General features: G+C 36.5%; 1 protein-coding gene and 1 long non-coding RNA gene across 4 annotated transcripts; one reads left to right on the plus strand and one right to left on the minus strand.

Annotated features, from left to right (window-relative positions):
• Nucleotides 1-17,429: 17,429 nt before the first annotated feature.
• Nucleotides 17,430-104,763, minus strand: PCDH17 (protocadherin 17). 3 transcript variants are annotated; one of them, XM_069009519.1, is made up of 5 exons: nt 102,136-104,763; nt 78,172-78,230; nt 77,829-77,998; nt 29,975-30,049; nt 17,430-22,045 (listed from the first exon to the last, which is right to left on the minus strand). In XM_069009519.1, the coding sequence occupies exons 1-5, from the start codon at nt 104,761-104,763 to the stop codon at nt 21,363-21,365; spliced, it is 3,615 nt and encodes a 1,204-aa protein (XP_068865620.1). In that variant the 3' UTR covers nt 17,430-21,362. The 3 variants fall into 3 exon arrangements, with proteins under 3 accessions (XP_068865620.1, XP_068865612.1, XP_068865631.1); XM_069009511.1 differs by having other exon boundaries at nt 77,829-78,001; XM_069009530.1 differs by lacking the exons at nt 17,430-22,045; nt 29,975-30,049 and adding exons at nt 65,159-65,210; nt 68,208-68,261 and having other exon boundaries at nt 77,829-78,001.
• Nucleotides 104,764-108,111: 3,348 nt separating this feature from the next.
• LOC138118738 (uncharacterized) lies at nt 108,112-110,082 on the plus strand. The gene is made up of 3 exons (XR_011155273.1): nt 108,112-108,281; nt 108,965-109,103; nt 109,662-110,082. It is a non-coding gene; the product is annotated as an uncharacterized lncRNA (long non-coding RNA).
• Nucleotides 110,083-114,737: the final 4,655 nt, after the last annotated feature.

Genomic DNA, 114,737 nt, shown 5'->3' on the forward strand with positions numbered 1-114,737 from the left:
GATTATTTTGCAAGACTAGAAGGTATTTATTTTGGGAAATATCTGTCATTTACATTTCTGCGTGGAAAATTTCCAGAAGATAATCCATCTTCCCAAAATTATTTTAAAAGGCTGTATTCCTGCAGTCTACAATGCCATCTGCCAGAAGTAAAGATTCCTTTCTGAAATAAGGTTGAAAACATCCTATATGGCTCTAAGACTTGTGTCAGAAGTCTGAAAGGAAAGGCCAAAAGGCAGTCTGTTTCTGGTAAAGCCAATGCTGAAAGGTTGTTCTTCATTTGCAGCCAGGATAGGCTCTGAAAACTTTATACAAAATGAAAATGCACCTTGTGTTGTTGAGTAAAAAAGTTATTTTATTCACAGTCCATTTCTATCTGTAGTACAATGTTAAAGGAAATAAGTGTTTAGTTCATCCCATGTGGCAAGTTAGGGCCCATGTTGTTCCATATAAAGGATGTATTTGCATCAGAATCAAATATTACCCAGCAAAACCCTCTGACATGAAATTTTAGCCACATTCTAGATCTAGTACTAGTCTGGAAATAATTTAATATTCAGGAAAGAGACTAAAGAAAGGAAGAAGTGAACACTATTTCATAGCAGCTGCTTCCTTTTATGGCTAAAAAGCAAACCACAGGAGGATGGAAGAAGAGGAAGGGAAAAATTGATAAAACATCTGAAAGTTTGATAAAAAGCTGCTGAAGGTTTTTCACAGTTTTTGTCTACAGAAGAAAGAAATTTGATGTAGTGAGTAAGGCAGACAGCCGTTGTCAAATTCCTAAGCACTTGAACCCCTTCTTTGAGCACTATATGGGAATGTAATTTCATGATTAAAGAGGACCTTCTACATAATTAATACAAATAACAAATATCCTTTGCAGTCTGTCTTTTTTTTTTTAAAGAAATTTCTTATTCCCAGGGGAGAAAATGTTCTCATTCTGGAGTATCTTTTTCACTGTAATGTTAGCACATCTTTTGGACAGCTCATTAAAGTTTCAAAGTTTCAAGAAGCAGTCATGCAGATTAGCCTAAATATCTTATTTTGCCTTGCCACCATATTCCTGTTAAAATAGATCAGATCATTACATTCATCCATCGTCACGTGGCTGTGAGGTTCAAGGATTCCAAAAATAGTAAACACTTGTGGAATCTATAATAATTAAGAGCAACAATAAATTGTATTTTAAGTGCTCATCAAGGTGAGAACAAGGCACTTCATGACTCTTCATGCATCCTTGTTAGGAATATTGTCAGGCTGGAAGAATGCACAGGTTCATACAGAAGTTGCTATGAGTGCATTTCTGCTGGGGAAACCCAGTGATTATTTTAGAGACACCTCACCTAGATTTTTTTTAAACAAACAAACAAAAAAAGAAAGGTAAAAGTAGATTTCTTTGGATGGAGATTTGTGCTAAAACCTCTAATATGTAACACATTTTTATTCCAGTTTGGTAATTTAAAAGTTAGTGTGGATAGCTGCTTCATTTCCTTTAGGGTTCAGGCAGGATGAAGTGCTGCATTTAGCTGCAGCTTCCTACAAGAAAAATTCCCTCAGAAAGGCATAGCATCAATATCTTAACATTGAATATTGCAAATAAAGCAGCTGTTGCTTAGTTTGTCAACATACGCATATATGATAGAGCTGGTAGAAACAACATCATAGAACAACTGTCTGCTTTTGAAGTTTCACTTTTTTACAGTTCTGTCCTTATGCAATGCAATTCAAGGAGCCGAAAAAGTTTGCCTTTGGCTCTAACATGACATATTAGCAAGACTCAATTTTAGGAGTATCCTCTAGCTGGAAATGTCATCACTTGGTCTTGAAAAATTCAGTTATCATTCCATTTGTAAAACCTACTTGATCTCATCTTGCCATAATAAAGATATCAGCCTGATCACATGCTAAATTTATTGTATGTTGCTCCTTTCTGTTAGCTTTGCTGGTATTCCACTATGCCTGGAACCAGATGATTTTGGCCAGCAAAGTACCAAGGGATCAAAGGTGCATCTTACCTGTCTGTTTGTGTAGTAACCAAGATGGAATGGATGTGATCTCTCGTGCCAGGAGATAAAAACAGGAGACCTAGGACATTGCAGGGCCTCATTTTTGCTTTCCCACCCTCTCCCCTTCATCTACTTCCCAAATCCAGTGCCTCAGGCAGCACTGCCCACAGCAACTTGTCTTCCTCAAGGACCCTTTGGGCGCATGGGGGATCAGGTCAGTCTGACAGTGAGAGGGACAAAAGACTGCCACCACCCTTCCTCCTCCTTCCAGACCCTGGAGGCCATAAAGAGCCTCCAGTTCCTTCTTTATTGCCCATGGAACATTAAGAATGAAAACGTTATATCCTGTTTCTAAAAGCTCTTGTTATAGAAAGTTTTTGGGTTGTTTTTTTTGTCTTCTGATGGTTCTCTGTAACATACTGCTGTAGGTGGCTCCAGCTGAGTGGGCTAAGAAGCAGATAGTAATAATTATTGAAAGCCATTGTACAGGAAGCATCTAGAGAAAGCACATGCATTAGAATAAAATGATTTTTAAAAAATGTGTATAGAACTTTGCTACACTGAATGCAAATTGCATTTCTAAGATGCAGAGGTCCTTGTTGAGTGTGGTCATATATTATCAGGTGACTTAGATAAACCTTGAGAAAGCATAATAGACACAGAGATCCACTTTGAGATATTCTGAGTGGAAATTGCTTCCCCTTTTATTCTCTCAGCAAAGAAGACAAACGGCTTTAGAAAAATTTTTGAAAGGTTTTGTCCTATAAAGATAAAACTCCAAGGCCTCCCACATATCTTGTTTTTTCTCTTTGCAGCTGACATGGTTTGGTAAATTATTAAGTTGGCTGAATTTTGAAGCTATTGAAACAAAATATCAGGCAGAAATATTACCACAACATGTTTTTGGGAAAGGAAATCTGGTATTGTTTCTCCCTGGAACTTCCCATCATTCTTCCTATTGTCTTAAAAACTGATGGACATCATGCTGTGAGAAAAAACTGACAGAAAAAAAATGAGATGATCATACAGGATATCTGAGACAGTTCTGGATAGTCTTGTGTATTTAATTAAATCCACAGGTTTCTAGATGTTAACTGCATTCAGTGAGACCTATTAGCAGAAGCCAGAGTGTATGCTCAGAGTTCTGACTTAACAAAGTCACCTTTGATGTTCTGAAAAATACAACTAAGGAAAAAAATTAAATTCAGACATGCTAAGCATATACTTGGTCTAATGAATAAATCCTTGAAAGTGATGACTGAATGTAAAACAGAAATAGTTTGTTTAGTCATTTCAGGTTTAGAATAAATCTTTGTCTAATATTTGTCTGAGTTTGATTTTGGTGAGGAATTAAAAAGATCAGGAATTTTCTGCTATCAATTATTCTCCCTCTTTTCTAGTTGACAATGAGACTTAAAATTAGTTGTGCCCAGTTGTGGTGGTTTGATCTGGCTAAATGACAGGTGTTCAAGAAAGCTGCTCTACCACTCCTCTCCTCAAATGGACAGGGGAGAGAAAACATTGAAAGGCTCCTGGGTCGAAGTAACAACAGGGAGAGATCACTCACAATTACCATCAGGTCAAAGCAGACCTGACTCTGAGAAATTAACTGAATGTACTACCAATCAAAATCAGTGTAGTATAATGAGAAATAAAACAGGATTTAAAAGCACCTTCCCAGGCTTAGTTTTATTCCTGACTCTCTATCTCCTTCCCCTCAGTTCCCCTCAGAGGGTGCTCCTGAAATAGGCAATGGGGGTTGCAGTCAGTTCATCACGTGCTGTTTCTGCTGCTGCTTTGTCCTCAGGGAGAAGAGTCCTTCCCCCTGCTCAAGCGTGGGATTCTTCTCTTGGGAGACAGTCCTCCACAAACTTCTCTAATGGGAATTCTTCCCATGGGCTATAGCTCACCCCTCCATTAGATCCTCTACAATTTCTTTTTATCACTTTTAAAATGAGTAGTCCTAAAATGGATGTAGTATTTTATATGCAAGCTCACTGGTGCTGAGCAGAAGGGAAGAACAACTTCTCCTGATCTTGTGGCCAGAGTTTCTTATTAGTATATATAGTGTATAGCGGTTGCATACTTAGCATGTAGTTTGTCTTATTCAGAAAGAAAGAGCACTGTGGAATTGTCTCCAACCTCGTGTCCACCCTCAAGCTCTCTTCAGCAGGGCTTTAACTCACCTTGTCTCTTCCTGACCTCTGTTAATGTGTGCTATCATTTCTCCCTTGGTTCAGATAATTTTGCTTGTTCTTATGGAACCTCAAGAACTTTCTTTTGCTCTAGTGCTAAAGTTTGTTGCAATCTCTTTGGGTAGAGTTATGACATTTGTCATGGTCACAGTTATTCTTTCCAGTTTATTTCATCTGATAATGTGCATTTTATTAGCAAATGTTCTAAGTGCAGTCTGTGCTGTTATCAAGGTCACTGAAAATGTTGAACATTGCAGGTCCAGCCATGAAATTCTATGTTCCTGAATTTCTCTCTGATGTCTAGAAAGACATTTAATCACTGGTCATTGCTGTGACTGAGTTCAGTTAATATTCAACCCTCAAACCCACCCAACTATTTTCTCAGCACATACTTCGTCAGCTGTGGAGAATGACAAAAAACTCACTAAAGTCAAGGAAAATTTCGTATACCATTTTGTCTCATTGTATACCCAGTCATTAAATTTCACATTGATAAAAGATTTTTTTTATGCACACTTTATTCTTGAAAAATCCATATTGAGTATTCCTGATTACTCTTCTTGTCTTTCACTTACTTGGATGTGGATGTGAATTCCAAGAGTTTCTTGGGATGTGTTTCTTGATCTTTCCAGGGACTGAGACAAGCCAAAGTTTCTTTGATTCTATGATTAACTCCTGAGCTGTGTTTAGGCTCTCTTTAAAAAGTCACCTACCCTTCCTTGACATACTTCTCCTCCATGGCAGCTACCCAAAGAGTTCCCAAGCAACATCCTGAATTAGAAGAAATATGCAGTTGTAAAGTTCAGAATACAAAATTTGCTGCTTGCCTTCCCATTTCATGACCAGGTCCTTAACTTAATAATTTTGGAGATGCTGCAATTCAAGCCACATCTAAGACTGCCAGCAGGTCTTCCCTATATGTGAATAGAGCACTATCCCTGGTCATTCCAGCCAAAACTTGCATTAGGAGGTATGCTAGAAGTATAATTGCACCATTCCTGGAGAGCTTTAACTTTTCCCCAAGGATATGAAATCTTTCCCTGGCTAGTATAATTACATTGCATGTAATAAGAATGCATGGTTAATGAGAGACAAAATTTTACATGGTTATAAACTACTGTTATTCTCTGTTACCAGAGTTCCAAGAGATACATTTCACGGGCAAATACAAGGTAGTTTTTAACCTACCAACCAATTACATCTCACACAGGGCAGTGTGTGCATTACAGCTTTTTTGTGTGTTTGCTTTCTAGTATTCTGTAAATAATTTTCATGCACATAGTAACTGTACAAATATTAGTTATAATGAAACTACCTTCATGAACAGAAACAGTAATTTTCCTGAAGAGCTTCAACTTATTCCTGAAGATAAGAAATCTTTCTTTGGCTAATATAATAATTCAAATTGAAATCTGGTCCAAAAATACACAGAAGTAAATATAGTTTATCTACAAAAACTACCTTTGAGCCATTAATAATCAATGACATGTTGTTTTATTTCCAATCCAAAAAGAAGCAGCTCAAGGCAAGACAAGCTCTCCATTCTTCCCCAAACCAGGATGGCAGTAGGAATGTGGCTTTGGATAAGCCCACTTGGAGCAGCAGTTACAATTTCTTCTACTTCTGGCAGCTACATGATAGATGCTCAAGGCTGTGGAATACTACAGTTAACAGAACGTTTGGAAAGAGTCCATATAAACTTGCAACATAATTTTCAATTTTTCGTAGTATAAGAAGGGGGAGAATGAGGGCTTCCACTATAAGGTCTGAAAAGGCAGGGAACTTATCAGGTGAAATAGTTTTGACTAATATTGATTAGTTTAATGTTGACATAGAAGAAAAGGACACTATCACCTCGTAAATAATCTTACTTAGTAGAGCTCTCTGTTTTCCTTAGAGATGTCCCAAGAATTGGTTAGGGTGAGCTCCACTTAGATAATTTGATCTGGCACAATTATATCCTGTAGTAAAGTATTTTTTATGTACACTGAAAATTCAGACTGTAGCTAAGTTGTAAATCTCTCATGGTCATATATACTTTACAAAATCTCAATATTTGTCATCAAAGAATTTATAGTGCCTTAAAGTAAGCAATAAAAATATTATGTGTGAGAAAAATTTACAAAATAATTTCAATTAGTAGTTTAAGTGGATAAAAACAAATAGTTCTGTTATGCTGAAGTGCTGCTTATAATCCAGACTTTTTATTGTGTTACAATAAGTGCACTTTAAATATTTATCTAGATTTTAAAAATATTTCTTCAATCTGCAGATATAAGCAAAAAAACATTCATGGGGAAATAATGTCTAGATGCCATTTCAATATTTGTATTTTAATGGATGCTCCAAATGTGATTATGGATGCACAGATGAGAAAGAAAATCTTTTGATTAGCTAACTATGTAATAGTATAGAATTTGTCCTTTGTTAAAAGTGAATACATCTATTAAAAAGTTTGGCTCAGAATGTAGTTTAGATGAATCTGTGCAACTTGGTTTTAAATCTTTTACCTTCACATGCTTCTTCTTTTGTGCGTGTATGTTGCTAGGTTTTAAGTTTTAATTTTCACATTCCATTAAAAGATAGGCACCTGTTTCATGGTGCCAGTTTCCTTACTTAGAAAGCCAGAAGAGAGTATATTTCCTAATATTATTTAAAACAACTTAAAAACCTTGGCTCCTGTAGGGATTTTACTGTCACACTCATTCATGTTCTATTGTGAGTGTCAGGTGCTAGTTTCGGTATGCAGCTTGAGATAGAAATCCAGCATAATCAAATGGCTTTTATACAGATTTTTGTGTTCAACAAAATTATAAATGGTCTTGAATATTATAAACAGAGAGGTCAATTAATTATCTCAAATCAAAACTAGTAGTTACAGTGATATACTACCTATTTATCTAAAATTCTATTAAAACAATATTCTTCCTGCCAGAAAATTTGACTTTGAAAAATCCATAGTTTAAGCAACTATCTGAATCATATAACAAGACTCAATTACACCAGGTGGTATTGACTGATATATTTGGTAATGTAATATAGATGCCAACCCTGACAAAATTTGTTAGTTGGAAAATAGGGCAAAATGCCATTTTATTGCAAAGCTAATGAAAAATATTGCTTACAGAATGATGAGACCCATCAAGTAGATTTATAGTGTACGATGTTTGTAAGATCTCTAATATTTCAAAGAGATTGGAAGGCTTATGCAAGGGCAATATGACTATTGTCTACTCGGTATAATGAACCAAAGAAAAGGGAGCTCTGACATTCAGACTTGCATGGTAGAGAGCTAGAAACTTTCTGAATAGTAGAACTCTCAATGAGAGCAGGCTGTTTCTTGAGCTTATGCAGACTATGTCATGGCTGGACCACCACCTGGATGTTTTGCAAGCTCCACAATTCAGAGGGATACTGCTTGGGGGGATTAAAGACTATGAGTCGGATTCAGTGAACCCAAATCCCAGCAGAAGTTTGGCAGAGGAATGAGTCAGTTCCTGGGATGCCAGCATTAATGGCTGAGGTCCAGACACTAATCTCAGATGCACGGCACGTGTCGCCTCCTATCTCGATTAAGCCATGTCTGCGGCTTGCACACACAGCGCATAACAGCAGATTTTCTAAGGCATATGCTGCTTCCAGTGCCATACATTTTAGTTTAAAATCTGGTCCATAAGGTATGAGTATTTTGTTGGGGTATTTTTTTCCTTCAGTTGTTTGATGAAGAAATAAAAACAAAAGAAAAAGAAAGCAAAAATTTATTAACAGCACTCACCCTGTTTTACCTCTCTGGCTTCTTCATCTTCTACTTCCCTCCTTCAAAAGGATTCAGTCAGAACCACACCAAAGATGCAAAGAAATTAAAGTAATAATAGAAGCAGCACAGGAAGATTATTTCCCTTTATTTGTTCTTCAATATGTGTGAGATATGACAGGATTTGATAAACTCACAAGTATTTACTCTTTAAGCTAATTCTGCAGTGTTGTAAAACATGCAAACTGCAGGTTAGAGAGAAATAAGAGAGTCAGCATAGCAAAACTCGATTAGAAGTTTGATTTGATTATCTGTTCCTTATTTGCATCACACTGCTGTTTCACTCCAAGCTACCTGACTGGAATATTTTCACTGAAATCTGAGTGTGGAAACTGGAGCTATCAGCAGAATAACAGGCGGCAGGAAGCACAGTGTTTTATGCTGGAACATTCCAGCACACTAATTGCTGCTTTGAAAATCATACTCCAAACATTTTTTTGCTTCATTTCATCTCTTGGTTTCAGTGGAAAATGTCCAGAAACAATGGAGTTGAGCTTGAAGATGAGAAATGGGAGACTGAGTGGCTGAAAGGTACCATATGAGGGGATTGATGCAGTGCCTTAATGTACTGGCCTTGAACTGTACGAACTTCATGGTGAATTCAGCCAGATTAAGGAGAGTGAGAATCAATCAGTTTCAGATGGCTCTAAAAGTTGCAGTAAAAGGGAAGATGGTGGTCTGTTCATTGTTTAAGACCTACATGGAAGACCCTCTTGTGTAATAGTAATTAAAAAGACTCAACTACAGAGGTTAGTTTGAAAAACAAGGAAGAACACCACCTGACCCTTCTGTTCTTAGAAGAAAGCCCATTAGGTAAATGATTGATTTTGTGCTTAAATTTTTTCTTCCTTTTTTTTTTTCTTTTTTTCTCAGCAAGTATTGATCTCATTCTCTGTGTTACAGGAAACACCCCAAAGTACTATCAATTGCATACTTAGCCCAGATTGGGAGGGCTAAGTATGAGACTTATTTTAAAAAGTCCAGTCATATCAAATTTTACTTTGAGATAAGCTATTTTTAACCTTTCACATTCGAGCATGACAAGCAAGAGAAAACAAGCTACTTTTATTCATTTTTTTTTAAAAAAAAAGGTCTGTATAGGTTACATGTAAATTTTTAAAACCATGCCCCTGTTTTGCTCATGTATAACCACCAAAAAAGAAATATTGAAAGGAAAATGACACCACTCTGCTTCTGAGGTGATGTAAAAAAGAATGCTCTTTACTGTCACTGTCCCTGGTTTTGCATAAGCTTCTTTCATGCATACTGGAATCATATATAATGTAGATGAGATTGGTAGGGCCAGAAATCTTAATTTATTTATTGTATAAGCATAATGCCAGCCACCTCCTGTTTTCATTACACCAATCTAATGCCAGCCATTTCCTGTTTTCATTAGACCATTGTAATGCTAGATTCCTACTGTTCTCATTAGTGCAGGACTGTGTAATGGCAACCACCTCATGTTTTCATTATAACAAAACTGTATGGTGCCAGCTGCCACTTATTTTACTTTACAGAAGAACACTTGAATAGTCCATACTTTTTTTGAGAGAATATATACAGAGATGTCAAGGACCCTAGGAGTCTAAGGCCCCTTTCTGACAATTTTGTTACTGGAAGAATGGCAGAGTTTATACGGTGTGTACAGAGAAGAGGCTAAAGGCTGGGGTTAAACTGTTGTAGAACATGGTTAAATTCTAGGAACTGCCTTTCTGATCCATAACCTATCTGATTTTCCTGAAGAAGATAAAAAGGTGGTTGCAATAGTTCAAGGTCTGGATTAGAATCATAGGGAAATTCAAGTTAAATTCTTAGCTCCAGTACACATTGCCTGTGCAGACCACAACCTAAAAATTCTGTCATATTATTCCAGTTGTGACTGGTCTGGAGATAGCAAGATTTTCTCTGTCTGAAATATTGCTTTGTTTTGCTTTGGTTTTGTAATATCTTTCCGATATGAAACATTTCACTGCTTATCAGTAGTGCTTAAAAAGAAGCTGTGACTCCTTCTCTAGGGTCTTCAAATGCTATTGTAATGATATTAAATAAATTAAATATTAAATATTAAATAAACTGCCTCATGACACAAAAGTCTTCCATTGAGTCATCTTAAAAATATAGTTTGAAAGCTGAAAGGGTTATGTTACTAAGGTACAATTAACTTGTTTTTACACTGCGAAACTTTAAGGCTATTTTTATTTTTTGTAGTAGGTATCAGAATAAAAATTCCTCTACTTAAAAAAACCAAACATATATATAGGTATAAGATGCAGTAAAAATATTTTTCTGAAAAATTTTCAATTTTTTATAAAAAAGTTTTTATTTAGATGCTCGGGTTTCTGCTCATATTGAACATTATATAGATCTCAAAAAAACCCCTCCAAAACATCCCATTGTCATTGTTGTGTAAAGGCTGTGTTATTTCTCTGCCAATACCCTGTACTATCACTGAAAAAAAATACCTGGTTTACATAAGGGGACTGCAGCCTCAGTTCTTTAATGAATGAATGAGCTGCATATTAGTCATGAGGTAAACCTACCACATCTACTGGTACCAACACATCTGCTGCCTCTATTCTGAAGCCTTGGGAGCTTCAAGTGCTTGCTATCAGGACCAGAAAAAGCACTGCAGTGAAGGCCCTTACTCTGTACCTGACCAAAATTATCAGTTCTGCACAGTGACTTTGGTTTTAATTATTTGTGTGATGCCAGCTTGTCATGTTTTATGGGTTGTATGTTTTAATGATTTATAGCTTCACTGTAGCTCAGAAGAGGAGAACAAAAACTCTGTGGACATGTATTATGAAAACAAAATTTTACTCTTATTATAAAGGCTGGTTGTGGTGGGTTGACCTTAGCTGGACTCCAGGTGCCCACCAAACTGCCCTAACAGTCCCTCCTCAGGAGCTCAGGACAGGAAGAAAATAAGATGAAAAAAACCCTAATGGGAAAAGATAAGGGCAGTTTAATACAACAAAAACAAGACCATGTGCAGAAGCAATGGAAAACATTTTCTACTTCCCATCAGCAGGTAATGTCCAGTCCTTTTCTGGGAAGTAACTTCAGTACATGTAGCAGTTATTCCAGAAGACAAATGTCATAAATAATGAATCCCTCCCACCTCCTCCTTTCTCTTATTTTTTATGTTGGAGAAGAGATAATATAGATTACCCCTTTGGTCATCTGTCCTGGCTATGTCCTGTGCCAAGGTCTTTCCCATCCCCAGGGTACTGTTGGGGGTGGGAGTGAGGGTGGAATATTGGAGAGACAGCGCTGAGGCTGTGCCAGCCCTGCTCAGCAGCAGCCAAACACTGGTGTGTTACCAACACCTTTCCAACTACCAATGCAGAGCACAGAGTTGTGAGGGCTGCTGTGGGGAAAATGAACTCAGCCAGACCAAATGCCCTGGCACTTGCATGTATTTGTCTAGGAGATTAGAGCTCTTCAAAAGTGTTTTTGTTCTGTGTTTCCAGTCTTGATGGAAAAGTTGTGTTTTCAAGAAAAGAAGAGTTTTCTTTGTCATTCTCAGATTGCTGTATTATTAACATCACTGAATAGAGTAATTGACAGATGTGTATAAGTTTTGCTAAAATGATTTAAAAAAGGTGTGGAAATCATAACCTGTCAGTGTTCCCTGGGAAACAAAGACCTTTCCATCTGTTAGGGGACTCAGTAAAGGAATGTAACAAGTCACCTTTAAAATGACAGCTGTCACCCTTAGGATCTGAACCTCTAAGGAAGTGCAAAAACATAATGAAATCCATATAAAATGTCAATCAAAAATATCCTTAATTTGTTATTATTTTGATCACCTCACTTTGGGCAGGGTGTGATAATTTGTAATTTGTCTATGATCGGTAGTGTCTGGATTAGGTCCAAGTCAATAGGAAGACAGTTATGTTTAGCAACATTATAGTTTGATAAAGCACTATATCCCTGCATATGTCTTTGCACATTTTCTGTCACAGTCTTCACAATGAATAAAATTTTACAAGGATAGAGGTATGTGATAGCAGCACATTTGAAAATTATTTCTGAGTTGTGGAAATCCCATAAAATGGAAGCTGAGTGATGGAACTGAAGGATGTGAGGGGGGTTGGTACACTTTTAGTTCACTTGCTAAGATGGCACAGTACATGTACCCTTCCCCTTTTATATTTAAGTTGTTTTAGTAAATGTAAGTGATTTGTCATTTCTTTGCTTGTACCATTTTTTCCTGTTTCTGATACATTTTCTGAACTAAGGCAGGTGGAGTCATAACATTTTCTGTGAAATAAAATGCAAATTCTCTTATGCTAATGGATCACTAAGAACTGAATTAGATTAAGCAGTGGTGGTAAATCAGCAATTATACTGCTTTTTTTTTGTTAATAACAAGATTTCAGCAGAAAGAAAATTCAGTGCTAGTCACCACTAGAGGAGAAAACCTAGGGCTGCTGATGTGCTTTACTGAATTTAGTATACATTTTACCACCACTCAGATGCAGTCTTTAAAACCAAGGATGCTGAGCAAAGTGCTTTGAGTCAGCTGGTAACACAGTATATTAATTACATCTCATAATAACTTCCATTTTTACATAATTGTTGCATGGTTGTACATGTTATGCCAAATAAAATCCTCAGTCTTGACTGGTGATTGTGATTAATATTTATGCTGCTGTTTAAAATGAGCATGCTTTTAGCTTCACTGATGCTGAAGATTTTCTGGATTATTTATAAAATGCAAGAAAAATAATAACTAAAGAAATTCCCAAACTGAGCAAACAGGTGGTGCTTCAAATAGAGTTCTGATTTTTATCTGGCTTCAAGAAAGCATTCTGTGCTAACAAACACAGGCATTGAACCAGGATTGGTCTTTCTCCAGACCACCCTTCAAGGCTTGGAAGTGTCAACTAGCATTTGCTAGTATGCCTTATAAACACTCAGGATGAAGGAAATAAAGTGAATGAGGGGAGCTGGCATCCACTTACAAGAAGCTATGGGATTCAAGATTTGGCAGCTGCACCTGGTGGCTCCTTGCAGTTGCATGTTGTCATTGACCATATAAGCTTGAATTTTTTCCAGGCAGGAGGTGATGTGAACATTACCTTAGACTACAGGAATTACTGGTTATCAGCAGAGCTGTCCCAGGTTTACATTCTTGATCCCACAGTAAGCTTGGCAAATCTCCATGAAAGCTTTTTGAACAAGAGTGCTTGATTCAGACATCCTCCAATTGTTTGTACTTCTCCTACTGTTGCCGTAATATGATGGGCCCCTGACATTTCACCTCTGCTAAAGGGATAAGATGTAACAGGAACTGGAAGTCTGCCTAAAGCATAGTATTCCTTTTCCTTCTCCATCTTGATTTCTGCTGCCAGACATATTAACACTGTAGCTGCAATGGTTTTATGATTTGCCAGAGCACAGAAGGTTATTAATAAGTGCAGAAGTAGGAATCTTTTAAAAAATATTACTCCTTTGGAAATTAAATGACTGTGTTTGCTGCATTATACAGGCTTTATCTGGCTTTCTAAAACTTCCATTACTCCCTACTGTTTCAGTCCACTGGAACAGGTGCATTTAGAAAATAATGGTGGTGGATTTATACTCATCAACAGTGTTACTCAACTGCGTTGTGGAAGGAAAAGTGTCTACAAACAAGGCTATATTTACTATTTTTCCTGTTTGGTTGTTTTTTGGTTTTGTTTTTTTTTTTTTTTTTTTTTTTTTTTCGGGGGGGGAGGGGGTGGGCTAGTTCCAGAGACTACTTTTTAAAAACTGTTACTTTTTCATAAACTGGGTGTTCTTTTCCTTTCAAAGGATTGCTGTGCCTTACTTTGGCATGTCCAAAAAGATGTACTAGCGAAATCCACCTTCTGTCATATTGGTTACCTAAAGGAGTCACCTAAACAGACTCTGCTAAGGTAACACTGGAGTGCTGAGTGGCAGTGAGCTGGTATATACCAGGGAGCTTGGTTCACTTATGCTGGCTGATGGAGGTGCAAAAATTATTATGGAAGCATAATTACCAACCCCTGGAGTCTCTTCCAGAAGAAGACACCACAAAAGGAGCCTAGAGTCTGAACAGGACCCTTATTCTGGTACTCTCCACTAATACTACAGCCCTTAAACAGAGGCAAAGCCACAGTGCTGTTAAGAAGCTTATCTTGTGGTCAAAGATAAAGGCTTATTAACAGTTGCTAATCTCTGTTCTAAATCTCTTATCATACAATGGTCCTGTCATGTTGTTAAAATAGTTTCACATGTATTCTTCTCTGCTGTATTTACTATATCCACATGGTATTTTACAAATCCTTATTAAATGATATAAGAGTGCTTATATTAATTTTGTTCTCAATTTAAAATGAGGCACAAGGGAATACAGAATCATTCCTATAGCTAATGCATCTTCAAGCATAGAAACTCAAAGGGTATTCAGCATAAATACAATTTCTCATCTGGTCTAAGACAGTTGTCCATAAACATATACTCATAATGAAATATCATGACTTTAAACTGCATTATAGTTAGAGGATATTAAATGTATCCAGAATACACATATCAGATTATTTTTCATCATAATTTCAGTACAAAAACTCCAAAAGGAAATAATTTTTACTGAAGATGAGATGGCTGTATGCTTAGTTACCAAGAAAAAATTCTTATTTTGAGCTGACTAGTTTATTGCAATATTCCTAATAAGATCCCCCACTGAACTCACAATAGTGAATGGAGAATGTGTTCATAAAAATATAAGTATTTTAATTTGAAAATAAAAATATTGTTTTAATATAGTTCAGCAGCTTTAATCAAATTTTAAACCAAAGAATTTTAAGAAATGAATTGAGGTCTTATCTACAAATATTATGATGAATGTTTTTTATTATATGGTAAGAAGTGTGAAATATCTTTGAAGACAAATAAGAAATTAACTCTAAATTCTCTACATTAGGTAAATTTTCAGTGTAAAGAATTCTAAATTGACTTATAAAAAGAAAGGAGGGGCAACTAATAGCCACAATTGTAGAAATCATTACAGCATGCAGCATCATAATTGATGCCTGTTGTAAAAGTTTTAAAAAATATATCCATGGAACATTTTCCTATGGACAGTAACAACAGAAATAGATAAATGTCATTTCTTGATGGTCAGACAAGTATGGTGTTTTCATTTCAATGCTGATGCCAGCCTAGTGATCCATTTTTATCACTCTCAAATCAAACCATTGAAAAGACTGTGTGTGATTGCCCTTAAAAAGATGGAAAATGTACATATATTAAAAAATGTAATTGCAAATTTGTTAGAGTATTTCTTGCAGACATTTCTGTACTACGACAGCAATCAATTGATTTCCAGACACAACTTCAGTGTTGTTTTTAACTTGGAAAACATTGAGGATTACTGGCTGTTTCCCTTGTTCCCTGGTAGCAGTTCAGTAGGTGTACTATAATAAAATTTCCATAGAGTTAGTGTTCAAAGTATTAAAGTATATGTTTTCAGAAATTGAATTTTCATTATTCCATTCCTCAGTAGGTCAAAATATGAATCTGCTCTTCAATCATCTGCTGTTTCAAGCTAGTCCTATACTATTAACTCTTACCAAGATAAATATCAGAATTTTTACAGACATTTTGGAGTCTTGCCCAAATCAAAGGTATTATCTCTAGCCTAGAGGATCTAAATGGGAAAATCACATCAGAACACCATTTTCAAAAAGTAACAAAGTGCCCAACATTTGACTAGTATGTATTTAGGAAAAAAAAATCTTCTTAAAAATATTAATAATAATTTGTCTCCCAGGCAGAGAAAAATGTTTTCCCAAAATTTGAACTAAATATTTTTGTGAGCCAGGCATTATCAGGAACCATCAACAATAAATAAACCAAGATGCTGTGCTCTTTTCCCTGAATCGTAACATATGCATTATGGAATATACATCTCACAAAATTCTTAGATGGCTCATTAATTCCCTGATCCATTTCTTCATGCACTGCTGAAACTAAGGTGACCTTTCGCAAATCAAAATATGCATACAGCAGACAGTTGTCCTTTCTACTGGAGAAATTTCATTTTTAGGGAAACATTACTAACTGAAGAAATAAGCTTTCAGCTACATCCACGTCTTAGACTCAATAAAGGATAAGGATAGGGTATTTATGCCATGAGTGAACACCCTGAAGCAGTAATACGTGGTTGGCTTAAAGGAGATCTAAGAATCTCTGTTTGACAGACTGGCCACTTTCCAAATAAGAAATCAATGACTCTGTATTCTGGGTAAAGAAAAGCCAGGATGGTTTATGACTTGTTCTGTATATACTGTGGATCCAGCCAAGCTCTGAATCACCCACAGTTGAAGACAGTAAAAGTAACATCCCATGTCCAGTGAGGTCATCAGTAGTATAAGGTACATTCTGTCAGGACTCTGCAGACAGTGGCTTGCTGGATTTTGGAAATCAGCCTGTAGAAAGACAAATATACTAGCAGGAAAAAGGGGAGATAACGTTGTATTTCAGTGCCTAGGATGGGAAGCTAACTAGATGCAGGCTAGTTTTTTTTTCTGGCAAGGAGACTTGCAGAACAAATGCAGTGGGTAAAAAGTAATTGGGTCTGCAGAAATAGCACACACCTTCGTAATACCTGTAGTATTCTGAACAAACTGAAATTCTATTTAGTCAAAACCAATGTCTATATACTTAATTACTTTTTAAAAAAAGCCCAAACAAGCAAACAGAAGTCAAAAACCCTAAAAAATCTGGTGTACAGTCTTTACACTATTTGGTATGTCATTGCTACGATCACGCAGGAACAGACAGAGAGGGCCACACATTCTGAGGGATTGATCATAATGCTCAAAGACATCAAAACCCAAACAAACAAAAGAGGTTAATGAAAGTGTTAAATTATAACAACAAACTCAAAAAAACAGACATAGAACTTGGTGAGATTTTTCCCAGCAATTTGTCACATTGTTTGCAGCAACATGAATAAAATTACTCACACTCTTAAGAAAGACACATTAAAAAAAAGAAGACAAAAACCAATCCTTTGCCTTCTTCAGGTTGTCCTTCTCCATTTGTTTAGTCTCCTGCTGGGCTGACAGTCTTTGAGGACTTACAACCCTACCCCATTTATAATGTTTTTGGTGAACTCACACCAGTGTACTAAACCAAAATAGCCTTTATTCAGCTCCATGTTTCTGTGAGCAAATAACAGCCTGTAGGGATTCAGTGCATCAGCTGCTTAAAAGATAAACCTGCCCAGCTTGATGAAAACTCTTCGCCACTTTCCTGTCGAGAGAAAACGGTTACACATTTCTAATAAATGAAGCAGGAACTGTCATTTTTTTGGCAAACTGATAACTAGCTGTAACAGCCGCATTGCCACAAGTTGCTTTTCCAAAGTAATTACCATCAGGCTCCCTGTGGTATGCAGTGTTTAACACATTTCTTCTGTGTTAATGAATGCAAAAGCAGGCAACACCACTATTAGTAATCGCTTTTTATTCGTAGTCCTCATTTTCCAGATAGGTCACATTAAACACAGCCATTAAACAATAGCGGTTGAGAAAATCCATACAATGTATGCTGCTTTTGTTTGGTTTTTTTGTGTCATTCACCAGTCATTGGTGCAACTTTGAGCCATATGGGGAGACAGGGGCTGATAAATGAGAATGCCAACCTGTATCACAATTGGGCCAGAGAAGTCAAAACCTTAATCAGATTTCATTCAATTACACTTCAAGTCAACAAATCTTGATAGCCAAAACTCCCATTTAAATTAATGCAATAATAATTGCTGCCTCATGTCAAAAGAAAGCAATTAAACAATAATGAGTGGGTGTATGTTATGCTAGCCTTCAGACACCTCCTTGACCTCAGCAATTTCCCTTCCATTTGACAGCAAGCAACATAAAAGCTTGTTTGAATGGTGTATCTTGCTCCACTATGAACAAAGTTTGACTTCTAGGGGTAACTTGGATTGGGAAGCCTCTATTCTTAAGTGGAAAATCACAGTCCAGGAGACTCTGTTTCCTCATAAATATGCCAATTAAAAAAAAATAAAGGGTCTGATTTTGAGTCCTGATTTGATTGGCCAATTGTATAAGGAACTCCCAGTTGCTGGCTTTTGTTAATTAAAAAAAGATACAGAATGCCTTATTTGCTATTCACAGTGTACAGTACAAATTTATTAGTTGCTTAACTTGCCTCCCTCAACTCCAACTTTCCTTTTATAATCTTGTGGCAGATATTTCCTTTCAGTTTTATAAAGCATGTGTGTAAAAAATGAGAGAAATAACTCATAAACTTTATCTTTCATTGCTGCCTCTTTCTCCAATAGTGATAGTAGAGATACCATGGAGAAAAAACACTTTAAATTCTTTTGTGTGCAGTACGTCCTTCACACACAATCATGTTAATTTTGAATGAACCAGCACAACTCACATTGTATAAGCTCTGCTGGTTTATTGGTTCATTATGAATCCATTTGAAATTGTGAAATAAATTTTTTAACCTGGGATATTCTTATACTGGGAAGGAGTATGCCAGAGTTCTACAAAACAAGGCAGTTGAAAGACAAATTAAAGAAAAGCAAGATTTCCTAAACTCCTCTATAAAGCTGTGAGTCATGAATTCTGAATTACCTCACAGTGGTAAATAAATAATCACTACTAAATACAGATAATGTGTTAAACAGCTAAAGCTAGTAAATCACTAGTGACAGAGAGCCTTAAGGTAAATTCCTCTTACATTGGCACAGCCCTTTCTCAGAATGTTGTGGTTTTATGTCTTCAGAAACATACAATGAATTGTACAATTGGTTACTCAGTGTTAAAATCATTTATAAAATACACAAATCTCCATCACTTGACTGCATTTACATACTGGCTTAGAGTTTGCTGAATAATGGATCTCACTGGCAGAGCTAAAGACTTGGTGCACAGACACTGAAGTGATGGGCACCACGGAAATACGTAGAAAAGACTGATCAAACAATAAGAAATCCTCTCCACTATGGAATTTCAAGCTATCAAGCTATCAAGCAAAACCAATCTCGGGTCTCCTGGCCAAAAAAAAAAAAAAATTATATAACACAGACAACACCACATTTTAGATACATAAATTGTCCAAAACATGGAGAGTAGCTTGATAAGACATGTACAAGATCCTTCCTTTTGCATATAATTGTAGACTTTTTTTAACAGGAGCCAAAAGCAAACTGTCAGAATTGCTGTCTCCCAAAGACAATTCATTGTAGGACTGACTAGCTAAAATCACCATTTAAATGCAATCCCAAAACTAAAATAGGCTGTTGAGTCAACTTTTTTCTTGAACTGATAAAAAACTATGGCTTGTGGTATTTCAGATTGCCAACCCTTTTTATAAACGTTTTTAAATTACAGATTAAATTTAAGAAACCAAATACATATTTTTTAAACAATGTGCCATAGTGGTATTTCCAGCAGAGTATCTGAAATATATAAGGGACAAATCCTGAGCCAAACATTTTATTCTTCTGCGTTTTCTTGTACTGTGGAAGTTCACTTGTTCTTTTCTAAGTTCCACCTGAAAGTAATTTTGAATTTTTTAAATGCAATAAAAACACTCTTAGGAAACAATAATAAAAAGTAGAAACTATATCCCAAGTTATTCTAAGTTATTCTGCAAATATTACTCAGATCAAGTGAAAAACTGACTAAAACCACCCCCTAGAATAAGCAGTATTTATCTAGAACTGCAGTAAGCAATTGCACATGCTAAAGTATCAGATAAAATACTGCTCATGCCACATTGGCATTGGCATAGGTTTCAGCTCTATAAACTTAATACCAAAACTTTGAAAATGGTGGCATCTCTGAAGAAGTCAATCAAATATCCTACATTGAACAGGCTGGCTGCATGTGTTGGGAAAAAAACCCAAGGAAGTTCCAGATGTTGGTTCGAGTGTAATTTTTGTTATTAAACATGGGTTTGCAATAGAAGCTTCTACAAGGACTTGCACATAACCATGACTGATGGACGTATTTCTAGGCTGTTCAGTTAGCTCCATCAGCTCACTCAAACACATTTTGAACAGATTATGTACTGCAGTACTTCGTAGACCATACATTAAACAAGAGACTTTGCTCTGAGGCACTGCTTCCCATATTCCATGGGGAAAAGGAAGCAGGAAAAAACAAAACTCATAGAGTTCGACAGCTACTGAGGCAACACTTGCCATTTACAATATAAGCCCAAATATTTTTGCAACACAACTATATATTAATTTAATAAAATACACAATATAGCTCTTATACACTCAACAATTTGGCTCATATGCACTGAATCTGCAATAAATCAATAAAAATATGTCATTTGATGTAAACACACTGAATTTTCTTACATTTGCACATTTAAATGACCATGTGATTTTTGTGGATGTCTGACATTTTCACTTTCCTGAGCTATTTTAGTGTCCACAAATGAATAAAAAAGTGTTAATAATGTTAATTTCTTTTCTGTATTACCCTTAAAGTAACTCTTTTTTTCCCAAACTTTATTTTACTTCCTTTTCTTTTTCTTTGAAAACTTACCACTAACTATTTATAGCTTTGTTGGACACTAAAACGCTAAATAGATATTAAAATCCTTTTTTTTTTTTTTCCTTTTATCAAGTGAATTAGCTTATGTGTGTGCAGGACAAGATGGACTATATACTTTTACATTTAACCTTAATATGATATGTAGTGTTTCATTAATGATGAGGATATGTTTTCTTGAATAATGATCTGGAATGGTTCTTTTTGATTTATTATTATTTTTTTTCTTTTTTTTCATATTTGTGGCAGATAACTTTGTACATAAATGTTTACCACAAATGAATGTTAATGTTTGGCGTCGCTTGGACTACTACAAGAACTCCTTATAGGACTTTCAGTAGAAGCCTGTGGTGGCTGCTGGAAATTCACCACAGATCAGCATTATTCAACCCTGTTTGTCTTGGGGTTTATACGTAAACAGTAAAGTCAGCATCAGCTATTGAGGACAGTCTTAAAGTATCAGACGTATTTCCAGTCCATCTTTCTCACACCTTCCTATCAGATTGTCAAAATGGCACTGTCTTTCCTTCTTTCATTTTGTTCTTGGTGTACTTGACTCTGTCCTAATGAAAGTTTGGTCAAAATGAAACCAGTGTTATCTGTCAAAAAGAAAGAGCAGTGAAAAGAACATACTTGTGGGCACTTCAGATGTTCACTAAAAGCCTTAAAGCAGCATTGGTCTTCCTTCATTCCTGTAATTCTGTTACAACCAGGGAATTTATTTATTTATTTACTTTCAATCAGCAGAAGAGGAATGCAACTGCCAGCCTGTCTTTATTTTCCCCCTCACTTTCTGATGGCCACAGGGTCGCTTCCCCGACAGTCCTGCAAGAGCTTGTCTATTTCTCTCACAACTTCCTCAGCATCCACCGACTCCCTGCCTAGATCCCGGGCTGAACGGTCTAACTGCTCCAGAACAGAGTCCATCTCACTTGAGTCTCGGCTCACTCGGGAATGCACGTCTGCAAAGGCCCTAGCCATCTGCTCTGATGCAATGAAGGAAGCGTCCTTTGACTGTTTACTGGGCGATAGATACTGACTGTCAGTTGACAAGTACTGGCTGCTTGGTTCAGCCAAGGCTCCTGATTTCACTTCACAACCATCCAGTGGTCCTTTTGTTGAGGTGCAAGGCTCAATGCATGTCTTGGTTGGGCTGCTCGATGCTGAGGGAACCTCCTGAAGCAGAGGACTCAGGGCACGTTTGGCTTTTAAGTAAGGTTTAACATTGGCAATGAGAATAGTGTGCTCTCTCTTGTCTTTCCCAAATGTACAAAAAGTCTTTTTCCCAGTGGGATTCACAGTTTCATATGTCTCAGTCTCAACGTTAGCTTCAACTGTGGGTACAAAGAGATTTGTGCGATAATCTGCATTCTCAGCCTGACTGGCTGCAGGGAACTGTGGCATCCAACACCTGTCAGAATGACCAAGCACTCTGCATTCATCTGTGCAGTTAACACATTCTTCTTGTTCTGCAAAACAAAGGAGAAAGAGAAAAAACTCTAATTATAAGTGGATTTATTTAGACTAATGGATAGGCTATGATCATCACGTGATGGGCTTACTTGACATCTGGTTTCTTAATTATGGAGAAAAAGAAGAAGCTATAATTAAAATATTTCAGAAGGTTTGCATAAACCTGTTAGTTGAGACAATAGATTTATTTAAGTCTGTTCTCCACATATTAAAGCATTCACACAGCCCAATGGAAGTATAAAGGGGTCATTAGAGAATCATTCTCAGTGGAATTGAGCTTCATCTGTAAACTAATCTGCTGTAGAAATCTTTTAGGCTTTGTTCTGTAAAACTCATACTGGCAAAGAGTGAACAGTACTTAGGGAACTCAAAAGGAATTATAAGGATTAATTTTTCAAATCAAATAACTGAGCAGTGACTGCCTTTCTGGAAATACAAACACTTCATAAAAATCACCAAGCTGTTTTTTCTTTTTTTGTCACCTCCATTTCATTTGTAATTGTTATGTTCCGTGACAGACACAAAATAAAAAGGTTTTCTTAAAAAGCCTACTTTTCCTGCTGAGAACAGAGAACTAGAATCTTCCATCAGTATGTATTAAATACAAGCTTGTCAAAAAGTGCATATTGCAATTTTATTAGACATGAGTATGGAATCATGTAATCAGTTTTCCCCTTTATTGTTTTGGTGCAAGTAAGTGAAAATGGATTTGCTCAATACATACAGTTTGGAAGAATGACAAACCGTAACACACTCTATTTGAACTGATGATGTTTTCAGGTATGATTTCTATATCCTTATTTCTTTCAAAGAGTATAATTAAATGACATCCCTTTGTTGCACTTTCAGAACATAAGTTTTAATGCTTCCTATTATACAATTCAAAGAAAACATTCTGTTTTAAAAACTGTGGCTTGTGTGTCATTTACATTTAATTGTTACATTTGGGCCAATATTTACTGTCTTATAATTGTACTCACAACTCTAACCAATTACCAGGAATAAGAAAAATAATAAATAAAATAAATCCTTTTATCATGTCTAGGTTTCAGTTAACTATACATTGATCTTTAGATATTAATCATTTTTCTTTCACAAAATGGGCAGATGGGTTCAATACCCATTTTATTTGAGGGATTTAGTATTTAAAAAATGCCTAGAGTTCCATTTAGACAAAAACTGTTTGTATACCTTTAAAGATAAGGATGAAACACATATAGAAACATGGAAAACGAGTCTTCAGAAAAGCAGAACAAAAATGTTGACCCAAAGATGGGGAGAATTTAAACAATCATCGTCTTTCTAAATTACAAAACAAATTCCTACTAATCTTATATCACTACCTGATTAATGGGTGATTGTACTGCAGAAACATGAGAAAAGAAACACCAAAGGTGCTATGGGAATCCAAGAGTGTAAACGGTTTTTCACATTTCTATAAAGATATAAATAAATAGGACTTAAATTAAACTAAAATTGTATTATGTCACAGTGATATTAAACTGGGATAATTTGCTCAGAACTGATACTTGTTAATGATACAGTTGTGTGAAAAAGTGTCATTCTGTATATGTGAATCCTTCCTTGAAGACTTTAAAATCTAATTCTGGTGTAAGCCCTGAAAAAATACCAAAAGCAAGAGAGAATTAGGTACAGGGACAGCAAAACAAAGTGATTGTTGAGGAAAGGATGTAACAAAAATGCTTTAAACATAAAATTCATAGGGGTGAGTCAGTCTCAGCTGTGTACCTGGTAAAATCATGGAACAGATCTTCCTGGAAGATGTATCAAAACTTTTGGAAGATGGGGAGGTGATTAGACACAGACAACAAGGCTTCACTGAGGACAGATTGTGTCTGACTAATCTGGCGGCTTTCTATGATGGAGTGACTGCATCAGTGAACAAAGCAAAGTCTTTTGTGAGGCCTTTGCTATGGTTAAATATTGATATGGCCACAATATTCTTGGTGCTAAATTGGAGATTGATGGATTTGATGACGGACTGTCAGGTCAGTAAGGCACTGGCTGGATGGTCACGTGCAAAGAGTTGCAGTCAATGTCCAAGTGGAAACCAATAATGAGATGTGCTCCTTCAGGGTCCACATTGGGAACAACATTATTTACTACCTGCATTAATGAGATAGACAATGGAACTGAGTGCACCCTCGGATCACAACAAGCTGAGTGGTGCATCTGATTCACTGGAGGGAAGGGATGCCATCCAGAGGGACTGTGACAGGCTTGAGAGGTGGGGGCCAGTTGAACATCATGAAGTTCAACAAGTCCAAGTGCAAGGTCCTGCACCTGGGTTGGAGAATTCACCAGTACCAACACAGACTGGGGGACGGATGGATTGAGAGCAGACCTGTTGAGAAGGATTGGGGATATTGGTGGATGAAAAGCTGGGCATGAGCCAGCAGTGTATTCTTGCAGCCCAGACAGCCAGTTGTGTCTGGGGCTGCATAAACTGAAAGAAAGCAGATTTATATTGTACATGAGGTAGAAACGCTTTGATATGAGAGTTGTGAGACACTGGAAGAGATTTCCCAGATTAATCGTGGATGTCCCATCAGTGCAAGATTTCAAAGTCAGGTTGGACAGGACCTTGAGCAACCTGATATAGTGATGGACATTCCTGCCTATGGCAGATATTTCAAGGTCCTTTCTGACACAAACCATTCAATGATTCTATGACCTCCAAGGAAAACTAATCCACACACTGGTTTTAGTATACAATAAAAATTAAAATTACCATGACGAAAAGCAGGAGTAAAATAACCCCAACCTTGGGACTGTAACACAGTGGTAAAACTGAAAAGAATTTAAGGAAGAAATTTAAGTTTGAGTTTGATTTTATTTCACTTGAATGAGATGGCATCGGTATGCATAGCCGCAGAGACAACATATGTGTGGCAATTGCTTAATGAAATGGGAGCCATACAAATGAAGGACATAGCTATACACCTCATTCCACCCATTAGTTCACCTCCACTAAAGTTCTCTGTATCTAGTTTTCCAGAGCTTCTACAGCATCAAACAGCTGCTGCTTAAAACAGCCATGTGAAACTGCTGCTCTCTCTGTCTCTCTCTAAAAAAAAATCCCCAACCAACCAAACTCCTCCTTCTCCAAAGAAACACACCCAGAAACATAAAACTCCACAAAAACCAAATCAATATATTTTTAAAAACATCCTCACCTTCCTGATCCTTCAGAGTAAATTTGTGGCAAGCTCAGCCTCTAGCTTTAAAAGTGGACTTACAGAAATAGGAGAAATAGGTTTTTTCTTTAGGATTTTCCTTAACAATATCTGAAGTTATTTTTCTCTTACATGGAATTCATGACAGTGCTGAGTAAAACCCTTCTGGCACTTTTAAAGGTTTACCTAAACAACTAATCAACTTTGCAACTAAATTTTATGTTGTAAGCTTAACTATCCTTTGTATGGATATTTGTAAACAAGTTGGTTGCTTTGTAACAAAAGAGAAAAATAAAACCTTGCTGCATGTTAGCTACCATAAAAAGCTCAGAACTGCACTATCAATGGACCAGTAATTTTCTCTGTTCCTCTCTTTTCAATTACTCTATCAGAGCAAGATCCCTATTTGCTCCTTCCTTTCTCACATAAAAATAACCCAAACATTACAGTTTATTGCATTATATCACAAAAAGGCCATCTCTAGAAGGAAAACTGTTTCTGTCTTTCAGGTAGTAGTTCTCTGTCATATTCTTTTAAAATACATTAAATAAATATTCATATATATCTATATACAATTCTCTGCTACCTACATTGACAACACTATATATATATATTTATATATATGAAATATAGAACAGGGAAATTCTATTTTGACACTGACTCTTTTTCTAAAACTCGAATGAACTGTATTTCTTTAAAAAAAATGTTCCCTAAACTAAGACTGAAACGAACAAACTCAAGATGAAAGGTAAAGATCAGAGAAGTTCTCAGCCACTGGAAATAAATACTGTAAACTTATCAAGTAGGTATTCAGTACTGTGCAAAAAAACTATGCTTTGAGATTTTCAACACTCATTAGGTTAATTTATTGCAACCAAGTTATGTTGGAAGATTTCTATTTTTAGCTTTCACACGTGCACGCACATACACTGCTATGAGGAGGGGCCTTACACAGTGTTCAGATTATTCATTACTGCCAACAAAAATACAAATCCTGCTGGCAATCTCTAGGTAAAAGAGGTATATATATATATCATATAGCATATATATGTTATATATATATTGCACGCTGTATCTTTTTTCCCCTTCTCATTTCCTGTATTTGTTAAAGCAATTTTTATACTTGCATTTCTACTCACTGTATTGACTAACTTTCCATTTCTGCTCCCTGGACATCGTAGCAGCGACTGAATTAAATATGAAGGCAAAAAAGAACAAAAAAAAGTACTGAATGTCCTTGAATTGAAGCCCACCTGCATTGCATGAGCTTTGGTGCTCTAGCCCTGAAAATCTCTGTCTTTTCATTTCACTCTTTTATGTCACATCACAGGGAACGGATTTTGAGTATTGATTATCATACATTATAAGCTGCTTGTCTTGCCATTAGCCTGTAATTTTGACTGCTACAGCTAGCACACAGTGAAGAAAATCGAACAGGGACTTTTGTACTAGTAGCAGAAACTGCAAACACGAAGTGAACTATCACCACCAAGGGCCAAATTAGTACACACGAGAAAATAGAATCAATGTAAAGGCAAATATATAAATATATCTATGTAAAATAGGTCATATGCTGTGCTGTACAGCAAGATGTGCTGGTAGAGTGATATGCACCATCGGTCTTTATCTCTGTGCTTGTCTCCCCCCTGTTGAAAATAAACCCTTAACAGTGCACGTGTGTACAATAAACAGAAGCAGTCTAGAGGTTTTCCTAACTCTCTGGAGCTTTAAGGGTAAACAGTCAGAAGTGCTTTATGCACTTAGGGGAGAACATACACTAAAATAGAACTGCTAAATTATCAGCCGTAGAAAGAAAAGGAAACAAGATATCTGTAAACAACAGTCGCCTGGATAGGAAACATATTCTGGATGGAAATTTAAAGATGGTGTAGGGTGAAAGCTATATTGGCAACATATAAAATGCAATGCAAGGTATGTATTTTGGTGCAGCAGAAGACGTATCTTACACATTTTATTCTATTACCAGAGGAACTATATTTAACACTATCCTTCCATAGCAAGCTAAAAGAAAAAGAACCTTTTATTGTGGTATCTACAATTTCCTACACTTTCTTTATAAATATTGTGAACAGAATTAATTATGGGTACTGATTTCACCCTAAATATATTGCACTATGAAGTTAATTAATTAATGCTTTAGATAGCTGGCTCCTTTCAAAGGATAAAACAGATACATCTTATTTTGACTCACTAATTATATTAAATTTGCATAATGATAACAAAGGAGAAGCTCAAGAATTATTACTTTTTAAAGTAGTGACTCAGGGTGGACAAAACAAGTCAATAAATACAATATTTTCTGCAATTTAACTGGACCCTAATTATTTCAATTACACATACATGCAAGACAGAAAAACAAATGTAAGGTAAACATCAGCATGCAAATATTTCCAAGAAATAGTTTATGTACTATGCTTATAGGATGAAGAACACTATAGTCTGTATTGAAGTACTCCATACGATTTAATACTAAATGTCAAGATCCCCATACATGGGATGTCAGACTATAAATATATGTATATGCACACACATATATATATATGTATGCTTTTATACATATTTATGTAAATAAATGAATCTACGTATATTTAATGTCTGATTTCCCCTATACACAAGCCTGGATATATAACTAGGTGTAGACTTATACCTACACCTAGACCTATGTCATCCTATTTCTCACAAAGCCTGTAAATTATTTTATCAAATTTTATTTGGAATTAAACAAGGCAGACAGAGTTCAGATCAATATAATTTGTAGGATTTGAACTGATAAATAGTCATTCAAGTGCATTCTTTTCTAAGAACTTCTTACAAAATATTTAAAAATGTAGCTTTTTATTGCCATTTGTTCACTGATAAAGACTAAATAAGAATATGGCTAGATAAGTACATGAATAACACTAAATCTTTTAAAGTGTCAGTAGCTTTTGTTATTTTTCATTGTCCTAGGAAAGCCTGTCTTTCAGATATCCTTTTTTCTCTTTCAATGGGAGATGTCTAGTTTTTACTATTGAATAAACACCTTCTTCTAACTGACTGTTTTTAAAATTCCTTTCTATAAATATGGAAGTTAAAAATAAGCATTAATTTTCAGGGATGGTTCATAGCTTGATCCAGTTGACTGGAATGGCTATCAACTAACAGATCCAAATAAAAAATAAACCAGAGGACCCATTTTAAAATGTATGCCACCTTCTGTTTGAAAACATACCTTCACTTTTACAATGTGCATTACAGAGATTGCATTACAGAGAGTAGTAAAGAACATCTTTGATAACTGTTTTTTCACATGACAAAGATCTGCCTATGAATGCATACATAGAGTTCACACTGACTTGTCTAGGAGATCGATTCCTTTCACTCTTGATGTTGTGAATTTGTGTTCATGATTGAAAATATTTCCATTTAGCATTTACTCAGTAATGAAACAAGATGTAAAATTCTCTGCAGGTTATATTTCTCTGGTCTAACCACAAACACACTATTCTTTACTGTGAGGGTGGTGAGGCACTGGAACAGGTTGTCCCATCCCTGGAGGTATCCAAGGCCAGGGTGGATGGGGCTTTGAGCAACCTGGTTTAGTGGAAGGTGTCCCTGCCCATGACAGGGCAGCTGGAATGAGATGATCTTTAAAATCCCTTCCAAACCAAACCATTCTATGATTCTATGTAAAAAACCTCCACCAACACCAGTACTTGCTTTAGACTAATAAAATAATGTTATGCTTCATATTTTTAATACCTTAAATAGATATGAAAGATCTGTATTTTCTGTACATATGTGTAAGCAGATGGACAATAAATGCCACATAATATCTAACAGAGAATGCAATTAACTCTGCTTTTCAGAACTTCAGTAATTCCTAAAATATGACCAGAAAGCCTCACAGAATTTACATTAAATTGTGGGTTAGCTTTTTTTTGTTTGTTTGTTTTAATTTGAGGGAGGCAATTGCCTTTACTAAAGAACTGGAAAGACTATAAGTAGATATTTATTACAGGAGAAAAATAATGTGTGCTTTGGCATGTCCTAAACACTGGGTCTATATGACATGTCTATTGAGAACAATCAGTTAAAGCACTACTTCTGTGGTTGGATTTCTGTTTAATTACAATTGATTTTGACATAAATGAGCAGAGGTAAACAAATACTTCTATACTTCTCTTGCTGTTATTAAACAGAGCTGTCTCCTATCTGAGTATTTATATTGGCTTGTCTGTTTAAAGGCTCCTTTCAGTCAGGCAAAGCAATTATGTAGCTCAGATTAGCAAAATGACTGGCAGTAAAATGAGAGTGGACTGCCACATTTTTAAACCTCTTGGATCTCATGTTTTTCTCCTGGTATTATAAACACAAGTTTCTGAGGTCTATAATTCTTACCTAGTTTCCCACAGGTGATGTTGGGTTTTTGTTTGGTTGTTTTTGTTCGCTTGTTTTCTGGACACAGGATAAAGACAATATATGTTTTATATTGTTATGACATGAAATGCTTCAAAAGGCATAAAAACATGATGGCCTATGGATTTAGTTCTAGTTCACGTTTGTCCCAGACAATAAATATTGGAGGAATATTTCAGGATTACAGGGAGCACTACAGAAAATTTAAAATATTTCTTACAGAAGTATGCTTTAATTAAATGCTTACAATTTAATGACAATCACATATTTTTATTTAAAAAAAAAATAGAAAGAAAATATTTGCGTTACCTGAAAATTTTCCGTCTTCACAGCGGGCTGGTCCACAGATCCCAACAATGGGTCTTTGGCCTCTGCCTTGCTGTTCTGGAGGCAAATCAGACCTGTGAGTCACAGACAGGGATAGGCTCTGCTTCCAAAATTCACAACGTCAAAACTTCTGCAGCAGAAAAACAGCTTCTACTTATGGTCCAGACACAGCTCATGGCCCTTGAATTTTTTCATTATTTTTTCAATGGTAAAATCTCACATGTTTATAGTTGGCAATAAACTAAAAATGTTTAACTAGTAAAAAGCATGTCTCATTTCTTCCTAATAGAGGAGAAAGAGAAGGATGGACACCCAGTCTTGATTTTCAGTGTTTGCCTATAAGTTGACTGGGCCTGACTCAAATCTGCAGTGTAAAGACCATACAACAGTCATGAAACAGTCATTTTGGTCTCTTCCCCATCCCACACAAAAAAAGTCTTTCTAGCCCAGGGCTGCAGGGAGCAAATATACAAAGGCCAGCTGTGCTAGCCCTGCACTTAGCTGAGAAGCTACTGGGAAACCTGAGCAATATGACACATTGATAGTTTTAAACTGTAAATCTTTGTTGCAGAGCCCCAAAGCTGTTTCTTGAGAAAGAAGGAGAACTAAACTGCAGTAATTAACAGAGGAGAACAGCCTTGTGGATCTTTTAGAAAGCACGTTTTTAATATAGCCCATTTTCACTCCTGATCAAGGCAGTGCCAAAGATACTACAACGGGATTGCTTCACCACTAGCATCTACAAATACAAGGATTCCTAAATCTGAAACCTGACTGAATTTGTGTAATCATTTGCACAATTTGCATGATATTCACATTTTTTTTTGCTAACTTTATTGTGAGCTAGTCATAATTACAGTATCAATGATTTCCATATCTAATTTGCAGCATTTTCTAAATGCTGCATACTGTAGTGTGGCAGTGTTTAGTAATCTAGTCATTAACCAGGACCATTGTGAGCCATCCTATACAAATATTAACAGATCGTATAGTTAGAGACAAAAGGTAAGAAGTGATTATGACAAACAAAAGCAATGAATGGGAAGGAAAGACAACATTAATGAAAATATAATCACGCTGTTGACATTTCCTGAAAATACCAATATAAAAGCTCCATAATTTAAAGGAGCTATCCCCATCTGTCACACCATCAAGCCACCAACGATGAGCTATATGTTACACCACTGAACCTTCCTTACCCATTGCCAATTATCTCAATATACAAATCTTTAATTAGAAGGCACCAAGCCTTTCATTTTGCAAGCTTGCCTCAAATTTGGATACGACAACTTGTTTACAGATATTGCCTGAGGAGGGTGCCACTGAGGAGAGAGACATGACAGGCTTATGAAGAAATCTTTATGTTCTTTTGATGTTTACTTCCTGATTGTAGGTAGACTCTGTTGAATGGAAGTCTGTCAGCTTCTGTGTAGGAGCCCAGGAGGTTTTGCCCAAAACAGAATCAATGCAGTAACGCTCTTCAAATGCTGTTTTCCTTTGCAAAGTCTCATAAAAATAACTGAAAAAGCTACATGGATGCTGAACCATTCAAAATCTGGCCACTTTGGTGAAAGAGAGTATTTTCCTTCACATTCCTGCCAGTATGCCTGGATTTACAAAAATCCTTCAACAGCCATAATGAGACCAGAATTGTTTTATACTCTTAGATGGAAAAGCTTACTGGGTATCATCCTCTGACTTCAAAAGGTTGATGTCCCAAGTGGGTCATATACTTTAGACTTCATTGAAGGTACAATGCATCTGACTGAACAGGAGGAAGACCACTTTTCATGATGCTTCTCTCAGAAAAAACTTTAGGTTGTCTAGACATCTTAAGGAGCTCTCACTTAGACATAGAGAAATTATTTAAGAGTTTCATATAGAGTCTTCCCATGCTAAATAACATATTCATTATTGTATGATGGTCCCTTAGACTATTATTTAGGAGATTACTGGTGTGTTATTACCACTTTCGAAAGAGATTTGTGGAATGGGATTACCCTTGTGCCAATTTATGAAGAACCCACATTCTCTTAGCAATTTAAGCTTCATAATGCTATCCTACTTAACTTTCTGCCTGGATAGTGCTCCAATTAGATCAATCAGAAAGGATAATTAAGGATGCCTTTTTCAAATCTGACTCTCTAAATATAACTAGTTTGGTGAAGAGAATTATACATGTAAACAGATTCAACACCACATTTTCAGATATTCCATGAGCAGTGAATTAATTTCTGAAAGACACGTACTGAAGATGCCTTCAGAATATTCATATCTTCCTTTCCCCTGATCCTTCATCAAGAACTCTAAGTTACAGATCACTTTCTTATATTTCAAGGATTGAGGAGATTATTGATATTAACACCACTAATACAGAAAAATCTCTCCTACTACTTACTTTTACGTGCAGCAGTTCAGCTGCTCAACTGAGAGTTACCTTTTTACTTGACATCTTTTCATTTTTTATACCTTCAATTTCTGAAATGATGTCAGAATACTTTGATGAGACAAAAGATAGCTTTAAGAAAAATTGTCAATTTGGGAACTATTTCCAAAGATGTTGTCACTATGCATTCTTTGTTTTCACTAATATCTTCACTTTTTAAGCCTCCTAACTATTGGAAGCTATTTTTCTGGTGTCTAGCAACCTCCAATCTGAGCTATGGTCTTAGAAAAAGTGTATTTTAGTCTTGGAGATAGATTTAAAAGCTAATTACAAACATCACTGCCAAGTAAGATGCAGTCAGGGTAATTTCTGTTAGCTGTGCCCTCAATTTATTTATGTGAACAACTTGGAAATCAGCAGTGAAGCATTAGATAAGTTAAACACTGTTCTGGTAAAGCAAGTAAAAGATGCAGCTGTTAAAGTTAAAGCTGCAGAAGGATTCAGAATAATCCAGTTAATATCAATCTATTGACATCCTTTAAGAAGATCTTTACTCTGTAGAGATGATGAAGATGTTACACCCCTAGAAATGGGGAAGACATGCTATAAAATGCAGTAAAACCTATTCTAAATATGGATCATTGTAAACTTTCTCAGGATATTTAAAGCAATAGTTTCATTTACTGGATCTTATCACTATAATATTTACTTGATTTAGGGTTTCATGTATACTTTCCAACATGACTTGATTTTAATGGGTCCCACTCCTCCCAGGCTTGTTGTTGTATTGGAAAAACAAGGCAAGAGACCTGTGCAGTTATTATTAGCTTGAATTCTGAGTATCACAGATAAGGGAAAGCAGAGAAATCTGAGCCCCAATACCTACTGCATGGTTCTTCAAAAACAGCCTCTGGGTTTCCTAATAAAAATGTAGCTTTGCTTTGTTTTTCTTTAAGAAGAAGAATTGCTTTAATTCCCAAGGAGACAAAAATAAAGCACCATATCTGAAAGTAAGGCTCAGCCTGACCTTGAACAAATTCTGTAAGGAACAAAGGTAAGAAAAAATTGTCTTATGGGAAAAAGAATCAAACTTTTTGTTGTTTTGTGTCCACCTGTTACATAGGTGCCTGTGCTCAGGCACGGTATGTATACCTCTTCTCAGGTACCTAAGAAACAGTCTAGCAGAGCTCTAAACTTATTTGTAAGCTCTCAAGTGACTCTCTGCAGTTCCAGCTGAAGATGGATACAAGGCAGCTAATTTGCTACCACCATGGGAAAATGTTATAACATAAAAACATTCCCTCCCTTTGCTTCAAAACTGTCGAGTGCCTAGGGAGCCCGACTATTTGTAGAGCTGATACTATGCATATGCTTCCTCTGTAGCTGTTACATGCATACATCTGGCATCTGTCTCTGTGTTAAACAGACTTAATTGTCCCTAGTATTACTATGTAGAAACCCTCTAACCTAGATGGGTAATGTGAAAGAAATAAATGAAAGGATCGATACGATTTTTTTTTTGTGGCATTTTTTTTGCATTATTGGCAAGATATGCAATGAGCTCTGTACTACAGCTATAATAAAAATATTTTAGCTGTGCCTTCTGTGAAACTTTAGATAGAGATTATGTTCTTCTCTTAGCATGACATTGGTACTTTGTAGTCTTTTAATCAAATGGGGTTTTTTTAGCTGGAACCCTTTTTCCATTTATTCCTGTTTTATTTTTTTCCTTTCTTGATTGTTTATGACCTCTCTTTTATCCACATCAGACTTCAGAGCTTTTAATCGTTTGCTAGACATAGCTGGACTGATTCTGAGGATATGTAATTTCTTTTTTTTAGGGGTTATTAGGGGGACTCTACATGTTAGTACGTTATTCAGCTCACTTCCCAGCAAAGTCAAGACTCAGGCAAGGCAAAACACTTGATTTCAGATTTCAATATATTTTTAAAAGATCAAAGAGCATGGAAAATCTTGTTCTTTGGTTAGACAGACCATGCAGAACAGTAATACTCTGAAAGGTGGAGGTAGCTGCATAAAACTAATACCAAAGTGAAGGTGTTTTGAAGTTACTTTAACCTTTGTGTCAATGTTCATCTCAAAATCCCCCAGCAAAGTAAAAAAAAAAAATGCTTTTAATTGAGAAAACACACAGAAATGAGTTCTTCCTGTAAAATAAGAGGAAAAAAATTTGCTTCTTTGACATTATTCATGATAGCAAAGATGAAATATCCTCAAGGTGCTTCTTCTACTAAGATTCATTTCTTTGAGCAAGACTATAAAACATAGACTTTCCTAATGCAACTCTACCTGCCCAAGTCTATTTAGGACTCAGAGTAAAGCTATTCCTACAGCTGAGACCTGACTTCCTCCTACTGTGAGCATTAAATGCTAGGGAGTAGGAAGACAGGCCATAGGTTTTCACCCCTCCTGTTAATGTTTTATTATCATGCAACAGCAAAGCAAACGATAGAGAGCTTCCCTTTAACCTCCTGCTTAAGGGAGAGGTCTTGTCAGTCAAGGGACTGAATAAAAGCCCACAGAATGTAGATTCAGATGCTGAATATTATTTTCATCAGAGACATAACAGCAGCTATAAAACAGAATAATTTCATTCAACAAACAGAGAAAGTCACATAATCTAATTTTTGACAATTCAAATTATGCTAGAATTTTTATGGCATCTTTGGAGACAGTGGAGAGGAAAGGATTCAGAGAGCCATTCAGAATGCCATTGAAAGGCTCCAGACCTAAGACACTTCATAGGTAGGTCTACCTATCTTCATGTGCATGGAGCTGATGTCCTGAAGTTGTCTACGTCTGTTTTAGCAATACATATCAATTGGTCTGCCTTTTCCTATAAGCTGAGTTAAGCTTTTCAGCACTCAGAAAATTGTTTGCTTTAAACCCAAGAGCCCAATATTTCCTAAACTAATGTAGGTGGGATTGAGGTGTGTAACTCAGTAATGAGTCCCCTTTTCCATGATGTGCTCCTAATGCATTGTCCTCCCATTGGTAAGAAAATAGTCTCTGCAAACAAATAGCTAAATGATACCATGCACATATAATTTCTGGGATATCCACAGAATATTTTTCAGATCAAGTTTCATGGTATTTTTCCACTGAGCTATTTTCAGGAAAAAGCAAACAAATTTCCTTCTTCTCTTATACTGTGCTAGCATGCTTATAACAAGCTACTACTTTTTTTTACAGAATTAAGACTTGTGACAAAGTGCTGCACTTTGAATGCCTGAAGGAACACATTGGGATCTGGTGTTCTTCATTGAGGAAAATTGTAGCTGATCTAGACCCTTCTTGCAGCTGCAGCCTTGGCTCCAAGTTCATGTCAGAAGCATAGCAGGGAGTGACTTTGCTGATGTAGAGATTCTTCCACAATTACAAAAACAAGATATGGTGTGAAGTGACATTTTATTTTATTTCTATTCTATAAATTTAGCAAGAGAAATCCAGATCAGATGATCAACTCTACTTTGTCTCGAGAGCAAGTTGGCATATTACCAACTTGACTGGAACATCATTCTTTCCCCTGAAGGAATCTGGGGGCAGAGCCAACTCTTCTGTCCAGCCATACCTTGCTTTTTGGAGCCCAGGCTCTGCTGGCTCACAGATCTAGCCAAATCCTAAACACAGCACAGTACTGGACACCTTGAAAATTTATTGATATAGAGCAGCATATTGGGAATTCCCACCAGTCACTGATTCCATTCTCAGAAACAATTATTATCTCAAAATTCCTATTTTAAAGGCTGAGTAGGACTGAGCTCTTTCATTCATTAAATCTGTTGCTTTCAAAATCAGCCCAAGTACTCCTTCTTTAAATAAATTCTCAGTGAAATTTTGGCATGTGCTTTTTGATTCAACAATGTTAAATTGGTATTTCTCAGAGAGTCAGACAATGATGATAAACTGTCAACAACTTTGTTCATAAAATATCAGTCACAGTCCTCTGAAAATCTGATACACTTGTTTAGCAGTTAATTTTTCTTTAAAGTGGAAAACCAGTAGTGGTAATCCTGTGAATGGATCTGCATTATCAAATGATCTTGCGATATTTTACCACAGCTACGTGTAGAGACTGAAGCCTATTGGTCTACATGATATACAAATAAATTCCATTCCAGCTTGATGCTACAAACTGTCTTCAACGAGTTCATTTGCAGTTCATTGCACCTGCAATACAAGAGGTTTTTCAAGGCTTTTACTGGACAGAGTAGTAAGTCTAATATTCAAAAGACACATTGGGATAAAATATGCCAGAGTAGATATTTTCAGGTTTAGACCATGCTTTTTTTGGTAGCTAAACGCTATTAAAAAGAATATAATAGTAATTTTTTTAAAAAATGTAAAACTAGTATGGGAGAAAAAAGGGCAATTCCTTTATAAAGGAAACTCCATATAAAATGAAGGTCTTATGTAAGTCTGATTTTCAAGACAAAAAACAAAAGAGAAGAAATAATATATTAAATCTAAATGTTTATGTAAAACATCTTCCCTAAAGTTTCCTCTGACTAATTCATTAGAAATTAATTTGTTTGCAATCTTTCTCTGAAAAAATCATATCTAAAGTAATCTATTTATATTTAGTTTGCTGTGAAAATCTGTTTTACAAAACAATTAGCAAATGTTGTTCTGGAATATAATTGCCTATTAAATTTCAAACAGGAAATCAAAGAGGGTTAAAAATACAGGATAAAACATTTCACACAGAGAAGGATATGTGTATTTCAGTCACTTTTTATTTTCTGGCTTTGGAGAGGAAAATACAGCATTTTCTATAAGCTTTCAGTGTCCCAGTTAGCCTGCTCAAACTATGATGACAACATGCATCTTTGATGAGATGGATGAATACATCTAAAATTCAAGTCTTCCTTCTTGCAAAACTGTAATCCAGTACAGAAGGTCAATGACAATCTGCCTTTTAAGGCCAACTGTTTACGAGCAGTAAAGCAGCATTTTCTTGTTAGGATTTTTCTCTCTGCTTTGCTATCTGATTTCTGCAGGGACATGCATCTATTTACCACACTAAATCCTGTTGTTCATCTTTTGCATGTAGCATATTCTTTGTTCATTTACTAGAGGTAGACAAACAGAACTGGCTTTATTGTCAGGTCTCTCCAAAGACACAGTCTTTGCAAATCTAGCTAATCCCCTCCTACTTATTATTCAGCAATCAGTGTCTGCCAATAGGATTTGGGAATCCCAAAAGACAATGTTTAAAGGGAAGGGTTAAATTCATCTTGTGTAATGCCATTCTCTGTTCCTGGGATAATTCATCATATTTAAAGAATCTATTCCATGGAGGGACCTAAGGCTGCCAATTAAAATAAATTAGACTAGATGGACAGCCATCTGAGTGAATGAGAACACTGCCATGATCTGAAGCAACTTTATTAATGGGGAGAAGCTATGTTGGTAGAAACAGTTCTTTTAATCTGCTCCAAAGGCCCACATATTCCTTGCAGAATGTTGCATTTGGGAGGTCTAGAGTTAAGCTCCCTGAGAAGCAATGATATTAAGAGAAACCTGCTGGGGTACTTGATTTAACATTAAAGTGAATTTATCAGCTACTCCCAACTTTTTGAGAGACTAATTGAATTATCAAAGGCTGCAATGGGGAATGTAAAGCCTTCTGAGAGCAGATTTGTAATATAGATAAAATCCTTAACTCATGCCATCTGATTATCTTAAAATGTAGAAACAGCCTGGGTGCTAAAACACACCTGAATTTAACATTTCTTTTCCCTGTCTAAAGCCTCTCTCTATCCACCAAAGTTACAGGAAAAGTCAAGTGTTTGCACAAGAAAAAAGACAAAATTATTTTAAAACATCTATTCTGTGTCCCCTTTCAGTGTCTTCGGGTGTACTGGGTGCTACTAGGGTAAGTTCTGTCAAATTTGTTGCTCAACTCTTTACAGCATAAATTTTAATTTTGAACTTTTTAAAGGCTTTCAGAAAGCCTCAGAAACAACTTCCCTTGTTTTCAGTGAGATCACACGATTAAAATCAAAGATGAATGCATCATCTGCATGAACTTGAGCATAAAGTAGTGACGGAAAAGCTGCTTTTAGCCTAGACAATAGTTTCTTCGGTGAAAGTTCAACCTTGTCTAAAATTTTGGAAGTTACTTATCTGAAAATTTATTTTTATTTTCTAATTCTGTCACTTCCATATACATATTGATGTGGAATTGTGGAACAGATCCTGGTAAAAGAGACTGGTGGATTAGGAGTGTGTGAGTCTGAAAAAGTTATGGGACAAAGGCAATTTATTGTATCCCACTGACATTTTGCAAGAGATGACTTTCATATACATAAACAGTAATGGTCACAAGGATGTTGGATTTGTGTCATAAAGACAAAGCTGTTTCTACAATACATACATAGTCATATACTTGTTGACAAATGTATGACAAGTACTTAATTACCCTGGTAACGATTTTAAAAATACTTATAAAAGTAGAAAAAAAAGCCATGTTAAAATTGAAACTATGAGAGTAAAGCTTGCAAGACTTGCATGGCAGAACAAAAGACATAAGACTAATTTTGCCCTGTGAACCTCCTATGCTGCAATCAAGTGCAGTGACAAGAACCTGGAGGAGTTCACTGCATTAAGAGGTGAAAAGAGGTGATTGTTAGAAGTGTGAATATAATTCTATATCCATAATGCATTCATTTCAGAGTGCAAGGACATCTGTTAAAAGGCTTTCTCTTACCAAGAAGCTTTAGAGATATTTGAGAAAAAGCAGGTAAAGAATCACAAATAGGGGATAATTTAATACGATTCTATAAGGCATCAGAAAGGACATATACTGTAATCTTATTCCATGACAGAAGTATATCCTGTCCCATAAACACAACTGGTGATAATTGTGAGTAATTAGTAATTATACCGAGAACCAACAGCTTATCTCTTATGAACAAAGCAAAATATTTGTAGCTTTTTCAACACATGCTGTGTTGTTTACAGCATCCCTTTGTCCTATGGAGACCTCCTAGAGGAGTGCAGAATCTGTCATTCAGTAAAGTGGACTTGGGAGCAGATCAGAAGCTGAGGTGCTATTAGTTATCTCTAATTTATTCCTCTAAATAGAATTTTTCTGGTTTTATGAAGAGGGAAACAAAGAGACAACTGTCCCTGCATTCAATTTGTGTCTATTCTTTCAATATATGCAAATCAAATGTCTTTCCAGCCTTCCAAGAGCCTCAGAAGTAAATTTGATTGTCCCTGATTTTTCACAGTAATTTCACTGACAATTAAAGATTTCACAGAATATTCTGAGTTGGAAGGGACCCATAAGGATCTTTGAGTCCAACTCTTAAGTGAATGGTCTGTACAGGGATTGAACCGAAAACCTTTGCATTATTAGCACCATGCTCTGACCAGCTGAGCAAAGTTCAGTGGCCCACATCTTTTGATTTTCCATCTGTCACCAAAGGAAAATTAAACTTTTTCAAAATTTTGAATATTTTTGCAAGGTTAGGTGGAGCTTTGAGCAACCTGGCCTAGTGCAAGGTTTCTCTCTCCCTGGCAGGGGAGTTGAAAGTAGATGGATTTATGGTCCCTTCGAGCTCAAGCGATTCTATGATTCCCTGATTCTATGATCTTTGTCCTACTAATATTCCTATTCATGACAGTTTTGTCCTCCTTAGCTGCTGTAAGGGGCTGTTAGTCTCCCTGTGCTTGGTTCTGTTCACTAGACCAGTTTCTGTTGCACTGTCTACAAAGATAACATGGCTACAATAACACATAGAGCCATGAGCAGTGGAACAAATTAAAGCTTCTTTTCTGTATATTTTTGTATTGACTAACGCGTCTTGGAAGGCACAGTCTGTTTGTAGCTTTCTAAGTAACTGAGGCATTGTTAATGATTCTCTTCAGTCAAGAGTCTTCAGCATCTAATAATCTGTGACATCAGTTTTCCACTGATATTGAACACTTATATAGGCCATTACAGCTGTCTATATCCACAGACTTTGTGGAAACTTACTTTTGAGTCCTGTGTCCTTGGATAGATACTGGTTCAGAAGTTATGGGTAATCAGGGAAACGTGCAGATACAGAATGTAATTTCGTGGACTTATTACTAAAAAAACCCTGAAAATGTATCTAAAAAAATCAAGTTATTCTTTCCATAACTGTTGTTGAAAATTGATCTCCCTGCATAGGATTTCTTTTTTTCCTTGAATATCTGGAACGGACTCTAGGAGATCACTAATGCTACCATAAACTACTTATTGGACAAGTGTTTCAAATATGGCTTTCTAAGCAAATCGGTGTAAAAGATGTTTAAATGACTGCTCATGGAGAAGTAGATTATCCTAATTATCCTGAAGAAATTCACTAATTATCAGATTATGCTGAAACAATTCACTAAAATGTCCAGGTTGACTGTCACTGAACTAACTCAGGCACTTCCACTAGATGTGCAGAACTGCTCTGTGTTGTTCACGCATACACACATTTACACCTTGCCAAGGAATGTAAGAGGGACAAAGCACCAGATTCTGATCCTTGCATGCCTCCAAGGAAGATGTCCATGTGTGAGATAGGTGTCCAGCTTCCCACTCTAGCATATGGAGTCCTGATTAAGAGAATCAACATCATGTGCATTCTAATATAGATATTTACAATTGATCTGAATCCCTTTGCTAATTGGATCAAATTTGCACTCCAAATGTCTAAATATAGATTTAGGTTACCATCTTTTGGCAGAAATACTTGAAAATACTTGGTTCCCTACCCTAAACACAGTCTTCTGTAACAAGACACTGCAAAGAATTTTGTCAGTGATTATGAGCAGAGTTGCAGAAGTGGCATCCAATTGGTTTCTTTTTGCTTCTGTGTTAGGGAAAGTCCTATTTTGATTAATCACTCTTGCTACAAAAATGTGCTATTTTTTTCACAGCAATTTTCAAGAAAGCTGTCTTGAAATTTCTTGGAAGACATGCTCTAGCTTGTTGTCCCCAGCTGCTTTACATCACGTAACAGCACACTCACACATGATTAATGAAAACTGTATCATCCTACGCAAGTAAAGAACTAATTTAATTCACTTAAAAAGTCCTATCCCTTCCATAAGAAAAAAACATCTCCTACTGCTACCTTAAAACATCAAGCAGATTATCTTCTGTACTCACACTTGGAGCAAAGGCCAAGGAAGAAGGCTCAAGAGATTACAGGAAAAAAATTAACCACAAAAGGCCAACGTATTTCTGTCGGATCAAAACATAACTATTAGGGGGGAGAAAAAAACAAAACCTGAAGAAATAATTCTGCTAAGAACTGTTTCTGTATACCAGAATTGCAGTTCCATCCTCCAGCATGAACCGTATTATAGATCTCCAGCCAACAATAAATATCACTTATTTGGATACAGTTTTAATTTAACTAGCATCCCAGATCAGTTCAAAGAAGGAAGGCAAATTTATTAATATAAATTTTAAGGTCAATAATCTTTAAAAGTAGCATGCTTAAGCATGTCTTGTTCTACATGAGAAGAAAACAAAATCTTTTAAAATGGAGAATTTGTCAATAAATCATTATAAAGAATTCAAAGCACAAGCAAAAATTTACAAGTATGTACATATTATGTGTTGGCAAGCATGCAGTAAAGGGAATGTGTGGTATATACCTGCTTTATCTAAAGACAACATCCTCTTAAAACCAAAATAAAATCAAAAAAGAATCTGTGATCATAAAAATCTTATAGTCCACCTTGTGAAACATTTTAAACTAAACTTTCAGTTTATTTAAATGGTGTTGGTTAGGCTCAGCTGTGTTAGGTATGGCTTTGTTTGGTTTTTTTTGTTTTTTTTTTACCAACTGATATTAAACCAAACTAGAAAATAAAATGTTATTTGTCGAATATGCTCTACACAAAACTGCATTTCAGCACAATTTAACTTGAAGACTATTTTACCAGCATTGGTTCTATCACAAATATACAGCAAAGTTACACAGCTGTAATCACTTCCATAATCTCAAGTAAAGAATTAATTCTTCTTGGTCAGAAAAAAAAAATGTGGTGCATTTTAAAAGATGTCCAAAAGTGGACTCTGGCTAAGGCCAAGCTGAAGTTGTTCCACACATCCAGAGTTATAGTCAAAAGGATGTGAGGTGAAATGAACACGCTCTTATCCTATGCATGCCTAGAGGATCTCCTTTTAAGAATATATTTGTATATCTATTGTGATGAACAGGAGAAACAACTTCTGAAAGGTATGTTTGCTTTAAGGAAATATAAGATATTGCCAAATATGTAGAAGAAATATGTTATTTAAGAACTACTTTTATTTATATTTTATTCTTCAGTCTTTTGTTTCTCATCTTGCTTTTCTGCCCATGTTTCTCTTCTTCTGTTCTGTCTGCAAAATGTATAATGTTCTATCAATGCTATTTAAAGAGCTGGCATATGGTTTAATGAAGTCACCACAATTTTATTTTTTCATTGAAAAAACCATATCTAGAACTAAAAATAAACCATAGAATTAATCTCCAAATCTGAACAAAAACCTTATTATCACCTTTGGTTATTTTAGTTTGAATATTTTAAAGAATTCTGGGGTTTTCCCTCATGAAGTACAGATTTAATAAACTCATATTTTATACTGACTGCAGATAGATGACTCCAAGTGAGACTTGGAGTCAGTCACATTCACTCACATAAGCAAAAAACAGGAATATTTTTTCAAGCTTTGTGGTTTTGGTCAGGTATAGAATTTCTCCCAGCATGAACAGGCAGGTTTTAAATGAAAAACTTTCTCATTCTCAGCTGAAATTTGTGTCTTTCAGTAAAGTAGGCAATAATAAGACAAAATATTTCATGCTTTAGCAAAAACTGCCTTTTCAATAAATTTAGACTAGGTAGTAATGAGCTATATTGTGCAGGGTTTAATCTGTTCTTGAAAAAAGTGGGAAGTCATTCTTCTGCCCTGCTCTCAGGTATTAAGTCTGTACATCTTTTATGTTGACAGTTCAGCTTCAGGCTATAAAATAGAAGAACCTGTTCTACATCTACTATTTAAAACAAGAGCAGAAAAACTAAACCTCCATCAATCTGCTGTCTTTGTTTTATGGCTTATCTGTGGCAAAAAATGAATCATAAGAAAGATTTGTTCTGATTCTACAGACAGATCCATCAACCCACCAGTACCCATGAACCATGCATTCCTGCAGAGATTGGTGCTAATGGTGTAGTTGGGATTCTAAACGTACTCTAACATCGAACTACTGCTATTCACTTGCAATCTGAAATAAGAGTGTATTTAGAGAAGGTGCAGGCACACAGCACACCCAAAGTAATACGGGTTCACATGGTCTTTTTTACACATCTCTACTTTTTCCAAATAGCATGCTTTCTTTTAAACCTCTTTCAGGACAAAAACAAAGACAGTGATATCATTTTGAACAGGTTTTTTGTGTCCAAATCTTTTAAGTGCAAAATTAATACAAATATGCAGTTTCTTCACCAAATTGCTTGTAAGGTCATCAAGAAATAACTGTCTGTCAAGATCTGATATGTGACTTTTTAAGCTTCAGCTTTTCAAAAAACAAACCCTACACATCTTTATAATCTCACATGTAAATTTTGGATCACAAGAGAAGACAGCTAACAGATGAAGTATTTGCTCACCTGAAAGAAGCAGATCAACAGACTGAAGTCTACTTGTGATGGTATGTAGGGTGAGGATAGCAAAGGAAAGCAAAGTCGGGAATGCTTGAAAAATAAAATATTTTTAGTTAACAAGAAGAAAATTAAAACTTTGGAGAAAGGATTCATTTCAGATCTGAATCCCTCTTCCAAAATGATCTCTGATTTTATCTTAATCCTGTGAACAGCCACGTCTGAAAAAGTGTGGTAGCAGTTGCAATAAAGCACACAATTCTTTTAGTCAAGGGCCACTTCAGAGTGTATTCAGGAATAACTCTTGCTCAGGTAAATAATCAGGGTAAAACAGAGCGTGCAGTGTAGCAGTGATGAAAATGATTTAATGTAGTGCCTACATGTAGTTTCAGCCCCCTTTTTTAGATAGCTCTATCCAGAAATTTCTTAATGGATTCAGATCCAGTGCCAGAAAATATCAACTAAGTGGAGAAAAAAATTGAGACATTCTTAAGAAATTATAGTTCAGTTGGCTTTAAAACATGACACAAATGTGAGAAATATAGAAAACATACCAGTACAGTTTGGTGGCATTTATTCTGCAATGATTGTGAAAAATGTATCTTGTATGGATTATTTGGATATTTTCAGAAGATGAAAAAAGCACCTAATTACATAAGCTATCAACAACTTCCCATGAAAAGAGCTTATAGGGTTTCTGACCTGATATCATATTCATTTAATCTAATTTATGAAACTGCTTGAGGAAACATTCAGCTGCTTTCTTGAAAGACTGACTTGGGGATTATTGGAGCTGTATAATTGTTCAACTGATCAGACTTAAAAAGAAACATTTTGTTTTACATTAATCTTGCAGAAATGGGCAATGAATTTGAGAAATAGATTGCTGTCTAAAAGTCTTGCCAAAAAATGTCTAGCTGAGAGCAACCACAACTAATTTTTTTTCTAACAGTCTCATTTTCTTATTTTCAGTCTTTACTCAACATCTGTTTTCTCCCCTCCTCTGTAACATAATTATGCAGAAATCAAGCATAAAACAGGTTGAGCAGTTAATAACAGGCAGCTTAAACATTTTTTCCCATTGATGCACTGCAGATGTTTCTTTCTTTTTATTTTTTTCCTTTGGCTTCTCATCTAATTTGTATACATTTCTACTCTGATCTTGAATATGCTCTCATAACATATGGAAGCACCTGAAAGTAAGTCTGGAAAATGCACGTGTTTATAAGGCTTTTATTGGATATATAGCATATTTAGAGGGAAAGCAGAGTTTGTCCAGATAATGCTGGAGGAATTCGACTGAGAGAGGTAGTCTGCCAGAACAAGAAAGACTTCCAGACCTTTCAAATATATTCTATATAAAAGTTTGTAGTCTTTCAGTACACGTCTATGTAGATGTATTCTTTTTCCAAGATAAACTCACTTTGTTTTTTATTTGACATAAAATTATCTCAAAAGTAGTCATAGATCCATGATAAATACTCCTCATTTTACAAATACTTCATTTCAGTAATTAGAACTTGACATCTAGCCTGAAAGAGATGGCAAAATGTTATACTGCCAGATATTCAAAACGTCCACTAAAATATAAGAGTTCCTCCATGCAGAAACAGGTACAAGATGCCGTTTTCCCCTTGATTTCCCAAGGGTATTCTTATTACGATAAATAAAGGATTCTAATTCATCTGGAATAAAAAAAAATGTTTAAACAAGTTGAGGCTAACTGTGGAAAAAGAACTAAAATTCTAGGAAATCTTCAGTTCATGCAAAGAAAGAAAAAAAGATACAAATTACAAAAGACAATACTGTGAGGATATGACAAATACTATACAGAAATAGAATGGATTTCATTTTATGTGGTACATGTAAACAAAACACAGTGAGTATAATTGAACATACAACCTATTGTAATTAGAGGACTCTATCTTCAGGTTCACATAAATACTATAATTGGAATTATTCCTTGAATGTTGAATGAGTTTATATGAGATAAATCCTAGCAACAAGCCTGGTAAGGGTGAACATTTTCCTATTGGTTCAATAATGTTTGTGCTCCTGTTTGAAAAGTGGGGACTGGACAACTTGGGGTTTCAAATTCTTGGTCTGTCAGAAAACTATTGCATATTTTCCATAATTGCTGGATGCTTGTGCAAAAAATGTTGATTTTAACATTTTTCAGCCTATCCACTGCATGAATTTTTTAGATTTAGTTGCACTCACATATTTATTATATTATAGACAATGTGGAGGAGATACTACCCTTTATTACCGAGACACCACATAATCTGATGGCTGCTGCTGAAGGAAAAATATTATTTGCTTTTATTTTTCTTACAAGAGATGATGAATAGTTAAAAATTAGCACAGAAGATGCATGTAAATTCCTAGTTTATCTGTGAAACATTTATTCTTTAAGAGGGTCACAAACCTGCAGCTTCTAACCTGCTGTTTTAAAGTAAAAGAGAAATTCTGCCATTTGAGTAATGGCATATCTACTAAAGTAAGTTTGACAAAGATGAATAAAAGGATTTTTCTTAACTAAATATGAGTTTTAAAGAAATATGAAACATTACTATCTTTTTGAGGGGCAAAATTACATGTAGGAAATTTACAAATTATGAAATTATTTCATTTTCCTTTGTTTCTCGAAAAGATGGCTAGTTTATCTCCCAGGCAGAAAGTTAACAATCATTTTCAAACTAAAAAGAAACCCCAAAGAACAAAAGACCAAACCCAGAAAAAAAATACCCAACCAAAACCAAACTCCAATTTCAAATCTCCCTTTTTAAAAAGGTGAGAAAAAGCATTTTATATTCTTTAAACAGCTATCTAATGCTAGAAGCTGCTTTAATAATGTAAGATTACATGGATAGCTTTTGTAATGTGCTCAGTCAAGTTAGCCATAAATATGTGCATACAAACCAGAAAAATTCTTTTGTAATGCAAAGTATTTCTTTGTGAAAAAATATTATTCTCATGAAGGAGTTCTTCAGTATACTTGAAAGGCCTATCTTGATAGTTTCACATTTAAATTTTAGAAGTTGAAGAAAACTCTTGTTGTTCCACATCGTCCTCACCTGCCCCCAGCAGAGGAATCAAAGAACAAGAGGCAGACTGGAAGTAGGCAAGAAAAGTTAAAGAATGTGGGAAGAAACTGAAAGACATCCTGCATCTGGTATATCCTGAAATTACCCTGGAAATCTGCTTAGAACTACCATGGAGTGTGTTGAAATTTACAGTGCCCTCATGCATGCCTAGAAAATTTGGATTCTTGGAATTAATCCACCCAGACTGCAATTTAATGAAGTTTATTAGATTATTGGGGGGGGGGGGGGGGGGGGGGGGGGGCGGGAGGAGGTAGGGAGGAAAGAAAAGTGAGAAACAGAAAAACAGAAAAACATGTAGCAGCATCTTCAATACAAACACAAAGAGCTCTTTTATATGGGATTGACAAGACTGTGCTATGGTTTATGGCAGAGTTTTTCTGCACACCACCATCATACCTGAAGGGAGCCTAAAAGAAAGATGAAGAGAGACTATTTACAAAAGCATGTAATGACGAGACAAGGAGGAATGGCATCAAACTGAAAGAGAGTAGGTGTAGATTAGAAATTAGGAAGAAAATCTTCACTGTGAGGGTGGTGAGGCACTGGCACAGGTTACCCAGAGAGGCTGTGGATGCCCCATCCCTGCAAGTGCTCAAGGACATATTGGATGGGGCTCTGAGCAACCTAATTTAGTGGTAGACGTCCCTGCCTGTGGCAGGGGAGTTGGAACTAGATGATTTTTAAGATCCAACCTAAACCATTCTATGATTTTATGAGAAGTTTATTTTACGCAGGTTTAATTTGTCTGCTCTTTTATTTTCTTTCTCTTTCAATACATGAAATTCAAGATTTTTTCCTATTATTCACCAACAACAGAGATTTTGTAATTGCTGTTAAGTAATATTTCATGTACAACAGTAAAGATATAACTACTACATATACACAAGGTCACTGCAAAGTTCTACCAAGACATGGTAGTTCTTAGAAGAAAGTAATGTCTTCCTGTCTTTGAGAAGGGAATTTTTCCTGACTTTAAAATATGCTTTTTACAAAGTTGACAAGCCTCATCAGTTAGGATTTGCTTATATTTCATTTAAATTCTTTTAAATTTTCAATATTTGTGCTGTTCTATGTATTGTGATAATTCTCCTCCTCCTCATGAGACCTGCTTTGTTTTCTTACCTCCAGATTTCACCGCTTGAGAGTTTTCTGACACTGTTGTCAAAGTCCCCAGGAAAAACATTTTATCTGGTATCTGCTGCCTGAACCCCTAGTTTTGTAAATATAGTCCTGCACAACAGTGCTTTTACAATGTTAATGTTATAGAATATGTATTTATATACAGAACAAGCTCTTCTGGTATGATAATTTAAAATAATAGTGCCTATTTACAAATCTTTTAATAAAGAATAGAAAAAGAAGTTAAATGATACTTTGTTTATAATTGAATCCTGCAAACTATGTGTCTACCAAAAGTCTCAAACTTCCATGTAGCTATTCACAAAAAAAAAGAAATTCATACCTAAGAAAATGTTGATCCAAAGAATCTGAATTATGCCCTTTCCAGCTCAGGAAGACAAACAACGTTGACTGGAAGGTGGCTGGTTCCAATCTGAATTAGAACAGTCATTCAAATAAGTCATCTCTCTTTTCTTTGCAAAATGAGTATTCCAAAAAATGGTGAGGCTCACCAACTGTAATAAAACTGACATCCTCTATCCAGTCATCTAAATCCTGAGTAAGCTCAGGAAGATGTTAATTAATAAAAAAAAAATCTGCACAAGTTTAATATTCTTGAAAACTCAGTCTGGACTTGGGTCACGGCCTAGACTTGGCAGTACACTGGGTGTTGATCTAAAGAGAAAGATAAGACATTAATTATCCTTGTACTCCTCTGCTTCTGTGTTGTTAAATATTGTCAACCATGAGATCTGTCTAGCTTGTTTGATCGAGGGAGAATGTGCTGTACCTTTAGGTCAGAAATGAGCAATAATAGTACCTAAAGACCCACGTGTGTGGAGAACAGCATAATTATCAGTGTACCTTCAGGTCTTATATAAATATCGTTAGATCATATGTCATATATATTACCTGATATAATTCACAGGATATGGACTGAAAAGTGAACAGCTTGCATTAGCCGACAGCTTTTCCTCTCTTTATCTCAGGAAAATTATGCTACCTTCACCAGGGAGATACTTGGAAAACATCAGCTTATGAAGGAATATTTACTAGTTCAGCAGAGCAAATGGTCCTAAAAGACTCACAAAGGTATCGTGAAACTCTCACAACAATACTCTAGTCTCCTGGGCTGAAATTCTACCAGTATAAAGAATAAAATAATCTGTGTTCTGGGAGGGCTTCACTGCTTAGATATGTAAATTGAGAAGTTGGCCTTTTTATGCTCCCTACCTAGTCTGTGGAAAAAGAGAGGCTCTATCAGAGGGAATTTCAGTTGAAATTCTTAATATAGAGATTCAAACACTATTTAAGTAAGTTTTTGTTTTTTGGGGATTTTTTTTTTGCTTTTTTTTTCCTTTGGCCACCAAAAATTAGGAACAAGAATCTTTAACCTCATGAACTTCAAAAAAGCCAAATGTAATGCATCAGTACTGGGATTTGCATGGATTGAGAGCAGCCATTCTGAGAAGGACTTGGAGTTTCTGGTGGATGAAAAAGTGGACACGACCCAGCCATGTGCACTCACAGCCAGAGCTGAGGTTTTCTTACCAGAAACCAAATGGTATTCTGGGCTGCATCAAAAGCAGTGTGGCCAGCAGGGTGAGGGAGGGATTCTGTCCCTCTACCACACTCTCATGAGACCCCATCTGGAGCACTCCAGCTCTGGAATCCTCAGCACAAGAAAGACATGGACCTGTTAGAGAGGGTTTAGCGGTGAGCCAAAAATGTCTGGGCTGGAGCACCTCTCCTGTGAGGTCAGGCTGAGAGAGTTGGGTCTGTTCAGCCTGGAGAAGAGAAGGCTCCAGTGACACCTTACAGCAGCCTACGAGTATTTATATGGGGGTTTATAAGAGATGGAGAAAGACTTTCTACCAGGGCCTGTGGTGACAGAACAAGGGCCAATGGTTTTAAACTGAAAGAAGGTATGTTCAGATTAGATGCAAAGAATTCTTTCACAACGAGGGTGTTGAGTCCTGCTTTTGTTAGAGAGGTTAGACTAGATGATCTATAAATGTCCCTTCGTACCCACACCACTCTAAGATACATAAGTCATGTCTCTTAACTTTTATGTTCTTTATTAGCATGAAGTTGTCACAAACAACAGCCTGTACAACCTTGGCTACAAAACTGTCTCAGCCAAGGAGAAAGTGGCATGCCTTTGCTCCAGTCTTCATTTCTCTGTATGACATGCCACAGTTCAAACAGAACTACAAATTTTAACCGGAATTGGAATCCTTTGGGACATAGGCTACCAAAAATGCACTAATTTAGAGTTGGTGCACTCAGCTGTTTGCTCCTTCTAGAGAGAAAATGAGAGAACTTAAGTCAAGAGCTTAATACACCGCTGGGAGGTACTCAGAGACTGCTGTGATGAGTATCAACAGAATGAACAGAAATATCTAAAACATAATAAGAGCAGTGTAGGAAAAGGTTGACTTTCAGAGAACTACCTGCTCTTTCCATGATAAATTGGCTGTATATGTGCAAGGTGTGCATATATATATATTTATATTTATAATCCTTTTTTTCCTACTACACAGTGATTATAGCAATCTCCTCGTTTACGCTATGCCCATTTGACAGGCACGATTTCTTCAGAAATAGATACATGCCTTTCACTTCCAAATTAAAAATATGGCTGAAAGGCCTGGATGCTTTTAAGTTACTACATTTTGCAAGAACAAACAAGAATACTAATCATGAGCATGAAATAACTAACACGAACACAACTATCAACAAACTATTCTGCTGGATGGCAGCAAACTGGAATGAACACAGCATAAAGATGATTATATAAAAGATAAAGAGTGAGATGGATCACAGAGTGCAGTAACTATTACACTTTTTTCTTGTTGGGCTCTTGTTTTGAAGAGCAAATTTAAGAAGTGATCTGAAAAAAACTCCCAAAAAATTAAAAGATGGTTAGGCCAGGAAGGATTTGGGGCCATTAACCTTGAGAGAGCTGTCTTTACCCTAAGCAGTATTTGTGCTTTCATAATGTGAGCCACTGATGCTCATTTGGAGACTGAGATGAAAATACAACTGCATTTCACTCATGGACTAGTACTCATGTTTTGTTAAATGTATCCACTTAGTCACTGACATAGACTTGCTTTCCTGATGAACCTTAAGAGAGAGTGCAATTATTCAAATGGAAAAACTCTATGTATTTTTTTTGTTTTGTTTTTACTCATGTAGTCCAGCAATTTAGGCTGTGTCCAGGGTGATTGTGTGATCACCTTCGAGTGTATTGCCCTAATCTATACAGAGCTGCCAAGAAGTTGCAAACCTAGACTTCTAAAAAAAAGAAAATCACATCGCTGTAAACAAGGACAATACAGTATACAAAATACTTACTGGAAATAAAAAATAAGATTAGAAGCAATGTTCCTGGTCAGAGGGCAGTGCCATGGTTTAACCCCACAGGACAACTAAGCAAGTGAGCTTTGCTCAGTCACTCCCCACCGCAGCAGGATAAGGGAGAGAATTGGAAAAAAAAAAAGTGAGAAAACATGTGGGTTGAGATTAAAGCAGTTTAATGGGTAAGAAAAGGAAAATAAATTGATGCGTAAAATAACTTTTCACCTTTCAACGACCAGGGCCCAGACAGTTCCCAAGCAGCACCCCCTGGTCAGCTTCCCCCACCATTTATGTGCTGCTCATTCCACCATACGGCATGGACTATTCCCTTGGCCAGTTTGGGTCACCTGTCCTGGATGTGCCCCTTCCCAGCTTCTTGTATCTCTCCAGCCTTCTCCCTTGTGAGAAGCTGAAAAGTCCTTGATTGTGGGTAAGCACTACTTAACAAAAACTAAAAACATCAGTGTGTTATCAACATTACTCTCATACTAAAACCAAAACACAGCGTTGTACCAGCTACTAGGAAGATAATGAACCCTTTCCAAGCCAAAACCAGGATAGGGAGTCAAACTAATGGAATGAGGTTAGCCAGAAAAAATTAATAAGAAAGGGAAAACTGTGTAGGTAAAAGTGGTGAAAAGATTAAAAATACATACCTTGTGCAAAATGAGACAAAAGGTGATCAAAAGGAAAAATGCCAATTATAAGCTCAAAGATAGAAACAACATACCCTAATTAAAAGGTAATATGAGGAAAAGTCAAATAACAAGGTGAAAAACGGTATGTGATTACCAGGAATGATTTAAAATACTAAATAAAAATGATAGAAAAGGTGATATTGCAAGCAGAAGTTATGAAACACCAAAACACATGAAACAGAGAGAATGTTGAAATGCTAGGGGAGAAATGTAATGTGATGATTGGATCAAAGGATTGTGGTAAAAGTAACACAAGTGTTAATAAAATATGAATAATGATGAAGATAACGGCACTGATTTTTTTAAAAAATAAAAGTCAGGAACTAAGAACTTATTATGGAAACAAAATAAAAATCATAAGAAAGAACAATTTGATCCACTTGAAAATACCACTAATATCTGTGCAATCTGACTAAATGTATACTTCCTAATACATATTTTAGTGCCCATCAACAGCAGATAAAGTATTATGCAGAAATGCATGCATAATAATAACACAAGCCTAAACCATTCAGCTGTATCACAAATAATAATTATCTGGGACACTAAAAGATCATGGCAAAAGCTAATCTAATAAGTCTTCCATTATCCTTTAATACTTTAAAACTGTGCCGTGAGCTAAACAGTTGTCAAAATTGAGTTCTGTTTACACCGAGCTGAGTATCAGTGAAACAGAGATCACTGCTGAGCTCTAATTACAAAAACAAATTGTTCTCTCTGTAATCGAGCTGCAAAGGTTAGTCTGCTTCTCCTTCTCCCCCCCCAAACCCCCCAGCAGACTTTATGCTTATTGGAGGCACAAAGATGGATGAAAGATCATATGTTATTTGTTGAGCAGATAGGAGTTGTATGAGAGGGGACATAATACAACCCCACCAGATAACGCTGATTAGCAGCTGCCTTGCGGGGATGAGGTCACAGAGAGCCCGGTGACTACTTTAAACCGGATATTGTATTTCATTTTAACTCAGCTAATGGCATATTCCCTTTTCTTCAAAGTGCAGTGGCTACCAGAAAAGTGCTGCCTTTGGCTATCCTGCTTCTGAAGGGAGGTAAAGACTGCAGAAGTTATCCAGAGAGGCACAGGGAATCTGTCCTCTGCTCAAGATCACATGGACTTCCATCCTCCATATTGAGTATGTTAAGAACTGCAGTTGTACACTTCACTTTATGGAGATGGGAGCTAGCTAAGCATTTGTGGAAAGCTGACTGGTGTGCAAGTCTGCATCAGAGGACTGAGTTCAGATTTCGCATTGTGAAGTTCTGCCCATATGAATGTCCAACATGAATGGAAGTAGGACAGCTCACTAATTATCATGACTTCTAAGTTTTTATTCAGTCCTGCTGGGGAGAGTTAGGGTTCTATTTGTTTTTCTGCAATAAAGTCTTACATTCATAGGCAGCTTGAGGTACAGCTCCCCACTTCCCAGCCCTCTTGCCAATAATTTCCTCTATCACAATCACACGTTAGATACTGTATGGCACCAACACAGATTTTCAGGTCTGAATATAAAATGCTGATTGTGAACTAATAGCCATGGCTGCCTGTGCCACCACTTCTTTACAGATATGTAATTCACTTCTTGAAAGAAATGCTATTACAATGCAACTAAATGTAACACTGCTCCACAGCAGGTATTATTGTGGTGAGAATAGCCCATCACAGTCAGATGGTAAACATTTGTTTTACACAAGCCAGTCTCTGCTTGTTCACTGACAGAGAAAATACATTTTGCATCATCACTTACGTTGTTTTCCTTATCTGGCGTGATAGTTACAATCTATATTTCTCAGCTCTGTGCCCCAAGGACCGAAAGCATCAAAGTAGAAGGAAAGAAAATATACTAATAAAAATGCAGTACCAACCCATCTCATGAACAGAACCAGAGTCATCTTTGATTTCCAACATGCTCACAGCTCTTTCCAAGACAGCTGCTAAATTACTACTTTAAAACACTGAAAGCCAGCATGAGAAAAGCTCTTATTTTATGAATAACAGCTACCTAATTCACACAGCCTTGCTCAGGGAAGAATATGTTTCATTATGACTAGTACTCAGTTTTGCATCTAGAACTCAAATCAAAGAAAAGGTTACTGAGAAACTCTATTATGATGGCAAAGTGTACTATTCCTTTGAATGATGAATTACTAAAACAAAAACAAAAAACAAAAAAAAAGGCAATTAAATCTACTTAATTCTACATTCTACAAAACTCACCAAATCTAAAAATTTAAGGCTCATTTAAAGCAAGCAGAGTGGGTCATTAACAGCTTATTGAAGATGTCAGTCAACTGGATATGAGGTAAGAATTCAAACACATGTAAGTACTGGCAGTCCTCATGCCTGATTTTTTTTCTTTTTGTTCTACTAAGGAGAAAATTTCCATCTTGCACCCTATTGGAAAAAGAAATCCCACCTAATGTAGATTTGCATTTGTAATTCTTTCATAATCTATCTTCTCTAATACTAGAGATATTAAGAAACTTCATGCCTTAGGAGTGGAATGCCTACTTACTTTATCTAGGCTAATTAAAAATAATTTTGAAGTTTGCTATTATGAACTTGGGATTTTTAAGACGTATGACTAGGTGCATTGCAATGGCACGTGTATTTCAGTTGTAAAATATGACTTTTATATATTTAGGAAGCTTTAAAATTCTTTTGAATTTTTTTGTGTGTAGTACAATTCTGAATTTTCTGCTGGGAAATTAATTATTTCACAGTAGCCATTTACAATTTGCAAGAAAAATGCATTATTAGTTGATAGCACTCTAATAATTTTAAATGGAAGAATATAGTCATTACGCTAAAAAAAAGTAAAAACTGAAAAGAAATCTGCACTACTTTCTCAGCCCAGAATGATGAAATTTTTGGGTATTTACTAGCAAAATGAGACTTGTAATCTGGTTATGTCTGTAAGACAGACATAAATCACTACATAATGAATGAGTGTAATTTCTAACCTCTCATCTGTAAGTAAGTTTTATAACTAAAATATATCCTTTTAAACACAAAGTGATACAAATACATTCATATTAAGAGTTTTATGTCTTATCCTTTACACAATGATAGTTTCCATCTTGCTGTATATCTGGCTTGGTAACTTCAAAATCTAACTTACTGCTTAAACTTAAAGGCCTACACTTTTTGCATACACAGAATTAGCATTCATTCATTCTGGGTGCCAAACAAGGAGCTTACATGAAAAAGATAAAAAAGACAAAACCACAGATATTGTAAATAGTCGGAGATTATCTTGCAACATCTTGCCTATATGTAGAAGAAGTTCTTATTCAAAGGGTGTGATTATTTTAGAAGATATAGGAAGACCTTTATCTTTTTTTTCTGCCTATTGCAGCATCTCTGAAAAAATACATAAACATCTCTGTGTCAAGATGTGCCTAGTTTCAGAAAGCTGTTTAAACTTCAACAGGCTAAAGTGACTGCCCACTTCTTCATTTTCTCAAAAATAATATTTCTACTCACATGTGGGAAAAAAACCCATGGCATTTGCCATCTTTTTGTTTTGCTTTAAGCAGTTTTGCAGTGTGGATTCACCATTTTTTGGGCTAGGAAACATCTCCAGTGAAGACCTACCTTCTGACTGAAGCAAGGTTCTCCTTTCTTTAGCCTGTGGTTCCTCAGTATGTAAACCCAAGCTAGATCATTCCTGCCTGGCATCTACTCTGTGTTTCTGTCCTGTTTCAATTTTACAGTGCCTAAAAGTGCCTAAAAGAACATACAAAATAAATCAGTTCACCTTCCTGAACCAGCTTGCTGAAGGATCACAAGTCCTCTGTCCTTTAAAATTCTCATCTAGAGAATGGAGAATGTACTATATGGAACCAGGACAGTTTAACTGATTTAAACCAAATTAAATTGTGAAAGTAACTTTCTAATGTTGGAAAGACTATTGAGAGACCCCATCCTTGCTCATCAGGAGCTAATGTTTATGGACAGTCACTTGTATTGTTATTGCTCCTTTTAATGTTAAAAGTTTCCTTCTTGTTTTAAACATATTAATGCCTTCCTAGGAATGGTCCTTCCTGGGATCACAAGTTGCAACCTTGCCACATGCATTGCAAAGACTGTGTAAGTGGAGCTGCTATGGTCCACAAACTGATGGACCCCAGCCTTACATCTTCTGAGTTAATGTTGTCACAAAACTGTCACAAAATCTAAAGGGCAAAGACTAGCTGATTCAAGGTCAGCCAGCTTAAGAAGGATGTGATGCTGGAGGAACAAAGAACATTCTGAATATCTGTAGGTTAGGAATATTTTCTGTTTCCTTAAATTATATACCCTATGCTTTCTCAAGTAGTACAAAGTCTCAAGATCTCATCAGACATACAGAGAAAGGAACTGAAATTCCTTGTTTTTACCTCAATAAGCATTGTCCTTTTTTTTAGTGTCGGATTGGATTGCAATCATCAATGTGATAATTTTATTTTGCTCATACTGCTTTAACTTGCATTATGCAGAAATCAGTCAGGGACACAAGCATAATATGCACAGCAAAAAAAAAAAAAAATTCTAAGAGGACAAGCCACCTCAACCTGTCATGTAAGCAACTCATATTTTCCATTGGTTCTCCATTTATTTTCAACGCTGGTTCAAGAACCTGGCCATAATATTTAAGGCTTTGCTGAGCAGAATGCATCTGAGAATAATTCTCTGTTCACTGCACAATGAGACAGCTGTGTCCCTCTAGGCCACTCTCATGAGTGTGAAGCTCTCAGGATTAGAAATAAAATGTTCTCTGTTGATGGCTGTCATTTGATGGAAAAGACACATCACAAGAAATAAACAGGGGCTCCAGTCAGATTCTCTTACACTGAGGAAACAATCAAAGAATAAGAACTAAACTAAACCAAACCAGAAATTTAAATGCAGTAAATAAAACCAGCCACATCTGTTAGCTACTGTTGGAAAGTCAAGCTTCTCATTAACAGCTCCATGGCTACATCAAACTTGCACAGTGTGGATCTGCTGGGATATGCCATGCCTCCTGCTCCCCATCCACATACTTAATTCTTCTAATGGAAATCAGGGTGCAATGAGATAAAAATTATTCCAACAGAGTTTTGGGGTCCCATCCTGGACACTGTCCCAGTAAACAGTTGAGCACAAGCAAGTCTTGCATCGATATCTAAATGATTGAGGTAGTTGGCTCTCACAGGCTACAATAAGAGGTACCTGGAAACGTGACTAAAGGTTAGGTAAGATCTGAATCCTATGGACTTCAGCATACTGTACTTAACAAAATTAATGTCCTTAATACCTTTCTTTGTCTCTTCACAAGAAATATGACTTCAAATTTTTTTTAAATCCTAACACTTTTCACCAGGAAACAGTATGGATTTTGTTTCCCTTTATATAACACTGCTATCAATTTTTTTATTTGCCCAAACTCACCTTCCTTGTGCAGTATTCCTATGAAGTACTTGGAAGAGCTCCTTTGGAATCAAACCTATTTCTGCTGGATAGAACAAATGGCAGGATATGCTTGAAGAGTTACGTGGCTGGCAGTCACCGCTGAGAGTAAAGCATATAATGCTAACTCTCAGCATGCATCAGGGTGGAATTCAAGCACAGCTGAACAGAGTTGCAGGTATCCTTGTCTACCTTTGAGCTCTTCAACCTGACAGAGCAGTGTACCATAACTTTACATTCAGACCTGTTTTGTTCTTTTCAGTAAGGAAATCCTGAATACAGCATTGATGGAATCGCTTGTTTGAATCAGCAAGCAAGCTATTAACGGGACATGTCTGGGTCAAATATTCCACAAGTTTCAGCTGTTACTATAACCTCTTTTTAAAACTGGAGAGAAGTTTTCTTTTCCTAAGGTTCCAGATGAAGGAATTTTAAATAAATATATATTGTAATTGAATGAGAATAGGAGAAAAAAATGTTAAGCCCCTTAGATAAACTGAGAGACTCCTATTCTTGTCTGAGAACGAGTGACACTCTGTGGAGCCCAAAATATTGATTCCTTTCCTACAGGTTCTTTGGCTGATTCTGGCTTAATAGGTGTAAAACTGCCACAGCAGAAAACTGTCTATGTGGTGTAACAGCCCTACCTATAATTTCCATGCAGCTAGAATGATGCTGAGCACACCTTTGTCCTGATCCAGGTCTCATGTTGCAGACATGATTCAGAAGTCAGCATAGCCAGGATTCATGGCTGTGTGGTCCTTCTTCTTAGCATAATGCTCTTCTTGGATTTTACCTTGAACCTTTACAGAAATTCTGTGAAAAGGACCCTTGGTGATTACACAAGAAGGTGACTTTTCTGTGCTGCAGGGTAAAAGAGACTGTGGCCAGGCTATTGAGCTCGGTTTCAGGGTCAGAGAACCCCTGACATCAGAGTGCCATGGTTTATTTGTACAAAGTTACCTGATAGGATCTGAGCAATGGCTGAATGAAGATGCATTACCAACAGGTTTCTTTCATGTATTATGACCCTGTGTTTACCGTACTCAACCAAGAAGCTGCAGCAATCCCCACAAAACTATGGCAGCCTAGTCAGGAGCTACAGCAACCCAAACAGATCCCACTGCAGTCCATAAAAGAGCGTTGGACACGAGGTGGAAAAGAATCTTAAGGCATTGCTTTGATGAAAGACCTCATAATGAACACCAGAGCATGTAAGAGCACACCTACTTCTGTCTGAGACTACACTGAAGCACTCTGAAAAATTAACCCATATCAGTTAAACAGACAAAGATTTGCTCAATTGCATCAAACCACTAAGTAGATATTCTTATACTCTTCTTGTTGCACTTTTACTCTTTTCATTGCTTTTTTCCTAATTCTTATTCAGATCTAAAATGCCCTGATTCTCTTTACTCTTATTCACTTTGGCACTTTGGATTTACTTTGGATTTAAATTCAGAAAAAGTGACTGTACTTTAAGCCTAAATAAAGATAAAAATAGATAGCTCTAAAATGATTTGACTAATCTACCTGTAATGTTAATTTGGGCAAGTTTTCACAGCTGTGTCAGTGTAGAAAAAGAGGAAAACATTAAGATTTGTGCTAGATTGAGGGAAAATGGTAATAGTAATGGATGTTTGCATTCTTAAATTAAGTTCTGCAACAATAGGCTGTGAGAGGTCTCTAATAGGATGCAAAAGATCTCTAAAAGTATTTTTTCAGGGATGACGAAAGTCAAAATGACAAAAGGGTAATGAACAAGCCTAAAATAGGCATTTGGTAAATTGTGTAATAAAGGAACAATAGAAATATCATTGTTGCCTTTGATATGTGATACTACTAGTATACCAAGGAAAAATGGACATTGTCTGTACATGTACTTGAAAAGGTTATTCTTAGCTGCCAAAACTCCCAGGAAGAGTGAGAATAAAAAGTAGAAGGAGCTGAAAATAGGAAACTGGTGGCAGTCATCAGAGACAACCAATATAATGTGTGGGTGTTTTTTCCAGTAAAAAGGAAGCACACATTGAATTTTATTTTAACATTAGTTGCAGGTATAACTATCAAGTCTCCCTCTCATAAAAATTCATTATGAAGAGGCAGACTTGAGTCAACTGAATCACAAGCAAAAGATAAAATTCAAGATGAAAATGAGACAGCTAAGGATCTCTCTATAATTGATTTGCAATAAATGTGTCTTCTTTTTTTCTTTTCTGTCTTACTGTAATGGCCTAGGAAAGAACTGAAAATGACATTGTAGTTCTGCAGCATTTCCACATTTCTGCAGAGATTTTGTTTCTACTTTCTGAATTTTAGATGCTAAAGCTCATATACTTTTTCGGGTTGAAAATTGATAAGAGGAGAGTATATTTTAATTAGCAACCAAGGAAATGTTTGCAATGAATGGAACACATCCAAGAAGAGTAGGCATCATGCAAAGCGGCACAAGAAAAAGGCTGGTGACATTTGAATTGGCTATGATAATGATTCTTAGATTGAAGACAAGTGACAGATATAGAAAAGCATGTAATCTCAGATAACATGTCAGCTAGAGTGAAGTCACAAACTGCAAAGTGAAAAAGGAAAGAAAAATGGGGTAGAGTAAAAAGTTGATGGTATTCGGAGAGGGAATAGCAAAGAAAAACTTAAGTGAATAAAATCCTAATTGAACAGGGCACATACAAATACATAGCCAGACCAAAATCAAGTATTTACTTGATTCTACACTTTTTTTTTAAGTCTAAAATATAAGAACTCCAGCAGCTGATTCTAAGAGAGGAATGTGATGTAACAGATACCTCCCAAGGGTAATAGAAAGAAAATATCCAGTGGAACCCAGTTTTATTATAATTCCAAGATACAAATTATGTAGGAATGATGAAGTACACTGCACTTATAACGACTAGTCAAAGAGTTCACGAGAGGATAAACAGTGCTTGCTTGATTTACTTTTTAGCATTCAACAGGCCAGGTGGAAAAAGTAACTACAAGTTACATTGTAATGCTGGCAACTAAGCTCTCAAATTTAATGTCTATAGGAAAGAGAAAGAAAGAGAGAAGAAAGAGAAAGAGAAAGAGAAAGAGAAAGAGAAAGAGAAAGAGAAAGAGAAAGAGAAAGAGAAAGAGAAAGAGAAAGAGAAAGAGAGAAAGAGGAAAGAGGAAAGGAAAAAAAAAGGCTACAGTATCATTTGACTGAAAAAAATGGGAACTACCAGAACATGACAAAGCTTTTTGAAAGGAAATTGAAGAGGACATCTAAAAGACTAAATGCTCGCAGATGACAAGCAGACTGCCTAAAGATACTATATTAGGGGTTCAGAGAAACTGTATACCACTTATCAAAAACACTTTTAAGGGACAAAAAAATAGCCGGCATGGTGAAACAGCAGACTAAAGGAGGCCATTAGGAGTAAAAAGATACTTTTAAAAAAATGTCAAAATTGTGAACAAAGTAGGATGAGAAAATGCATGAAGTCCAACAAATAAAATGTTACAATATTGTAGGGAAGTATGAAAAAGATTTTGAAGACTATTTTTTCATGATACAGAAATTAATGAGAGTTTTTACCAAAAAATGAGGAAAAAAAAAAAATTAACATCTGCCAGGGGATCAGTGGATTAGTGAGGCTGACGCAGAATCCACACATGCAGAGTGCTGAAAAAAGATAAGGTCACAAGTACCCCCTCCTCAGAAAAAAAAAAAAGGTTTTGGAAAGAAGGAAGCCAGGGAGACTCCTACAATGCAGATATTTTGGGGATAGAAATGAGTCACTAAAACTACCTGGAATGAAAAGATTAATAGGGTAAAATGACTCCTAACAAATCAGCAGACCATATAGAATCCAAGTATGAAATTGGAGCATTGTAATGCTATCACTTAAATTAGCTTTGGTATCAAACAAAAGTGAGTAGTAAAATCTGAGACTGAAGAGCGGTAGATAGATGCCATGCAATGGAATGACTACGGCATGTGAGATTCAGTGTCAACAAATGCAGGTAACGTACATGATGGAAAACAGTAACAACTCTCAATACACAAGCAAGGGACTCTCAAACTGATCTCTGGACAGTTAAATGAAGATGTCAGTTCAAAGTTCAACAAGAGAGCAGTTAGAATAAGAAGGTATCTTGGAAAAGAATAGAGATTAAATCACAAAACATTACTCTTTTAATCCATAGCTGCTGTGTCTAGGCTTCTGTATTCAGTTCTGCACATGCCATGTTCAAAAGAATATAATAGAACTGAAAAGAAAAAAGAGCAGCAAAGATGATCAAAGTTATGAAAGGGCTTTCATAAGAGAAAAGATTAAATAGACTAAGATTTTTCAGCTTGAAGAAAACACAACAAAGGGAAAATATGAAAAGAGTTTTGAATCGCGATTGTCACTGAGAAGACTAATAGGAAACAATTATTTACTGTTTCTCCTAAAGCAAGAACTAGACACTGCCAGTGAAATTATCAGGTGGCAGTTTTCAATCAAAAGCAGTGTGTTTGTACACACAGCAAAGCTGTAGAGATTGTTGTGCAGGACATTATGGAAGCTAAGGATCTTTAACATCGTTACACAAAATCACAGAACAAAAATCCTCACAGGTTTGACGAAAAATATCTTTTTTTATTTTCTTGCACCCTTTTCTTTGGACTCTTAATTGCACAGGGCTGTAATTGTCCTGAAGTCTTTGTCCAAACGCTGGAGTAACAGGAAATTCCACAAGGTGACTCAGATGTTGCATTTGTGTGGATGATTGAATTACCTTCAGCAGCTGTAAGTGAAGGGCATACATATAGTAGAGTTGCCCTAGACTGCAGGATGAGTTGGAGTTTGTTACATCACGTGTAACTTCCACATCTCAACCCTTTCTAGACAGGGTTGTTTTCACATGCTTTTAAACCTCTACAGATTAATATCTTATGTACCAAAGAAAATGTTTAAATCAGTGTGGTAGTTGCTGAATCAGTGCTTGCACTGCACCTTCCCAGCAATTTTTATTACTCTTGCTTTCATATCCATTATTCTGAATGTCAGGGAGCTATTTTTAAGTACTTGCTTAGTTCAGTTTAATAAAAGATATTAAATTATCTGCACCAAAAAATTAAAAGTATTCCTTATTAAGAATTTAGTTTCATAAAATCAAATGCATATGTAGCTATCAGCATGACTGCTCCAGACAAGATACATTTTACAATCTACACTGGAATGGTGAGATAGAAAAAGAAATATGGGACCAGAATTATAAGAAGTCACAGAAAGTATACAGTTAAAAACTTCATATGTCCAGTATAAAATTTGCCTACCTTTGCAATAATTTTTTATATGTCCACTATTATTACTAAGTTACTGCTTTAAGCTCAAAGTCCTTCCTTTTCAAAATCTGTTCCATTTTTCCAGCAATAGAATAATCATAATATTGAATTCTTATACTTCTCAGAGTGAAATTTTCTGATGGTAGTAAATAAAAATCTTAGTTAACTTTCAAAAAGCTGAGGGATCTAAAGCCCAAATCAGAAAGAATATTAAGGGATTAAATTGGCCCATATTAGCTCTATTGATACAAGACAAGGTATAGAGATATTAAAAGCTGTGTAAGGATGTAAATTTAAGAAATTTTGTCACTATTTTCAGTAATAAACACTTTTGCTTTCCTGTTCTGAAAACTAGATAAACTTAGAATATTTTGTGAACTACAAATTTAGCTGTGAATAGCAAAGCATAAATTATTATAAGAGTACCTTAATCTAAATTACAGTTCTCATAATTTCTGAAATAGCAATCTATAGTCATTGAAAACTGTCTACTTCATATTTTCACAAAAAATCATTATGTCTTTTATTTTAAAATGGGTGGGGGTTTTTTGTTTGTTTTATAAGCTACTTCCCTATTTTTTCTTCCTTTGTAGAAGTAGTTAAATATTAAGTAAACCAACCAAACAAATATTTTGTTGTGGGTAAGAAAAAAGTAAACTAAACCATCAGAAAAAAGTACTCAAAGTTCTCCTTTAGAGAGAGAGAAAAATAATCCCGATAGGATGGTTACTCCACTACTTGTTTTTATGTTAACAAAGCCAAAAGAGCAAACACAAAAGCAGAAGACAGTCAAAGGTATTTGAGTGATGTACAATATAGAAGATTTACTTTCTGAGATAGTCCTGAGAGGCACTTACAGAGTTAAATACTTGTTATTAGGGTTAATCTGTACATGAGAAGGTGTGTAACATATTCCTGTCAACTGTGTTCAATTTGCCAAAAATGCAGTTCAATCTTTCTCTGTGTGAGCCTTGCAAGAAAGCAGACTATGTTCTCTATCAATAACACTGATGCTGAATAGCAACTTGTGAGACCAGATCTATATTGTGAAGCTTTTCTGGCAAAGATATGTCATCTAGAAGTGTGAAAAAATATGACAACCCCGTTTCTCACAGCTATTTGGCAGAAAACTCTGACATTCACATGGTTATAGGAATATATATTTAGTTTAGTTTATTTCTTTCAGGGACACAGTGCAGAAAGGTTAGAAGGAGACCTCTCTGTGCCAGCATGTGCAACATCTCCAGCAGCTGGCTCTGGTGATGGAGTTGAGAGGAGAGTGGCAGGTGTACTCATGGAGATAAGCCACACCATTCCATAATAACGGCACACCCTACAGTGGGTGTGATAGAATGGGATAGACTTGAAGTATCTTAAACAAATATTTACTTAGATTTAATAGGATTGCTACTGTATGTTTATGAAATGCCAGTTGATTCTTAAATGTATTTGCCAGGGATTAACAGCTATTTCAGAATCCATTGCTATTTAATGAACATACAAGAACAGCCTTAGATGTTATGAGGAGTTAGGTTTAGCAAGTTCATGAATTACTTCCATTCACCAAATGATAAAAATTTACTGAAGATTAACATTATGTAAGGTACAGATATTTTACACAGAGATTAATCCTTAAATTAATACTTTTATTCATCCCTTGATATTCAATTATCTTAAATTAAAACAGTTCCAGCAGTAGGATAAATATGTTAATTTATTTTGATTTTAAGAAGTTCATATGATCTAAGACCATGCCTTTCTTTTCTTGTGAGTCATTTCAGTAAAGCACTTCAACACATAGGGCTTTTGAGAAAGTTGATCTCAGGTTCTAATTTTAAACCTCCAACACACTATACTCCATTGCTTCCGGCACTAGAAATTTGGCCATAAGAATCAAAACCTAAGGTAAAGTTGATAAATATTAAAGCAAAGCATAAAAATTATGCACCTAACACAGTCACATAATTTTGTGAGGGAAAAAACAGTTCCCATCTGCAAATACATGGGAGAAGGAACGATGGCCATGCAAACAGAAATCATATTTCTACCATGGAAGAGAGATTCACCACCTCTACAGAATGATTGATGAAATGGAAAAGATTTGCTGAATAAATTTATGATGATGTCTCCAGAATAAACTTGGGCTGGAACAATTAACACCTATAACACAAATAAGAAACACAGAAATACAAGACTTGTAATAAACAATAGTCAGTTTGCAAAAAGCTCGGTCCCTCAAAACCTGAGTGTAAATTCTTCTTTCATAGGTTCAGGTGTGCAGAGTTATTTAATTCTATCTCAGTTAGTCATCTTTTACTGACAGTAAAAAGGATGTGATTCATCTTAGGTCAAAGGAATCATACGCTGGAAGTACCTCACTCTCCTCAGTAATTCTATAGAGCTCATCAACTAACTAATTACAAAGAATCAGGGTAACTAGCTCAGATGTAGGTGAGATAGTAGGTGAAATGATAGGGACAAGGTTCCTTAGAACTTGGGGCTGTTCTTTCCTTCAACAGGGTTAAAAATGTAGAGGTTTGGGAAGCTTTCTTTTCCTTTTTTTTTAACTAACAAACCCTTCAGGTCTTTCCAGCTTGTTGTAGTTATAGAGGACTAAATATCTAGAAGAAAACCCAAGTTTCAAATCTATTTTGGAAATGTAAAAATCCATCTAAATGAAGATGCCATTAACTTGAATATCCTGAATTTCATTAAAATTTTGAAGAGTATTTTAGCTGTCTTAAACTTATAATTTTAATTTCTTTCCTATTTTCCAGAGTATTATGTTCACACATCTAAAGTAAAAATATCATCTAATTTTTATGAAAACTTTTTTTAATACAAAGGTTTATGCAAAAGAATTATATTATCTGGCATTGGATTAAAAAGACAAAGTTATATTTTGTAGATTTATAACAAAACAAAAAAAAACTTGGCCTAACTGTGTTGACGTAAAATGGGCAAGGTGGTACAACTCTGCTGACCCTGATGAACTCCTGCAAAAAAGCAAGCACCTGTCTGATATGAAATATATTCCAGTTTAGAATTATTTAATTGCAGCTTGTCTCTAGGAAAATCAAAAATTTTTAGCACTTTTGGCAGAGAATTAAATTTAACAAAAGAACACTACTTCTAATAGTAGGGCAGTTTCTTGTTTCTTAGGAAATCTGAGTGTGTTTTGATTGCTTGTTTGTATTTTTCTCCTGTGTTACATGTTGTCTTCCCACACTTTTAACTTCTAAGTTAATATTTTTTCTTCTTCTTCTTCCTCTAACTCCCTCTCTGTCTTTTCATACTTCTGCATATCAGAAAAAGACATTTAATAAGTTTACAATAATCTGAGCTTCTACTGACATCTGAATCCTTGTCTTTAAAGAATTTAAAGAAATCTTTAGGTTCTAAGTAGCAATGAAGGCTACTTAGGCTTTAAACACGGGCTTATTTTGCCATACTGATGAAGGTTACACATCTCCTGAAATCACTGTAAAATAATGGTGAATTAGTGATTGGGGCAAGATTTCTCAATAGCAAAAGGAAGGTGAGTTCACACTTGTAGGTAATTGTCTAGCCTGTGTTTGAGAATCTCTGTTCTTGTGCCAAAATTTTAGCAACATAAATGTTTCTGCTATTCTCCATATATTAAGAAAAAAATGTGAATGCACAGAAAATAAAAAGTATAAAATTAAAAATAAAGGAACGACAGTATACATTAATAATAAAGAATGAATTAAGAGACCCTGAATGTAACAAAAATATGGATGCTTTTGTGTAAAGAAAAGGTATCCATAAGAAAAATTCACAATTTCATATGTCATAGGCTTAAACACCTTGTGGAGTTTTATTTTCACAGTCAATATAATGAAGAGAGAAAATTTTGAGAGAAGTTTTATTTTGGAAGTCCAAACCACTTAACTTACTTTTTTATTGCAAACATGAAAGCCAAATAAAAAATACCCTTTATTAAAAAAAAATAATTTTTGTATTCCAGTTCAGAAATGTGCCCTGGTTATTCTTGTGGTCTGGTACCCTTGAGAAGTGAAAAAGCAGCCACAGAACACTGGCAAGTTAAGCTGAGTTTAAAGCTTTCCTCGCAGGAGTAGCTTCAGAGTTCAGTGTAGCTTTTTTCCTCTGTCCTGCTCTCCTCCAAGCACTTCCCATCAAAAAGAAGTAATTTGTGTTTGAAATTTATGTAAAACTTTTCTTACAACAACAAAATATCATACGGATAAGGGCCAGAATCCTTACTTCAAGTCAAACTAGCAATATTGAAAGGAAATATCACTTGTTAAAACTAATCACAGACATGAAATGTAGGAATACTCCAAAAAGTGTAGGAATATTCCACAAAGTGTAGGAATATTCATATTCAGCAGCACACACGGATCCAATATACACTTCCCTGGGCCATGAAGATTACAGATATGCTGTAAAAGTCTCTCCACAGGGTCAGAACAGACACAGCTCCATTTCTGTTGCTATTTTCTTTTTATGTTTGATTTGGACCTTGAAACGTTGTTTGGGCTCTGTAGCTGCCTAGAGATCTTGTCAATGTGAAACCTAAACTGCACTTTTTATGTAAGAACCGCTTTCATTTGTTCAAATGAAAATCAGGTCAGATAGTGCTATACATTATTAAATAGATATTAAAAAACTTTATTTGTAAAGGACTGCTTTTCAATTATATACTCTATTTAAATCTGACAGCTTTTGCCTCAGAATTATTATTCTTTCCGAAACAAGTTTTATGATGAAAATTGTGTGTTTTGTGTAAACAGATTTGTGAATTGTTCTCATAGTTGCAATTTTAAAAGAAGCAAGTGTAAAGTGTTTTAAAGCATTAAAATTTCTATACTGTTAAGATATAGATTTATATAGACTATAAAATTAAGTTTTCAGAGATATCAGTTAATGATGTCTTAATTTATGAGTATGCATGTGGACATATATAAACACACACATACTACATATACAATATTACAATATTAGTAATATTGCATTAATAATAGTAAAAGATATAAGACTATGCATTTTTTGATGTGTAATTACATGAACATGCCTGCTAATTTATATGAAGAAATTTATGTACTAAAAAGCTGGAGGGCTAGAGTCCTAAATTTAAAAAAATACCTATACTTGTCTTAAATAAAGGGGTATTACCTGTGCCACAGTGTGACTTGGTTGTACTGGGCATATGCTCTTCTCCATTTCACGCTGCAGAGGGGAGCAGATGGAATTAAATATAGCTTGGCATGCAGCACAGGGGCAGCCATGGAGCACTATTTTTTAGTACCACGCAGGCATTACCAGCTCTATATACATTAGAGATGAAACACAGAAAAGGGCATGTCACCTTCAGGAAAGGGTAGCAGTCAGTGAACATCTGTTATACATGCAGTGTTCCCTGTAGAAAGAACTGAAACGTGATGAAATATGCATCAAAAGTTCCCTATGCACTGAGGTACATTAAGTCCCTTTCAAACCATATGAAGCCCACTTGGGGAACGGAGGTTATTTGAGTGCAGCAGCTGCAATAGGAGAAAGCAGCAGCAGGGAATGGAAACCAGCTGCTCTGCCGTTCTGGAGATCGGCTCGGGCAGTAGGTGCACAGAGGCTGATACATGGCATGGTGTATCACTGATGTACAGAGACCAGACAAAGTTTCACTAAGTTTCATTAATTAATTGTTCTGCAGCTCTGTCTCTGAGCCAAATCCATGTTAAATGCTACATATTATATTATAATGTCAGGTATTATTGTTGGGAAGCACTACGTAATCCACATGCCTTGCAATTCTCTAACATGGTGAGTTCTTCCAGATGAAGATGTTCAGAGACAAGAGGCTGCAGAACAGCTAAGAGCAAATATTCTCTTTCAGTATGTTTTACTCAGGATTACACAGTACAATGCATCCCCATATTTAATTTTGACATCATAAAAAGCAGGTCTAAAGTGGATCCTCTGGCCCTGGGTAGTTTAAAATAAATCTAGATTATCACTGACAAATGTGTATTTAACCTTTTTAAAAAATCTCCAGGAAAGGGTATTCTTTGACTTACAGGGATAGCCTGCTTCAGTGCCTACACATCTTTACTATAAAGTTCTCTCTCAAATATAACTTAAATACTTCTTCCAGAAAGTTAAACAAAAAGAAAAGAAAAAGCAATCACAATCCTGTTTATAACAGTTTTATATACACAAAGACCTTTATTATGCTTCACCCTAGTCCTTGTTTGCTTAAACGCACACAGATTCTAAACAAACACTTCTTTCAAACTTCAGCTACAGGTGATGTTTCACAAACCTCTATTTTCTGCTGTTATTATACCTCTTTTTTTGATTTTGAATTCTTCCAGATCTTTCTCTAAAATATGCCTACAAACTGTGTACTGTGGATGTATCCCTAATTAGAGCATGCTGCAACTCTGGCCTAAATTAAATTAAACCACGTTTCTCCCTCTGGAAACCACGGCATTGGAGAAAAGTAGTATATAAACAGAAAAAGGGCCATGAAAAGGACAGTCTCTATTAGTGTGCACAGACATTAGGAGATACTCTTTGTTCCAGAAGAACAAAATACAATTAGTAGTATTCCAGCTAAAGTGCTGCTGAATGGAATAATTAACTCCTGTCCCTTATTTAAGACACTTCTCTTTTGTCTTCCCCAGCTGGACATAGAACTATTGATAAATACAATTGTTGAGATTTCCATCTAATATGTATTGGCTTTAAGTCCATCTGCAGAACATAGCTTCTTTTTGGTAAAAAGAATGTGGCTGGAATATGCAATGGGATTTTTTTAAATCTTGTCTACCATTGCTGTATATCATATCTGTATTTTCTGCTGAGTCAATAAGAGGAGATACATAAATCATACAATGATGATTGAAAATGAGGCAGAGAGAAGATGTATTTATTTTAATGGTCTCCTCTATGCAACTGAATAAACACACATACCCTCATATATATGTTTTTTTAAAAGTCTAGTTCTGTGTAAGCTTAATTAAAATAAACCTGTAAGTACACCATTCAAGGACATTTTCAGACACAGAGTAAGAGACAGGAATAGACTCTCCAGTCCTGTTACAATGGTTTCCTTGATATCAAGTATCCATCCAATATATGAATATATGCCCTAAAATATTCATTAACAAAAGTAAGCACAAGTAGAGAACATCCATTTACCACCCAGAGAAATGCATAAAGCCTGAAACTATGAAAACTCTCTATTTTCTGATTTCCTTTTTTCAGAAGTTGTTGATCTTTCTATGCCCCCGCTTTTCTTTCAATTTATAAAAAGAATCTGAAAAGAAGAAATGTTAGCTGAAGATAATGATTTTGACATAGAAGGACCTCATCTTACTGAGAACTGCAAATCCTTCTCTTGCTCCTCTGGTGGGAATAAAGTGAAAAGATAACTTATGGATTCTAAGCCTTCCAAGAACAAACTGCAGTACAATAACTGTGCTCAGCCCCAGGAAAGGCAGTGTCAAAACAGAAAGTACTGAAAGGATGTAATGAGATTTGCACTAGTGACAGGGGAGGGATATTCTGCTTTTTTCCCTCTGAAGTAAAGCAGAAAGAGATGAGCACCAACAGCTACAGCACCCAAATATTAGAATCTCAGATACGAGACTTATGATAATAGACTTATGATCTTGAAGTGCATGGTATGAATTAATTTGCAAATAAGCTCATCAAAGAAACCTCTTCTGAAATTTATGAATACTTTTATTGGTGCAGTCACGAACTTTTCAGATGTTAGTAAGGACATGTCTAAGTTGGTTTGATAGTGAAGTGTCCAATGAAAACAAACCACAATCAAAAATACCTATAATTTTCAACCACTGAATTAATTTTTATTTATAAAATAAGTAGAAATAATGTGGAGGAGAAATAAAATTACCTGAAAAATGTGGCATAACACACCAAACGGTGCATAGATGAAGTTGGGCTGAATGGCTGTAATCCCTTTGAGTCACAGTGACATGTTTGCGTGTACCAATGCATAAAGTTCTTTCTGTATGTTTTGAAAGTCAGTTATAGAAATTTGCCCCCTAATCTTTGGTTAAATGCATTAAATAAGTTGGAATATGCTGTTCACAAAACTTCACAGCTTACTAGGTGTAAGATGGCAATAATCTGCCAGGTGCTGAAATGTGCACCTGATTAAAAACCCAGTTTGGCAAAACACAACACTGGTTGAAATGCAGGAAAATGGGCAATAACAAGCAGCAATAATAGGCTAAGTCAGTCTGAGGCAAACTGTATTCACTGTCACTTTAGCTGCCAAAATATTTTCACCACTTTTCTATTTTGTATCAACAGAGGCAGAAAAATCGTGAGGCATTAAGTGAATCTATCCCTTCTCCATTAGGATACCACTTCACTTCCTTTTCTGACTTTTCTGTTCTTTTAGGACAAACATCTGCTTCCTCAAACTTCCCCTTCCTTGCCCAGATAACCTTGCTTGAAAACCAAAGCTGCTCATATACTTGTGAGACGAGCACACCACGGTGAAGCTGTGCTTGGGAGCCCTCCCATCTGTAACGAGGAAGCACCAAACAAACTGGACTCTGAAGCAGTCACACAGCTTCAATCACAAACCTGAATTTGGTATAAAAATAGCTGAAATCTAAAAGATGAACTTAAATTGGCTGGTAGACTAGGAGATTTTCTAAAAATAGAACCTAAACCATGAGAGATATTCAACATAATATTCTGAGTGAACAAAAGTTGGCAGATATGAGTGTTTTTTCTTTACTTTGTCTAAATCCATCATATAATTTGCTTTATACATTATACAGCACAAGATATGTCATAGATTACTGCATATTAACATGAGAAAAGCTGACAATCATCTGTACGTCAAAGGCAACTGACCTGTATTTTTCTCTCTAGTTCATTAACTTAGGTTAGAAGGCAGAAAATAATTCTGATCTCTCAGAAAAGGGAACTACAGAATGTTTGCATAGTTTAGTTCAGCCCAGGTAATGAAATCTTGTGGAAGTGTTACCTAGATCATCTTTAAATTCTTGAAATCAAGATACTTAGAACATTTGAAACTTTTATTAGTTTCCTCTGACTAAAGGTGAAATAAGTTAAAAGTTTAATACCAACTGAAGTTTGAATATCACCATTCACAAGGACTTATAAGAAGTATGAGACCAATAATAATGCTGCTAATTCTCTTACATTTAGGAGTACTGTTTCACTGAACAAAGTACTCACAGCAGAAAAAAAATAAAGAAGTAATGTCAGTGGCTCTAATGTCATATTGAACTTTTTATACACACTGGAGTAGATATCAAAGAATGGTCTTATTCTTCATAAAACTCTGCAATTCTACTGACATTTTTAATCTTAAAGTCTCATTATTAGCATAAGGCCAAAATCAAATATCTCCAGCTTGTTGATAGAAAATTTGGTCAATCAGAAACAGGTACAGAATAAATAAGTTGCCTTTGACCTATGCTAGTCCTCATCCAGGATCATACATTGCTTGCATAAAGCACAGAACCAAAAAAAGAAGAGAAAAATATAGAAAAAATAACAAAGAGAAGCAGAAAACCTGAGACTCAAAAAGTTATTTTGTGTGGGCTTCACGTAACCATTTTCAGAATTTTACAGTTCTAGAAACAGATTCTACTACCAAGACATACTAAGAAAAGAAAAGAGACCCTCCATACAACTAAGTTGCTCTTATAGCTTTCCTGGAAAACAATTCATCAGATGAAATTGAAAAATGTGTACTGCGTGCAAGTAAACAGCAAGTTAGCATCTTACCTGACCATGTTAGAGGTAAGTGAGTTAGAAGGGATGAGAGTGCTGGACATAAAGACTCTTAGGTGGTGTCAGAACAAGAAGGGCAGTCTGACAGCTATTCTGAGCACTGAGAGAATGTGATAGATGTTCTGTCCAGGGGAAAAAAACCTATGGGAGGAAGCATTGTTGAACAAAAGATTTCACATGTTGTGTCAGTTTCTGGGGACTCCCAGCCTCCATCAGTTTCTCAGAAGAGGCCATCACCAGTTTTGCAAACTTTGAAAAGAAATATTTCTCCACAATCTTCATTTTCTATTATCTCATTAAGCTGGTGTATTCATAAAGAACTCATCATCCCCAATGGCATAGAAAGCATTGGTGATGATGTCAGACAGCAGAAATGTGCTTGATGAACTTTCTGGACCTATCAGTCTAGACTGATTCTAACTCAGTTAAACAGAATGGATTTTAATTATCCAACAGACTCGAGCAAGATTATGCCAGGAAAATTAATGGATAGTCCAGAAAAATCTTGGTAAGAATTTTTTGTAGTTTCTGCTCTGCTACAGATGGATAATGTAGAATATTTGATTTTTAGGATCAGTCTTGTTTAGAAATAGAGACTACAAATGAACAAGTTACTACACACTTCTTATGTGAACTTGTTCAGTGGGCAAACACAAGGGATAACAAACAAGTATTCACAGAGATTCTCTAGCACTGATATAATTTTTACTCCTAAAACTTGCATGCAGAACTGCCTCAGTTGTGATGCAAATGTATTTTTGTTGTGATGAAGAAAGTTTGTCAAGTTACACTTATTATCACTTTTTTTTCATGCAGATACATTAAATTCCTTTTATACTAGTAACTGTATCCTAGGCTAAAACGGTGCTGTTTGTACAGAGAAGCCTGATGGGCAATCTTGGTCCTAAAGGAGAAGATGACAACTACGCTGAAGAGTTTCCTTTTACCCTTCCTTCAAGCAGCCGCCTCTGCTTTTTTCTTTATTCTCAGGATCCATGCTATTGTTAATGAGGCAACAGCATATGCAGAAATGGCTCTTCTATGGGATGCAGGTGTGAATGGCAAGAAACTGTGTTGAAAGAAAGATGCAACGCACAGTGATAAAGCAAAAACTCAACAAAGCTACTGAATTTGGAAATATTTGATCCCTTGAAGTTGTTTTTGACAAAGACATGAAAGTGTAGATTTACAGTAGAACAAGAAAACACAGACAGCAATAAAAACAGAAAAGAAAAAGAAAGTAAAAATTCCTGGGAAAATCTAACAAAGACAATAATTTATGAGTAACTATAGAAAAGTCCGTAACTCTGTATTTTTTACAGATTATAAGGTAAGCATATGCAGGACTCACTCAGAAAAGCATAAAATTAACATTTCACTGTCTTACTGATCCCTTGTATATATTATTGTTTATGGTTTATGGGTTATGATATAATTTTCAGCTTTGGATATCTTTTAAAGAACTACAGATTATTGGTCTGATTCTTAAACCATACCAAACAAAACAATTACTCTGTTATTTAAATGCAAAAAGTGAATATTACATGCTACTACTTCGAGCGAAATAAACAGGCATTTTGAGATATGTGTTTAAAACTATTAATTCTTGTAAGACTTCTAAGCAGGGTGATCTCAAACTGTCCAAACTAGTGATAGGGTTTAAAGTATCAGCAACAGAAGTGGAAAAAAAGAAAGGTAAATAAAACAAATTTATCCCAAACAATTCTGTTAAAAGAGTAGCAGGCATATGGAACAAGCTGTTTAGTAAGACAGCTGATTAAGATAGCATAAGTAAGCTTAAGAAACAGCTAGATATTCTTATGCAGAAAGTGGCTCAGATATCACAGCAAGAGACTATAAGGCTGAGATAACTAAAGTGGGACGTGCCTATTTTAGCACAAGACTTACTATCATATAACTTTTAAAGTTTGGGGGTTTTTTTCTGCTTTCCTTCCATTAAGGCCATTCCATAATCATTTCATTAATTATGAAATTAATTATATCTAATTTGCATTGTCTTTCTTATTTGTGAAAATGTTTAAAATCACTACTAGACAAAACTTGCTATCTGAATATATTTTCCTTGAAATCAACTATTTCAATAGTAAACTGACAGGCTCTATCATTCACTGCTTTCATCAATTTAATGAAAATCATAAAGTAAGATTGATTGCTTCCTATTCCATGCTGAAATCAGAAGACATCTTGTCTACAAAATTTTTTTCATAAAATTTCCTACTTCTCTCTTACTGAGAGAAGCACAATTGCTGTAGCACTACCAATCTACATTTTATCTCAGTATGGCCGTTTAATTTTCAACTATCTAGGCTGGAGTTGCTCAAAGCTGTCAGCAAAATACTGGTACAGCTAGCATTCTTATTACTGCCATGTGTAGAATTGGACACGTGACAATAATGCTTGGAATTACGTGAAGAATATGTCAAACTTAAACCTAACTCATTTTAAAATTAAGACTCTCACATCAAGATCCTGACTTTACAGCTAATCCAATAATTTTTCATTAATGTCAGAAGATTTAATAATTGTATTGTTTTAATAGCAGAAGAGAAAGTCTTTTAAATATCTTCAAACAACAATAATCAAGCATAGAACTTGGCTACAAAATAGTGAATTCCCATCCCTGCATACAACCCAGAATGATGACAGAACCACAACTTCTGATATTGCTTCAGGCATTGCTGGAGACAATTGTTTCTAGCAAGCTTTCCATCTCCTTTTCTGAGAAAACAATTTTTCTCTAAAGAAAAATTCAATTCTTTTTCTATCCTAATCACATATATTTCTTACCTTCCTTCAACTTGGCTTATGACTAGAGAAAGCAATTTTATTTCTCTTGTTTCAAAATAGAAAAATTACATTGGGCTAAGACCCCTAATCATACTAAGCTCGATGACAAGTAATCCTTGATTTTATTGGGAACACCACATAGCACCACATTTGTTAGTGCAATGACCTGAAATACCATAAGGTGCTCGATGCAGGTTCCGTTTTCATAATGTGACAATGATTTTATTACAGCACACTTGAGACGGAAGAGTTCATTCAAGTAAACAAATTTATATCATTACCATTTGTAATTATATTTGGGAGGAACAAAACAAATTTTTTTAAAAAAGGAAAAAGTAGTTTATCTCTCTATCCCCATTATTTTTTTTTCCTCAGTAAAGAAATTCACATAAACACCTACTGCTGTAGTTCGGTGGCTGACAATACCTAGCACCCACAATTCAATATGTGTTTACTAAGACCATAAGGAATTCATAGGAGCAGTTGGAATAAATTTCCTTGATGAATTGGGCACCTCATCCAGGTGTACTGACAAATGTAAATCTGCATGTAACAGTTTGAATTATATTGAAAATAAACCATGGGAAGAGTTGGCTTAATATGCTTACTAGACTGCATATATTTTGACCAGAATTGGGTTTGATGCTGCTGGACAAACTGCAGTATTACGAACACTGGCCATACAGTCCTTTTCTAAAAAAAAACCCACATTTTTAATCTGAGTACTAGATAGTTTCCCAGTGAAACTTTAAAAATTTTAAAGCTCTTTCATGGCTATACTCGTTAGATGGAAATTCAGAATTTTTGTCTTTTTATCACACAAAACTGAGAGAATAAGACACACGCTGAAATAGCTTCTTTAAAAAAAATCCTGCACTGCATCTTTATACAGATCAATGTCCAATTATAAGCAGAGAGTTGCTGTGGCAAAAGGTCAGGAAAAAATAATCTTTCTGGCATTTATTACTTGGAAAATAAGGTCACATATGAGGTCAACCTCCAAATGTATACAGAATAAATTATACTGCAGCATTCTAAATATTCTACACTGCAAAAATTATACTGCAATCTCAACATAATCAGAAAAATGAAGTTGAACATGCATTTCCTGATGATTGTACTACAGATCAGACTAAGCTAAGAGGCAAAAAATCCAGGTCCAATTAATCAACAACTACTAAAAAGCTTATACTATATTTCTGCTTAATTAGAAATATAACTTCTTATTAAGGCTGACTGATTTAATAATTTCTTAACTATCTTTAACAGTGAATCACCTTCCCCACAACAAAGTAAAATAATGGGAAACATACAAAATATTTAAAAATAATTAAATAGTGCACTTCTTTATTGCTTGCGGGGTAGAAGCAAAGCAAAAAGTCAGAGAATGCTAGAGTGCTTTACCTGCCTGATGCTTTAAAAAAAAAGAAATGTATCTTTTGAAATAGACCTCCTAATTAGATAAAACACATCTGGAAAAAAAAATGAATTGGACACAGTTTGAGGAAATAAATATGCTTGTTTGGCAGAATGAATGTTGGCAGAGAACATTGTCATTGTCCTGATAGAAGTAATTTTAGTTGTTTCACAGACACTCTTAATCTTTGGTATCTTCATGGGATGTGAATGAAAGTATACTGAAATTCAGATTGTATTAGCATTTGACACTTCTCACACTACTCTTAATTGTGAAATCAACACTACAAATAGGAAAATGCATCCATGAAATGAAAACATCTTCTGATTAATTTTTACTCTTGTCTTCTATCCAAAGCATTTTCTTTTCCTCTTGTCCAAACTACATGAGGAATGTAAATGACTGGCATTCTTTTATCTGTTGCAGTCATGTCTAGTTTGAATTTCCAAATCACACTTTGACAGAAGGACTGTATATAATAAATCACATGCAATGCCAGTGGAGATAGAATATATTCTAATCATTTTTAAAAGTACTAATTTTTTTTTTTTTTTTTATCTTCTTTGGACACTTGTGGTTTCATTTCATGTTCATTCTCAAAGATACTGTGTTCTTTGCTCTGGGCTAGTGACAAGATTTACTGTTTTCTGTGATAATATTATAAGTGGGCTATTCCTCCCTGATAACCCACAACTGCAATACTAATAGGTTGATAAAGATGGTTTAAAGTTTACGCTTTTGTAGGCATTGTAGGCTTCACTCACCTTGTTCAAGTGGCTGGCTTTTAGTTGAAGTAGTTTTCATCTTGAGTGCCTCCCTAACAGACATGTCACAGCAGGAGCCTTTGTTAGTGTCTTGGTCACTGTCAGCCTGATCACTGTCCCCATGCCCGCTGTCCCTCAAGCTGGCTCTTTCTGGATCCTTGAACGTGGAGCTACTGAAATATATATTAAAAAAAAAAAAAAAAAAAGAAAGAAAGAAAGAAAAGAGAGAGAGAGAGAGAGAGAGTTGTATTTACTTGTTCTAAGTTGAATTGTACTCTCTGGCAAAGCAATTTTGACAAGAATGTAAATGGGGAAGCCAAGAAAGTTATTTAATAGGCCTTACCTTTGAACAAACTGCTGCCTGCTGCCCATGTAATTGGGCTCTGCGGGAAAATTGTCTGTCTGTGAAAGAGAAGGAAAAAAATACGTATAGTTGTACACTGGACAAATCTCCTGCAGAGCAACAAGATTTCCTAGAGGAGAAATGATTAATAATTCAAAAATTCCCTTAATCTTCAGATTTGTACATTTTAATTAAATTGGAAAATGCTGGCATGTAATTATGTGCTCAGAACAATTAAATGATTCCGGTCCACAAATTACCTGCTAAAGTAAACAATGAGGCTACAATAAGTGGCATTCTCTGTTAGTAACCTGACAGATGACACTGTTTATGCTTTTTCATTAGATAGATATTAAGACTGATGGTTATTGAAAATGAGAGAAAAAAATGCTTTTGCATATTAAAAAAGTGAATTATTCAATAATACTAATTTTTAATCATAATTACATCATCTACTGGGATTCTGAAGCTCTTGCTGCTGTAATGCAGCTCTGTATACTGCTATATTACGCTTGAATTGAAAAAATAAACAAAAAATCAAGAAAATTTATGGCTGATTAGCTGTGGGGTTTCTCAGATGCTACTGGAAAAATGCAAGTATGAAAATATTTGGATTTTCTCTCTTTAATTTTCATCAGTATTAATAGCTATGTCAGAATAATGAGAACCACACATGCAAACAAGAACATTAAATGATCACTGTCGACAAGTAGTTTTTAAAAAAAGATACTTTCATTAAGCCTGTCGTGTATATTTTTAGCAGCATGAGCCAAGTAACTGTAGAAGCAGAAGTATTAAAAGGATCCAGACCAACATGGAGTCCTGCCAAAGGGAACTGAATTCCCCTTGTATCATTAGCTGAAGTTCTTTGGGAGAAAGAGAGACTGCATCATTCAGAAAACTCCGCATACTGTACATTCACGCACGTCACTTCTTCTTGCAGCTGACCTAGCGACAGAGCTTCTACTGTTTTCTGCATCACTTCACATCACACCACTATGCTTCGCAGCAGCTCCGGCTTTCGCAGCAGCATCCAGCGGATCGGGATCCGTAACACAGGCAGCACTCAATTAATGAAGCTGAGGGCCCAAGGTTTAGTGTCACATAGCAAGTGTTTACACAAGTCTGACTGATCTCTTAGATATTTAGGAATCCCTGCCACTCCCTGCACATTTTTTTATCTTTGTTTTGGTTTTATCAGTAGGAAAAATTAGAAATTAGGAATTAGAAATACTTGCTACTACTTTCATGGTTGGAATATTTGAGCTTGGAAAAGAGTCAAAGAGTTTTATCCAAAATTTAAGTCACTGCTGTTTGCAGCAGAAATTCGGTAGACACCTGTTACTCCCAAGGGACTTGTGAAATAAATGTGCTTGTATACCATGGACGTCTTTTGTGTTTTAGAGAAGGGATGGAAAATATAGAACCATCTTCCGTTCAGCATGTATGTCAATGTACACTCTACTTTCTTCCAGTTTCTAAATCCTTCCATTTAAAAAATAAGATTTTAACCCACATTATGTTCACATCCATCCTAGCTTTAGTATATGCAATTAGAGTAAAAGTTCATCTTCACATTTAGTATTTGTCAAGTCAGAAAAACAAACACTGAAAACAAAACAAAAAAAAAAACAAAAAAAAAACAAAAAAAAAAAAAAAAAAAAAAAAAAAAAAACAAAAAAAAAAAGAAGGAGGTGTAAATATTAAGTATTTCAGCATTTTTATCTGTATCTCTCCAATGCAGCACATCATATTTCGGAAGCAGCTCTAATTCTGCTGTTTCTTTTCTTCTCACAAGTTTTAAGCTCCTATCTCTCTTTTGTGCAGCAACCCTACCTATATACACTCATATACAATCATTCTGACACTGACAGAGTCCAGTACTTATCAACCTGAACAAACATTTAAAACTGCAGAACTCATGTCTGTTTTCTATGTCTAATATCTCAAATAGAGATATCCAGGAAAACTGACCTTATGCTTTTACTTACGTAAGACATCTGTCTCCTCCTAAACACAGCTGCTACCAGAATCAACATTCCCATTTTTTGTGATACTGGAAGTCAAAATGCCTGCTATAAACTGCCTTATTCTCTGCCATTAAAAAAGTCAGACTTTTGCTCTGGAAATAGTTATAGCTCCTCCTTTTTGATGGTGCTAAGAACTTAACTATAAACTGGACTACTGTAGGAACCAGTCATACTTTTTGTCTCAGCATTTTCATAGCAAAAAAGCATTTCACACATCCTGGATGAGCCAATAGACAGATTTTAAAATAGAAGCTATGACCACATCTTAGCTGCTGAGAAATTCTGTATTTATGGTAATCATTAATGACCTTTAACTAGATAGTAATTTGACCAATTACCTTCATACTGTATTTTGCCACAATACAATGAATTGGGTGCCATGGTGCAGCAAGTTCATTATTACAAAAGAACAAATTTAAGTACTTGATGATCATATACAGACACAGAGCTTGGAGTTGAATACTGTTCTTTCTGCTCTAAAAGCATTAGTCCTTCTATGAATTATGAAGGTATGATGCTTATGTGGAGATGTAACAGCACTCTGAGATACAGGCAGCAAAGGGAGAACTGTTTCATGTATGAAAATATTTATTAAAAATTGTGATAATTAAAAAGAATTTCATTTTAAGGCTTGGCAGCTTGGAGGAATCTTAGAAATGTAAACATCTGCTTCATGATGGATGAGAGAGACGAATGTCTAACATGTCTAACTCCCTTAAAACCTTTTCTTTTTTTTGTAATCTCAATTGAAGTGAGAGGTCATATACTTAAAATTTTTACACTTTAATGTTTATGGAAGTGATATTACACATTCCAGCTCATGCATTAATCATACTTCTTTACATTGCATAGCTGTAACTCTAAGACACTAATGCTATTTTAAAAATCTCAAAAACCTCTTGTTCTTCTCTGGATATACAGCCCTTTCTAGGACATCAAAATCACCAAGCCTCTGAACCTTCAGTTTTAAGGTAGGTTGCAGCTCACCTGCAGAAAGCCACTCTAAGCTAATCAGCTAAGATCCCTCAATGTGCTTTAGAGAAATACAAAATATCCCATTTGGTCATCTAGTGTTAGGTACATAATACTCCTGGGGAGTATTATAGCCATAGGGTAATCTAGACAACCAGCAAGATGTGCAGTGCAATAGCTAAAGCTAAGTAAGATGCATCATGTCAGAAGTGAATGGCATGGAATTGCAGTCTCTTCATAAATAAAAAAAAATATCCAAATGACAGCATCATTAAACTCCTGAAGAATAAAATAAAACAAACTCCACCCTCACTCTCACCCTCCTCCCAAAAAAAAATCTCCAAGAACAATCCATCTCTAAAAGTTACCAGAGTTAAACAGTAAAGAAACATTTTCTATCTCTGTGATTCAAGGCTGAGGGCTGGAGTACCAATTAGGTCAGCAGCTACCACAGCACAGGTTCTCCAATAGCAGGACCAGAGAACCAGTTAGATACCAGAGAACTATAGTCTGTGATGTCAACCTAACTGTCCAAAGCTGCCTTAGAGGAGTGGTCCTGGTTTTACAGCTCATTTTCACAGCTTAGTGGAACTAGCTCATTTCCAAGGAGAGTATGCTGTTAAACCATTCAACAGATATTGTTTTCTGACAGCTGCTACAACAGACCTTTTCAAATACTTCCTTCTATCTGTTCTAATATGTGGCTCTAGATTAAATGTGAAATTTTAGGAACACTGTCATTAGTGTAATGTTGCAGAAAAATGTCAGGATTTCTGTACACACATTTGATACAGTTTTCTCAGAAGATTAAGCTCATTTTAAAAAGCCATTTAAAAAGAGGTCAGAATGCATAGGAACCTTTCAAAAGCTGCCATCATTTAAAAAGAAAGGGTTACTACCATTCAGAAAATATCATACAGTTTGATTTTGTTACCTTTTACTTCAGTGAGTTGAGGAGAAGGAAAATAAAAGAAGAGACAAATTAAACCTGTGCAAAATACAGTTTTCATAGAATCATAGAACAGTTTGGGTTGGAAGAGACTTTAAATATCATCTAGTTCCACACACCCTTCCCCCATCATGGGCAGGGATACCTTCCACTAGCTCAGGCTGCTCGAGGACCCACCCAGCTTGGCGCTGACTGCCTCCAGGTATGGGACACCAACTTCTTGGGGCAACATGAGTTGGTTGGATTTACTGGTATGGAATTTCAAATGCAATGATATAATTGCTAAAGTCTAATAATGGGACTTTGAAAATCATTAACTGGCCAGTGTTTGCACGAAAAACACGTAGAATATCTTTCCAAGTGCCATCAGCTGTCTACAAAACCACTCATTCTATTAACCTCTCAGGGCTTGTATATTATGACCACACGAGGACCTAGATAAACTAAAATTGTCACTAAGTATAGCTCTCACATGGTATATTTCGAATACTGAATTTTATAGACTCAGAAATAAAACCATTCAAAAGTTTGAAAGTCAACTGTTAAGTTTCTACTAATTAATTCTGGAATGGCTATGGTATCCAAAAGTTTAATTTAGAGAAAGGAAAATGAAAAATTATAGCCAAGAACAGAGCATGAGAAACAAATTCTTCACAGGATCCATTAACCTTAAATAAACTCATAAGAAAAAAAAAAAAGAAGTAAAAACCTAATCACTGGAAACAGTTTGAACTAGCCTGGGCCAAGCATTATACAATGAATTATGGAGAATATTTTTAGCAATGGGCTATATTAATCTCATCCCTTTTTTATTTTTTCATAAATTCATGTTCATAAGGTATATGTGTTTACTTCTGTTGAAATATTATGCTATTTTTATAAATAGAAAGAAGTTCTACTGTGGGTCTGCACACACTATTTTTTTTTAATTTGAGATTAAAATTACAGCACTATATTAATCAATCAGATTTCAAAAATTCTACTATTGCCCAGTAAGAGAACAGCAGACGACTTAAAAAGGCTTTTGCTTTCAAGAATTCCTGCAAGAAGCAGACTGTCTCTTAAAAATTAGAGGTTCCTAGCTATTTTTTTCTTTCTTTTTATTTTTTAATAATTTTTTTAATCACAATTTTGAAGATTTCTAGCCATATTTCGTGTATTCCATACTGTTTGAATAAAATTAGAGAATTTTTTTTAAAGAGTGTGAAATTCAACAGGTCTGTCTAACAAAAAAGATTTTTTAATCAATGGCTACAAAGAAAAAGAGTAAGTGAGAAAAAGAAGATGGGGAGAGAGAAAGAAATTCAATATTTAAGTATTCGTGATAAATTATGTCCAGAAATAATTGTCATATAAGGGAAAGATGTACGCTAAAATTTGAAAAAAAAGGACTTAGGCATTAATCAGATTTAAGAATATTAGACAGCCAGAATATTCATAATTTTTTTCTCAGAATTAAAACAAGAAGTATCACATTTTCTGAAATGATTTAATGCAACTCCATTTTATGTAGGTATTCATACCTGGAACAATAATAAAGCAAAATGTCTTTGCTGACTCTAAATTCTTTTTAATTAAACATTAAACACAAAAATGAAATGAAACATCTCTCACCTTTATCAGACTGCCACTTAATATCTAACTCAAGCATTTTCTGTGCCTTTTCTTGAAAAGCTGAATTCCAAGTATTCACCCTTCCCCCATGAAACAAAGATTTTATATAATGGCAATCTCTTCTGGAGGCAAAAGAATTGTATTCTGCCAAATCGAGTTTTGAAAGAGCAGACAATTGTCTTCATTTTGTTAGGAACAGTGTGGGTTCAACATAGTACAATTTTTCACAAAGACTTCTCAGTACAAGACTGCCAGTGAGTGTGTATACTTAGCCTGAAATAGGAGTTTTTGGTTCCACAAGATTTACTTCATTAAGAAAATTCATTATCCCAATAGCAAAAACAAACAACAACAAAAACAAAAACTGGCCATAAACCTCTCATAAGTTATTCTATCTTTTTCAAGAAAAAAATTAAATAGGCTATTTTAAAAAATATTATCCTACTATGTGCTCTCCACTCTCATCCCTTTGAAAATGTTTTTGAGGTATAATTTTTATGACGTGTACATATTTGGGAAGTTTCACACTTACTGCAAATGTGTATTTTGGTGTTAAAAGTCCTACAGCGTGTTTATGTGAATTTCTGACATATGTATCATTCTTCAAAAGCACATTGAAAACACAGGCCAGTAAAAACAGTCAAATGCACAAGGCAATACCATTCACAAAGCTGCTTTACTCTTTATTAAAGAGTGTTGGTGGTGGCTGGTGTTTTCTCTTTCTCTTGGAATGAGAAAAGCAAAACTGTGACAGGAACAAGTCCTGAGCTCTTCAGTCAATTGCACAGTGACTTCTGAAAAGGGACTCTCTGAAGACAGACACTACCATCCTTTCCTGTAAGCAAAGGAATGAAGATCTCCCTGTTTAAATGCCTAATCCGTGCACTGTTTTCTCTTACCAAGTACCTTATTTGTTACCAAAATAAATTACTGATTTATTGGTTAAGCTGTCATACTAAGGTATTGTAGATTATTTCAGTTGTTTGTACTACTGGCTTAATGAAACCAACTACATCTTAAATTTTTACAAGAGTTTGTTCTGCAATGCACAAGACACAAAAGATGACAGAAGCCTGGACTGTGGGAATTTAACACAGTGCAAGGATTAGAAATCACAAGGCCCAGAACAGGGTTCTTCTCATCTCACTGATGATTGCACCAAGTCAGAAGACTGAAAAAGCTAAAAAGGTCACTACAGAATGACATATTTTTAAGTGATCCTGGTAAAAAAAGGAGACCTGAGTGACATTCAAAAGACGAGGTGAGACCAGACCCTGATCAGAATTTTTGATATGAAATAAAAGATTTAAGCATTTCAGGAATAAGTTTGTCTCTTTGTCGGCACGGATGTCAGCTCAACAGAAGCCTTCAGCTCCTCTGCCATTGCAGGATGTGTGTTTAACGTCAGACTTCTCTCTCTAAGAAAGATATGACAAAGAAAAACTATGGAAGCTGAACCCAAAACTTTCTCCTACTGAAAAAGGAATCAAGATTTTCCAGACCAAACTCCATATTGCTGGATTTTTTATAAAAGTTTCAGATTTCTGAGCCTTATTTTATTTTTCACTGGAGAAACACGAAATGTAATGAAATTAGCATGATCTCAGAAGAAAATGTGGAAAGTTGTCAGATGAGATTAGGAAAAAGGAATTATAATATGAGCTCTTAAGTCAAACTACTTTTTGGAGGAGATGCAAGATAAGAATGTAGGAAGAGGTGCCAAACATCACAACACATAAAGAGCTCAAGCTGAAAGTACAATAGCACTATCACAGCGTCAATAAATAAGCATAATGAAATTCATGACACATTATTGCATTGCTCTGCACTGCCGCTATTCATTTAAAAATGATGAACACATTTAAAATAATTCACAACTTGTCAAATGCCTGTGAGCAGTGCAGTTAGACTGGTGCCATAAGAGGCATTCATAAAGGCCTTACAAGAGACTTCATACAACTTATACCAAAAGTAAAAATGGAAGTATGGGAAGACAGAACAATAACTACACCTGAATCTGCTAACACAGTTGCATCCAATATATTTACACTGCTCACCAATGATATGTACTTACTGAAGCTACTCTGTCAATAAAAACCACATTAAGAACCTTTTGAAAGAGCTTCCCTGTCAATTAGGCTGTAGATACATTCTATCGCTCCAGTTTTCCTGTCAATTTAATATACTGGATCATATTAACAGTACTGGCTTGTCAATAAGGCAAATCCGAATCCTATTAATAGAGTTACAGTGCCAATATAATCGGCTTCCCATTTATCGAGCTTCCCAGTATTTGGGAAAGCTGTGAAATGGGATTATAAGGTTAGGTTACATACATCTGTCTCTATATTACATAAATATTTCAGGAATTCTATCCTGTTGTGTAAAGAAGTACATGTAATCACTTTTTTCCATTACAAAAGGTTCAGATGACACAATAGTATAATAGTTTGCCATTGCTGAGAAAACATTAAATTATCCTCATTTATCACATTGTTTCCTGCTTTCACTAAGTAAAACTGCTATTTTATAAGACAGTCTACTTGTGTGCCACACATATAGAACTGCTAAGAGACGTATGCACTTCACCCCACCCGCACAAGATAGTACCTGCTTCAGAAAATAAAAGGAAAGAGACAAAACACATTTTGGAAACAAAATACAAAGCACTCCACAGTTTCAATCTGTATTTAGCCCTTGTGCCGTGCTAGATAATCTTTGTGGAAATGAAACATGTAAGTATAATTCTAGTGTAACAGAAACCCCCAGAAATAATTAATAAGAGATATTAGTCCATGCATTAAAAAATAGTAGAAGTTCAGCAAATCTTCTATTTAATAGAATCCTTAATGAAGTTGAACATTAGTTGCTTTTAACTACATTCAGTATGAAATAACTACTTTCACTGGATTAGCAGAACATACAACAGACCGTTAAACCTGATTATATTAAAAAAAAAATAAAAAGAAAAAAGTAATTGCATTAAAATATACTGGGTATTCTCTTATCAAATTAACTCTCTAGGTCTGACTTGAAAATATGGATTTAAAAAACATGGTTCAAAAATGACAGTTAAAGGTCAATGAATCAAGCTGCCCATTATATTTTCTGGTAGCAGATGGGTGCAATGAAACCTAATGATTGAATTTGAAACGCTTTAATGCTCCTTTTATCTTTGGCTCCCACCATGTTGAGTCAACCTTAGTATTCCTAACAGATACTATGTTTACTGCATAACAGACTCAATTACAATTAGCTAACTAGAATGAAATCTGCACTTACTGCAATATCCAGTTTATTCTAAGAATATCATACCATGAACTCAAAATAACAATACATATAGGAGTGTATCTTTGATAGCATTTTTAGGTTGGGTTTTTTTTTTTTGATTTTTCATGTTAAATATGAAGTCTGGAAATTAGAGGAAGATTTAAATCAAAATTAAAGGAAAAAATTTTTAAATGGTGCCTTGAAATTTAAGGATATGATCAAAGTATTTGTTTAGAATTTAAAAGTGTTTAGAACCCTTTTTTTCTGCATGAAAACAACCATATCTTTTCTGACCTCCCTTCTTTCTTTCCTTCCTTCCCTCTTTTATTTTTTTTTTCTTTCTTTCTTTCTTACACATTCTACAGTGCAATTTTGATCTCCTGGCACTTTTTTTTTGAGACACATCTGAAAGCTGTTACTCAGCAGGAATTCCCAGTGAAGCCAGTAAGTGTAGTGAAATTTGTCCAATTCTTACCACTGCTTATTTCCTGTTTCTAAGAGCAACATAACCCGAGTGTTTTCTGAAAAGATAAAAGCTTATAAACATTGCAGTACTGGGTGGTGGAGAAGTAGAACAAATTATGGCCTTTTAACACTGTTAAACTGTTTTGTACTTATCATATTTAGTAAGGAGAAAGCAGAGACACTGGATATTTAAAATCTGTTAACTTTGTGTTAACATCTATCCAGTATGTTTACCTTTTTCTGTCCAACCCATACTCCCACTGAAGGCAACAATAAAACTCCCACAAGCCATGACCTGAGGTCCAGTGAAATCAATGGATGTTTTCAAACTGGTTTCAATAGCCCTTGGATCAGTCTGCTTACTTCAATTACAGGCGAAGTGAGTCTTTACATAGTGTGCTACATTCCCACAGATACATATGTTGTATGCTGAAGAAAGTTGCATTTAAACAGATTTGTAATGGCAGTGATGGGGAAAGGTGATTAGCTAGGCAGCAAACACTGTATGTGGCACAAAATTCCAGTTCTGTGTTTCTTCCCTACAGAGTGAAAGAAATTAGCAACAAAGATGGAGCAGGATTTGGTTCTGAAACCACACTGCCTGCACAGAAAACACACACAAAGAGGAACACTGAAGCTTTCTTCCTAGGTGACGATCAGAAAAAAGGGGTAAATCTAGATCACCTCCTTTCCTTTAAAGCTGCCACCTTATCCCTTTTCTCTTTCTAAAAACCTGCACAAGAAAAGGAATTATGCCCTTAAATTCCCTAGGAATTCAGAAGAAAATCACAGATAATAAAACTTACTTTATAACTTTCTGTCTAATTTCATATTTAGGTCATGCAAATCTTTATATCAACTTTTTGTTAAAAATACCCAACAAGGTATTCTCTAAACATTTTGTGACAAGATACAAAGCCCTACTTTCACACAAATACCTTTGCATAATTATTTCCTCTAAGCACTAGGAAAAGACACACCACTAAATATGCTGCCAAAATAATGGCTGAATTTATGACAGAATAGTAGATCATCAAGCTTTACAGACTCACATGGCCATGCAAGGAGATGTTCCACAGCAAAATGGTGATGAGTTGATTTATTATTTGTGACATAAGATAAATAATTTAGGCTTGCACAAACTTAGGAAGAGGTTCTGGCCCTAAATATATTTTAAAGTCATAACAGTCATGTGTCTATGATGAGGTACCTCATAAAATGGAAAGTTTGATAGAATACACCATTACACCACGAGTATAGTAGCAATGGTCAAGTAGACTTGGACAGAAAATATAAGGCTTTTCTGATATAGGGCTGTGTGTATGAATCCACAACTCTGTCACTTTAGTGTTAACCTACTGCAATGTCTTCTGATAGGACTCTATATTAAACTGATTCAGAACAAACAAAACAAAAAATAGTTACCATTCTTTATAGGATCACCTCATCTAGGACACAACACCAACTTATCTGAGGATTGCCACTGGTAACCTCTAACTTCATAGGTTTTTAAAGACTGACTTTGACCTGTAAATTCTTAAGACTGGAAGAAAATGTTCTGGATTGCCTTCTCATTATGGCTTGCCATATCAAGACTCTGAAATCAGATTTTTCTGTAAAAGTAAGAAGATTCATATAAGATATGGTCTCTGCAAAGATTACAGGGTTAGATAAAGTCATCTTTCTGTTCCGAACTAGTGTTGGTTTGTTAATATCTAGGACACTGTTGCAAGTTTCACCAGGGATAGAGTGACTGAACATGAATGCTAATATTTGACTGAGAGGTTGGTTAGAACACAGGGATTAAATTATGGACTTTCTCTCTATCTAATTAGCAGGATGCTCACCCAGTATGTGAGCACTTTTTTTCAAAGTGGAATGCATTGAACATCAACTGAAGGATGCATATATATTTTAATTTTAAAATTTTATTTATGACCTCTCAAAGAAAATAGTTAATGAAACCTTCTCTAAATAATGTCCACATCACAAAAATCCCCAAGTTGACATTCAAAGGCATGTGTATGTGGAAGCTTCTTTCAAAGTGGGAAAAGAATTGAAAACACTCTTGGTGCAGTTCAAGAAATTTCAAACAAAAGCTCATGCAAAAAGTAAAAAAAATAAGATTGTTCATGCTACTCTTCCTGAATAGTCAAACCAGATCATGTGTAACACAGACTGATGCTGCTCCCTGCAGGTGGATCATGAGCCCACATGAAGCCACACCAACGTCCAACTTCACTGGAATTAAACATGGAGTTAGGTGCTTAGCTGCAAAGAGTGATCTCCAGGAGCGCAGCCTTTGAGTGCAATTCTTTTAGGCATATGCCCTCAAAACTTGTTTTCAGGTAGAAAAAACTCACTAGAAGATGAATTATTTCCATGGGAATTTGTTCATTTACACAATTTCAGGCCATCTTAGTTTACTGGTGTTTCATGGCATTGTGCTATTGGGAATAAAACAAAAGCTATAAAATACTAAGGAACCACCATATTTTTCAGTTCACATGCAGCTTTACTAATGTCTTGATAAATTCCTAAAAATAATTAAACTTTAGTTTGTTTGGTATTGTTATTTAAATCTTTTGAGGCGCGAGGCAAACTAAACTATGCTAAGATCAACAGCAAAATCACTCACTTTACATGAAAATAGAATTAGTATCGTGCTCCTAGAATGCTGTGTGTCGCACTTCAGCACAGGGACTTTACAAGGTAGTGGTATAGCACCGTATTCCTAAAGGTTTATAGCATTGTTTCTTTAACCTTAACCACAGGATAATAAACAGCAACAATATAATGATAGTCCAAGCTACCAGTAACCTTAAGAATGTGCAAGGAATAGACTGGCAGGAATTAATCTGCCATTTTCATATATCTGCCCAAGGGAAGTATTGTAATTGCAAAAATTTACTCTGAGACTGCTGAGACTCATAGTAATTATGTTTCTTTTTTAACAGAAATAGCCACAGGTAGTAACAAATTGGGTTTTGAGATGGGGAACTGGGCATGCATTCTAACCCAAATTACTATGTAACTGTCTTTAATATAAAACACTATAGAAAATCCAAAACTTAAATCAGAACAAAAACTTTCCCTTAAAAAAGTCTTCTCCTCCCATGGCTATTCAACATGTGTGCCTATTTCTTCATTCACAGATATCAGCAAGACCAGTATGACTGCAAGTAATTATCTAAATATCTTTGTCATTGTTAACCACAATTCCTGAAGCTTGCATTTGTTTACTAGAAAAAGTTTCCTCTTACTTTACCAGTAGATCATAATTAGAAATCCAGATACTCATTCCTAAGTTTCCTTTGCCAGTATCAGGGGATGAAGAAAAGACAATGTGTGGTCTACATATATTTTAAATGAACTGAAATTAAAGTTTTCTTCAAAATTTTGAAAACCTGTTTGAAATAAATGAGCCCAGGAAAGTACTTAAAATTAATTATTCCATGCTTGAAGGAATTATTATTTTGTTACCATCACATCGCTGCAATAATAAGAGGTATACTTTTGGGAAAGATCATATATGTGGCAGCCAATGAATAAATAATAAAATAAATTGATACAGTTGCTTCTTCCCCTTCCAATACTATAGCCTGTTAGACCTGCAAAGAAGCTACATGTGGTTTAAATAGACAAAATACATGTACAGATTTAGACAAAATGAAGACTGTATATTAAAAGAAATAACAGAAAAATCTGGTTTTCACCTCCTTTTCACCCAACAGCTACAAAGCTGACTGATGTATTTCTTGCCTTAGAGCCATGAGATGCAAATTATCATGTGTTTTTAATAACTAACACGGTCCATGGAATCAGTTAAGTGTGGTTTCTTTTCACATGTTGCATGACTTATACCTCCTTTTAATCATCACTCTCAATCCTGAAGTTTGATAGCAGGATTCCATCATTAAGTGGAAAATGAGGTCCTTCCTTACCCATACTCTTGCCTCAGGAAAAAAATGACAACATCATTTGTCTCTAAACTTGATGCTTTCTAGTTTGCAGCAAAAGGTGCAGGTTGACAGCATCTTCCAAAACACTGCTACACACTTCTGTACAGATCATACACAATATAAAAAAAAAAAAATTAGATGCACATTGCTCATTAATAATGTCTTTTTTCCTTCTAGATGGTTCTTTTGATTTCATTCTTCTCTCTTTTCTGTGTATATCCACATATGCTTTTATACACACAGTTACATTATCTGGCCTGTATCCTAGAAATAGAATGGTTTCTAAGGCTTTGTCGTTGTCATTTTAAAAAGGCATTTAATTCCATTATTTCCCAAGCACTCTAAATTCCACTGTATTCTTATTGACATTTGATCCACTGAAACGATGAAGGGATCACAAAAGAACACACTTGGTACTTTACAGCTGTGGCTGGATAATCTGGCTCATGATCATCAAAGCAGGATTGTTTTTATGATCTTCAAATCTGCATATCAAATTACTCAAGTCCATGCAAGAAAGCAAGACATCAGGACTATCTCAACAGAATACGAGAAAATGTAGTTGAAGGCTAAGTGAAATGAACAGCTTTTGCAGCTTTGCAGTGATCTTAAAGCAAAGGAGAGAAGCAACAGGGAGCAGTTCAGGTAACACAGACTAACAGATTCTGGGCTGAATTCTGCACATGCTTATGCACATCAGCCACTCCTGTAAATCATCTATTTAATTAGATGGCTCTATTGACCTAAGTTAAAATGATCACCGATTAAGTGTTTTAAGGATCCTGCCCTGAAAGAAGTAATATTAATTTAATTATACATATATATGTATATTTCCACAGGCCTCAAAATTACTTATGCACTGACTAAGGATATGTTTTTTTTCTAGATTTGCACAAAAAAAGCACTTTGGACTCTGCTGGTTGTCACTCAAGTGCTGAATCTGAGGTACATTGTTAAAACAATGTTCTTTTCTTTGTTACCTTTAAAATTTTATAGAATTTAAATATTTTCATTAAGAATTAATGAACATTTGTTTAGCCCACTTCAGCTTACTTTTTTTTTAAAACTGACTTGTAGCTAAACAATCATAAGTGGTTGCTTAGCAATCAGCAGAGTGAGACAGAAATATAGTAAGTAAAGAAACTGACTGACATGTTCTCTCTTTGAATCATAGTATTCAGTAAAAACAACAGAAGAACACCTAGAGAAGTTTAAAACCAAATTGTCTTAATAAAAGAATACAAAAAACTGTCTTTAGAAACAAATTATGCATTTAAATCTACAAATTGTGATTCACATGTCTGTCGCTATAAACAATTCCTGTAGCTATTATTAAAAATACATTAAAATCCTTCAAATGTTCATGAAACCATTATTTACCTTTTGTTTTAATTCAATTGTCAACTGTGCTTCCAGTGATTTTAAAAACAGTATATATCTACAAAGCAAGCAAGAGTTTACAGCTTTGAAGACTTGAAATTGATTTTTAATGCACCAGCTTTCAAACACTACAAAGGCTGCTCTCTGCTGATAAAGACAGTAAACAAGAAATTGTCCTTTAAATGTTCCCTTTAATGTTTTTCTTTAATTAAAAATCAATCAAAAAACATTGCCACATAAAAAATTTAAAATTAAGACATTAAAAAATGCTTTATGTTTTTGACACACAAACGCATTCAAAGAATAAAAACTTATGAGGTTACTTTTGTTTACTTGCATTAGTTTAGACTTTTTTTGCACTGCAAACATTGCTAATCAAAAAATAAAAGCATATAAAAGTAGTTTATCACTTAGCTCTTTTGATAAAGTGGAAATGTTAAAAATATGATGAAATTAAACCAGAAATTATAAAAGTACTAAAGTAAAATACTTTTTAAATACCTTTAGTTTATTTTAATATATTCCTATCCTCTAATCAGACCAAACATTATTTATGTAGATTAGTTACATATAGACTCTTATTTATCTAACCTGTATCTATTCTTTGATCACGAAGCTTGTTAACTTAAATGGTCTTTTATTCTTATGATTGGTTTTCCCATAATTATGCAGTTTAGCTGCCTGCTTTTTTAAATAAATATATGCACACACACCAATCATATTCAACAGTGTTATGCTGGATGCTCAATGAACTGTAAGAGCTAGTTCAGTACAATAAAACTGTCTGGAAGTGTTCCAGGGCAAGGAGTGGAAATACCAGTAATCACAGTGTCACTAGAACTAGTACAGGCGATGCACACGTGTCGGACATACATCAGTAAATGGTCTGAACCACTCTCTGAAAATAATTCTTCATGACTATCATTGCAAGAACCTACAATGCATCGATTAGAAGTCCCACTCATACATCTGAAATTATGCATTTGTATCTCACGACAAGACTTTTCCCTTCCCCTTTGGAGTTCTCCTTTGGCAGGCCATGGAGACTGCAACACAAAGCCACCCAGCAGGGAACAGGATGAGATTAGGAACTTTTCTGTTATGGGTTAAGGCATTTTATGAATGTGAGAAATTCTGATCTGATACATGTGCCACAAAGCCAGTAGAAAGGTCTGTGGCTAAAAAAAAATATCTTAATTTGAAGGACTTAACATGCCTAGATTGCTCATAACTTATTACATTGAAAATAGACCAGTATGGGACTGCTTGTCTTGAGCGCTGGAAAAGGAGATATACCCTCACTGAATCAAAGTGAGATACAAATTGATCTTTATACTGTTCATCTGTACAAATAACACTAATAATTGGCAGGAATTATGCAGTTATATCTTTATATGTAGAGGGACTCCTGAATTTTGAAGACAAAAAAAAAGAGATCTCTTCTCATGTCAAGCAAGTGGGTGAATTGATCTGATATCCTTTCTGTACAGGTAATACCACTACCTAGTGGAAGCAAACCAGTAAGAGAAAGAGATTGTTCTTGTGTAACCTTATTAACAAGGAAACGTATCAGCAGCCTTTGGGATTTAGATAGAAAATATATGACTGCTCAAGAAGGTTGTTTAAAGCACTGCCTAATATTCTAATTAACAGGGACATCTGTAAGAATTTGCTTGTTCTTGAATGTAGTACTTAATACTGAGTATTTTATCCAAAATGCTTAATAATTTACTTTTTTAGTTTCTCATAGGATTTACAGTAATTAATCCAGAATCATCTTCTGTTAAAAAAAAAAAAATGTCTACAGCAGACTGAAAAACAGAAATTTCACTATGACATAAATTAGTAGAGCTTAGAATGCACACTGGAGAAGAGTGGTGGCAGCTGCACATTACTCTGTTTCTTCTCATCAACAAAAGCAGTGACTAGTTAATATCCTTGATGCTCCCTTAAAAACTTAGCAAATAAAACACTTAAACTCAGGGAACTTTTTTTCCCAGTCATCTTGCCACTCTCCCTGGTACCTTTTTCTATTTCTTTTCTTTTTCCTCTTTTTTTCTATTAAGGCAAGAGCCTGCAGTCCCCTGAGAGTTTTACTTGTTTCCTGTATTTTTGAACCCTTTAGCATTAATTTTAGCACTTCTCTTACGGCTGAAGTAGCCATACAATTGAAAGCATGAAGCTCTTAGGCTATCTGCTGCAAAATTTGTCCCAACTGCTCTACACTGACCTTTTGGCATCAAAGGATTGCTTCTATATTTCAAAGATAAAAACAGAGCTGTGTTTCTGCTCTGGTCAACAAATCATTGTTTAAGTTCTCATCACTGATTTTTTTTACCTATTGGAAAATTTTAATACTAGTGTCAAAATGTCTTTTCTCCATACACACAGGTACTCCTCAGGTTTGAAGAAGTATCTGAAGATCTCTGCCATGCAACACATATGTTTTCTTCAGAAAGAAAAACAAACCAACCCCCCCCCAAAAAAAAATCCCATAAACATCCACTTTTTGTATGCAGAATGAGTGCCTTGCATGGCAAAACCTAAAACTAATTAAACTTGGCATTTTGAACTTTTGTAGAAACAGCAAAAAGAAAGGAAAATTAAGCATGATCTTTAAAAACATATATGTAATTATTAGCTGGTATGTTAATGCTTCCTAGGGAGGAAGGTAGTGAAGAGAAAGAAAAAAATGCTGTGGAAAAAAGACAAAAAAATACCATATTTTTTAAAAACAAAATCCCAACTGGTTTACACCCAGATGTTGTGACTTGGGGGGAATTTTTTATAACAACAATTTTGTCTTATCAGAGAAAACAGATTGTATCTATGCTTTCTTAATACCAAGTAATATTTGTGAATATTTCACACATACCTATTGATAATTTTCCATGTAACAATACTTGCTGAGCTTTAACAATAATTCTGTATTATTCAGTTTCAAAAATATATAAAACGTGGTAACATACGGTCAGCAATTTGTTCAGTGGAGTACTGATTTCTTTTCAGCTGTACACATGATTATTCTGGGTTAACCATTGGACTTGATCATCCTAAAGGTATTTCCCAACCTAAACCATTCTATGATTCTGTGTTACAATTCACATATTAGTTACAAAAACATCTAAATTCCAGTCTCCTCAATTGTTTATAAAGATGCTGTAAGAAAAAACATCACAAAAACCTCAAATCTTAAAATGAAGTGCCCAATCATATTACTCGTAGCTTCATTCCATAGAGGTCTTAGTCACAATTCACTCTTGAACCACTAAAATCATTATGAAGTAAAAATTATGCTATTGACTGAATTATGAGTAAAAACAGGCCTTTTCATCAACATGGGTAAGGATAATAGAGACCTGACAAAATAAGTTGTTGAAAGATAACTCTTCAAAGGATTTATCAGTCACTGACATTGCACTGTTAAGCCCAAATTTGTAGGGATCTTCCTAAGTTTAGGCAGTGACAGTGAACACAAAGATGTAGAAAGTTCAGACAACTTTAAGAGCAGCTGAGACCTGTGACAGTCAATCTTGCATAACTTGTTTCATGCTTTTATAAAACAACAAGTTCTACATAGACATTATTATTCTTAATTTTGTGTTAACAAGAATTCCTGTTCTAGAAAGACTGTTTTTCATAATATCTATATTCCACTTTAGACTGTTAAATTCTTTTTCTCTGTTATTTTTATTCTTCTCTATTACAGCACGTCATCTTGGAAAGTTCTTTAGATTTCATATGGACCTGTATATCAAGAATGATCCTTTTTAAATAATAGTGCTATAAATATCACCAGCAAGGAACTCAACATCAAGATCAGAAAAGATGTAACACAAAAAAGGAGTTCAATTCTGCTTCCTCTGTCTATTTCAGCAGCCAGTGCAGATGCCACAGTGAGTGGTGTGTTGCCAGATCTGATCCTAAAATATATGTGTTTTGTGTCAGAGTGCAGTGCATCTTAACAAAAAAAAAAAAAATAAAGCTTCATGGAAGGAGAGAAAAGGTTTTGTCCCGAAATTCTTGCATAGAATCCATCTCTGGGATGGATTTCATCCAGTGAATAAAACTAAAGCTGTAGAACAATGTAACACAAAACCAGACTGCACAAGAAACTGCAGACTGTATTTACACAATGCAAGTATTCAAAGGAGTTATTTTGCAAGACATCTAGCCTTGTAAAACACTGTTAAAGCTACCATAATGAAACCTAGGCAGGTAGTTCAAAAGTTTCATCTCACAATTTAGTGTCTTTAGATACAGCCCTTAAATATACAGCTGTGAATCTCTGGAGTATATAGAGTACAAACCTGCAAACTTGCAAATGTTTAGAACAGCTCTAGTATCCTCTTGATGCAAAATGTTACCTTGTACTATTTCTAGTGAGAAGAGAGAATAATATTCCTCATTTGAATTAGGAGATATAAAAAATAAAAAATTTGTGTCTCTGGTTTCAGATAGGAATTTCAATCACTGAGGATGAGTGAAACTTCTGTGACAAAAGCTGCTTCTCTATATGCAGCACCTGCAGGTTTCTTTTTGCAATCTTGAAATTTCTGAGCAGAAGTTTCTCAAAGTATGAAATAGCATATTTAAAGATAGAGCAGCACTAATATGGTTCATGTTTTTTTTATTTCCTTTGAAGATTCTATCTTCTTAGGTACTACTAGACGCCTGGTGATGAAGCTGCACTGGGACTCGACATTAATCTATTGACATGTCATAAACATCATGTGCCTCAAGTATGAAGACTGATCTGTACTTTATCTTAAAATGCTGCAGGAGTGTGTGGTACAGCAGTTACAGCAATTGCCAGCTTGAGAGCTTCTTTCAGCACAGTCATTCATTTTTAGCTGCTGTTTAACAAAAGCTGTGACCACCGCTTTTTTTATTCACACCCACCTTATTCCTGATATATTCACAAAACTCCCCAAGTTGCAGCACAAGTATAGCAATAAACAGTCTCTAGGATGATCAACACTACTTGCATATTGTAGATAGTTTTCTACACTACTGTTATGTCACTTTGAGGAACCTATTTCTGGAACCTACTTGTGTACAGAAAATATTTGTTTTCCTTTATCCATCCACTCTTACCTATTGGAAACCTGCAAGAAGGAGTTGTGACTTGTTCACACAGGGAAAGGCAAACTGATTAACTCAGAATTTGGGTAGGAGAGATACAGATGTGTATGTTTGTACATTTTTTTTTCCTGATGACTGCACTTCAAAATAAAGCAAAATTCTCTTTCTTTTATTCAGGTGAGTAGGTCACCAGTATGAGATGAACAGAATTTTCCCAGTAGTCTTTAAGGTCTAGAGTGAACAGAAATCTTCTTTCAGCCATGTCGAGTTTCCATTTTCTCCTGCTTTCCTTGTCCCCAATAAAAATTAATAGTTTGGACCTTAAGTGATTCACAGGTCACATGGAATTTTGACTCTGGTGATGAGAATTGTACAGCACTGCCCTATATTCAAATATCTTTAACAGACTTTTGTTTGAAACCATTGTTTCTAAAGTATGTTTAGAAAATGATGGCTGAAGTTAAGAATAATCAAATGTACTAAAGTGTAGATGTGTAACTTCTCAGTATGTTACTAAACACTGTTCTTAATACACATCAATCTCAGGTGCACATCAAATCACAAATGGTCAATTTTCAGAGGTCTTAAGCACTTTCGAGTCTCTTGCACCAATAAAAGCTGGTTATACAGCATCCTTGTCTGTCCAGCCAAAATTTTATGCATATATGTATGTATGCAGGTTTAAATTATTTAATTTTTATGGTACTGAAGAAGCTCATTGATTCATATATAAGTAACACATGCAACTGTGGTACATAGGTGGATGCTACAAAGTAGTGAACAAACACACAAGTTGTCAAATTGTGTGATTAGCATGTAACAGAAGTCACTTAAAGAGAGGCAAGATTACACCACTCTTACCGATATCAGGAAGTATTTCATTCAACTGCTGATCCTTTTGGGTCAGTCTGAAACCCCTAGTCACTAAATAACACTTTACTCCACAGGCATTTGTTGATGTAAATTGGGCTATCTGTAGAGTAAAACACTATTCATGAGAAATAAGGGAATCATAAGGCCCATTGACTTCACTAGGTCTTACTAATAAGAAAAAGGAAAAAAAAATATTATGCACTCCTGATAAGAGTGAGAAAATTTGGTTCTTTCTGAGAAAGAAATTATTTATTTACTATTAAATATTTATAGAATAAATTGGACATACTAAGTGATAATATAATATTTAGTATATATATATCTCCATAGATATATAATATGTACATATATGTATATATATATATATAAAGTTTTAATAACATGTTCCTGTTAGAGAATTGGGCCATTAAACAGTTGCTGAGAAAATGAGAATGAAGAAATGCAGTTCCATTGTATGAATTACATAGTATGAGATTATCAAGTTTCAAAAATATATCTCTAAAAACTAATGGGAACGTTTGTTAGAGAACCCTTGCACAGTTGTTTACCTCCCCCATACTGAGCTAATGAAGAAAACTGCTTAACTGGATTGACTAACTAAAAGAGACGACAAAGCAGCTGGATTTTGTTTCTTTTTTTTTTGCCATTGCCTACACCTTTGATTCCTAACTGTGTAATTTACATATGCAGACACAGGTTTCTTGGAGTGATTAAGGATATAGTAGATCCAGAGAGAGGGTTGATCTTTTATTATTTCTCCTTAAGTCTGCAGTTTAAATTTTACATGAGGCAGAAGTACAGGACCAGACATAAAGTAGTGCCTACATTCTAAATGCAAATTTTATATAAAATTTACTCCAGGGATGTGGAGATGGAGAATACAAAATGTATTTTAGTAATGCAAAAGTACAGTGAAGAGGATCAATTTTCCCCTCTAGCTACTTTAAATCTGAGCCTTTTCTGAATAGAAACTAACTACACTGTTTCATACTGTGTCTGTTTTGGCACTACAACTACAAAATATAGTATAAATAATTCTGTTTGAACAGGTTAGTTAGGTAAAACTGAATGTTTTCTAATCTGCTGACTAGACCATCCAAACATCCGAAACACTCTGTGTAGATATTGAGGGAAAACAAAACCAGTATTAGATATACCAGTATGTGTTATGAGGAGTTTCAGTTAACATTTTCCATAGCTGTCATAATGAAAAACTCTTATAGAAACCACAACACACTTCTTTAAGGGAGGAAATTCCTCTTTTAGCTTTATATAGATTTCAGGAAAAAAAAATCATGATTGATCTTATACACTGAACACTGTAAAAAAGAAGGAATCATATTTTCAATAGGGCTTTTACACTACAATCGAAACTTTACTATTCAGTAGCATCAATACATTAATTAATTGCTTTATATAGACATTACATGGTTGTAGGAAAGTATAATTTTCTGTCTTTTAGTAACTATTACACTTGTCAGTAGGAAAAAAATGTGGAGTTTTTTTTTTAGCTTTCTGACAACTCCATTTTACAGTAAAAAAAAAAAGTTGACATTACTTAAACAAGTGCCATGGAAAGTTATTTGTTTTTTAAAGCATGAATAATAAATCAAATTATCTCTGGTTGTGCCCTAACCTAAACTCTTTCCTAAAGTGTCACTTTTTGTTAAAATCAATTTCAGATTTTAAGTATTGCTCCACTCACCTAATTGATAGCAACACAAATTCATGATAGGCATAAAATGAAATTGTTTCTGTGACACAACTCAATAGTCGCTTGAGGATTAGTTTGCTGTGACCTTGTACAGGCAGTCTTTTTTTTCTTTTTTTTTTTTCTTTTTTTTCTTTTCCCCAGTTTTAAATGTTCCATTTACAGGTCATCGGTTACTTGAATTTTGGCTCTTTAAACTGCCAATTACCAATGGCCATTTCTACTCAGTTTAAAATATTAGACACAGCTGGCAATTAGAACATTTGGTGTTCACAGATCACAGGGTATGATAACTCCAAGGTATTATGAATCTTCTTTAGGTACATCAAGTGACTACAGTGCAACTTCTTTCCCACTAGCTGCGTACACAAAATGAGTCTGTGTCACTTCTGATACACTCAGCTCATTCCCCTATGACTCAGAACAGCATATTAGGAGAACCATGGGATAAAACAGATATGACATTTCAAATATATTTAATAGTCATTATCCAGAGCCTGCTTTCAATTTGAACGTTAAAAATCACTTTGGAACATACCTGTAGTGTTTGAACATTAAGCTGCATTAATCATGAAGTAATACTTTAAATTAAATCAACTGGAGCCAATTTCTGCCCTCACCTTCACTCTGCAAGTTCACTGCTCTGAAATAAATCTTCTGAGTTTGGACTTTAAACCACCTGCTAAAAATTAAGTCATTCTTTGATTAGTACCCTATATCCAATGGTCCAAATTCTGCCATTTCTCACATTCACAAAAGTCAGTAGAGGACAGTGTGGATATAACTGGCAGCAGAATGCAGCCCAGCTGTAATTTCTAAATGAGCTTCGGTAGAAGACAGAGTGTGTAAGTCTTTCACTATAAAGCAATTAACAATGTAGACTCAGGCTACTGGAAATCTGACTAGTTGTTTTTCTAGTTTATGACAGAATGTGAGTTTTGTTAACATTTGGGGGTAGGAGGGAATCACCACATACATTTTCTCTCTATTCAACTAAGCAGAATTTTCAGCACTGAAAGTTTAGTTGTTTATGGGGAGAGGAGGAGGCAATGGGGCCCCAGTGATAACTGTCAAAAAAATATGTTTATGGATATATATTCTAAAGAAGGGAATTAAAAAAATTTAAAACATACATCTTGGAAAGATAGCTCATACTTATATACAAGATTGGAGGGCTATAATACACTGTTGCAATAGATGTCCTCAGTGTGCAGTTTCTTCCCTGTCCTGTTAGTTACTGCAGGTGATATGACCGCTTTAGAAATGCCCTCCCTCTTCTCCACCCCAAACCAAAGAGAAGTGAAACCTGTGGAAGTGCCCACCTCTGTCTGCCAGTCTTCTGGGGAAATACCCCAGCATGCCTCAAATGTGCTAAACTCCTGCCCACACTCTCACATGCACCTCTTTGGCACTGCCATAACTCTGTCTGTGTTTCAATGGGCATTTTCTTTTGAATCACACGGGAAACATCAACGTGACAGCAGAACCAGACCCACCAGATATGGTCTGGTTCCACTTTCATTAAGTCCACCTCTCTTTAGTGACTTGTATTGGTCCCTTCAGTAGTGCCTTACAGCAGATTTCACTGCAGACAAAAGGGAAAGTTAAACCAGTGTCTAAAGTGAGGTCCAGGGTATTCTAAAAGTCTCCTACCTGAATTATGGACATCCGGCTCGGGGGAGCCTCGCTGGCGTTAGTCCCTTGCCCTGTGAAGCTGGTGTGGCAGCCCACATGTCCCTGGGGTACAGTCAGGTTGTTGGAGGCGGGCTTCAAGTACATCACCTCAGACCTGGGAGAGCTGAGGGGCAGGCGGGTCTGGTAGTCAAAGTACATGGGTGAGGTGGCCAGAGATGGGCTGCTCACCACGTTCATGACATTGAGGGGACCCCGGCTGTCCTCGCCCTCACTGGGCACCAGCATAATGTCATTCTTGCTGATCTTCTTCTTCTTGCCCTTGCCCCCTCCACTGCCACTGCCTCCTCCTCCCCCGCCACTGCCTCCCCCTCCTCCCAGCTGAGGGTGGCTATACTCGGCAATGCGACAATTATAGGTGCGGATCTCCTTGTTCTCTCGCTTGCACTTCACAGCAATAGTGATCATGGCAGCCAGCAAGATGATGGAGACAGTGCTCAGTGTCACAATCAGTGGCAGCGACAAGTCCCAGTGTGGCCGCCGATGCTGCTCGCCATTCACCTGTGGCTCGCCAGCCTCGGGCAGGGGCCCCGCCAAGGCCCTGACTATGAGCTTGGCCACTGCAGAGAGGCTGGGCTTGCCATGGTCACTGACTTTTACCACCAGTTCAGCCACAGGGCTGAGCTCCTCCCAGTAGGGGTGCAAGGTGCGTATCTCACCGCTAGTGGGGTCCATCTCAAAGAGGTGCTCCTCATTGCCTTCCACAATCTCATATGTGAGGCGCCCACTCTCCCCAAAGTCACTGTCCAGGGCACGGACGGTGCCCACGGGGTAGCCCACCCCAGCATTGCGTGGCACCTGCAGCTCAGCAGTGTCATTGATGAGGGCAGGCAGGACGATGAGGGGAGCGTTATCGTTGACGTCGAGCACAGTGACGCGCACTGTGGCATTGCTTTCACGGTGGGGTGAACCCGAGTCTTTGGCCAGCACGCGGAACTCAAAGTGCTTTGTCTGCTCGTAATTGAAGCTCCTCAGGGCATAGATAGCACCATTTGTGGGGTTGACAGAGACATAGGTGTAGATAGAGACATCTCCTACGTGCCCAGGCAGAATGGAGTAAGACACTGTCCCATTTTGGCCCAGGTCAGGGTCCTGGGCCAAGACTGAGCCCAAGTACTCTCCAGGGATATTGTTCTCAGGCACCTGTAACACATAAAGATTCTTGCTGAAGCGGGGTGGGTTGTCGTTCTCGTCAAGGATCCGGACAGAAAATGACTTGGTGGAGTTAAGTGGGGGATTGCCCCCATCACGTGCCACAATGGTCACATTGTACTCGTCCTGTGCCTCACGGTCCAGGGGTCGGTCAGTGACCACAGTGTAGAAGTTGTCATAGTTCTCCTCCAGGGTGAAAGGAACGGCACCGGGCCCGCCGCCACCGCCCAGCACCCGACATTGGAGCTGCCCGTTCTTGCCTGAGTCACGGTCGGTGACCCGCACCAGGGCAATGACAGTGCCTGGTGGGGCGGCCTCGCTCAGAGCTCCCTGGCGAACAGAGACAAAGCCAATGGTGGGAGCATTGTCATTGCGGTCGATGAGGCGTACAGTGACCTTGCAGTGAGCAGGGATGGGATTGGGCCCCAGGTCCCGAGCTTGGACATCAATCTCAATGAGGCCACTCTCCTCATAGTCCAGGTTGCCCTTGACACGGATGAGGCCGCTCTGTGGGTCAATGCTAAACAGGTCACGGACGCGCTCAGGTGCATAGCCACTGAAGGAGTAGAGCACCTCTCCGTTGGTACCCTCATCAGCATCAGTGGCATTGAGGTCGATGACAGCAGTGCCTAGTGGTGCATTCTCTGGCAGCTCTACCACATAGGAGGCTGCCTCAAAGATGGGGCTGTTGTCATTGGAGTCAATGAGGCGCACATTGATCTGCACCGTGCCTGAGCGTGGTGGGTCGCCGCCATCCAGTGCCGTCAGCACCAGGGTGTGGTGACTCTGCTCCTCACGGTCTAATGGCTTCTGGATGACCAGCTCCGGAAACTTCGTGCCGTCACCACGGGACTTCACATCGAGGGAGAAGAGGCCGTAGTCATCACGAGTGAGCAGGTAGGTGCGCAGACCATTGTCCCCAGCGTCTGGGTCGTGGGCGCTGGTGAGGGGGAAGCGGGTGCCTGGTGCAGCATTTTCAGAGATGTCCATGTCCACTTGGTCAGAGGGGAATGATGGTGCATTGTCGTTCAGGTCCTGAATCTCCACTTTGATCATGCAGATCTCCTGGTCGTTGGCAAACACCTCGAGGGACAGCTGGCACTTGGTGCTGCGCCGGCACAGCGCCTCACGGTCAATGCGCTGCTTGGTGTAGAGCAGCCCGCTCTCCCCGTCCACGTCCAAGAGGTGCGGGGCTGAATTCTCCAGCACCCGGAAGGTGGACTTGGGGCCGCGGCCGCCGCCGGGGCCGCCACCGGGAACGCCACGCTCCGCGGGCAGCATCCCGCCTCCCGCCGCGCCTGCCGCCAGCCGCGCATCGCGCCCGATGTTCCCGATGACCGTGCCCGCTCCCTGCTCCTCCGGCACCGAGTAATTCAGGTTCTTCAGCGACAGGGCGGGAGCCCAGAGGAAGAAGAAGCAACAAATGGAAAGGTACATCCCCGAGCAGGGGTGGGGGCGGCAGGAGTAGCAGCGGCGACCAGGGTTGTCCCCGTCTTCTTTGCCTCCTGCTCTGGGGGTGCTCTTCCTCCTCTGACGGCTGTTTTTTCCCTTCCTTTTTGGTTTTGATTTTTTTTTCCTTCTCTTTCCCCACCCCTATATTTCAAGTTCCTGAACCTGTTGCTCTAAAACATCTGCAGAGACACAGGATGAGAGGCAGCAAATAGACCATGTAGCTCAGAGGGAGGGAGCAATCGGGGGGGTCTGGGGGAGGGGAGGGAGCAGCTTCAGCAGCGTTTCAGCAAGAGCTTGCCGTGCTTGCAGTCCCCTCGCAGTTGACTTCGTCTGTCCAACTTCGGCAGTGGGAGGGTTTCAAAAATCAAAATATTTGCAAAAGATCTTCTCCTCCGGGCAGGCGATGCGTTCCCGATCCTTGAATCCCCGCAGACGTACAAAGAATAATAAAAATAAGAACAATAATAAAAAAACCGGTGGCAGTGCTGTTTTTCTAAAAACGATCAAAAATATTTTTTAAATATGTGTATTTATATATATATATAGGAAAAGAGGGTGGTCACAGGTCTGTAGAAGAGGTAAAAAAGCTTATTTGCTACTCATCGCTTGTGATGCGATTGATGGAGTGGAGGGGTAGGAGAGAGACAGAAGGGAAAAAAAGTCTCAGCTTGTTGTTGAAGCCCTCTTCGTGTGCAGTGAACGGCAGTGAAATGTCTGATTGCACCGCGGGGTTGTTGGTTTTCAGGGAGTGTTTTGCTGCATTTAGAGATCTAATCTTGCATTGCTTGCGGCGGAGAGCTGCATCTCGTTGCCGTCGGCATTTCCCCCCTCTCTGTCTCGTACACCCTGGGTCACTGTTTCCTTCCCGAATCAGAGGGAGAGGGAATGAGGATTGCAGGGCAAGAGGGGAAAACAAAACACATTAAAAAAAAACCCAAAAACCAAACCACCCCCCCAGCAAAAACTAGTCTCCGGATTTGTAGCTTCCTTTCTCTCCCTCTACTACCAGCCTCCCACTCGTCCTTTTGGGGTGAATAAATTAAGAAACCCACCAGTTGACCTTCATCATTAGCAGTAAATATAAATTTTGAGAGAAAGCTATGACCGTGCTCAATCAGCAGCACACTTGGGTTTCTTTAAGACAGGCCAGTAGCCGCCGCCACCACCACATCCTTTCTCTCCGTGTATCTATGCGTGTGTGCGTATGCGTGTCTGAGGAGCTGCACTTTTCTCGGTGCAATTTATTTCCAGTTTGCTTTTCTGTCCAGCCGAGAAGAAAGCAACAGGCAACCCATGCTGGACGCATAGATTGAAAAAAAAAAAAAAAAAAAAAAGAGAGGGGGTGGGAGGGCGAGGGGGAGAATGAAAAGCCACCACACACACACACACACACACACACACACGCACACTCTCTCTCTCAGTCTCTCGCTAAAAGGGAAACAGTCTCTGTATTCACAGGGCTGCGCTATCAAGTGCCTCTCTTTTCTTTCTATTCAGCGTCTCCTTCCAATGACACTGCCGCCTAGTCCTCTTCATTTAGGGGAGGGGAGAAGAAGAGGAAAAACAATCCTGGCAATGAATAAAGTGGGAGATCTTTTAATCTATTAATTCGCTTATATTAAAACCTATGCAGTTCCGCGGTCAGTGTGATGCATTTTTTGCAGTCCTTTCAAAGCTTTAACAGTCTCCCTGAGCATCTTGGTACAGGGGAGAAGAGCGGCAGCAACGCCAGATGCGTTCCCCCTCTCCAATATACACCTATCCTAGCGATACGGTGTATAGGTAAATACTGGGGAAAGGTAGCAAAATTTTATTTCAGGTTCTTTTAACAACCTGAAATAAATGAATGGCAAATCCAGAAATGCAGGTGTTTCAATCTGCTTGGATGAGTCAGATCCAGCGGAACAAATCATATTCACTATCGCCTCATGTTCCTCCCTTCACAGACATTAGTTGCAGCTTCTTCCTAACGCTTCTCTGACTCACTCTATAGACAGGAAAAAAATTAATCAGATTTATATTTTGGAGGGGGGGGGGAGGGAAGAAAGAAGTAAAAAAAAAAAAAAAAAAAAAAAAAAGGAGAAGGTGGGGGTGTCGGATCCAGCTACACTTTTACTATACCTCTTTCTCCGGGAGACTGAGGATCAGGAAAACAAGGCTGTTATCCACTCACTGGCACAGAGGCGCGTCTGTCTCCTGCTTTGCTGAGTGTTTTTAACCACCTTTCCTCAGTATTATGTGTGAAATAAATCAGAGATCTTTCACATTAAAAGGAAAAAAACCAATAAAAACATAGGTTTCCAATACATAGCTCACAGATCTAGTTCCGAATCTCAGTTCTGCACTGTTTTTTTCTCCTTTATTTGAGTCCGGACCCAAAGTACACAGTTAATTCTGCAACGTGTGGCAGGGAGGCTTTCAAATGCAAAAGAAGAAAAAACAAATATTCTTCTCTGCCTCATTGATGGGTGGCCCCTTGCAAACAGACGGTCGGCAGTCTTAGCCAGGCAGCACGCGGAGCGAACGCCGATCCCCGATAAACCAGATCCATTTCACCAGCCGCCCGCAGGTAAGTAGAGAATTCAGGGAAAATTCAACAGTTGGAGCCGCGCTCTGCCTCGCTCTCTCTCTCTCCCCCCCCTCCTCGCCTCCCTCACTGCAGCACTCGCGGGGCCGCCGCGCCGCGCCGCGCTCGCCCAGCGCCGCTCGCCGACTGCCTCTATTCACCTCACGCCGCGGCTTAAACATTGATACGGATTCCCCGCCAGCCAATCGGCGGCGGCGGCGCCGACCGGCCCCGGCGCGGCCCGGCCAATGGGAGGGGGCGGGCGGGCGGGGGGCGGGGCCGCGGCGGGCGCTGGGTGTCATTGATTAGCTCGGCGCGGAGGGGGACGCGGGGCGCGCGAGCGGCTCGCGCGGGTTGCGGTGTCTGGCCGCTCGCGCACCGCAGCGCCGCGCCCCCGGCCCCCCCGGCCCCCGCCGCCTCCTCATCCCTGCTCCCCGCCCCCCTTGTTTATTTATCTGTAAGACGTGTTAACAAGTCCTCCGCGTTGACGGGTGGGGAAGCAGGGGGGACGCGACACCCCCGAACTCGCCCAAAGCACTGCGAGGGCGAGGACTTGACTCCGCCGCACGGTCCCCGAGTGACCGCCGGCCTGGGGGTGCGCGGCGAGAGAGGGGGGTGTGGATGGGGGACAGCCCCCGCCACCCCCGCCCCGGCCCTGCGGGAGCCGCCCGGAGCGAGTCTCGCCCTCCCCGACGGGCAGTTCCCGAGGGCGGGCGCGCATTCCCCGCCTGCGGGGAGCGGGGCGGTGGCAGCCACGCCGTGAGGGGCCGGGGGCCGCAGCAGCGCACGCCCCCGCCCCCGGCGCGCAGGGAGGCTCCCGGCCGGGGGCGGCGGTGGCGGGGGGAGGACTGAGGCTGGAAAGGTGCGTGCTCGGATTGCCGGAGGGCCGGTCTCGACCCGTGCGTACGGAAATGAAGCTGCCGTTTGTGACGAGCGTGTAAGTAGCAAGAATCATTTAGGGGGAAAGGAGAAAAAAAAAAAAAAGAAAAAACATAAAAAAAAAATAAACTCTAGAGCACTTACAAGACGCTTCTGAATTATTTTAGGAGCGCCTCTTAAAAGATTCAGTTAAGGCAGCTGCTCGTTCGCCTTGCTCGATAGGATAACCTTCAGCCCTGAGTTATAATGTCCATAAATATAATTTGACTTGGAAAAAGTCTTGCAGATTTATAAGTTCAAATGAGTGTTCTTACCAGACCCATCTTCCCGTCCTGAGGACCTCTTTGTAGCTGTGAAACGGATAGTTTGCCATCCAGAGCGAGCCTGCTGGTAACCGTTATAGAACTAATGCCGTGTTAAAATGCGGTGTATAAATAAACTATACATACATTAGTGGCAGCAGAAAACCACTACTCTCAGCCGAGCCAACTTTCTGTGTGAGAGCGACAGACAGATGAAATAAAATATATGTTTACAAAGTGGGCTTTGCTTTCTGCATGAGGGCTTCAGATTGGCTGAGGGAAATTGGCGTATTCGGCTAAGTCACGTATTTGGAGAAGTTCCCTATAAAAGCAGCACAGTATTAAATGTGGAACAAACACCAGCGTAAGCCCCTGAGCTATCAGGTGACCTCGTTTGACTGTAACTAGAGTCCTCTGCTTTCTTCTCCTTATTCTGCAGCTTATGCCAAACCTTCAGGATGTCTCAGGATGTCCAGAGATTTTTCCACGCCAGTTCTGCTAATTGAGGGGGAAAAAGAGGGTCATTGCAATTATGTAATGGCTCCCTCTAGCGTGCCAGAGATACTGCTGCATTTGGGGTATGTCCCGTGTGCGTTCATCCTGTGGGGTGTGTGTGTATGAGTATATATGTATATACATATACATATAGGCTGTACACTGTGCCTAAGTGTGTACACATATGGTAACACTATTTCCACTTTCAGAGCAGGAAAGCACTAGCAGGAGTAAAAAAAAAAAATGGTTTGTATTACGGTGGCATATAATATGTAATACATTTCTGACAATGTTTCCCATACTTAGTTTAAAAAACAGCTTCAAAACCCAAGATGAATTTTACTTTTTTTTTTCTTTTTTTTTTTTTTTTTTTTGAGGAGGAGGAGGCTAGTGTCTCCATCACTTTTTTTCTCTAACCTAGTGAGTACCTTTCTTTTTTTTTTCTTTTTTTTTTATATGACTCAGCATTACACAATAAATACTCTGACTCCACAATGAAGTCAATACATCTGAGGGCACTCTGCAGTTTGTAAAACAAGTACTCGGGACTCTGAATTAAGGGAAAAACTATATAACCCTTTATACAAGTAACTGGAGTCTTTGCTTGTAAAATCTGTCTTTTTTTATCAAACATCTTGCAGCTTACAACAATCCATTGATACCAACGACATGCATGGAATACTTAGAGGAAAAATACAATCTGAAACACTAGCACTGGATCTTCAAACCTCTGACTGACTGCCAGGTGATGATGATAAATGAAACTCTTACTCCTTGCTCTACAAGTCACTTTGGTTTTGTGGTGTTAAGTTCAGCAGAGCTGCATTTTAATACTCATTTTCAGGTATGGTTGATTATTAATTATTTCTAATGATTTCTTGGAAATCATGCCATCTTGGCATCTTTACAAATTGTGGCTCTTAAACCCAATAGAGACTTAGATGCCTAACTGGAAAAATACACATTAAAAAATCGTGCCTGCATATGAATATATGCCTCTGTCAGGCTGATGTTTGTTGCATCAGACAGTTTATAACAACAAAATGGCATTTATTGATTTTAATCCACCTGTGCAAGTAATGAATATTTTATTTGTTTGATGATTTTACAGTATATCTATAATACTTTTTCATCAATTTTTTAGCACGCATTGCATATTTGATAGCTTAGACTGGCATCATAATTTCATATTCGTTCATCAGAAATTTTTGTATTTTTCACAAAGAAGAAATGGAAATGAAATGTATGATGGGAATGCAAATGAATGCCAATAATACCTATATGTTGTGCCATGTCACTGTATATTGAATATATAGTGTGTGTTTATAGCTGAAAAACAACCGAAAAAAAGAAAATAAAGAAGTGCTTATTAACAGCTTGGAGAGAAATCTGGACTGTGGAGACCCTAATACATAGAAAAAACACAAGTCCTTAATAATAGAAATACATGTATAGAAGACTTGAACTGTCTGCCAAATCAAGAAAAGCACATTAAATACTCTGTATAGGAGAAGCTCAACAGAGGAGCAAAGTCCAATATAACAACCCTAACAATTAACTATGTTTGGAGTTAAATTATGCTTTGGAATGCTACTTTTCAATATTTGAAGTATTTGTTTATTGGAAGCTATAGTTTGACATTAACCAAAATAACAAGCAGTAACAGGACACATCTCCAAACATTTTTTTTAAAAAAATTCATTTACTGAAAACATAACACAGCAGTATTCAGTCTTTTTTTTGTGAAGTGTTCATGATGAAATCTAGTACTTTATTATTCTATCTTCAGCAAAGACAGGTAAACCTTTCTTCTTTCAAAAAATAAAAAAGGAAATAAATAAGAAGTACCCTCAATCAGAAGTGTTGATATGAAAATCTTTTGTCTTGGTTTGGAGCGTGCTTAAGCATAGCACAGAATTCTCAGAACAAATATCCCTAAACAACTAAAAGAAAATAGGCAAGGAAAAGATCAATATAGTTAAATGTCAAGGTTCAGTATTTAAGTTATTTGAGCCTAAAATGTATCATTGGGAAAGCCCAAATCCAAGCAGTTTGAGAACAATAGAAAGAAGTAAAATTAGAAAGGCCAAGGAGCAAATTTGAGGTAAAAGGAATCCATATATAAGACAATTAATTACCTCCTAATAAATAAACATGCTTTACCCATGTGAGGAAGCCACGATGAAACTTTATGGCCTATATAGTTAGCTATAAAACAGAAAGTACTGCAGAGAAATTGTATTTCTGTACTCTAGTACTCATATCAAATGAAGATATTTCCTCAGGTCAACTTTTTTTTTGTAACAAAGATGAGATGTGGGTGTGTATAAGGTGTCAGTGGTGATATTCTTAAAGAGGAGAAAGCATCTAACTAAATGGTAGTCATCAAGCATTCTTACAGAATCTGAAAATGAGGTAAATGAACTGTTAAAAATATGCAGTCATTAAGATCAGTTACTATGACTGAGGATTAAAACATACGAAATGTTTCTCTTTTAAAAAGACTAAAAGGGTGATCAACAAATTGTGGTGTGGCAAGCTTTACTTTTTGTAGCAGTAGTATAAAATCGGTTAAAATAACAATTAAAAATAGAAATTATATGGCATCTAGAGAAGTGTAAGAGAAGTACCGTCCAGAAACTCGATGAAATCAATAGAAACCTTTCCACTGATTTGATTCATCCCATAGTAGCAAAGTAGCACAACTTGTGTAGACTAAAAGGGCATTCTTTCTGTTTATTGGTATTGTTTCAAAATAGTAACAGAATAGCAGATGAAACCACTTTTGTTGCTCTGTATGTGAGCAGTTTTATGTCAATTTAATTGTGAAGTCACACCAGCAAGACATGTAGAAGAGAGAGTTGCTGAGAAAGGGAACACAAAATAACAGGGCAGTAGGTAAAGGCAAGAGAGGGTGTGTCAGCAAATGATGTTAGTGGGCTAAAGGGAGAATAGGGCCCAAGAAGAGAGAAGAGTAGGAAAAGGCTGCTGAAGCAGAGCACAGGGCTATTTAAAAGGCTTCAGGCAAAGGGAATTAATGAGTAAGAACTCAGCCTGAGATTGTCACTGAAAGAGTTGATACCTATGGCTTCTATGTAGCTGGGAATACTATGCTTACAGTTACACCTGTGTCATTTTGAAAACACAAACAAACAAAAAAACACCCACAAAGATTCATTAGGCTTACAGAAATGGTAACTTTTTAGGCCAGAGGTAAGGTCTTAGGATTTGTATTCTTATGCCGCTTTTCAGCCACATTATTTAATCATTATTTAGTACAATATGCAGATACATTTTTTGCTTTTTGTATTACAGTGAAAACAGGGCACACTGAGATCAAACCCAGTGTTTCAAACAGACTAAGAAGTTTTCTTAATGAGTTTTTTTTTTAAAAAGCAATTTCTTTAAGAGCAGTTGAAATATTGAAAACTGGTTTCCTACAGGTGTGTCTTTTAATTTTCCTTTTGCTACTACTACCAGATTCCTCCTGTGTCTGATGGTTACCCTGCAGATATGAGTGGCTGGCTGAGAGGGATGTGCTGCTGGGCCAGGCAGCAGCTGCCTGGAAAGGTACAACAGCTACCTTTACTTCTCTCAGGGTATTGATTTATGTCACATACATACCCACTAACTGAAATGAAATTTAAACTGTAACCATCTTTAAACCACTTGCAAATTTGATTGAAATTGTCCAGTAGCTCACAGAGTTGCTGGGAAGAATGATGGAGAGACAGAGACACTCAGATAATGGTCAAGGGGGCTGATGTTTTTACTTGCATAGCCTCCTTTAAAAAACTTAAACATTTAAAACACTTTAGCCATTTGGTTATAACATGATGCCAGTGCTGGAGTTAGGATATGGCACAGTAATATGATCATATGACTTGACATGTTAACATAATGCATGCACTGCCAGTGGCAGTGAGATAGGAATATACTGTAAATATAGACACTAGATCTTGTAAAAAAGAAAAGGAAATATCTGCATTTTCAAATAAAGGATATTCTCTGAAGCATTTTAAAACTTTTCTGAAGCAAATATTGTATGGATTTTTCTTAAACCTGACAATTTTTGTTTGCACAGTAAATTACATCAAACCATATAGAGATCAACAACAATATGTTTTACTTCACTGAATAATGAAGTAGTTTACTGATGAAAATCTGTTTTGTGAATTATTTGTGACAAGTTTGTTAGCGAGCAGAGCACATAGACCTGTCATTATGATTTAAATATTTGTTTAGATATTTATAAACATCATTAAATTTTATGAAATACTTGTTTTAGTAGATGGGATTTAGTTTGATTGCAGTTATTGTTAATGGTTAATGTCTCCTACATCCTTTAAAGATTATATGGCAGGACAGGTTGTTGTCTTGTTCCCTTTTGGCTTAGGCTGCACTCTGGAAATATTGTGCCTTCCTTGAGAACAGTCAAATAAAGAAATTTATGGAAATGCAGGACAAAAAAGGAGAAGGAAGAAGGGGGAAAGAAAACAAAACGAGTGAGCAGAAACTCCAATAAATGCTGAGAAAAGTGAGGAACAGAACTCCTATTTAAGTCTCAGAGGGGAAGGAAAGAAAATATTCTCTTGGGGAGGGGACTGTGCATAATCTGCAAACCTGCAGAGCTGCTGGACTGGGATCATACACAGACAAGAAGACATCTTACATCAGCATGAGCCAGTGGGTGTTCATCTGCACCTTTTCTATTCTGTCTCACTTTGGATGTTTTATAAAGCTTTGTTTTGGGTAAAATCTTACCTTTGAGATTTAAAACTTTCCTGGGAGTGCTGATAGTGCTAGCTTTAAGGAAAAGGTAGAAGCAGATCAAGCTCAAAGATCTGGATAAATTGTATATATTTTGCAAATAGAAATACTGATAGAGGAAAAAGTTGGAGAAGCCAAAATCATAGAATCACAGAATGATTTGGGCTGGAAGTGACCTTAAAATCATCCAGTTCCAACACCCCTGCTACGGGCACAGACACCTTTCACTAGACCAGGTTGCTCAAAATCCCATCCAGCCTGGACTTGAATGCTTCCAGGAATGGGGAACAACAAGTTCTCTGGGCCACCTATACCAGTTCCCCATATCCCTCTTAGTAAAGAATTTCCTCCTAATACCTTATCTGAACCTACCTGCTTCCAATTTAAAGTCATTCCTCCTTGTCCTGTAGCTCTAGGCCTTTGTAATTAAAGTAACATTTTAATAACATATCTGATGATATGAAAGATCAGGAAAATCAAAGAAAATGGAGACCCCAGCAAAATTCTTGATAAATATGTTTCATGAGAGCTGTTTAAGGGCAAAATCACGTGCTGGAAAAACTCTTAAGAAAAATACCCTACCTAGTAAACTAAGGTTATTCTCAGTGAGATTTGGTATGGAACAAATCTTTTCCTTCTCTTCATTAAAACAAACAAACAAAATTACTGACCCAAGACCATCTGAGAAAGCTACTGGATATTTCTCATGCTTCTTATGCAGGAATGTCCCTAATAATATAATGATATTATATTAATATCATTAATAATAATTAATACTTTGGAATTCACTAAAATCTCAATATAGTGTGTCACTGAATCTCTTTTCTAGTATTTAGTATTACAATTGCTTCAGAGCTAATGTTTACTGGCTCTACCCAAGGAAGTGTGGTAAAGTTCAATGAATCATTTTCTCCTCACAAAGCACTACTTAGAGGTTAAAGACTGTA

The sequence above is a fragment of the Aphelocoma coerulescens genome, chromosome 1 (genome assembly GCF_041296385.1).
Source record: "Aphelocoma coerulescens isolate FSJ_1873_10779 chromosome 1, UR_Acoe_1.0, whole genome shotgun sequence".
Taxonomy (NCBI): domain Eukaryota; kingdom Metazoa; phylum Chordata; class Aves; order Passeriformes; family Corvidae; genus Aphelocoma; species Aphelocoma coerulescens.

Excerpts from the sequence above, each read along its gene's own strand:
- PCDH17 (XM_069009511.1), bottom strand. The coding sequence starts at position 104,763 with ATGTACCTTTCCATTTGTTGCTTCTTCTTCCTCTGGGCTCCCGCCCTG. Across the intron at positions 78,002-78,171 it reads AGGCAGCAGTTTGTTCAAAG|TAGCTCCACGTTCAAGGATC; the intron begins GTAAGGCCTATT and ends TATATATTTCAG. Across the intron at positions 22,046-29,974 it reads TGAAGACGGAAAATTTTCAG|AACAAGAAGAATGTGTTAAC; the intron begins GTAACGCAAATA and ends TTTGTTTTGCAG.